The sequence below is a fragment of the Schistocerca nitens genome, chromosome 11, assembly GCF_023898315.1.
Source record: "Schistocerca nitens isolate TAMUIC-IGC-003100 chromosome 11, iqSchNite1.1, whole genome shotgun sequence".
In the NCBI taxonomy this organism is placed as follows: Eukaryota; Metazoa; Arthropoda; class Insecta; order Orthoptera; family Acrididae; genus Schistocerca; species Schistocerca nitens.
The window spans coordinates 103,822,451-103,944,346 of record NC_064624.1 but is presented as its reverse complement, the minus strand read 5'-3'; the positions used below and the strand labels follow the sequence as shown (position 1 = coordinate 103,944,346).

The 121,896-nt window shown below is 41.7% G+C and overlaps 1 protein-coding gene across 1 annotated transcript; it reads right to left on the bottom strand.

Moving 5' to 3' along the window:
• Nucleotides 1-2,740: 2,740 nt before the first annotated feature.
• On the bottom strand, nt 2,741-82,414 carry LOC126212882 (zinc finger protein 729-like). Its single transcript, XM_049940384.1, has 7 exons — nt 82,304-82,414; nt 78,841-78,930; nt 76,275-76,367; nt 74,633-74,722; nt 35,780-35,872; nt 21,400-21,437; nt 2,741-8,634 (listed from the first exon to the last, which is right to left on the bottom strand). The coding sequence occupies exons 2-7, from the start codon at nt 78,910-78,912 to the stop codon at nt 7,368-7,370; spliced, it is 1,653 nt and encodes a 550-aa protein (XP_049796341.1). The 5' UTR covers nt 78,913-78,930; nt 82,304-82,414; the 3' UTR covers nt 2,741-7,367.
• Nucleotides 82,415-121,896: the final 39,482 nt, after the last annotated feature.

Here is a 121,896-nt window from a genome sequence, read left to right as displayed (position 1 = left end):
TTTTAAAAGTAGATCACTTTGATATGTTGGTAAGGAATAGTATATCATGAAGGCTTTGTGGTTGCCTACCCCTGATTTATAAGATACTGTACAAATACACAGCATCCTCTGAAAGAATGCAACGTCTCGTCTCATCAATAATGACAAACTCACCGGCACTGTCGTGAGCAAGACAATGTTGACAAATTCATGATGGAAGCATCAATAGGTGCTAGTTTGTCACTTTGTTTTCTCTCATTCGGGATGCCCAAGTTGTTGAACCTAAGAGTTCGAAAAAGAAAGGAAAAATGCTTATAGCTGAAGAGAGATTGTAAAATGTTCATTCCTATGCCGTCTGAACCCCACAGTTCACAGCAGTTCATGTGTGCTGCTCTTTTTATACCTACTACATATACTGCACCTAGAAGAGCCATTATCTATGGTTTTGTGGTGTCTCTACGGTCTCATTCTATTGAATGTGTAACTTCAGCTCTTTCACTATTCTGCGGGTGTCAGTTTGTATTTTCCACAATTTTCTGTACTTTTAGGAGTTGCTATTGGACTTGGCGAAACTTTAAGGACGTTCTTGGCTTTCATTTTACAAGGAGGAAGTGGTTCACTAATCCAAATACTGTCTTCATCTTTTCCTGTGCAAAAATATATATGTTCGTTGTCATCCCTCTTCACCCATATGGTCATCTCCCGCAGTTGGTTGTTCAGTCAGTGCCGTGGTTTTCTTCTTCAATAAGTTCCTCTTCCAAATCAGATTCACACAAATCAGACAATTCCAATAATTATTCTGAAAATTATCATAGTCTTCAGGATGTACAATTTTACAGTGCCTGTAAAATGCTATCGTTTTCTCTATTTCCATTCTTTTATGAGACCTAACAAAGACATGTTTATAAAAGTAAGATATTGTTGTAAAAGAATACCCAAGATTTTAAAAAAATAATGAGAAATGCATATGGTAACCTCGGTTAGATTCTAATATTCAGTACATACTAGAATAAAGGAAAAATTGCTTTGAAGTGAAAGAAAACAAGTATAGAAAACACATCACAAGGCACATAGCTGGAAACACACTGCAACCACAATACTCATTTTCCGAACAATAATACTTGTACAAATGTAGAGTGACGGTATCTGTTGTGAATAACAAACAAGTATTTGGATGGGCACCCAACTATAATGCTATTTTTGATAATAAAAGAAAACTATATCTTGAGGGAAACTGCCACGTGTGCCCATTGAAGGGTAAAATTCAGGCCCTTAGTAATCACACTTAGGTTTCTTTCAAATAGTGTCCTCATGTTTTACAGAAGCAACTGGTGACTAAAACTTAACCTTATATGATGCAGTTGTCCATCCCTTTATTTTTGTGCAGAGGTTATGAAGTATTAAACATGGAACAAATAAATTAGAATTTCCATGCATAACACTAATGTTCATCAACCCCAAATCACGTACAGAGCTATATAATATATAGAAAGCATATCTCAATAAATATAGCTCTCCAATGTTCAGTAATGGAATGGTATAAGGTGCAACTAAGCTTGATAAATTTGTTAGACTATATATTTTACTGGCTGACACTCCTGTATGAAGATACACTGACAAGCAAATACACTATGACTACTGCCCACATGGAGACTGAATGCCACCTGGCAACAGTGCTCAAACGACAAAGTAAGGAATGTACGTAAGCAAAGCCTAAAACGAATGGATAATCATTCTAAAAAATACAGGCCACAGATGTGTAATTTCACTGATGCAAGCAGTTCTAACCCCCCACCCCTGCCCCAATGAAACAAGCCTTATTATTAGTGGTGTGGTCATACTGTAAGAGCAACCACAAAGAAGGATTATCTGTTGAAAGGCAAGACGAAGGTGTGGTTCCTGAAGAGGGGCATCTGCCTTTTCAGTAGTTGCAGGGGCAATAGTCTCGAAGACAGATTGATCTAACATCAGCCAAACGGGCCTTGCTGTGCCGGAACCTACCGCAGTAAATTTTAATTTTTCTGAGGGTACGCAGTTCTGTGGTTAAAATGATGGCATCTCTTGGGTAAAATATTCTGGGGATAAAATAGTCCTCCACTCATATATCAGAGTGGACTTCTCAAAAGGATGTCATCAGGAGAAATAAAACTGGCATTCTAGGGACTTACACTTGGTTTACGAATTATGAAAGATGAGTGTATCTGTGGAAGAGACCAGGAGACACCAGAAGGTTTAACAATGGTTATGTGATGGTAAGACAGAGACTTTGGAACCAGATTTTAAGTTATGAGATATTTTCATGAGTAGATGTGGACTCAGAATACAATTTGTTGGTTATGAACTGTAGATTAAAACTGAAGAAATTGCAAAAAAGTGGGAAATTAAGGGGATGGAACCTAGATAAGTTGGATGAGCAAGAGGTTGTTGAGAATTTCAGAGGGAGTATTACAAAAAACTGTCCAGAACAGGAGAAATGAATATAGTAGAACACAAAAGGGTAGCTTTGAGAGATGAAACAGTGAAGGCAGCAGAGGATTAAATATGTAAAAAGACAAGGCCTAATAGACATCTTTGAATAACACAAGACATTGAATGCAACTGATGAAAGGGGAAAAAATAAAAATGAAGGAAATGAAGCAGGTAAAATGGAATACAAACACCTAAAAAATGAGGTTGACACCAAGTGCCAAATTGCTATGTTGGAATGGCTAGAGGACAGAGACAGGGTGACACACAGGAAATGAAATAATACTCAGCCAACTTTAAAATTAATGCATGTTTATTTACACAAATTCAAATGTCATTATTTGCCATTTTATTTCACAAAGTTATTTGTGAAAAATAATGTTGTCAAAATCCTCCATCACATGGACTAAAATCTTTGCAGGGATGGCAGCAATTTCTTGAATGATTGCATACCTCAACTCGTCCAAATTTCGAGGTTTAGGTTATAGACACAGTTCTTAAGGTACTCCCACAGAAAAGTCACATACTGACAAGTCGGCAGACCTGGGAGGCCAAGGAGCATAGCCAAAATGTGAGACAATCCGTCCAGGAAACATGTGTCTAACAACTGTCACTGAAGTGTTTGCAAAGCGCGATGTTGCCCCATCCTGCTGGAACCAAATGCGTTTTAAAGGGATTCGTCATCATCTTAGTTCTGGTTTCAAGAATGTTTCAAGCATACGAATGTGACAAATTGAATTAACAATAACTGTGACCCCATTCTCTTAAAAAAAAAAAAATAAGGTCCAATAATGCCAACAGAGCCAAGAGCACACCAGACTGTTACTTTTTCTGAGTGTAGAGGACGATGGTGGATAAGGTGTGAATGCTCTGGAGCCCAGTAACATAGTTTTTGGTTATTCATGGTCCTGTTTAAATGAGCTTCATCGCTCATCAATAAAATTTCATTTTCATTCGATCCCAAAATCACTTTCATTCTGTAAGTGAGTCTTCTCGTACAGCAAAATCAGTTTCCTTAAGTTGTTGGACAATGAACATTTTGTGGGGATGGAATCTTAATTTTTTATACAAAATTCGTCTAACCGATTCACGACTGATTCGTAACTCACTAGCATGACGTCTAGCTGACCATCCTGAGCTTCTGACTGCCGCTTGCCTTACCCTTTCAACATTTTCTGGTGTCGTTACTCTGGGCTCGGGCCAGGATGCTTCTTATCCAGTATGTTTCCAGTTGATCTCAAGTTTTCCACCCATCTGAGGATTGTGTTACGGCTCGGAACAGCTCCATGTTGACCGACATTAAACTGTGCACGAAACAATCGCTGCGTAGCAATAATAGACTCACCACTTTTCACGAAACTGTCATAGACAAACACTCAACGTTGCAAGCCCCACTGCTCCATAGTGACTGAGTACATGAAATGGCGTCTTGTGTGGATCAGAACTATCCCCACCATGACCACCTCCCACCACCACGCCCTCAGTACTACGCAGTTCAACACCGTCCATTTCCCGTGTGTCACCCAGTACAAGGATTCATATGTATCACTAGGGGAAATATAGATACTACATACAGGAAAATTCAAGAAGCCTTTGGAGAAAATAAAAGCAGCTGTATAAATATCAAAAGCTCAGATAGAAAACCAGTACTAAGCAAAGAAGGGAGAGCTGAAAGGCAGGAGGATGCTGTGATGAACTTTAAGGAAATATTATAGAAATGGAAGAGGGCATAGATGAAGATCAGATGGGAGATATGATACTGCAAGAAGAATTTGAGCACTGAAAGACAGAAGTCAAAACACAGCCATGGGAGTAGATGACATTCTGTCATAACTACTGGTAGCCTATGACAAAACTCTCCCATCTGGTAAGTTAGATGTATGAGACTATGAAATACACTCATACTTATAGATGAATGTAATAAATCCAATTCCAAACACAGCAGGTGTGAATGTTACTAAACTATAATTTTATAGGTCATGGTTGCAAAATACTATCACAAATTCTTCACAGAAGAATGGAAAAACTGGTATAAGCTGACCTTGGGAAAGATCGGTTTGGATTCCAGAGAAATGTAGAAACCCTCAAGGGAATACTGACCCTATGACTTCAGCTTAGAAGATTGGTTAAGGAAAGGCAAACCTATGTATATAGCATTTGTAGACTGACAAAAAGGTTTTGACAGTGTTGACTGGAATACTCTCCCTGAAATTTTGGAGGTAGCAGGAGTAAAATACAGGGAGCAAAAGGCTGGTTACAACTTGTACAGAAACCACATGGCAGTTATATGAATCAACAGGCATAAAAGGGAAGTAGTTGTTGAGAGGGAGTGAGACATGGTTGTAGCCTATCCCTAATCTTATTCTATCTGTACATAGAGCAAGCAGTAAAGGAAACCAAAGAAAATTTGGAGTTCGAATTAAAGTCCAGGGAAAAGAAATAAAAGCTTTTAGGTTGGCCATTGACATTGTAATCCTGTCAGAGACAGCAAAGGACTTGGAGGAACAGCTGAATGAACTGGACAAAACAAGGATAACTGAATGAAATTGAATTAAATCAGATGATGCTCCAGGAATTAGATTAGGAAACGAGACAAGTGGGAGATGGAGGTTTGCTATTTGGGCAGCAAAATAACCGATGATGGCCAAAGTAGTGGGGACATAAAATGTAGACTGGCAATGGCAAGGAAAGTGTTCCTGCAGAGGAGAAATTTGTTAACATGAGATACAGAGTTAAGCATTAGGAAGTCTTTTCTAAAAGCTTTTGTGCAGATGTGAAACAGCTTAGACAAAAAGCAAACAGATGCTTTCAAAATGTAGTGCTACAGAATAATTTTGAAGATTAGATGACCAGATAAAGTAACTAATGTGGAGGTAATGAATAGAATTGGGCAGAAATAAAATTTGTGGTACAAACTGACTAGAAGAAAATATTGGTGATAGGACACATTCAGAGATATCCAGGGATAATCAGTTTAGTAGGTTTGGTTGGTTAGTGTTGTTTAACGTCCCATCGACAACAAGGTCATTAGAGACGGAGTGCAAGCTCGGGTTAGGGAAGAATGGGGAAGGAAATCGGCTGTGCCCTTCAAAGGAACCATCCCGGCATTTTCCTGAAGCGATTTAGGGAAATCACGGAAAACCTAAATCAGGATGGCTGGAGACGGGATTGAACCGTCGTCCTCCCGAATGAGAGTCCAGTGTGCTAACCACTGCGCCACCTCGCTCGGTAATCAGTTTAGTACTTGAGGGAGGTGGAGCAGTAAAAATCATAGAGTGGAAGCAAGAGATGAATACACTAGGCAGATCCAGAAGGATGTAAATTGAAATAGTTATTCAGAGATGAGGAAGACTGCACAGGATAGAGTAGTGTGGAGAGCTGCATCAAGCCAATGTTTGGACTGAAGACCACAACAACAACGGCCTCTGATGAAGGGCAGATTGTTAGGGCCTGCTGCCTGGGAATGAGCATCTGAAAAGCGACAGAACTGGTTGGCTGTTTGTGTGCTAGTTTTGTGAGCATCCATGAAAAGTTGTTCAAGGGCACTGAAACCACAGACTGGTGACAAAGACTAAGAAATCCATGTCTTTTTGCAGAATGTGAAGGTAAGAGGCTTATCCTCTCTGTAAAACAACAGAAACAGTGACACTAGCCGATGTGACAACAGAGTGCCACAGCATACGAACACAGTATGTTCCCATTTTGATCCAACAACATTTACAATTATGACTGCAGTGGGCAAAAGATTATTGAGATTGCATCACAGCCCAATGAAAATGTCACCTGGACACATAAGTGATTTTACTTGTTACAGCTGGTCGATAATACTGTCCAAATATGTCATCATGCAGATGAATACCTGCTCAAAATGTGCACCACCCCAGAGACACAGTCAATGCATGAAGTATTATGTAATTGGGGGCATTCACTTGGGCTGCTAGGGGACAAACGATAACTGAAGGACAATGTTGTCTGTGGACTACAAGACCATTACTGCAGCAACCTACAGCCCTCATGCTTGATGGCTGACCCTACAATGCTAGCATCTTCCAGGATAATTGTTCATGTCACAATGCCAATCATGCCAACAACTCATACTGACATATTGGCCACCCAATTTACCTGATACAAACCTAGTGGGACACATCTGGGAAGCTAACTTGGCATTTGTTCTGTGCTCACAAACCAGTTGGCCTACAATTTGGGAACTGAGTGATCTATGTATAGACATCTGGCATAATGTAGCTCTGGAAATCAGACCATGCAGAATGACTGCTGCAAAGTGTTCCAAGGGTGGGCCAACACACTATTAATCCCATGATCTAGTTCTGGCTCATTATTATATATTTGCCATTACCAGATATTTCATAACAGAGGATCAGCAGAATAAGTACACATATGTAGACAACATTACATACACAGCATTACTGTTGTGTAAGTATGCCCAAGTATTAACTACCTGAGTGAAGGATAAGCCATGAACTTATTATTTTTTCCTGCTCTATGCCTAATATGAGTCTTGAGATCCCATCTTTAGAATGATAACTGACATTTCCTTCAACTATGTGGAGTGATGAATACTGCACGATATATTCAATTACTAATGTAGGTAAGCAATTTCTCTACAATGATGAACTTTTGAAGTGCAATAGGGACATAGCAGTATCAATCACAGAATCCACATAGGGTGATTGGTTTCTCATTTTTAGTACTGCAACTTCGTGAAATGTCTAGCTAAACAAATTGATCTGTCACATTCTCTGTGACTTCTTTCTACTGCATATTACGGCATATATCTTCAGAATCGGCATATATCTTCAGAATCCTGACATGTTAAGGATTTTCACAGGTGTCAATGCCTTCCTCCAATATGTATTATGATGTGGACCTTGAGGGGCACCAGCAAGAGCAAATTCTTTGCCTTAGGTAGCATATTCCTGAGGTCTCTTTCCAGTGTGTATTAGTACATGACTCCTAAGATGACCCAACTGAGTAAAAGACTTGCCACAAATTTTGCATTTGTGTGGTCTTTTTCCTGAGTGGATCGTTGAATGCCTCTTGAGCCAACGCAACTCAGTATAAGTTTTACCACAAATGTCACATTTGTGGGGTCTCTCTCCAGAGTGCATTAATATGTGGCTCTTGAGAGTTTCCAACTGAGAAAAACATTTGCCACAAATATCACATTTATGAGGCCTATATCCTGCGTGTATTAATTCATGCCTCTTGAGATTACGCATGTGTGTAAAAGATTTGCCACAAATATCACATTTGTATAGTCTCTTGCCAGTGTGAACCAAAGAATGCCTCTTGAGATAGCGCAACTCAATAAAAGATTTGTCACAAATGTCACATTTGTGTGGTTTCTTTCCGGAATGTGTTAATGAATGACTGCTGAGATGACCCGACTGTATAAAAGATTTGCCACAAATATCACATCTGTACTGTCTCTCTCCAGTGTGAATCAACGAATGTGTCTTCAGATAACGCAATTCAAAGAAAGATTTGCCACAGATATCACATTTGTGGGGTCTCTTTACAGTAACTACAGCAGCATCAGTACTGGCATTATCTGCTGTACATAAAGTTCCATAACTATCACTTTTGTCTTGTCTCTCTGCAACATGTGTTATACTGTGTGTGTCACATTCGTCTTTCATGGAATTCTTTGAATTTTTCAAAGTTTCTTTGTGTGAAAACTGCTTCTCAGCTTGTTCTGTTACAGAAACTGCTTTACCATCTTCCAAGATAATGTTTTCATGCTCATCACAGCTGTCAAATATCTCTCTATTGCCAGCAGATAAGGCTTCATCTCCTCCACTCCCTTTCAAATGTTTGTTCAAGCTAGATTTACTGGAAAATACCTCCCCACATGACCTACAAACAAATATAGGTGGCTGTACACCATCAATGTGCGTGAAGATATGCATTATAAGCCTGTATTTTGAAGGAAATATCTGTAAGCAGAAACTGCAACTAAATTCATGCAATTCCATTTCACTCAAACTACAATTGTGTCTGGTGCTGAATGAGCTATCCTCCTGCAAAGTCAATCCTTGTGTATGGGTACCACATATGTAGACAGGTACTGTGTCCTCTGCACCTCTCTCCAGCTTGTCATGGATTACTCCTTCATGAACAGTTTCTTCTAATGAAATGCCACAGCTCTCACCCATACTATGAACCAACCTGAAGAATGAGAAGAACATAAAACATTGATTTGTGACATACACAGAAATAAAATTTCTGTGTCCACCAAATCCAGAGTCATCATAAGGCTTAAGTAATGCAAATATATGCTAAGGTTTAACACATTTCTAAGGAAAATGATCAGACAAATATCAACAACAACAACATTATTTACTACTGATTCAGGTTGCTACATTTTAGTATATATTTTAATTTAAAAGTGTGTGATTTTGTTTAACATATGGTACTGCAAGCTACTGGTTCATACCTATTTATTTTAATTGCACTTCAATATGTTCCAAAAATGGAAGGCTGAGACATTTCAGATTTATGTAAGAGAAATACTGAATATGTATAATTAGATCCTTACTTCTTTAACATTCATCTCACAAGTGAACAATGTCCAGTTCATTCTATAAGACTTTTTAACTAAGACTAATACTAGGACACAAAAAGAACCAGGAAAGTAGAGCAAATAATGATTTTCAAATAATGATAAAATAACACTTTGCAGTTGGCTTTTCCTTTGTTTTGAAAAACATTTTTAGCTTTAGGTAAAACAGTCATTGATACGTTTATTTCATTGAGTAAAACAGCAAAGTTTGTTATCTGATTTCATGTAAATCAAAAACAAGGGCAAGCTGCAGCATTTTTATTGACCATCTAGTATGGCTCCAATCACGTGGATAATGACTGTACAAAAAACAGGAAACAATTTCAGTTCAATAAATAAAAACAAACAAATATGCTGAGGAATTAATTAATTTCAAACACACACACACACACACACACACACACACACACACACACACACAGAGAGAGAGAGAGAGAGAGAGAGAGAGAGAGAGAGACATTGGCTCTGAAACAGATGTAAAACCCTGTATACATGCAAATGATGCATGGTACACACATACACCCCTCCAATACACCACAGACCTTTCCGAGACAGGGTAGCTAGTGGCCCTCAACAATACAGACAGGTATAATGTATGTGTAGCCACAACAGAGGAAATCTGTGGAGAGGTCAGAGAAACATGATTCTTGAAGTGTGTCCGCAACCTTTCTAGTAGTTGCAGGGGCGACAGTCTGGATGACTGACTGGCCTGGTCAGCCAACATGGCCATAGGGTTTCAATATGTAGAAAGAAGCAGAGGTTGTTGAGAGTTTCAAAGGAAGCATTATGCAGAGATTGACTGAAACAGAAGAAAAGAATAAGATGAATGGGTAGCTTTGAGGCAGTAGAAGATAAAATAGGTAGAAAGACAAGATCTGGCAGAATCCTTGGATACTGAATTTAATTGATGAAGCCAGAAAACATTAAAATGCAGCAAAAGAAACACACAAAATGGATTACAGATGTCCAGAAAATAAGGTTGACAAAAAGTGTAAAATGGCTAAGCAGGACTGGTTAGACGATAAATGCAAGCCTATAGAAGCATTTATAACTATACAGAAGATAGATATCGCCTATAAGAAAATTAGTGAGACTTTTGGAGAAAAATAACCCAGTTGTATGATAATATTGTCAGACACAGCAAAGGACATGCAAGAGCAGTTGAATGGAATAGCAGTGTCTTGAAGGAAAACTATAAGATGAACATCAACAAAAGCAAAACAAGGATAACTGAATGTAGTCCAATTAAACTGGGCATGTTGAAGAAATTATATTATGAAATTAGATTCTTTAAGTAAAAGATGAGTTTTGCTATTTGGTCAGCAAAATAATTTATTACGGCTGAAGTAGAGAGGGCATAAAATGCAGACCAGCAGTGGAAAAAAAATATTTTAGAAAGAAAGTCATTTATTAATAAATTATATAAATTTAATGTGTTAGGAAGTGTCTTCTGAAGCTATTTGCTTGGAGCATAGCCTTGTATGAGAGTGAAACATGGGGACTGACAGTTCAGATGTAAAACGAATAGAATCCTTTTACGTGTTGTGCTACAGAAGAATGCTGAAGATTAGAGAAAATAATGAATAGAATTGAGGAGAAAAGAAATTTGTGACCTAACTTCACTAAAAGAAAGAATCTGCTGACAGGACACATTGTGAAGCACCAAGGAATCATGGATTAGTATTGGAGGGAAATATAGAAGTACAAGTTATACAGAAAGAGCAGAATACAGTAAGAAGGTTCAAATGACTGTAGATTGTAGTAATTATCTAAAGATAAACAGACTTCCACCAGATAAAGTAGCATGGAAAGCTATATCAAACCCTATTCAGACTGAAGATCACAACGATGTTTGGCAGGGTGGAAACAATAGTAAGCTTAACAATACACTTACAATCAGGCATTTTAAAATATTTTTTTGAATCCCCAACAGCAGATCACCTGGGATGCGAGAAGACCCTCAACTGATTCAGGCACAGGTGTTAAAGGCTAGGTCTCCAAATCACACACAGTGGAAGCTATAATACCATATCGAAGGCCATTAATGGAAGCTATTCGCTGGGCTACCCATGTGGTATCTGGGTCCAGTCATTACATCTACAGTTACCCACTATAGCAGAATTGAAAGGTGACATCTTTCAGGATCCCAATGTGTGCACCATGTAGGGGCATGAAACTTGTTTGTTTGTTTGTTTGTTTGTTTGTTTGTTTGTTTGTTTGTTTGTGTGTGTGTGTGTGTGTGTGTTTCTTTTCTGGTTGTTGCTTCTGACTTGTTTGCATTTTGGTGTGAATGTATAGTTTTGTTCAGCACAGTATCTGGCAAATAGAAAGTGTTTTTTATACATATTTCCAATTTTCTCTACATCACAGCTCTGGTGTTGTATGGACAAGTATTCCTCTCTTAATTTACCTGTTGAAATTTTTGTTTTCGAGATATGCATATGTAGTGTTTCGTTCATTCTGAAATTGATGGTTCAAATGGCTCTGAGCACTATGGGACTCAACATCTTAGGTCATAAGTCCCCTAGAACTAAGAACTACTTAAACCTAACTAACCTAAGGACATCACACACACCCATGCCCGAGGCAGGATTCGAACCTGCGACCGTAGCAGTCCCGCGGTTCCGGACTGCAGCGCCAGAACCGCTAGACCACCGCGGCCGGCTGAAATTGATGAAGAGGTGGTCTCTTGCTTGTGGTACTTAAACTGTGTTAACTTGACTGCTTAAGAACTGAGTAACATTTTTTTTCTGCATTGCTATGAATGATTGATGCTCTTCTATTAGTGATTTACATGTTGTTACAATAAGCTGTTCAGACTAGGGTTCTGTTTTCTTTTGTAGGTTCAAATGGCTCTGAGCACTATGGGACGTAACATCTGAGGTCATCAGTCCCCTAGAACTTAGAACTATTTAAACCTAACTAACCTAAGGACATCACACAGATCCATACCTGAGGCAGGATTCGAACCTGCGACTGTAGCGATCTCATGGTTCCAGACTGAAGAGCCTAGAGCCGCTCGGCCACAATGGCCGGCTTCCTTTTATAGCTGTGATTTACTTTTGGTAGTCAGACTCTGCAGTGTTAATATGTCTTTGTTGTTCATCCACACTATCTCATTTTGATACCCATTTATACTAAGGGAGAGGTTATGTTTTGGGTGGTATATGCCTACTTGCTAATGTCAATGTCTGACCGAGTAATTAAGTTTTACAGGTTTCCACAATTAAATTTCCAGTTTCAAAATGCTACAAGAGGAGAACCTCTACTCATGACATCAAATTTGAACAGCATATTATTGAGACAGGGAAACGCCATGGGACAAAAAAGACACTTACTAAAATCTGGCCAACAGATGGTACCATAAGCATCACAATATGCATGCCAACAGACACTTATTCGTAAGTTTGTGTCCAAGACCCCTGACATGACTGCCTCCATGAAGGATCGTACTCTGCTGATAAAGTGCACCAGTAACCTTGAAGTTCCATGCACTCAAGGGTATAAAAAAGCAATGGTCCGATTTCTGCTAAGGGTCTGGAGAATACGATTGCAAAATTCTAAGAGACAAGTTCTTCTGACGTACAGTGCAGCAGAGAAAGGAAACCAGCTGAACAAACATCTGCTGAAGATGTGTCCACACTCCAGGTGGGGTCAAGGGGTGGTGGTGGTGGTGGTGGTGGTGGTGGTGGTGGTGGTGGTGGTGGTGGTGGTGGTGGTGTGCAACGCGTAACACATGAGGAATTTCCTGAATGCTGAACATGCCTGCGAGAACGGTGCATAAATAACTGTTTAAAATCCTGCAGTGCTATCCATGCAAAATTGTCCATATTTAGGAGTTACTTCCTGCTGGCCTGCCAGCAAGACAAAAGCTCACTGCAGAATTTCTTGCATGGAACATTCTGAAGTTGGTTTCCATATCCAAGGACATGGCAGTATGCTGAATATAGCAAATGGAAAATCTGCACACACATCAAACAGTACCACCTCATTCTGAAAACGTTAACTGTGTGGTGCAGGTTGACAGCAAGCATCATTAATTGTAGGGCCACATTTTCTTGAGGAGGAGTAGTGTGGGCCCTGTTATCTGTACTTTTCCTGGTAAATGCTATGGGAATCATTTGTGCATCAACATTGTGAATGTGTGTGTAGGTTTATTTTTACGCAAGATCACACTTCTGCCAACGCATTTGAAAAAGCTAGAATTATTATCTATCATTTCTCCAACAGCCTGGCTGTCCAGATCACCTAATCTTAATCTGTGCCACTTCTGGCTCTGGGGTTATCTGAAAGAACGTATCTGAATCTAAGGCACCCACAGTGCAATGTGTTCTGAATGTGACCCCCAAAACACACTGATGTGGAACAAGCTGCTTCTAGATTTCAACTTGTCACAGAAAATGGTGGACAGCATATTGAGTATGTCTACCAGTCTCTCAACTAGAAACCAATGTCCTTTTGCTTTTTATTCAGTTTTTGGCATCAGGACAATTAAAAACTGATTTTTCCCATCCAATGTGGTAGGATCTTATCTTGGTGGATGGGATCACCTAACTGTGTCACAACTACTGACTACCAAACTTGTGCAGTCCTGTACATTTGACAGTACAGATGGTGTAATGTGCATCTCAAACCATAGCCATCGTATTGTGACTCTTCTGTCATTTGTAGCTGACCCGATTTATGTTACAATGCGTGCAGTTCCGTGTACTGGTAAAATTTTCGTTAACTTTTTGTTCCTTTGCCTTTGCCCCTGCGTCAATAATATGCTGCTCAAATTTGGTGTCGTCCTAAGTAGTTCTCTTTCTACAGTGCTTTGAAACTGGAATTTTAATTGTGCACACCCTACATATGTTGATGTGGTTTTTTCTGCTCAAGTTGAAAGAGAGGTCATTATTTTCTTTATGTATAGTGATGAATAGGATGTTGACCACTGTGAGTGTGTGTGTGTCCCTCCCTCTCAAAATCACCCCCCCTACTCTGTCTCATTTCTCTTTCATGCAAACAGTTTGCAACAAAGAGAAAATTTAAGTGACCTCTAAGAGGAACTTTCCCTTTAATGGGATTTGTATACCGAACAGTGTACATACTTACTTAGTCTAAATGTTTGGACAAATACATTTTCTATGTGATCAATCAAAATACTTGCAGTTAAGCAACACATTGGTTAATAGTATTCATTGCCAAGAATATACATAAATTATTCTTTAAGAAGAAATCCTCAGTCACAAAGCTAATGCGTAATATTGTTTCTGTCTAGTTTTTTTATTCTGTGTTTTTAAATCATACCTATCAGATATTGACCCCATAAGTAATTTCTCATACAGCTGCTTCCAGACAGGCCAGGTTATACAGAGCTCATGCCCAGTGGACTCATATTAGAGGTGGCCCAGAACACCTCATACTTTCACATCTACAGCAGCAAGGTGCTGACTGTCCATGTAAGTCCTCTAAGTACAACTACAAAGAGGAATGGAGTGGAAGTCAGTGTATTCCAGCAGCTGGATTGTTCAGAGTGGAGTATTACCTTTTGAATCAAGGCAGGAAGTCAGTAAATAGTTTCTTGGATTCTACAGCCTAGTAAGCCACTCGTTCAGAAAACTTTTTATATAATGCTGCTCACAGCTACCTAGGGCCACATTATCATAGCTCCTGTGAAACGTAGTCCTTCTCTGGTTTCAGGAGAGGAAATCAGATTGCTTCCTAGCATAAAGTACAAAGATCTCTAGTCAGTCAGCTTTTAATTAAAAAGAGCCCATTTCAAGGGGTGATGGAATTTGACTTTTGGGAATACAGAATCCAAACTACACAAGAACATAAAGCAAATGCTTGCATATTAGGTCTGTAAGTGCTGTACCAATTAGCACTCACTGAAAACAAAAAGGAATATCTACATTTTTCATGGTACAGTTTTCGCCACTGAACTACACTCTCCAGTGTTTATGTCATCCCTGCTGATATAATAGCTTTGGTGACCTATTATGACAGTAATAAATCACACTCGTTGTTTCTCGTATCTTCACTGAGCTCGGTAAACAATGGAAAACAAAATACATTTCTGAAAAGTTGTTCTGGGGGGGGTAATGTTCACGATACAAATGTTCTCTTAATCTACAACAGTTTGATGTTCCCTGTACATAATCACCATTAACCTTGTCACCAAGCTGTACAAAAATGCTTGCTATGGACTGAAATACTTAGTTCCACAATAGGAGTGTACCAGCAGTGTGGTTAGCCTACTCCATGATATTCCTCGTCTGAGATGCTGTAAGCAATTTTGAAAATTTCCAGATGGTAAAACATTGCCCAATTTGTTCTACATGGTTTCCACCTCAATGACTTCCTTTTGTGTTACCAAGAACAAGCCCCTGAGAGGAGCCGGCAACCACTACGAAGCAAGATAAGAGATTAGTTGCAGAATATGTTACCCGGCTGAAGCAAATGCTACTGCTTGTATTCAGAAGAGACAGCTCTTTTAATGACCAAGTTTTCTGCATTCTGACCACAGGGCGTGCTGGAATTCTATTACATATCACTGCCATTAATACCTCCTAAAAAAGAAATGGATGCCTCGCTTTGCAGATGAGATTAGTAATGCAACTTGCATGGGGTGCCTTGGCACAATAATCAAAACGAAATAGACTCATCACTGAGTAAATGTTGAATTTGATGCTGTGAAAGCTTGATGTCCAATTCTTTTGACAACTGTTATTATCTATATGTTTTCCTCCGATGATTATGGTGGTCCTTTTGGTCTTAAAAGGTGCAAGTATTATCTGTCTTTGAATGCTAGGAAAGAGTAGAATGTTAAGTAATACTTTTAACTGCTGCATCAGCTCCCAATCTGGAAGGAATGACAGTCTGTGCGTATGGTCCACCATTGGATGTGTTCTCGAAGACAGTGCTGGTGAAAGCTTGAACATTGTATGTATCATCTCTTCTGAATGGCATCTCCCATAACAAAACCAAATGACACAGCGAATATCCTTCATCAATGCCAGTTAGTCATTGCTCAAAACTGCATAACTGTTCCAACAGTTAACAAAAACTTTTGGAATGTAACATCATGGTCCTGCTCCATGTGTAGTTTTATGGTACTTTCCACAGTTTCTGGTTTCCTAAATTATACAGTGAAATCCCACAGAAAAAAAACTTTAAACAGACCAATAGCTTGTCCTACTTGGGATAAATAGCATCACCTCAATGCTGTCTAAGCAGTTACACATTCTGTTAACAATGATAAAGTGGAGTTTAATATTAATACCACTGTTTATCTCCAACTCACTATTCCCGTGATTTAAAATTTTCCTCGATTATTTGCTGCATCCTTTCCACCAGCCATCCTCCAATTCCTGTTCAGCCCCTTGACTTGGCTATATCTTGAAACTTGGCTATATCTTACACCATTCTCTCTTCCAACCCATGTAATTGTGCTCGTGCCTTCTAGTGCTTTCTTGCAGCACAGCATAATCTAACATTTTGGAGTGCTTCACTCAAATCAAATGACTGTTGTGATTTGAAGCTTTTGGCAGCAGCAATGTGTGCTACAAAAATATGCTTGTTCCATTTGATTTATTTTGATAGTCTTGTGAAGGATTTTTTCAGAGGAGTGAATGCATAAACATTACTTTTCCAAAAATTAGTATTTCAAGGATTACTTCCCTCGTATAATACATTTCAAAATTGAGTTTCTCAACTACACCTTGTAGGAATAACATTACAAACAAAAATACACATCTCAATTGTTTGCTAACATGTGTGCATACATGATCAGTAAAGTATCTGCATGTGAAGCTGCAAAGTATTCTTGCTAATTATCATTGTTAACAGCCCTTCATCAAAAAAGAAAGTGTAACCTCAAGTGGATTCAGAGGACCTGCAAAATGGAAGTTTTACACATGGTGCCCCCATAGGTGCAAATTTATTCTCTCCTGCATGACAAGTACTTCTTTGGCATTTGACACTTCTGCATCGCTGTCATTTAAGTCCTTACCTTTTCTGTCTTCTTTAAACTACAGAAAAGTCAGCAATATCTGCTAGATGACCATTACACAACATAGTGCAACCGTTGTTGCTGATAGACAACTCTAAATAAACTTTGTAGCACCTCTTGAATACCGCCAACTGAGGCCAAATGCTGTTCTTAGAATTAATGGCACTGCACCACCAGGCACCCTGAACTCAAGTTTTAGTGCATGGTCCACAGGTTAAATTCCCAAAAATGTCTTACAAGAAACCATACATTTACTAAAGTTTAATATGTTGAGATATTCCACGACATTAAGTGTACAATTGCTGAAGTCCAGTCTGTCTTGATATTGTTTGACTTGTTAATTGTACATTTAATATCTCCATGACAAAATGTCATTTTCTAAAAGTCTGTGAGTTCTGGTAATGGTCAAATTATTTTACATCCTTCAGCTGTGTGACACACCCCCTCCCCTTTCCACATGAACCAATGACTCAGCTGAAACCAGATGGCTTGGATGCCTTAATGAAACAGACAGCCATACCATAGGTCCAACAGCAATGACAAGACATCTAGAGAGAGCCCCCACTAATACGGGGCTACAACAGAAGACCAATCCTTTTCACAAGTTGAAGATGCAACAGTTTGGATAACTGACTGATCGGGGCTTGTACAATAAGCTACATCTACATTTACACTCCACAAGCCACCCAACAGTGTGTGGCGGAGGGCACTTTACGTGCCACTGTCATTACCTCCCTTTTCTGTTCCAGTCGCGTATGGTTCGCGGGAAGAACAACTATCTGAAAGCCTCCGTGCGCGCTCGAATCTCTCTAATTTTACATTCGTGATCTCCTCAGGAGGTATAAGTAGGGGGAAGCAATATATTCGATACCTCATCCAGAAACGCACCCTCTTGAAACCTGGCGAGCAAGCTACACCGCGATGCAGAGTGCCTCTCTTGCAGAGTCTGCCACTTGAGTTTGCTAAACATCTCCGTAACGCTATCACGGTTACCAAACAACCCCGTGACGAAACGCGCCACTCTTCTTTGGATCTTCTCTATCTCCTCCGTCTGGTACGGATACCACACTGATGAGCAATACTCAAGTATAGGTCGAACGAGTGTTTTGTAAGCCACCTCCTTTGTTGATGGACTACATTTTCTAAGGACTATCCCAATGAATCTCAACCTGGTACCTGCCTTACCAACAATTAATTTTATATGATCATTCCACTTCAAATCGTTCCGCACGCATACTCCCAGATATTTTACAGAAGTAACTGCTACCAGTGTTTGTTCCGCTATCATATAATCATACAATAAAGGATCCTTCTTTCTATGTATTCACAATACATTACATTTGTCTATGTTAAGGGTCAGTTGCCACTCCCTACACCAAGTGCCTATCCGCTGCAGATCTTCCTGCATTTCTCTACAATTTTCTAATGCTGCAACTTCTCTGTATACTACAGCATCATCCGCGAAAAGCCGCACGGAACTTCCGACACTATCTACTAGGTCATTTATATATATTGTGAAAAGCAATGGTCCCATAACACTCCCCTGTGGCACGCCAGAGGTTACTTTAACGTCTGTAGACGTCTCTCCATTGATAACAACATGCTGTGTTCTGTCTGCTAAAAACTCTTCAATCCAGTCACACAGCTGCTCTGATATTCCGTAGGCTCTTACTTTGTTTATCAGGCGACAGTGCGGAACTGTATCGAATGCCTTCCAGAAGTCAAGGAAAATAGCATCTGCCTGGGAGCCTTTATCTAATGTTTTCTGGGTCTCATGAACAATTAAAGCGAGTTGGGTCTCACACGATCGCTGTTTCCGGAATCCATGTTGATTCCTACAGAGTAGATTCTGGGTTTCCAAAAATGACATGATAAGCGAGCAAAAAACATGTTCTAAAATTCTACAACAGATCGATGTCAGAGATATAGGTCTATAGTTTTGCAAATCTGCTCGATGACCCTTCTTGAAGACTGACTACCTGTGCTCTTTTCCAATCATTTGGAACCTTCTGTTCCTCTAGAGACTTGCGGTACACGGCTGTTAGAAGGGGGGCAAGTTCTTTCGCTTACTCTGTGTAGAATGGAATTGGTATCCCATCAGGTCCAATGGACTTTCCTCTGTTGAGTGATTCCAGTTGCTTTTCTATTCCTTGGACACTTATTTCGATGTCAGCCATTTTTTCGTCTAAGATGGTCTTTCTACACCGGTACTGTGAATGGCGAAACTACCATAATTAGATATCCTGAGGGCATGTAGCTCTATTGTACAGTTTAATAATGATGGCATCCTGCTGGATAAAATATTCCAGAAGTAAAATAATCTGCCATTCATAACTCAAGACTACTCTGTAGGATGTTGTCACCAGGAAAAAGAAACATATAATCCTATGGGTCAGAGTGCGAAATGTTAAACCCTTAGTCCAGTAGGTTGGTTAGAGAACAGAAAAGAGAAATGGATAGGTTCAAGCAGAATATGATGGGAATTAGTGATGTGCAGTGGGAGGAAGAACAGAAATTTTAGTCAGATGAATACTGGTTATCAACACAAAATGAAATAAGGGTAATGCAGTAACAGGACTAATACTAAATAATAATTTAGGAATGTGCATTAATTATTATGAACAGTATAGTGAACACAGTATTACAGCCAACATGGACACAATGCCATGACCATCCATAATGTAAGTAGTCATCCATAATATAAGTAGTGTATATACATATTAGCTCTGCAAATGATGAAGAGATTGGAAAATGATGAAGAGATTGGAAAAAACGTATCATGTAGTCCCTTAAAATTTCGAAGCAGTGCAAAGATTGGCAACTTGCTTTACATGTTCAGACATAGAACAGTACACTTCACAAAAAGAAATAATATACTATGGCTACACCAACAATGTCCTATCTTTTACAAATATCCAAATGTAACAATATGTGGTGATCTAAAGTGGAATCATCACACTGGCTCAGTCATAGGTCAAGCTGGTGGCAGACTTCAGTACACTGCTAGGATACTGAGGAAATACACACATAGTAAATGAGAAATTTAACAAATTCCTGTAAATATTTTTGCAACACTATGAATAATGTGTTCTTTTACAACAAATAAGGGGTAATTACAGTTTATGCCAAGAGAAAGTGTGGTTAACATCTGAACTCAAGTATCATGTGCCAGGGACAGCTTTAGTCAATACAGAGGGGTACGTCTGACAAGGATTTGAATGTGCACTACAAATAGTATAGCAAAATTCCTCACAGTGTCATCAAACTTAAGCCATACAAACAACAAAAAGTTGTCCTCTGAATTATATAAAGCTCCTTCTTCCTCGCACTAGATACTTAACCCACAAGCTTCTGTTCAATTTTATACCTTTTCAGAGGTAAAGAAGTCTAGGAATATGGTTAGCAAAAAGTATAATTTTCTGACCACATTGTCTTTCCAACTAACAACATTCATCCTGTAATCTAATACAGTAACTATATCATTGCTTTCAATTCTGTGATAATACTTTCCTGCTATGATCTAAGCCTACTGATCAGTATACATTTGGCTATCACATTCTGGAAACTGGTGACCAATTGTTTTGCTACTACATCACTGAGGGTTGTTGGGTTTCTAAACAAACTTAATAGCTCTTGCACTATGTCTAAGTCCTTGTATGACTTTTTTGTGGTAGATTTTTGACAGTGGACATCAGTGATTTGAGGTATTTTCAGTTAGTATTATCTGACAGAGAATCAATATAAAAGTATCTACAAACATTGACACATCAGTTAGGTCTTCATAATATTACTAAAACTGTCTTCAGCTGCTTAATCATAGTTAAGATACTTTTTGATGGTGGCCTGTGGAATGTTGGTACCAAAAGATCATGTGTTTCCTGATCCACTATTGTGGCACAACATTCAAACAGCTGTTCAACACTATGTTCATTAATCTGAAGAGGCAGGACATTCAATATAATTTTTGCATATACAGCCACTCAGCCCTTTTTCTCACTTGTTCTAAAGTAGCGTAACATTAGCTTATACCCATCAACAGGAATCTGTTGAATTCAGTAACTTCCATAGTTTCAAGTTATCTTCTGGGAAGTACAGTATAACTGTTGAAATTCTATCTGCAATTCATTTCCCTGTATGTATATTAAAAGTTCTCATTTTTATTTTATGACAGCCATCGTTTATATGTTTATATATTAGCCGTTCAGCATGTTTACTATGCAATTGGCATTCATACTAAGGATTCTGCCTTTTACTATTGTTGTTTATCGATAATAATTAACAATTATTAAAGTAGATTTTATGTTTTAACTACTTTCATGTGGAGTAAATAAAAATGTAAACTGCAGAGAGAGTTCTGCAATAAATAATAAGAACTTACCTTACACTATCAGAAGCACATCTCATTGAGGCTAACACCTGAAATATTTCAAGAAATTAATAGTGATTTAAAAGTGATGAAACACTAAACAAATAAAACTTAATAAACACCAACTACCATCTGACTGTTCCACAAGATAATGTCTGTAATGCTTGCAAATAGCAATAAAGAGGACATGCCATAAAAACTGTAGTAGTTACTGACACACAACACAGTACAAGTAAAAATTTAAACTTCATTTCAACACTGTTTTTAGTACCATAAGTAACTACAATAACGTAGTGGTTCAGTTAAAACCATACTTCCTATTTGATACTTCGAACAGGAAAGTGGCCAGAAACATCTCATCTGCCACGATTTGCGTAAAAGTTCTCTACTTTCTTTCATTATAAAATTGTATCACGAGTGATGCATTTGGGACTTTGTCTTCTGGAAAGTCCAAACCAACAGGCAAAGGCAACTGAATATCTTCTAAACTCAACTACAAAACTCAAACCCAAAATGAAGTACAGGCATGTAACATTAAATATAGAAACAGTATTAAATGTCGGCAAACTCAAACTACTGAAATAAATAGTTAATTTACAAACTTCTGAGGAGTCTCCATTAAAGATACCAGATGGCAAGTTTTGGAATGGTTCACAAAAATTCAGCTGTCAATTGGTCTTTCCCAGTGATGTTTCCACATTGTGCAACTCCACCTGTATATCTCCGGGTGTGCTGCGTTTGTTTATAAGGTGCTTGCCAGCTTATCACGTTGGCTGAGTGAACTTTTCTCATGCCAAACTTGCACTATTGTGAGTGTAACCTGGTGCCTTGTTTTGGCTATACTCAGTCTCCCATGTCCTTCCGGTGTATGTATCTGATGTTTATTTAATGCCTTTGTCTTGATACATATAAATGTATTTGGTGGTTTATAAATTTAAGGTACATTATGGAGTCCTTAGCACCTAGCATGTGAACTTCACTACTTGCTTGTGACTGCTTGCGCAGGAACTGTTAAATGAGTAATTACCCGTCGTCGTTACCTGCGTTACCTACAGGAAGTGATCTGTTAGTCACTTATTTAGTATGATTCCCTTTTCTTGAGTTATCAACTAGAGAGAGAGAGAGAGAGAGAGAGAGAGAGAGAGAGAGAGAGAGACTCCTTCACTTGACAGTTTGGGAAACGAGTTGGCATATTGCTGCTGCATGATTGTGTGCATCTTCTCTCTTCTTTCAGAATTGTATTTTGTTTGTTTGTTTGTGTGTGTGTGTGTGTGTGTGTGTGTGTGTGTGTGTGTGTGTTTTAGAGGCAGTTAGTCTGAGTTGGTTGGTTGGTTTTTTGGGAGGTTTGATGAGGGCTAAACATTGAGGTCATCAGTCCCCTGTTCCAAACAGACGTACTTGTAAAAGGCCTACACAGAGGGAGGGAACACCAAGGGGTACAGAGCTAAAATGAACACCGCGATAACACAAAATAGAGGACACTTAAAAGGAGCAGAGCAAATAGTTGACTAGATTAAAACAGACTACAGTGGTTGATGGATCACGTAAAAGGTCAACCACTCAAATACAAACGAAGAACCTCCAGCTGGAAAGCGTTTATAGAGGTACCAACACAACTTGTTACCATAAAAGACACTATTTTGGTATCCACGTCACAATTAAAAGTCACTGGAGTGGGTGTAGTCTGAGAAATGATGCGAGAGCACCCACACTTGAGTGAGTGGTAAAACCCAGCTGCATGGATAAAACGTAAAACTGAGTCAGCTATTGAGGCATCGTCACCGAGAATTAAAGGAAGTGCAGCTGGTAAATTAAAGGACTGCCGCAAGGGGCCTAAAAGGGGGCAGTCCATCAGAAGATGGACCACTGTCAGTCCTGCATCACAGCGACACTTGGGCGGGTTCTCACGGCAAAGGAGATAGCTGTGGGTCAACCGCGTATGTCCAATTCGGAGATGGCAGAGAACAACTGAGTCCCTATGCGTGCTTCTCAAGGATGAGTTCCATATGGCCGTGGATGACTTTACCATGGGGAGCTTATTTGGCATGTTCAAGACAGACCATTCAGAGCTCCAGACATCGTGGACCTTGCTATGTAGGGCTGACCGGAGGTCTCTTTCCACGAGACCAAGCTCCAGGGGTGGCGAAGTGGTGGCCTGCTTGGCCAACCGATCAACACGTTCATTTCCTGGAATGCCGATGTGGCCCGGGGTCCACATAAATGTCACTGAATGACCACACTCGGTGAGGGCAAAAACAGCATCTTTAATACCGCGCACCAAAGGGTCCCAAGAAAAACACTGGTCGGGTGCTTGCAATCCACTCAGGGAGTCACTGCATATGACAAATGACTCCCCAGGGCAGGAGGAAAGGTGAGCGAGTGCACAATAAAGAGCAACCAGCTCCGCAGTGAAAACACTGCTCCCACAAGGCAGGGAATGCTGCTCAACGTAGTCGCCGTGAATGAAAACAAACCCAGTGCGTCCATCGACCACAGAACCATCAGTGTAGACTACATCCGCATCGTGAAATGAGGCAAGAAGAGCCATGAATTGTTGACGAAGACTGGCAGGTGGAACGGAGGACTTGGAGCCACAGGACAAATCCAAGCAAAGCTGCAAGCGAGGGAGGGACCAAGGAGGGGTAGAAGAAGAGGGCCGGAAGGATGGAGGAAGTGGAAAGGACTCGAGTGACGAGAGAAGGGAACAAACGCGGACCACGATCGGGAGACCTGACCTAGGCTGCAGTCATGGGCAGGGGAGTGCAGAAGATGGAAAAAGGAGCCTGCGGTTTGGGTGGTCGGGCGAGGCATGGATGCGGGCGATGTATGATGCAAGCAAATGTTGTCAGCGGAATCGTAAGGGAGGAATTCCAGCTTCTACAAGAAGGCTAGTCACGGGACTAGTGCCGAAGGCACCTGTCGCCAGTCTGACGCCACAATGGAGAATCGGGTCGAGGATCTGCAATGTTGAAGGTGCTGCTGAGTCGTACACCATGCTCTCGTAGTCGATATGGGACTGGACTAAGGCCTTATAGAGCTGTAGGAGGGTTGTTCGTGCAGCCACCCCAAAGGGTGTGGCTGAGGCAGCGAAGGATGTTGAGGTGCCGCCAGCACCGTTTGTTTAAGATTGCGAAGATGAGGTGTCCAAGTGAGATGAGCATCAAACAGCATGCCAAGAAAGCGATGCATCTCCTCAATATGAAGGAGATCATTGGAAATTTAGAGCTCTGGATGGAGGTGGACTGTAGACGACAACAGAAATGCATCACTCGGGTCGTAGAGGCTGAGAACTGAAAACCATGGTTGGATGCCCAAAAATGTGCCTTACGGATAGCTCCCCGCAGCTTAGGGAATTTTAATAAAGACAAAAGTCATCGGCATATAGAGAGGAACAGACCGATGAGCCCACCGCAGCCGCAAGACCATTAATCGCCACCAAAAAGAGGGGAACACTGAGAACCAAGCCCTGCAGGACATTGTTCTCCTGAATATGAGCAGAGCTAAAATAAGTGCCAACTCTATCCCAAAAGGAGCGATTGGAGAGAAAATTCCATAGAAAAATCTGAAGTGGACCCTGTAAGCCCCATTCGTGCAGCGTAGCAAGGATGTGATGGCGCCAGGTGGTATCGTACGCCTTCTGGAGATCAAAGAAAACAGAACTAGATGTTCTCGCCGAGTAAAAGCTGTACGAATAGCCGACTACCGAGACTAAATTGTCGGTCGCTGAGCGGCCCTGATAGAAGCCCCTGATGTTGGGCCAGGAGGCCCCGAGCTTTGACAATCAACATGAGACTCTGACTCACCAACCGTTCCAGGAGTTTGCACATAACGTTGGTAGGGCTGATAGGGTGATAGCTATCAACCACCAATGGATCTGCACCAGGTTTCAGCACTGGGATGGTAACGCTGTCCTGCCAACGAGTTGGGAAAATGCCCTCCATCCAGGTGCGGTTAAACAGGGCGAGTAATTCACCCTGACAGTGCGCCGAGAGATGGCAAAGAAACTGGTTGTGAATTTGGTCTGGGCCTGTAGAAGTATTGGGGAAAGCTGTAAGGGCACTTTGGAACTCCCATTCACTAAACGAGGCGCTGTACCGTTCCCAATGGTGCGTGCAAAACGACAACTACGTACGCTCAGTCTGCTCTTTAATGGTGCAGAATTCTGCGCTGTAGCCTGCTGTCGCCAAACTACGAGCGAAGTACTCTGCCAGATGTTCGGCAATGGCGATTGGGTCAGTACAAAGTGTACCCCGAAGAGAAAGGCAAGGGACAGATGCATGAGGGTGAAAGCCAAAAATGTGCCGAACCCGTGACCACGGCTGAGACGGGGAGGTGCGAGAACCCATGGTGGCAACATATCGTTCCCAGCAGTCCTGTTTGCTCTGCAGGATTAACTGCCGAGCCCGGGCCCGCAGCCGTTTAAAGGCAACCAGATTAGGGAAGGATGACGCCGGTGTCATTGCAGGGCTCGCCGGCGGTCCCAGATTATTTCTGCAATCTCTGGTGTCCACCAAGGGACTGACTTACGCCTTAGAGTACTTGAAGAACAGGGGACAGTTGCCTCGGCAGCAGAAACAATGGCCTTAGTGACCTCGTTCACTGCCAAATTAATGTCACGAGGAAGCGGAGCAATGGCCAAAGTAGCTGACGTGTAGGCTGTCCAATCAGCTCCATGAAGAGACCATCATGGCAGCTGGTCAGGGGGTTGGGATTGAAGAAGAGAAACCAGGATAGGAAAGTGGTCGCTACCACAGAGGTCGTCGTGGACCTGAGGTATGGAAGACAACCTGGGCTACTAAGACAGAGGTCAATGGCCGAGTATGTGCCATAAGTCAAGCTAAAATATGTGGGAGCACCAGTGTTAAGGAGGCAAATGTCCTGCTGTGCCAAAAGAGCCTCAACATTCCTACCCTGGTGCGAGATCTGGGCCCCACCCCATAAATGGTGGTGGGCATTGAAGTTCCCCAAAAGGAAGAATGGCGGGGGGAGCTAGGCAAACAAGGCAGCTAGGTCAGCAAGAGGGACAATGTCATCCAGGGGAAGGTAGAGGGAACAGATGGTAAGCTCCAATCCTGCCTGGATTCTAGCAGCCACAACCTCTAGAGCTTTGTGAAGTGGCACTGGGGCACTAGGAACAGTGGCAAGAACATAAACACAGACATCGCCAGGCACCCTGTCGTATTCTACGCGGTTCTTATAGTAACCCCGGTAGCCACAGAGGGAGGGGGTCTGCCGAACAGGAAACCAGGTTTCCTGTAGGGTCAGACAAGTGGCAGGGAAGCGGTACAAAAGCTGTTTCAACTCAGCAAGGTGATGGAAAAAACCACGGCAATTCCATTGAAGGATAATGGTATCCGACTGTGAAGACATGAAAGAACCTGGGGGGGGGATAGGTCACACTTTAGAAGCGCTCACCGCCACCGATTGCGAAGTAGCCTTATCAACTTCCATAGGAGCTGTGGGTCAAGCAACATCTAGCTCCTGAGTGGATGCTAGATGCTCCACATCATCTTCAGGTGCAGTGGTGAACTCCTTTTCTGTCTCTATGTCCTCCTCTTTCTGCTTTTTGGTAGGGTCCCACTTGTCCTTCGGTTTATCAGGCTGGGTGGGCTTTTCCGACCCAGCCTCATGGACCGAGGAAGGCCTGGAAGCCCTACGGCTCTCAAGTGGTGGCTTTTTCAGCAAATGGCTGACATCTGGAGGGGCACCAAGCGATCCCTTCCGCACGAGGGGAGCCGGAGGAGGTGGACACTTCTCCAGCTCAGAGGTAGGGACTGCAGTCCCCAAGGAAGGTGGGGTTGTTACTCTCCATGTTGAAAACAGGGGAGCAACAGAAGAGGGTGTTCCCCCAACTACCAGGGGGGCAGGAATAGACGGCTGGGCTGGAGGGACCACAAAAAGTGGCTGAGCTTGGGGGCTCATCGCCAGGGATGGCCACATCGAAGCTGTTGCAGCATACGTTGATGAAATGAGCACAGGGTGAAGTTGGTCATACTTGCATTTAGCCTCTGTGTAAGTGAGCCTCTCCAAGGTCTTATACTCCATAATCTTCCATTCTTTTTGATAAACCGCGCAGTCTGATGAGCAAGGTGAATGTTTCTGTCCCCAGTTGACACAAACAGGGGGTGGTGAACATGGGACGCTGGGGTGGGAGGCACGTCCACAATCCCGACAGGTAGAGTTGGCGTCACATCTCAATGACATATGCCCAAACCTCCAGCACTTAAAGCAGTGCATGGGAGGAGGGACGTAAGGCTTAACATCACATCGATATATCATCACCTTGACCTTCGCGTGCAGGGTGTCACCCTCGAAAGCCAAGACGAAGGCGCCCGTGGCGACCCTACTATCTTTAGGTTCCCTAAAGACACGTTGTACAAAGTGGACACCGCGGCGTTCCAGATTTGCACAGAGCTCGTCTTCAGACTGCAACAACAGGTCACGAGCAAAAATATGTCCTTGAACCATACTGAGGCTCTTATGAGGCGTAATGGAGACTGCAACATCACCGAGCTTGTCACAAGCAAGCAATGACCGTGACTGTGCTGGGGATGCTGTCTGTATGAGGGCTGCTCCAGACCTCATTTTAGACATGCCCTCAGCTTCTCCAAACTTGTCCTCTAAATTATCCACAAAAAACTGAGGCTTTACGGTCAGAAATGAGTCCCAACTGTTCAGCTGCAAACCAGAAATCGAGGAGAATACGTCTCACCAGGTAATTTAGACCGCCGTTCCTCCCCTGGTGTGGGCAGGGAAGGGAACGATTGGGGGTCATACATTAAAACATTGAACTTTCCTTTCTTGTGCTTGTGCATTATTCGTATTTCTTTTCATGGTGGTCCCATGAGCAGCTAGGGAAAGGAATGTCCGCCCAGACAGAGCCCCGCTTGCCTGGGTAAGCCTAATACAACTGGGGGGCGGCAGGTTCCCCAGAGGTCGCCCGCTAGCAACAGTTCTACCTCAACAGCCATTCGTCTCCTCGGCGCGCAGCACACCTTGAGATTGAGGTTTCTTTTTATACAGGTTTATACCATCCTCACGACCCAGGCAGTTAAAGCCAAGATCCCCGGGCTCTGTACCCTGCAACGTTCCACCGTCGCGCCTTGCGGTGGGCATTGAAGCACGCTCAGAGCTTACGGTATTGAGGACTGGTGGTGCTTCCAGTCCCCAGCTCAGGGACCCCGGGATCGCAAAGCCCGTACCCTGCAACTAAATGCTGAGCCCCCTGAGGGGTATCTGAGTTGCTCATGCAGTGTAGCGCAAGATGTCTCAGTTTACAGTGACATCAGAGCCTATATTGTTTAGACTCGTGCACTTCCACAGTTGCTCTGGAAACTTTATTTCTGATTTTATGACATCTACTGTTCAAGATTTAATTTATTATTTAAAGCATTTTTGCTATAAATATTTGATGCCTCATCTAAAGTATTATTATTGATTCCTGTTTGATCTGTTTTTGCACCTTCCCGAGATTAACTAGTATACTATTCAGGCTTTACTGCTACTGAGGTTTACTGTACAGTTTAACTAGCTGCTCCTATAATCTTATTTTGCAGCAACTAAGGTAGTTGCTGTTATCTTGAAGACATAAAAAACATTGTCTTGAATCTTATGTGTTACTGTATTTTAAGTGAATCGGTATTTTTAAATAAATGGCATTTAGCACTGTTATTGCAACAAATAATGTTCAACGCCCTCTCACCCAGTCCTTCCTCATCCAAACTCAATAAGTGCGAAGTAGCACACAGACCAGATTCATGATTTCCTGTCCGAAAGGTCACAGTATGTAGTAATTGACAGGAAATCTTCAAGAAAAACAGGTGTCATATCCATCATTCCCCAAGGAATTGTTATAGGCCTTCTGTGGTTCCTAATCTACATAAATGATTTAGGAGACAATCTGCTGTCATTTACCATCTAGTAAAGGCATTAGAAGATCAAAATCAATTTCAAAATGACACACATATCTGTATGGTGCAAAGTGGCAATTGTCTCTGAATAACGAAAAATGTGAGGTCATCCAGCTGAGGATGAAAAGAATTCCATGAAATTTTGGTTACACAATAAATCAGACAAATTTAAGTTTACAAATGAACTAGATACATAGGAATTACAACTACACACCACTTAAATTGGAATTATCACATACACTATCTAGTGGCGAAGGCAAACCAAAGACTGTGTTTTATTGGCAGAACACTTACAAAATGCCACAGGTCCACTACAGAGACTATCTACTCTATGCTTGTTCATTCTCAGCTGGAATCTTGCTGCGCTGCATGGGATCCTCAGCAGATAGGACTGACAGAGGACACTAAGAAAGTCCTGAGAAGGGCAGCTCCTTTTGTATCGTCATTAAATAGGGGACAGAGTGGCATGGGTATGACAAGTAATTTGAGCTGGCAACCATTAAAATAAAGGCATTTTTCATTGTGGTATGATGTTTTAATGAAATTTTGATCATCAACTTCCTCCTCTGAATATGAAAATGTTGTCACCATACTACATGGCATAGAGCTCTTACAAATTTAAGAGTTAATTTTTCCACACACCCTGTTAAGACAGTGAAACAGTATAGAAATAGTCTGAAGTTGGTTTGAAGAACCCTCTGCCAGGCATCGAAGAGTGAATTGTAGAGTAGTCATGTAGAGGTAGAATTCTAGTCACAACTTGGGAGCCAACCATTCAAAGATTTGCTGCATATTCAACATTGTATACTGATTCTTATGAAGAACCAGATGTGGCAGATGAGACACATCTAGAAGGCATACTACAAGGATGTGAATGTTGATCTGATAATTCCTATACTGTTTATCACTACAGAAATTTTACATGAAAAAGGTTTAAAAACTAATTTCTATGGGAACTGTGAATGTGGCAATGAAAGTGTAGAAGTTAAAGTGTTATTTCTGAAATCCATACTTGCACATCAAATGCCGGACGCTGTGGCCAAGAGGTTCTAGGCGCTTCAATCCGGAACCGCGCTGCTGCTACGGTGGCAGTTTCAAATCCTGACTTGGGCATGGATGTGTGTGATGTCCTTAGGTTAGTTAGGTTTAAGTCGTTCTACATCTAGGGGACTGATGACCTCACATGTTAAGTCCTATAGTGCTTAGAGCCATTTGAACAACACCAAGTGAAAGTGACAATTCTTCTGTCAAACATGAATATGTTTTAAGACTAACAAATGAACCAATGGTTATTCTACAAACCAATCTGTTTAAAACTGGGACCTGCAACTATCTTAATTTTTAATTGCAAAAAGTAACACAGAAATTGAAAAAAGTAATAATAAAACATTGATTTTTCCAATGTTCATAATTTATGTACAGCTTAGTTTTGTAGAGTACCATAAACTGCATTAAGTACAGGGTGTACACAAAGTCCAAGAACATTTTCAATTATTTATTGCACAAGAACCAAACATTGTACAGATATCATACGTCATTTTAAAGAGAAACCCTGAAAGATTTTTCACGTATACCACCACAGCATAGTTTAGTAATTTGCCAATATTCAGCATTAGTCACAAACATGCCGAGTTCAGGTGTGGAGTGAGCTTTCTGTGTGTTGGAGTTAAACAAAAACAAGTGTGCTACAAATTGTTTAACTGATGTTTAGAACCAAGTATAGTACAAAGCTTCCAACAAAGAAGGCCATTTACTACTGGTGGTTTGCTTTTGCCCGGCAAAGAAAAGTGGACGTCCCAGTGTGAGTGAAGTGAATGTAGAGCACGTGCGAGAGACATTCATAAGGAGTTCAAGGAAATCGGTGCATCATGCATCCCGTGAACTCGAAATGGCTCCATTGACAGTGTGGAAAGTCCTGCTACAAAAGCTGTCTATGACACCATTCAAATGTGGAGCTAGTGCAGAAGCTCAATGACGAAGACAAAGACAAGTCTTTTGGGTTTTGTTCGCAGTTGCAACATTGAATTTGAGCGTGATTCCCTGAAGGTAACTGTTTTTTGTGCCTTGTCACGTTAAAACTGCATGGGCCATTCTTCTTCACCGAGGGCACTGTCACTGGATATTCCTACTTGGATATGTTGCAACAAAGGCTGATGCCTCAAATGCAATCAAACTCTCCGTTAATCTTTTAGCAGGATGGGGCACCACCCCATTTTCATCGTGACGTTCGTGGATTCCTGAACACACAGCTGCCGCATCGATGGATCGGCTGTGCTAGAGAAGGGGACAGCTGTTTCATGAAATGGTCTCCCCGATCACCAGATCTCACTCCGTGTGACTTTTTCTGTGGGGACACATCAAAGATCTGGTGTATGTGCTCTGGGAGAGAATACAGCAAGCGACTGCCACAGTTGACAATGCCATGCTCGGATGGGTATGGCAAGAATTCTATTACCGTATTGACACCTGCCGGGTCACTAATGGTTCGTGTATCGAACGTTTGTAAAAAAAACTTTCAGAGTTTCTCTTTAAAATGCAATATGTATGACATCTGTACAATGTTTAGTTCTTGTGTAACAAATAACTGAAATGTTCCCAGACTTTATTTACACCCCGTATTTGCATAGGTCTTGTACAGAATCACCAACCACGTATCTGGTCTTGTGTGCCAAACTGCATCATGGAGAACATCATGATAGTAATCCTTTGTCACTGTTCGCCCTTCCGGTGTCTATTTGTGATGCACAATTCCACGGACATCAAATAAGGCAGTCAGCACCATCTTGATTTTGCTTCGCACCTGCTGCACTTTCTTTGGCCCTGAAGACTCAGGATGCTTCCATTGCAATGGCTGTCTTTTTGTTTCTGGGTCGTACCTGTACACCCATGACTCATCTCCAGTTATCATGGTGTTCAGAAACGCAGTATCAGTGTTGGTGGTGTCCAGAAGATCCTGTGCAATGTCAAAATGGAAGTCTTATTGTTCCGGCAACAACTACTTTGGCACGAATTTCACAGCCACTCAGTGCATGTTCAAATCCTGCAAAATTGCAGGTGCAGAATCTTTACTCACTCCAACCTCTTGGGCAATCTCCCGCACAGTCAATCGATGATCTGCCATCACCAAATTTTGCACCCTCTCAACAACAGCTGCACTCCGGACAGTTTGAGGCCTGCCAGAATGCTGGTCACTCTCTGCTGATGTGCAGCCGTATTTGAATCGGTTGAACCACTCCTTAATTTGTGTTACACCCACGCATCTTCTCCGAACACCTGTTGAATCTTACGAATTGTTTCACTTCGAGAATCACCAAGCTATTGACAAAATTTGATGCAGTATCTTTGCTCAAAACTTTCCACCATTTTGAGAGAATCGGTAATCCAACGAACACGTAGTGTAGCATCTCACTCGGCAACTGACAGGCAGCAACTGACGCGCTGGAAGGCGGGGACCAAATCTGTGCATGCATATAAAGGTCTCTTCCTTTACTGTGTCCAGTGGCGCTGTGCTATTGTTTCTGTTTTGTGCAGGAAAATCAAAGGTTGGATACTTTTTAGACAGCCCTCGTAAGGAGTGTGAACAGTGTGAGATGTTGAGTGCACTGTGAAGGAAACCAAGATGTTTTGCACGCTTGTGAGACAGTGTTATCAGCACCTGACAATTAGGAAGCTGTTTCACTGCAGGTGCCCATTTGGTCAGCTGATTCAGTTGTGCAGCAGTATCCAGATTTGTGGGGCTTTCAGATATGAGGGCAGGCATACTCATCATGAAGGTTCTGTTCAACCACATACCACCACTGCAAGGGAGGATCGCTGCATTACACATAAAGCATATTTTAGTCTCTTCACAACTGTGCCTACAATCTGAGAAAAAGTTATAGGCTCCCTGTAACATTCTGTCATCCTGAATCACTGTTCGGAAACTAGCAGCAGCTGGATTAGGAAATTGCTATACTATGGGTAGGCTGCCATTAACACCACAACAGAAATCACTGGGCTTTGAAGTGTTGCCTTAACTGGGAAGCACGGCCTGCTGGAATGCCTGGGAAGAGATCACGTACTTCCAATGTTTTTGACTGGCACAATAGTGTTACTCGTGACATCATTACGTGCACAGCCATCATGTGTGACTTCAGGTCATGTCTGATAGTGACTGGAAGAACTATGATGGCATAAAAGTACGAGGGTGGTTTGAAAAGTTCTCGGAACAGAAGAGAAAAAAATACTTACATGACTCAAACTTTTTTTTATTTTTCAATGTAGTCTCCTTGCAGATTAATGCACTTGGTCCAACGATATTTCAGTACCTTGATCCCATCTCGAAAATGAGTTGCCTCCAGGCCTGCAAAATAGTTGTCAACTATGGCTAACAATTCTTTATTTGAAGTGAAACTTTGTCCATCAAGAAAAATTTTCAGTTTTGGGAAGAGATGAAAGTCTGACGGAGCCATATTGGGTGAATAAGGTGGGTGTGGCAACAATTCATACATTAGTTCGTGTAATTTTGTCATGGTGATGGCACACGTGAGAGCGCATCAACAGACGTGGCACCAATCTTGCAGATAATATTTTCTTTTATAATTCTTCAGGTAAAATGTGATATACCCTTTCAGATGACATCTGGCAAGCGTGAGCAATTTCACGCACTGTCAATCGGCAGATCCTCCGTGACCATTTTGTGCACTTTTGCAATGATTTCTGGAGGAAATCTTGGCCGACCACTGTGCGGATCATCATCTAAATCCTCTTGACCAAATTTAAATTCATCTGTCCACTTGGCAACAGTCAAATATGAAGGAGCAGAGACCCCAATGTATTCTGGAAATCGGCATGAATGTCCTTTGCTTTCATACCTTTCTTTACGAAGTACTAAATCATTGCTCGAATCTCAATTTTTTGTATCTTCACAAATCACTATGTGGGAACAACAACAGAGCCACATCACTGCCACAGCTCTCTTCCAAGAACACCACTGCAGCACGTGTTTACAGGCAGCACTCCAATGTATATCACGTGAACTACTCGTTGCACTAGTGCTGACCTCTCATTGTGAATTTAGCACTTTTCAAACAATCCTCGTACACCAGAAATGTTCTGTGCCCTCATGCATTACTTCTCACGCAACAGTGTAATGGTACTATTTTTCAACAGGACAATGCTCAAGATATGGCATGCCTCTATGGCTGTTTGATGCTGAGGTACTCCTGCGGCCAAAAAGATTCCCAAGTCTGTCCCCCGTACATGAAGAGTGGAACCAGCTTGTATGTCTACTCTTTCCCAATACCAGTGTCAACATTTCCTACAACCAGTTACATAAAATAGTTGTGGGTCAGCTTGCCTCAGGAGCACCTGCAATCACTTAATGAACTCTTTCCAACCAAATCAGTGTAAGCATGCAGCCCAGAGAAAGTACATTGTCATACTGATAAGTGGCCTCATATCACCAATTTCTTTGTAAATTTGACTTGATACTATAATCACTGAACTAATTTGACATACCATAAGCCTGTGAAGTCTCATTTTGTTTCTTCCTCCCCTTCTGTGTGCTTCACATATTCTGGGAGCCACTGAATTTATCTGGGCAACATTTCAAGTTTTAGGTAAATTATTGAATGGCTGAAGTATTTCATTCTTCATGAACTTGAATTTTAATGACACGTTTTTAATGCCAATAATTTCTTGGAATTTTTAGAATCCGTACATTCTTGTGTGGTGCAAGGTACTTTTCATAATCTATATGGAACCTTTAATTTTCTGGCTGAAAATTCTCATGCTCACAGCTCTGGGTCGAATGTATTTCGGCTTACAAGACTTATTTTTGAGAAAATATAAAATTCTTTATAAACTTTATGATTAAAGAAATTATCAACTATCTTTGTGACAAGTATTGGCAAACTAATTTAGTCATTCAACATTTCGCATATATGCGCAAGTACAATGTGTTGAAACTGAAGTATCAAGGATGATTTAGCACACACAAATATTATAACGTTTAACAAATTTCCCACTCATTAAGAATCTTGCCATAAACTTACATATATCAAAGATTCACTGAAAAGGTAAAAAAGTCCAATGTATTCTTCTCAGTTGCGTTAATCAGAAGTTATTGAAAATAGGAATATTTCATAAACAACCTACACATCAGAATTTATACTTCTACGAAGTGTGAATGCAAGGCATCCACCACATATGCATTATATAAAAAGTTTGGTACCAAAAAGGGTCGCTGAGAATAGATTTACACATATTGTTAAAAGTCCTGTTCAGATTCTACTCATAACTGTCAGCAAATAATAGATCACAATCCAAGTCAAGTTTAATAGTACAAGAATAGTGGAAAATTATTAAGGGCACTTAGTCCAATATATGTCCAATATATGTCCAATATATGCCTAATCCCCTGCAATACATCCTTTACATTAAACAACCAAAGGCATTTTTCCTCACTCTATATGCAATAAATCAGAGATGTGAATGCTTACAATATTCTCAGTTTCATCCACATGCAAATTTGCTTCAGGATCCTCTTTGATAAAGTCCATGGGGCAGGAGTTCCCCTCTGGATCTTCAAGAACCTGAAAAAATGGAAATAATCTCTCAATTAAAGCTGCTCTCCTGATATGTATCTCAATATTTCTTTCTTGTGAATCTCATCCATTTTTCTAAGATTCTGATCACTTATGCTCAAATACATTTAGAAACATAATTTATTGAGCCGCTTTTATACCAACACACATTCCCATGGTTTCAACTTGTGCTAAACTGCACTACAAAGATCCAGTTCTTTTTGCTATGCAGCATACTTTACAGCACTTACTGATCTTTACCTTTATGTGCTGAACTAATAGTTTGGTGCCTCCATCACCTCGTCATTTACCACAACTTTTGTTCCATATTTAATGAACTCGCCTACTAAGTGCTGTCCAAGTTTGCAAAATTAACGAATTCTCATGCTCACAGCTCTGGGTCGAATGTATTTCGGCTTACAAGACTTATTTTCTGACAACATTACATTGTCATTTCAGCTGTTTCCATTGATTTCTCCTTCTGTCCAGACATCACCAGAACCTTCCACTGGACCAAAGATACTGGAGATTTAGAGCTCAAGCTTCATCATCATCTGGGTTTAATACTCTAGGAGTCAGTTGTATAAATCAACACTGGGAATGTATCTGCATTATACGAGGTGTGGCTAGAAAAAAACCGGACTAGTACTGGTGAAACAATAAAACGAATGCAATAAGGCTGAAAGTCGCGTGGCCTGTCACGTGACTCTCGCTCCGCCTCCTGCACTCAGTCTGCCCGTGGCGTCTGTTTTAAGTAGTTGACGTTTTGTCTGTGCGTCGGAAAATGTTGAATGTACAGAAAGAACAGCGTGTTAACATCAAATTTTGTTTCAAACTAGGAAAATCTGCAAGTGAAACGTTTGTAATGTTACAACAAGTGTACGGCGATGATTGTTTATCGCGAACACAAGTGTTTGAGTGGTTTAAACGATTTAAAGATGGCCGCGAAGACACCAGTGATGACACTCGCACAGGCAGACCATTGTCAGCAAAAACTGATGCAAACATGGAAAGAATCGGTAAACTTGTTCGACACTTTCCTTGTCAATTCCTGTTAACTCAGACACTGCTCTGATTGTTAAACGGCGATCTTGTCGAACAAGTTTACCGATTTTTTCCATGTTTGCATCAGTTTTTGCTGACAATGGTCTGCCAGTGCGAGTGTCATCACTGGTGTCTTCGCGGCCATCTTTAAATCGGTTAAACCACTCAAACACTTGTGTTCGCGATAAACAATCATCGCCGTACACTTGTTGTAACATTACAAACGTTTCACTTGCAGATTTTCCTAGTTTGAAACAAAATTTGATGTAACACACTGTTCTTTCTGTACACTCAACATTTTCCGACGCACAGACAAAACGTCAACTACTTAAAACAGACGCCACGGGCAGACTGAGTGCAGGAGGCAGATGAAACTCGAGCAGTAGGCGGAGCGACAGTCACGTGACAGGCCACGCGACTTTCAGCCTTATTGCATTCGTTTTATTGTTTCACCAGTACTAGTCCGGTTTTTTTCTAGCCACACCTCGTATGCCTTGATTTCAGTTATTCTGGGATAGCGTGTGATGTCAATTGTTGTTGTACTTGCAAGGTTGTGGATGAACGAGAGTTGCCCCGAAAGTAATGCACCACATTTTCTTTCTCAGCCAAAACGTATGCTACATATGCAAAACGTTACGTATGAATAATCTGAAGTCTCCTGAGTGAGCACGCCAAATTTCCATCACTTCCATCAGACAGTTTCAAAATGGCATCTGTAGGTGATGTACAGTACAAGCAGTGTGCCTTCATTGAATTGCTCACTGCAGAGGAAGAAACTATGGGGAATATTCAACAACACTTGCACAAAATCTATGGAGCATCTGCTGTAGACAAAAGTACAGTTAGTAGCTGGGCATGAAGAGTGAGGTTGTCAGAAGGCGGTTTGGCGGAGCTCCATGAATTGCAGCTGTCGGGAGACCAACAGCTGTCACACCTGACATGTTGTAGTGGGCTGATATCATTTGTGAGGACAAACACATTACGACTCTGCACTTTGAGGACAATGAGGTGGCGAGTCACATAGTGAAGCACTGGATCCACCATCAGGACAAGGATTGATACAGACAGGGTACCGAGGCCCTTGTCTCGTGCTGGAGGCGGCCTTAGAATGGGATGGAGATTACGTGGAAAAATAGGGTGTGTAGATAAAATACCATTCTCTTGTGTGCATAATCCTCATTCTGTTCAACAAAGAAAAAATTGCAGTACATTACTTTCTGGGCAACCCTCGTACTAATGCTCCATTGTTTTATATGCAGCTGTATGTTGCACCCATATTTAAAAATTTCCCTAGGCTCAAAAATATTCTCAGCTTGCAGTGAAGCAGTCTGCACTAGACCTCTTCGAAGAATCAAAGAACCATTATGTATGTTTTCTCAAGATTACTGTCCAGGTCAGCTCCATCTGTCCTGTTGGCTACAAACCTCACTGTTACCACCATCCCATCTCTGGACTTTGCCATGGCTGTATAAAATTGTCCTTTGTTCAGTCCCTGTATTTTCCAGTAAAGTTACCACCTTTGCTGTTTCTTCTAATTTATTAATTAATATGAAGCAACATAAGCTTCTCATCAACCTGTGCATGCACTGAAACTTTTTCATTATAAATATTTTAGGTATTACCTCGCCAATCTGTCCGCTACAGACCAGTAACATGGTCAGAATGCAAAAAAGGTTATCATAGGAAGCCTTTTACTGACCCATAACATCTTAGTACAACTTTAATTTTCTACTGGAAGTGCTGTCTGAAATAGTGTTCACTGTTAAAACAGAAGCAAAACACAAAGAGAATGCAGATACACTAAAAAATCTTACCTGCAGTCTAAAACACATCTGTATTGTACAGTAAGATAGTGTTACCATGAATGAAAATTTAACAACTTTAATTATTTGGAACATGGCTGCACAACAGCAATGGTTACAGAACAGCAAGGATAAACCACAGCCAACCTGCTGCAATAAATGGTGGATTTCAAATAACCTTTACCCTGGTTTTGACAGATTTAAACCCATCTTCTTCAGAAGAACAAACAAACTTCACATTAGTAATTCATTCAGTAAAAGCTGTCTCTACATTACATGTATCGGCAACAGTTTGCATATCCATATGTAAAGATTAAGGGCCCTAGAATCAAGAGCTTCTCACATCAGTAAAACCAAACACTTAAAATAACACACCACATTAGTAACTAGCAGTAGGGTCTGCATGTAGCAACTAATATGGTCTTATTTTAAGTGTGTGGGATATACTGGCCATTGCCAATACAGACAGAATGTGGAGACAGCTTTTACTGAATGAAGTATTATTCTGATGTTTTTTGTCCTTATGAAGAAGACAGATTTAAAGATTATTTGAAACCCATCATTTATTGCAACTCGTTGGCTTCCTTTTATTCTTGCAGTTTAACAACTGCACATACCTTATTATAGTACTGCACTAACACACAACTAATTTCCACTTAACTGATTACAACATGAGAACTCATATGACAAAAAATGTTCTGTTCTTTAGCAGGATGAAAAAGTCTGTAACGTCCTTTTGCTCAGCAGATGACAAGCTTGATTTTGCTGCACTGTTCTGCCATTTCCTAATCCACAAAATGTGAGATATATTGAAGAGCTATATTACGTGCCTTTCTAGCACCCGTATATGATTATCGAGCTGAACCAAGCTGCACGTTCATTGTCTTCACCATCTTCCTCATTCTCATCAGTTGCTTGAGTTGCAGTATCAATTATTTTGTCATCAGTAAATTCTTCTTCTGTTGTGCAGTCAACTTCAGCTGTACTGATCCACTCATAAGTGACCTCAACATATGGTTGTAAAGACTGCAAATCTCTAAGAACTGCTGGTGTTTCTACGTATTTGACTTTCATCACTTGTTGCACGTGCTGTTTCACCTTAATTCTCTTCACTTGTTTCTTGCATTCATTTTTTGCCAAGATTTTTCAAGTGTTGATGCCAGTATTTCCTCCCAAGCTTTGCAAATTGTACAGTTTACATCCTGCTGTATCCTAAGCTTACACTCGTGTGGGTGGTGGGGAGAGGGGGAGGGGGGGGGGCAGGGGAGAGGTGATATAACATTACAAAATTAAACTCAAGAAATACAGATGCAAATGATTGCATTGTCAACTGAAAACCCACAAACAGAAAGAGTGATTTTTGGTCATAAAATGAATACAGTATCAATAGAATTAACCAAATTTTGTGCTATTTACACAGCTTCACACTGTCACCGTGTCTTTTCAGTGCATGCTGTTTATGAAATGCAATGCTCCATTCTACATCTGCACCCACATGGATACTACGCAAATCACTTGAGTGCCTGGCAGATGGTTCATCAAACCACCTTCACAATAATTGTCTATCATTCCAGTCTCAAACAGCGCGCAGAAAAAATGATCACCTATATCTTTCCGAGCGAGCTCTAATTTCCCTTATTTTATTACAATGATCGTTTCTCCCTACATAAGTTGGCGTCAACAAAATATTTTCGCATTTGGAGGAGAAAGTTGGTGATTGAAATTTTGTAAGAAGATTCGGTCACAACAAAAAAAATCTTTTAATGATGTCCACGCCAAATCCTGTAGTTCGCGATAACACAAATTGTGCTGCTGCTCTTTGAACTTTCTCAACATACTCTGTTAACCCTATCTGGTAAAGATCCCAGACCGCGCAGCAGTACTCCGAAAGAGGACAGGCAGGTGTAGTGTAGGAAGTCCCTTTGGTAGATTTGTGTCTTCCCCACAACATTTTCTCTGTGTTCTTCCCAATTACAGTTGTTCGTAACTGCAATTCCTTGGTATTCAGTTGAATTTACAGCCTTTAGATTTGACTGATTTATCATGTAACCGCAGTTTAACAGATTCCTTTTAGCACTCATGTGGATGAACTCTCACTTTTCATTATTTAGGGCCAGATCCCAATTTTCACACCATACAGATATCTTTTCTAAATTGTATTGCAAGTCGTTTTGATCTTCTGATGACTTTACTAGATGATAAACGACAGCATCATAATCAAACAACCTTAGACAGCTGTTCACACTTTCTCCTAAATCATTTATATAGATAAGGAACAGCAGAGAGCCTATAACACTACCTTGGAGAATGCCAGAAATCACTTCTCTTTTACTACACAACTTTCTGTCAATTACTACAAACTGCGACCTCTCTGAGAGGAAATCACGAATCTAATCACATAACTGAGACGATATTTCATAAGCACACAGTTTCACTACGAGTCACTTGTGTGTAACAGTATCAAAAGCCTTCTGGGAATATAGAAATACAGAATCAATTTGAAATCACTTGTCAATAGCACTCAGCACTTTGTGAGTGTAAAGAGATAGTTGTAGACACATATGAATGATTTTTTCTAAACCTGTGCTGACTGTGTGTCAACAGACCATTCTCTTCAACATAATTCACAACATAATTCACAACATTCGAACACAATATATACTCCAAAAATCCCGTTGAATATTGATGTTAATGATATGGGCCTGTAATTGAGTGGATTACTCTTACTACCTTTGATGAAAATTGGTGTGACTTGTGCATTAAAACCCAAATGTATGTCTTGTGCACTGGATACAACCATCTTCCTTAACTTTAAGTATTCAGTGAACAGTAACTACTAAGTTTCAAATATATACCAACCAGATATTTTACTGCTTATGGCTGCCAGCTTTTCTGTTATAGCAATGTAACACTAAGGCAGTTAACAGAGCAACAATTACACGGTTAATAAAGTTACGCTTCTTATAAGTGTTCATTTAACTTTCATACATCACTTACATGTCAAATATTTTTATAAAGTTCAAAAACTTCAAAAACGTACATTATGCTCAGAGCCATTCACAAGCAGTGAACACTAGGATTTCGGATATTCAATGGATCTTTAAAAAAAATAAAAAAATAATGCAATCAAAACTTCTGTACCTTGACTGTATGTGACTCTCTCATAAGAGCGGTGGAGGAGGGGGAACGTGGAGGGAATACTTTCAAACAGGTCTCATGGAGTAATGATGTCACAGAAGTAACGATTAGCACTAAATTTCTAACTTCCACTTTTTGGCTTGTCTCACCATATCATCTGCTGCCGATAGTGTTATTGGATGTGGTATGGGGGGGAGGGGGGGGGGAGGGGGGCATGTGGTCAACCCATTCCAGTCCTCCCACCAAGGAAAACCTTTGGTGGACCTGGGAATCAAACCTATGTCACTCTTATGACAGTCAGCTATGCTAACCCCTCAGCTACAGAGGTAGATAGCAGCTATCCCTAAACAGCAAGGAAATGTGGATGCCACAGTCAAACATCTTAAACCAAATGTCTATTCACTCTGGAAGTCTGCCATGTCAGAAGAAGATAAACCACCAAATATCAACAAAAATTAATTCTTACATACCAACTACACACACACACACACACACACACACACACACACACACACACACACACACACAAAAGACACGCTATTTTTCCTTCACTACAAGTTCCACCATTCTGCACAGAGTGGCATTTCATTTCTGTACAGAAAATAGAACACAACTTTCTCCTTCTCTCTAATACCACTGCCATGTTACAGAGACAGTAAATTATGGAGGCTTTATCAACCACAACATTTATTTTACACTTGAAATTATACAAATTATGAATTATCCTAAATTTGTACAGATAAAAATAAATATACTGGCTTCACCTACAACACTAGAAAGACTACATAAATCATAGAAAACAGCTCGTGTCCATGCCATCTTCACTCTAATGATTATTATTGTATAAATCCAAAACTAAAGACAAATTTTCCACCAGCACTATGAATGAATACAGCCTCTGAAGTAAATAGCAGTGACCACTTGCCTTACATGTAGTAATGTACAAATTCTTAGTAGTTCTCTCCCCAAAACTTTCCAGTCTAAAGAACCCAAACACACTCTTAGCACAATTTCAGCTCTCAGTGAATGACAAGGTGGGCTACAGAAGGTCAGTTTTGAGCAACTGCCCTCCATTCACACCCATCTTTATTCTTTCCCTGATTCTTTTCTTCATTTAATTTATGTATCTTATTGATGGACTGTTTCCACATCAATCAAACCTAGTTTCATGAACTTATCTATACAGTTGCAGTGATTTAATGAATTTATTTTCTGTCCCATTGAACTGAAAAACTCTTGTAGCATTTTCAGCAAATTAAAGGGGTCACATAGTGCATACAGAACAAGTGCAGAATGTTCTTTCTGTGGTGTCACCGCCAGACACCACACTTGCTAGGTGGTAGCCTTTAAATCGGCCGCGGTCCGTTAGTATACGTCGGACCCGCGTGTCGCCACTATCAGGATTGCAGACCGAGCGCCACCACGCGGCAGGTCTAGAGAGACTTCCTAGCACTCGTCCCAGTTGTACAACTAACTTTGCTAGCGATGGTTCACTGACAAATTACACTCTCATTTGCCGAGACGATAGTTAGCATAGCCTTCAGCTACGACCTAGCAAGGAGCCATTATCAGTTGCTGATCTTGTTAATCATGTAACGGCAAGACCAACGGTCACCATTAATGGATTAAAGTTAAGTATTCCACCAGCTACGTCCGTTTTACTAAAGTCTAATTTCCTTGTCCTGTTCCAGACCGCACGCCAGCCTGAGTAAGCTAAAATGCGTGTCTTTCGGCTTCCTCTTGTAACCTGGTGTTGGCTCTCCTGCCAACCCATAACACTTTCCACAAGGTATTTTGTTTTGTTTTATTGTGTGTTACTGAATAAGCAGGAATATGTAAGGTTTTCTCAGTGCACATTTAGGTTCATCTAGAATATGTAAGCTTTTCTCAGAGCATATTTAGGTTCATTTTTATCACTAGTGCGTTTGTGAGAAATAAGGCCAAATGTATAAATTTTGTGGATCATCTTTGCCCTGCTATATATGCCACTGTCACCTGACTTGAATAGAACAGCAACTATTGAAAACCTACCCCAGTTGCGAAAATAAGCAGGGCGAGTTCCAGCAGCCGAAAGTACTTTCTTTGTGCAAAGCATTTAGCTTACTTGCTTTATTAAATAGTGTCAACAGCAACTGAGATTTATACCAAATAAATTAACAAAAGATTGAGCTGATCCCTCATGGTATGCAAAATGGGTCAGAACACTAGCAGAAGCAATGAAAAAAGTAAGCCAAATTTAAATGAACACAAAACCCCCAAGATTGGCAATCTTTTACAGGAGCTCAAAATTTAGTACAAACTTCAATGTGAGATGCTTATAACAGTTTCCACAGTGAAACTGTCTCGAAACCTGGCAGAAAATCCAAAAAGACTCTGATCATACGTAAAGTATGCTAGCGGCAAAGCACATTCAAAGCTTTCTTGAATGATAGCAACAGAAACACCACTGATGACAGTGCTTCTAAAGCAGAGTTACTAAATACAGCTGTCTGAAATTTCTTCACCAAAGAGGATGAAATAAATATTCCAGAATTTGAAACAAGAACACCGCCAACATGAGTAACTGAGAAACAGATATCCTCAGAGTAGTGGAGTAACTTAAATCACTTAATTAAAGTAACTCTTCCGTGTTCAGATTAACTCCTTTCAGAGTAAGCTTAAGCAATGACTCCTAGTTAATTATATATAACTACTTGCTTGGTGAAAGATCTGAACCCAAAGACTGGAAAGTTGTACACATCACACCAATATTCAAGAGAGGCAAGATTTGTGATTTCCTGTCAGAGATCACAGCTCATAGTAACTGACTGACAGTCATCGAGTAAAACAGAAGTGATATCTGGTGTGCCCCAAGGTAGTGTTATGGCCCTTCTGCTGCTCCTTATCTATGTAAATGATTTATGAGAATCTGAACAGCCACCGTAGATTGTTTATCGTCTAACAAAATCTTGACAAGATCAAAACCAATTGCAAAACAATGTACATAGGATAGCTGTATGGTGCGAAAACTGGCAACTGACCCTAAATAAAGGAAAGCATGAGTCATCTGCACAAGTGTTAAAAGAAGTCTGTTAAACTTCAGTTACGTGGTAAATCAATAAAATCTATAAGCCGTAAATTCAACTAAATTCCTAGGAATTACAATTACAAACAACTTACACTAGAAAGAACACAGAAAATATTGTGGGGAAGGCAAACCAAAGACTGTTTTATTGGCAGAATGCTTAGAAGATGCATAGGGTCTACTAGAGGGATGGCCTACACTACACCTGTCTGTCCTCTTTTGAAGTGCTGCTGCGTGGTGTGGGATCCTTACCAGATAGCATTAACAGATTACATCATGGAAGTTCAAATAACAGCAGCAAATTTTGCATTCTCAAAATACAGGGAAAAATAGTGTCATGGACATGATACAGGATTTGTGGTGGACATAATTAAAACAAAGGCGTTTCTCATTGCTGCAGAATCTTCTCACAAAATATCAATCCCCAACTTTCTCCTTGAAATGCAAAAATATTTTGTTGATGCCGAGTTACAGAGGGAGAAACAATTATCATAAAAAAATAAGGGAAGTCAGAGCTCACATGGAAAGATACAGGTGTTCGTTTTTTCTGTGCACTGTTTGAGAGTGGAATAATAGAGAACTAGTGTGAAAATTGTACAATAAACCCTCTCCCAGGCACTTAAGTGCAATTTGAGGAGTAGCCATGTTGATGGAGAGGTACATGTAGATGTGAGTCATTCAGAACCTTTCATGTTACTTTTAAGTTCTATCTCATAGCTAAATACCCACAGGGACTATGCTAGTTTTGTGCAGAGGCATGGTAAACTGTACAGAGATACAGGCATGTAGAAACGCTTTCATGGACCATGGACTTTGTGATGGAGTTTATAATAGATACAAACAGTAACCGTGATTGTTGAAAGTGAGATCCAAGCATCACATAAATAACTGTCCCCGCTGATACTTATCAATGCCTGTAAGCAGCTAATGGTCTGGATTTCATTGTAATTTCATTATGATAATTTGGTTGCATGACTTTGTTGAAGAGATAAAATACGAAGCTTATAGGGCTCATTTAGAAAGTAACCGAAAAAAGTTTGCGACAGTAAATACAGTGGCACGTCCCTCAATATTTATGCACAAATGATGATGTACTAAGATTTATTTTTATTTTCTCTGTCAGGAGCTGCTATTAGCAAGTTACTCTACTATGGATGTTTCTGTTGCTGTGTATGACCCTCATGTTGACTGTATGATGAATGGTACTGACCTTCTGATAATCATTATGTCAACAGGTGTAAAACTGATGGAGGAGTCCTTAATAATATCCAACAATGTGTCAAATATTTCACTACCAATTGAGTTTCATTAGTCATTTGCGTTACTGTCTCAGTTAGTGAATCAGAGGACAATCACTTAAGGTACCTGTACTCCTTAACCTAAGTATCAGAGTTTCTAATTTATGTTCATGTTGATAGCTACAATACATACACTGTAGTTCCTATAATACATACACTCATTTCATTTTCACAAGTAATAATCCGTGTGTTGTGCGCACGCACACGCACACGCACACACACGCACACACACACACACACACACACACACACACACACACACACAGTTTGAGTCATCACTAGGAGCCCCAATGTCAGAGAGAAACAGCAGCTTTGTCAGGACAGAAGAGACTTGTCAACAATACAGGTTTGCCAGAGGATCTCATCTGAGATGTGGTGTAAACTCTATTGGGCAGCTATGAGTCACAGTTCAAGTGCACAACAGTGTAGCAACAATGAAGTTTTATGGACTCTGAAGTCCTCTTCAGCTCTTGTTTTGGCCATTGGCTGAAAGGGTCATGAAGACTACATCTGTTACCAAGTCAGTAGTGCAGCTTTCAATTAACACTATCATGTTCTGCACCTATGACAGTCACCCAGTTCCAAGCAGAGCTTAAGGCTCATATCAAACTCTTTGTTGATTTTCTGATAGCCTCAGTTGTATATTTTGCGGCCTATGTTGCTGCACAAAGAAGAAACCACGAGTGCAGTGCTCTCAGGAAGAAACCAGGTAAGTAGCACAGTACATTTGGAATGTACTCTCATATTTTTTACATTTGGAGAGCCCTTTGTAAAGCCCAGATGCAGTTAAGTGAAGGACATGACAAGAGCTAAGAATGGCTCACTTGCTCGCCATTGACGCATACGCGTCCTGAAATGTCAGAGAAAATAAATGTAAACCTTAACTAAAGGTGAAGCTCTCATCAACATAGAGGTTGTTCTCATGACTGCAGTGTTCTACTAAACATGGTTCTACCGGGTGTGGTATACCGCAACTTTCCTCCGACCTCTTCACTGACTAAAATTTAACAGACACTACAAACTATTGTGAAACTTTGCATTTTTTACACACACAAATCATTGCCAGCAATGAAAGAAATGCTGGGCAATTGCCAGCAATGAAAGAAATGCTGGGCAAAATTTCCCCTAGGTAGTATTATAGGCCCTCTGCTGTTCTTTATCTATATAAATGCTTTAGGTGATAATGTTTGCAGATATTGTTGTTGTTTATCCATGGTGCAAATATAGGCGTTGACTCTAAATAATGGAAAGTTTGAGATCATCCACATGAAGCCTAAATGGAATCCATTTAACTTTGGTTACACAATAAGCCATAAATTCAACTAAATAACTAGGAATTACAATTACGAACAACTTAAATTGGAAAGAACACATAGAAAATGTGGGTAGGACAAACTAGATACTGTGTTTCAGTGGAAGAACACTTAAAGGTGCATCAGATCTGCTAAAGAGACTGCCTTAACTACACTTGTCTGTCCTCTTTTTGAGTACTGCTTCACAGTGTGGGATCCTTACCAGATAGGATTAACAGAGTACAGCAAGAAAGTTTAAAGAAGGGCAGCATTTTTATATTATCGGGATAATGGGGAAAGAGTGTCATAGACATGATACAGGATTTTGGATGGACATCATTAAAACAAAGGCATTTCTCACTGCAGCAGGAGCTTCTGAAGAAATTTCAATCACCAACTTCCTCCTTTGAATGCGAAAATATTTTGTTGACATTGACCTACATGCACAGAAATCATCATCATCAAAACAAGAGAAATCAGAGCTCACTCAGAATGAAGCCATATAGACTTGGATTTGTAGCCTCACACTTGACACTGAGCCACAAAGTCACCTTATGTTCGAAAACTGCAGAATTCAAGATAAGATTCAGAGTTACTCTAATCAAACCACAATAGCACTGTGCTAAGAAAATTAAAACAAGAAACTAGAAATAAATAGCTGCAAAATCTCAAATTCCATATGGAATACACAACAGATGAAAATGCTGAACACAGAGGAGGCTACAGAGCCTAAAGGAGTAGCCAACAGATTCAATAAAAAAATTTGGGGTAAAACTGGCCCCACATTGGCATCATCATTATTAGTTACCAAAACAATGGTCTGTTGCATGTGATTATAAAGAGGCAAAGTCCACGCTAATTTGTAAAAAGTCACAGGAAACACCTACAGAAGTACAGACCTGTCTAGCAGATGTTAAAACCTTGTAGCATGATTCTATGCTGCTACATGATAGCTCTTTTTTTTTTTTTTTAAGAAAAAAGTTTCTCTGCAAGAATAAAAATATATTCAAAGACCACTGATCATGTAAAGCTGACCCCTCTGTTCACAGTTTTGGGACTACTATACATATGCATATTGTTCTCTACAGTAAAAACACTGCAATAAACTCCACAACCCTCTTATTATTACATAATGAAAAAGAGCAACACTCTACAGTATCTATTTACTGCACTATACATAGAATACATATGTACAGTACAGTAAAAATTGAAGGTATCCTATACACTAGTAAAAAATCACTTAGGAAAAAAGTCAGTTAAAGATCTTTTGTGTACATGGTAAAATTCTGGAGTAAGCTGTAGTGTTCCGCCATTTCTTGGTCTACAAAATGTCCATAGGTGTTGCAGTTGATTTCTGCTCAATGTACTGAAGGACAATAACAAAAGCATACTTGGCATCTATGTGTGAAATCCAGGTAGGGGGTCTGTCTTCACCGGCCAAGACCTTCACAATTTCTCCACCATTTTCTTGCAAAACAGCAGCAATAATACAATCGTCATGGACCTCTTCACTCATTTCACAGTCTTTGTCACACTAGAAAATCCACTCCTCACTTCACTAGCACGGGCATTTGGTGGTACAGTATGTAGATCTTTAATGACATCCTGCGTGACGTCATTTTGCTCCCCTTCAAACTGGTCAGATTCGGTCATAACTTCCACCTGAAGCTTATGGTAAGATTTTTGCAGCATGTCAGATTTTAGTTCCTTCCATGAATCAGCAACTGCATAGGTAGCATCTCTGACATTGAGGGATTTCACAGCTTCAAGTACATCACAACCTCCTTGGTATTTTTCTAAAATCGAGCTGACGTACTTTCTGCGATACTGCCTCTTTAACCATTACTCCCAGCTCCATTGGTTTGGTATGCGATGTGATATTTGGTGGAAGGAAGATGGCGTTTTTGTCCCCTTTCACGAGATCCTCCTCAGATGGATCTGATGAGGCATTATCAAACAGCAACAGAGCACAAACAGAGAGCTTTTGTTTCAAGTCTTTTACAACAGAAGGAACAAACTTCTCAAATAAAGATTTGAAAAGATTCCACCCCTTACAAGCAGATTTTTGATTGCAGTAATAAACTTGAAAGGAAGATAAGTTGGTAATGTTCTTGAATGCCCTAAGCTTCTTACATATGCTAATAACAAACGGGAAGCTTGTGTGAATTATCAGCACTGCTGCAAGGAGCAACAATTAGCCTACCCTTTTTATGCTTCATTCCTCTCTCAGTTTCATTTGATGCAGCAAATATTTTATAGTTCAGGTCTGGCTCGTCTACGTTATAGACTAGGCAATCTAACACTTCACTTTATTCAGAAGTTTCTTGGAACTTCATACAAAACTCCTTAGCCACCTCAGCATCAGCAGATAGTTTTCCACCAGAAATTGAAACACACCAAATGCCATCATGGGTTTTCCAGCAATAAATACAGCCTTCACTAGCTGCTAATTCACTTCTGTCTTCTAGTTTTTTTCCAAAGCTATTGCCTTTTCTTTTATAATGAGCCCAGATATCAGGCTCCTTTCCTTCTTCCTTTCTTTGTGGAACCACATCCACAATGCATTATCAAGCAGTTCAAATTTAGGCTTTTTCAATGTTCTGCAATTCTTAAGAGCATTTTCACCATCTACTGTCACTGTACATGATTCAAAGTCTGTCCGAATTCTTCTCTACTCTTTAGTTATCATGAAGCCTCTGATGAGTTCCTTTGCAATTTTTTCGAGTGATTCCACTTTGTCCAGTTTTCTTAGTACTACTAACTTTTCATTTGATGAAAGAGTAGCGTGTTTATGATTCGCTTCTGACATTTTGAACACACACACACGCACAAACAAACACACACACACACACACCTGTACAGTACACACAATCACAAATATATACAGTACTGTAACAAATACAGAAGAACTATGCCGTACAACCAATAAACAGTAAGCACTAAAAACTTCACAGTGCAGTACTGTACAAAAAACACAATGATAAAAGCAATACGAGATGACGGAGCACTAAAAATGGACATGCAGTAACAATAATTACCTGTAAACAACAATGGCATGATGATTAGTGAGTCACCACCACAAGTTGGGGCAAGTTTGGCTCAACCATGGTCAGGTCAACCAGAGTGGCAGACTAGCAGAGGGTGGACAAGAGGGGTTCTACTGCAGCATAAAGCCTAAAAATGTTGTATTTTGCCTCCTTTCTCTCATTTCCCATAGGCGACTTATTATATTACTGAGTGTGTGTCATCTTTATACTGCCTTATGTGAGCAAACACATATTGGTTATCTGTGTCATTATGTTCATGTCAGATGATCCATAAAGTAATAGCACTTAATTCCATATAGTCACAGAGTCCAGAATTACTTCTTCAGTCACACCACCCTCCAATTCTTATTTTACTTTTACAGTCAATGGGTAAGCCTGGGCTTTAGTAACTGTAGAACAAACTGTAATGAGTGCATTTAAAAAACCATGATCTCCAAATATTACACAGATGTATCATCTATTAAGTTTCACTATGGAACTTAATAAGAATTAATTACGATTTCTACTGTGTTCTTTTCTGGGAAGACATTCTTGTTGACAATGTTATTAAGGTTTATTTCAATAAGAGTGAACAAAAAAAAATCATATAAACCACAAATAACAACATTTGAAAATTGATTACAAGCCTGCATTTGATCCAGTCCCTATGTTGTTATTTTCAATAACTTTACATGTAAATAAATTAAGTGTAGTCAAATCAAAGGTTACAGCTAGAATTTTAAGTATTAAAACCAACATTGGTCATATGAAAGAAAGGAAAAAATTGTTTTTATTTAGCTAAGAGGAAAAAAAAGCCTATTGCAGAGTCAGCAAAATAGGTGGGTTTGGCATGGTTGCTTTGCACATCTATCACAACAAATGACATAACATGAGTTTGTAACACATATCTATGGTAACGCCTCATCAGTATTGTCACAGCACTATGAGCAACTATTGTTGTTGTCTGCAGCCATTTGTACTTCACAACTGAAAGCTGGCAACAGCAGCAGGAGCTCAACTTTAATGAAGGCAGAAGTGACAGATTTACAGGAAACGCTCAACCCAAAGAGAATTTCTTATTGAATACCAAAAGTGGTCCTGACTTAAAAATGGGTAAATGTTTACAATTTGAAAAAACAAACAATAACTGAGATCTAGCACTAACTTGAAACTGTTTAACTCACCAGAAGTCTGGCTATATTAAGGTAGCAATGTATTTCAGGTACCAGTACCATGTAACAGGTTTTATGTGTGTGTGAAATACGGTGTCTTATAATTTCGTGCCTCCACAGCTGAATAACACAAATGTTTGTGAGTACCACGACAGCTGCATTTCATCTATGTTTATTTTGTTGCAAATAAAGATCTTCAGGTGACACTTCAAAATCTGCTAACAGTCTTCGTAATTAAGGTTGGTTGGTTTAAAAGAGGGTTTAAGAGGGTGAGAATATAACAAGTGAGACTGATAACACAAAACAGAGAGAAAGGAAAAACCACAAGAATGATGGGAGGGTAATGAACACTTAAATGGACAAAAGGAGAGAAGAAAACCACAGAAACACAAGTAACAGGTAGAAGAGATTAAAACAACAAAACAGATTACCATAGCTGGCTGGCCATGAGAATAAAAACGACAAGCCAGCCACTCTGCTACACAATAAAAACTCCACCCTAAAAGCACTAGGGTGGAGGACACATAGGGGCAAAAGGACATGCACTAAAACTTAGGTAAAATGATAAAACTCACCCTCACGAATGAATTGTAAAACTAAATCAGCTGATGATACGTTTTCAGATTAAATTAGCGACGAGTCCGGTAACCAAAGATTTCATCAGAGGACAGTCAAAGCTGGACAGTGCACCAGAATATGGGCCACTGTCAACCAGGCGCCACACTGACACTAAGGCAGGTCTTCACGGCACAGGAGGTAGCTGTGGGTTGCTCAAGGGTGGCCAATGCGGAGCCGGCAGAGACCCACACAGTCCCTGCAAGGGGTCCGCACGGAGGACTGCCACACATTCGTAGTCTCATTAATGGCATGTAGTTTGTTGTGCCTACTGAGACTATGCATTCCGTATCCCAAAGCCAAAAAACCTGGTGGCGTAAAAACAAATGCAGGTCAGTTATTGGAATGACAATCTCCATAGCCTGTTTGGCCAGCCTGTCAGCAACTTCACTGTCTGAGATTCCGACATGTCCTGGGGTCCTCACAAACACCACTGAACCACCAGACTGGTCCAGGGCATAGATGGACTCTTGGATGATCACTATCAAAGGATGAAGAGGGTAGCACTTGTCAATAGCTTGTAGGATGCTCAAGGAGTCAGTACATAGAAGAAACGACTCCCCAGGGCATGAACGAATGTGATTAAGAGCACGAGATATAGCCACCAGCTATGCAGTGAAAACACTGGAGCCATAAGGCAAGGAATGTTATTCAATATGACCACCATGGACATACGCAAAGCCAATGTGACCATCAGCCATCGAGCCGTAGGTGCAAACCACTTCACGCCCTCGGTACATGTCAAGAATTGAGAGGAAGTGACGGTGGAGAGCCCCGAGGTGAATGGAGTCCTTTGAGCCATGTGAAAGATCCAGGCGAAGCTGCGGCCTAGGTGTACATCATCATGGAGGCGTATGCGAATGGACCTCGAGTATAGGTGGTAAAGGCAAGGACTCCAGTTCAGACAGAAGGGATTGAATGTGAACAGCAATTGTAAGCCCTGACCTGGACCGCCAATGTGGGAGATGAACTGCCGAGGGTGGGAAAACAAGACTGTAATTCGGATGCACAGGAGAATTACAAACATGTGCAACGTAACTGGTGAGCAGTTGTGCATGCCTGACTTGTCAGGCCACTGGTCACCGGACTCGTCCTAAAAGCTCCCGTCGCTAGTCGAACGCCACAGTGGTGCACTGGGTCCAGTAAACGCAATGCTGAGGGTGCTCCCCAACCTTAAACCAGACTCACACAGTCAAGGCAGGATTGAACAAAGGCTCCATAGAGCTGCAGCAGCATAGAGCAATCTGTACCCCAGTTGGTGTTGCTCAAGCAGCAGAGGGCATTGAGGTTACGCCTGGAGTGCCACGTAAGTTGATGCAGATGAGGAAGCCAAGTTAATCAGGGCATCAAAAACCAGTCCTAAAAATCAATGTGTCTCCACTACAGTGAGGGGATCATCAGCAAGGTAAAGTTCTGGTTGTGGACGAACAGTACGATGCCGACAAGTGCATAACACACGACTTTGCGGCCAAAGACTGGAAGCTGTGGGCTACAGCCCATGACTGCGCCTTGTGGATGGCTCCCTGTAATTTTTTTTTTTTTTATGGTTTTAGGTTGCAAAACTGCCCATTCTGTGGCTTAGGGAAGGGTAAAAAAAAAGCTAGTAGGAAAGCAACAGGAGCAAAATTCAGAAAATGGGGAAACTAAAGAACAGAAGGAAAGATTAGAAAACCACTATAGAAGAGGGGGGGGGGGGGGTTGTTTTCCCCAAGAAGATCTTCAAATGACCGACGTCATCTCACTGACACTGGTAAACTCGAGGATGCAATTGGCTGAGCGCGTGTCATCTGCTAAAATGGAAGATCTATCAGGCGACAGCTGTAAATGGGCGTGTAGTGGAGTAAAATAGGGGCACTGAAGTAAAAGGTGTCTCACCGTCCACAGCTGAGAGCAGTGGGGACAAAACGGGGGAGGATTGCCACTTAAAAGATGTCGATGGCTAAAAAGACAGTGCCATATCCGGAGTCTAGTTAAAATTACTTATTCCTGACGACGAATTCGGTAGGAAGCGGTCCAAGCACTGGGAAGACCTTTCACATCCTGCAATTTATTATTGGGAAGTGTAGACCAATGAGAGTGCCATAAAAGAGAGCAACACGACGACAGAAAACACTCTGTAGATCGGCGAAGGGAACCATGCGAACAGCAGGATGAGGAAGAGAGACTGCAGGCTTGGCCACTATATCGGCCACCTCGTTTCCACAGATACCAACATGTCCTGGGATCCAGAGTAATACCATAGAGACGCCCCCCGCGGAGCAAGTGTAGGCAGTCCTGAATCCGGTGGACCAGAGGGCGGACAGGGTAAAGTGCTTTGACACTGAGGAGAGAGCTGAGCGAATATGAGCGTATAATATAATGTATCCGCTGATGGCGACGGATGTATTGGACAGCCTGGAGAACAGCATAAAGCTCCGCAGTAAAAACCGAACACTGGTCGGGAAGCCAAAATCTATTAGGGGTGTCGCCAACAATATAGGCACTCCCAGTGTAAATAAATGCGGCATCCTCCATCGTGCGCATAGAGCAGCAGATGCCCAACGATAAAACAAGAGAAGGGGTATCATCCTCGGGAAGCTGACAAAAGCCACGGAGCAGGCAGGTCCGGAGGCGGAGCCGAGGCGGTGCTGTACGCGCAGTTGTCAAGAAAGTTGTAGGAATGTGGAAGGAAAGAGATCTCAGCAGTTGACAGAAGTGGACTCCTGTTGGTAGTAGAGAGGAAGGGCGTCTTACATACCCCAAATCCACAGAGACATCGAAAAAAAGGTCATGGGCCAGATTAGCGGGCATGGAAGACAGACGGCTAGCATAACGACTCAGAAGGACAGCTCGCCAATTGGACAGCGGAGGTTCAGCGGTCTCAGCATAAAGGTTTTCCACAGCGATGGTTTAAAAAGCTCCAGATGCTAAATGCAATCCACGGTGGTGGACAGAGTCGAGACGCCGAAGAATAGACGGCCGAGCAGAGGAGTAAACTATGCTTCCACAGTCCAATTTCGAGTGCACTAAGGCGCAATATAGGCAGAGAAAGACCACTCGGTCCGCTCCTCAGGAGGTACCATTCAGAACACAGTGTTGATGGGTCACAGACAGCGAGCTGAAAGATAGAAAACGTGGGAGGACAGGCACAGTTTTTTGTCAACCACAAGTCCCAAGAATTTAGCGACGTCTGCGAACGGAAGGTCAACAGGGCCTAGATGTAGGTAAGGTGGAAGAAATCCCGTGCGTCGCCAAAAATTTACACAAATGGTATTACTGGGGGAAAAACGGTAGCCAGTTTTGATGCTCCAAGAGTGGAGACTATTGAGACATCCTTGAAGACGTTGTTCAAGAAGGCTGGTCCGTTGAGAGCTGTAGTAGATCGTAAAACTGTACACTAAGAGGGAGCCCAAGACATCGGGAAGGAGACAATCTATAATTGTCAACACTTAGCACAGAGCCATGGGGCACCCCATTTTCTTGGGAGAAAGTAAAGGAGAGAGTAGTGCTCACCAGCACTTTAAATGTGCACTCTGTCATAAATTCACGAATAAACAGGGGTAGCCAACTGCGAAGGCCCCAAGAGAACAGTGTGCGGAGGATGCCTGTCCCCCAATAGGTATCGTACGCTCTCTCCAGATCAAAAAATATTGCTACCACTTGGCATTTCCTGAGAAAATTGTTCATGATATAAGTGGAGTGAGCAACAAGATGGTTTACTGCAGAACGGTGCTTTCGGAAACCGCATTAGGCGGGTGTTAAAAGGCTTCAGGACTCCAGCCACCAGGCTAAATGGCAATTCACCATACACTCCAAAACCTTACATAAACTACGCGTGACAGAAATGGGCAATACCTAGAGGGGAGATGTTTGTCCTCTCCAGGTTTCAGAACAGGAACGGCGATAGCTTCCTGACATCTTCTGGGAAAAGTACTGTCAGTCCAAATTTGATTATAAAGGCGAAGGAGGTAATGCAGACTATGGTAGGATAAATGCAGCAACATTTGGACGTGGACACCATCTGGTCCTGTGGCGGAAGAGTGAGAAGAAGAGAGTGCGTGTTGGAGATCCCACACGGAGAAAACAGTATTATAGCTTTCGCTATTTTGAGAGGAAAAAGCAACAGGCCGTACCTCCACTGCACCTTTCTTTGGGAGAAAGGCTGGCGGGTAATTTGAAGAGCTCAAAATCTCAGCAAAGTGTTGACCAATGAGTTAGAAATTGCGACTGGGTCCACTAAGGTATCATGCGCAACAGTGAGCCCAGAGATCGGGGAGAAAGTAGGTGCACCAGATAACCACTGAATTCGAATCCAAACTTCTGAGGGAGTGAAAGTGTTAAAAGAGCTAGTAAATAACTCCCAGCTTGCCTTCTTGCTATCGCGGATGACGCGATGGCATCGTGCACATAACTGCTTATAGCGGATAGAGTTAGCCAAAGTAGGATGGAGGCGGAAAATGCGAAGAGCATGTCTCCGCTCGCGTACTGCGTCACGGCACGCCTCGTTCCACCAAGGATCTGGGGGGACTAGGGCAAATCGGAGGTGCGAGGTATTGAACGTTCCGCAGCTGTAAGAATAACTTCGGTAAACATGAGTGACCTGATCATTGATGCTAGGAAAGTGACGGTCATCGAATGTCGCTAGAGACGAAAAAAGTGTCCAATCGGCTTGAGCAAACTTCCAGCGTTTCGGGTGCACAGATTGCAGTTGTAGCTGCAATCGAAGGACACATGGAAAATGGTCACTCGAGTGTGAATCAGCAAGAGCGAACCACTCAAAGTGCCGAGCTAGCTGAACAGTACCGACTGAAAGATCCAAATGAGAGAAATTTGTCATGGAGGCAGACAAAAATGTAGGTTCCTCAGTGTTGAGGCAAACAAGATCTGCTTGGTGGAAGAGGTCAATCAATAGAAAGCCTTGCAGACAAGGACGCAGAGACCCCCAAAGCAGGTGGTGGGCATTGAAGTCCCCAACCAGCAAATAGGGGGGCGGGAGCTGACCAAGGAGATGAAGGAGATGTGCTCTTGCCATCGGTGTGGATGATGGAATGTACATGGTACAAAGAGAGAAGGCATATCCAGAAAGGCAAAGACGGACTGCAACAGCTTGGAAGGAACTGTTTAAGGGGATTGGGTGATAATGGACAGTATCATGGAGAAGAATCATAAGTCCCCCATGTGCTGGAGCGCCATCAACAGACGAGAGATCAAACTGGATTGACTGGAAATGAGGGAAAACAAAGCGATCGTGGGGACGCAGCTTTGTTTCCTGAAGACAGAAGTAGACCGACAAGTATGATCGTAAGAGGATTGACAATTCATCCCGATAAGCTCTAATGCTGCAGATATTCCAATGGATAATTGACATAGGGTGGACAGAAAAGGGAAGAATCTTACCACGGTTGCTTTCAACTCAATGACTGCTGAGAGCCGGCGGCCAACAGCGTGGAACGGCATTCAGTTAAAAGCACAAGATCATGATCCATAGGTTGTTCGGGGGCAGCTCCTGCCACCAGCGATGGGTCGGTTGATCAGCCGCCAGCAGTGTGCCTTGGCGACACTGAAGACGGCCAAGTGCGCTTACCGCCAGGTGGCGCTGTAGATGAGACACGCCATGGAGGAGAAGGAGAGGAACTTCATTTCTTATGAGCCTTCTTGGAAACAGGAGATTGAGATGAGGGAGCAATCGACAGTTGTGAAATCGGGGTATCTAAAAAGTCTTTGCGAGTAGGCTCTTTTTTGGAAGTCTGGGTGTCTGATTTTGGGGCTCGTGATTTAGCAGGAGCCGATGAAGGGTGAGCTGTAGAGTGAGCAGGTGATAGTGTGGAGGTTGAACGGGCAATCTTTGCACTGGCCAATCTGACGACCGTGGCACTAAAGGTGAGATCACAAGTCTGCGTGGCTGCCTCCTTAGTAGGCAGAGGAGATGCAAGGACAGTGCTATATTTACCTGCTGGAGGCACAGTGGGCTTGCGACTGGCGAATACCTTACGAGCAGCAAATGTATACACCTTTTCCTTCACTCTGATTTCCTGAGTAAGCCATTCATCTTTGAAAATGGGGCAATCTCTAGAGGAAGCAGCATGGTCATCCATACAGTTGGTGCAACGAAGGGATGGAGGTGGACAAGCACCCACATGGAAATCTTACTACACGTAACGCATTTGGCCGGAGCTCTAGGTCCTCAGCGGCCTCATCCACAGAAGCAGAGCTTGTAGGTAGTGGTGGTGTGGGTGCCACCGCAATTCCTTTGGTCTTAGGGACCTCCTTGTCGGATTTCTCTCACTGCTTCTTGGGTTTTCCTGGCTGGGAGGACTTCACTCATTCAGTCTCCGGGACTGAGGATGAGCGTGAAGGCCTACGACCAGCTGCTTTAGGGCTCTTCAGCCACTGGCAGGTGTTATCTCTTCCACTAGCAGAAACCTGGGAAGGCAGTGACCCAAGGGACCCCTTCCTAGCAAGAGGAGCCAAAGAAGTCTTACGCTTCTCTGGCTCATAAGTGGGGAATGATATCCTCGATGATCGGGGGCGGTGTTGCTCCCGAAATAGGGGGTGTGGGAGCAACAGGGAAGGAAGTGCCCCCACCATCAAGGGGCAGGTGGAGTCTTCTGGTTCTGAGAGGCAACAGGAATGTGAGGAACTGATGAGGCAACAACTGTCTTTGTAGCACCAGCGTAAGAGGAGGTCATAGCCACAGGATGTAGGCACTCAAATTTCCTCTTAGCCTCAGTGTAGGTCAGTTGGTCCAGCATCTTATATTCCATGATTTTCCTCTTTCTGTAAAATCCTGCGGTCTGGCGAGCAAGGTGAATGATGCTCTCGGCAGTTGACACAGATGGGAGGTGCGGCACATGGAGTATTGGGATGTGATGGACGTCCACAATCTCAACATGTGACACTGGAAGTACAGTAGGAAGACATATGGCCGAATGGCACCAGACAAAATGAACACCTCACCACTCTAAATTGGAGCACAGCTTGTTGTCTGACTGCTTGTTGTCTGTACCTGTGGAATATAATTTCCTGGACCATATTTAAGCTCTTACGGGGCGTGGAAACAGAAACATACCCTAACTTGTCACAAGCGAGTAATGCCCGTGACTGGAGAGAGGATGCTGTTTTTATCAAGACTGACCCAGAGCACAGTTGGACAAGCCCTCCACTCCCCCAACTTGTCCTCCAAACGCTACACAAAAAACTGAGGCTTCATGGACATGAAACATTCCCCATCAACTCTTATACGTATGAGGTACTGGGGTGAATAAGCTTCACTGCCATCCTTAGCCTGGTGTTCCACCTGTGGTGTGGACAGGGAGGGGAACAATTTGGGGTCATATTTCTTAGCATTGAAGTTAGACTTTGCTCACTTAGAGACTGCTGGCAACGGACCACCAGCAGGAGATGACGTACTACGCTTCATGGCGTGTCAGCCAGCCTGATGCCACCCACTTCGACCAGGGGCCCTTCCCATGGGCGCCACTCAGACTCAGCAAGGGCCACCTGGCACGATGACCATTGCCATGAGTCCCAATGCCCCAGGGAGATGGGCATCTACTCCATGGCATACATGGGGAGTTAACGGTGCAGGCATCAGTAGAGCGATACTGTGTTGTCAGGGGGCTACAACCAACAGGGCACATGGTGGCCCCACCACAACGGACTGACCGAGTGAGGTTGCGCAGTGGTTAGCACACTGGACTCGCATTCGGGAGGACGACGGTTCAATCCCGTCTCCGGCCATCCTGATTTAGGTTTTCCGTGATTTCCCTAAATCGCTTCAGGCAAAATGCCGGGATGGTTCCTTTGAAAGGGCACGGCCGATTTCCTTCCCCATCCTTCCCTCAGCCGAGCTTGCACTCCGTCTCTAATGACCTCGTTGTCGACGGGACGTTAAACACTAACCTCCTCCTCCTCCTCCTCCTAACAACGGACCGGCTACCATGCTGGATATGAGATGCAAGGAATTCCATGGTCCTCATTGGCACAGAAAATGCCCCCAGGAAGGTGTCCTCACTCAAGAGATGGCAGATGAGTGGGACTGCAATGTCACAATGAGAAAGTGGGCTAAAGATCCCAGTGCATGACGGACATGATGCACCATGTAAGGCGCCCTTCCCCAATTGCCCCACTCTTCGAGAAAATTTTGAAAAATGGAGGTCAAACCCTACAGGGGACCATCACATAAAGGCCAAAAGGTGCGAGACTCATTTTAATCACCTCTTACGACAGGCAGGAATACCTAGGGCCTATTCTAACCCCCGGGCCCACAGGGGGGTTACGGAAGAATGTTGGCCATCATATTTGGGAAGACCTGAGCGAGTTTAGACAGTACAGATAATCTCTATTTTACTATGACTAGTGGAGAAATTTATAGCCTAAGGAAGGAGCTACACATTGCCTTTGCTGATTTAGTTAAAGGTTAAGTTTACGATATGGTTCCTAGTACAGAACAGTGAGAGACTATAACTTTACAAAACATTGGCCTCTACATGCATCAATTAAACTCTTACAGAACAAGCAGCTTGCAGAGGGCAATGAATGACATGATGTTTCAGTACATGCTCAATGAGTCAGCAGGGGTAGTTTATACATGGTAGCCTTTAAGCTCAAATTATAGCTCAAAATTAATCCAGAAGCCCTCTTACTGGTACCGACAATAGTGACATAAAATAAGAAATAATTAATTAAAATAAAGGGTAAATATGTTAAAACAATCCTGTAGGCTGTTGATTTTGTCTACAATGAGCAGTTTAGAATTTTAACTAGAACTTTATTTTTGTAAGCACACAAATACATGTGAATGGTGGTTTCACATCAAAGTTAATAAATCAACTGTATAACATTCAAAGTAGCTCAATGAGGTATACTTACAGTGCAAGTGGATAATTTACATACAGTAATAAGTTGGAATAAATGCACAAAGCCACACACTAATTCACAAAGAACTAGCAGCTGGTTCTTAACAGCTTGAGAAAGTGTGAAATTTCATTAGCATTCACAGTGAAATCTATAGTTCATTATCATGATGAAGATCATTATCATGAAGAAGATCATCATCATTGATGTAGAACAAGTTCATCATACAATTAATTTGCAGCAAACTCACTAAAAGTTCACAGCTCCTTATAAACAGTTAAATACTAAAAGTTTACATGACTACAAAGAATCAATCCTTGCCAGTGACTTGAAATTCCCAAGTTCCAACTGAATTTAAAGTCCCAGAATACTTTTAATTGTTCAACACAGTCTGAAGCCACAACAGTGTTCTGGATGCACAACCAGACACAAGACCTTACCCAACTGAAGACAAGACCATTAGCTCGGGTCTGCAGCTTATTTTAAAGAATTCGTCACATTAACACTATGCTACTCAACCCAAATATTTATATATGAACCACCATCCTTTCCTTTTCACGGATATTCATGGTTAGTTTATGGGCTGACAATAACCAATTTAAATCTAAATTGTTCAATAACAAAACTAGGGAAACTCCAGGTTGGAATGTCAACAACACAAGGAAAAGACAGATTACTACTTACTGTACAGGTAACACATTAAGTTGCAGACAGGCACAATTAAAAGACATTTACACATTAGCTTTCGGCAACATCCTTCATCAGAAGAAGAAAGAGAAAAACATCATTCATTCACACAATCAAGCACACTTCACGCACACAGGACCCCCAAGCAGCTCTGGTCCAAGCTGCCGGGGTTGGTAATCATGTTTGCATGAGGTGTGCTTGCTTGTGTGAATTAATGGTGTTTCTCTTTCATTTTGTGACAAAGGATGTGGTCAGAACCTAATGTGTAAGTGTCCTGCAACTTAATGTGCCTCATAAAATAATAAAGCACTTTATGAACTTCTTGCTACAACTGCTGCTGCAGCCTGACTAGTCAGAACACCAACTTTACACATGCTATAACACTGAACTATAGCAAAAAAAAGAAGGAAAAAATCCCACACAAATTGGAGTTGTCACAGACTGGGGTAATCATGCTGCCATGTCTGCTTGTTTTCACTGCTTGTATCGAGGACTTTTAAACACTGTGCTATATGTGTAATTTATGTCTCTGCTACAATTGTTACAAATTTTGTGAACAACAAATATAAATATTAATAACTTACAAATCATATAATTTATGCATTTCAGCACAGCAGCAGGGGACTGTGCAAGCTGGTGGAGGCTCTGTAATGGTTGGGGCTTGTGCAGTTGGAGTTATATGGAACCCCCCCGACATGTCTAGATACAACTGACAGGTAACATGTACATAAGCTTCCTGTCTGACTACCTGCATCCATTTGTATCCATTGTGCATTCCGAGGGACTTTAGCAATTCCAGCTGAACAATGCAACACCCCACACTGTCAGAATTGCTACGGAAAGGCTCCAAAAACACTCTTCTGAGTTTAAACACTTCCGCTGGCCACAACAACTCCCCTGACATGAACATTGTTGAGCATATCTGGGATGTCTTGCAATGTGCTGTTCAGAAGAGATCTCCACCCCCTCGTACTCTTACGGATTTATGGACAGCCCTCAAGAATTCATGGTGTCAATTCCCTCCAGCACTGCTGCAGACGTAAGTCGAGACCATGCCACATCATGCTGCAGCACTTCCTCATGCTCACGTGGTCCCTACATGATGTAAGGCAGGTGTACCAGTTTCTTTGGCTCCTAACTGTATCAGGAATATGACAATCGGGGATTGTAGGCGAGCCTCACAGAAACTCAATATGTCACACTGAATAGTGATAGTTTTTACAAACACATCAATGACATAGCATTTACGAGGCAGGTAGAATGCTTTAAATATCTAGGGGTCATGTGCCGATAAGAGTGGATTGCGTAACACCAAATACAACAAAGGAAAAAAAGTAATAACGCATATGAATTTTTTTTGTGAGACAAGAATATTTCCAACAACAACAATAAAGGAGAGAGTAGTATAATGGCTGTATCTGTCCTATTAACAGAACTAAGGATTTTAAATATTGACCTAAAGGGAAGTGTGACAGCTGGAGAAATCTATTATTTAAAGAGAAGTAACAGAATGTTAAGAATTGTGGAAAACACTAATGGTGAAGTTAAGAGCTAGAATGAAAAATGAAACACAGACAGCATGGAAACAGAATCATTAAAGTGCTATCTACATTTCCTGAGAACACCAGACTGATGGCCAAAAATTTTTTGAATGGAAACCTCACGGCAGATGGAAATAAAACAATCTTTGACATCATTATTATCTTTTAAGATCGGAACTGGCAAATATTCATTCAGCCATTACGACTTCAAATCGACACTGACTAAAGCCATGGGAACAATGTCACAGTAGAACTGTGGAGAGAATGATGACACCATGTGTTTAGCAAATGAAATATAAACCAACCAAAAATATTACGTTTTATTAAATTTGGCAACAAAGGTGGCTTTCAATGAATTCATACTCAAATAAATATCAGACGTCAACAAAAATATTCAGTCTACCAACTAAAGTGGCAAATGATGTGTGAGAAGATTTCATGTGGCTTCGCAATAGTTTCAGAGTTGAAGTTCAAACTAGTTCTCATCTATTCTAAAAAGTTAGAATTTTCAATTAATTTGCAAAGATTATAAGTTTAAGCTACCAGATTGTAACAGGGCTCTTTCTGGCAGTAATGCCAAATATGGAACTTGCCAAAGCTGTCCATCAAAAAACCCAACTGGTCTAAAATAAATGTCACAACAATAATAATAGTGACCCTTACAATATCCCATTTGTTGGCTTTGCCAGCTCAAAATCAAAAAATTACCTTACATTAACCTATACCTTATGCTACCCTAAGGATGAGCCAACTTTCATTACATCAAGAGTTAATGCCAAAGCCTGATATCAGCAGGTTCTGGTGGTGGTGGTGGTGGTGGTGGTGGTTTGAGGTTTAAGGGACCAAACAGCAAGGTCATCAGTCCCTTGTTTCAAATATACTCCATTCTGCTAACGGGACAGCTCAGAAAAGTCAGAACAATAAAACGGAAAAATGGAAAAACGTAAAAGGGCAATCACGTTGTCATTGGTAAAAAACAAATGAGGGAAGTCGGCAAGAGAACGAACCCAACACTATGCTGAAGCAGCATAGGCAAGACCACCTGTGACTTAAAAGGTACAACTGCTATAATGCAGAAAGTATGTATGGGAATAGAAAGACTAACCAAGCCTTAAAAAAGGTTAAAAACAGAGTAAAAGAGGAAGAAAAGAGGATTCCGGTCAGGGAGGTGAATCGGGAATCTCTGAACACTGCCTACAGTGGGAGACACCCAAACACTCACCGCCCTGCCCCAACACCAGAGAGAGATTAAAAACCTTAAAACTGAGAATAAAAACCACTCTCCCGGAGGAAACCGAGAACCAGAGAGACCATCCGGGAATCGTCAGCCAACATCAAAGGTAAAGTGTGGGGGAGTCTGTACTTAGCACGCAGAGCCAAAAGAAGGGGGCATTCAACCAAAATGTGGGCCACTGACTGGAAGGCTCCACAACCACATAGCGGGGGTGGCTCATCACGCAAAAGAAAACCATGGGTCAGCCTGGTATGGCCAATGCGGAGACGACACAGTGTGGTCGAGTCCTTTCGGGAGAGGCGAAAGGAATAACGCCATGGGCCTGGTGTCACCTTAATTGCACGAAGTTTATTAGACAGTGGAGTAGCCTCCCAAGAATTGGCCCATGACTGTGCGAAGTGGGATTTGATGTGAAGCCGTAAATCCGCTGCAGGAGGGGTTACAGAAAAGGGGGGGGGGTAAGTAACTGCTCCCCCAGCCAAACGATCAGCGAGCTCATTACCCGGGATACCCACATGGCCAGGGACCCATAGGAAGTCAATGGAACAAGCAGCACGGTGAATATCAGCGAGATGGTCATGGATGGCAGAGACCAAGGGATGGCGCGAAAAACACCGGTCAATAGCAAGAAGGCCACTCATCGAGTCCGTACATAACAAAACGCGGTTGTGTTGTGATTGTTTAATAAAAGTGAGGGCCCGGGAAATTGCCATCAATTCCGCAGTAAACACCTCACATGTAGGTGGCAGCAGATGATTTTCCGTTCCAACAGAGGACGTGAAGGCATACCCAACATGATCAGCAGATTTAGAGCCATCAGTGTAAAAAACAACAGCATTCCGAAACTCCCATAAAATTTGGCGGAAAAAGGAACGGAACACCACCGGGGGGATGGAATCTTTCGGACCTCGGCGGAGATCCATCCGAATTCGAGGCCGAGGAACTAACCAAGGAGGGGTGGAGGGGAGGGAGCGAGGAAGACAGGACAAAGAAGGAAGCTGAAAATCACGGGAAAGAGACGCAAGGCGCAGCCCAACCGGTAAACCCGCCCGAGGGCGGGAGTCGGGTGGGCGACGTCCTTGGTCTGGGAACAGGATAGAATAGGAAGGATGAGTGGGAGAAGAACGGATAGTGAGGGCATAAGATCCCAGAAGCTGGGACCGCCGAACAGAAAGGGGGGGGGGGGGGGGGGGGGATCCCAGCTTCAACCAGGAGACTATCAACAGGGCTAGTAGGGAAGGCACCGGTGGCCAAACGGATACCACGATGGTGGACTGGATCCAGCACGTGCAGTGTGGAAGGAGCAGCTGAACCATAAACTTGACAACCATAGTCCAAACGAGACAGAACTAGAATGATAAAGACGGAGGAGGAGGGAACGGTCCGCACCCCAAGAGGAGTGGGCAAGGAAGCGAAGGACATTGAGTTTACGGAAACATCCTACCTTCAGGAGTCTGATATGGGGCAGCCAAGTGAGCTTGTTGTCGAAAAGAAGACCCAGGAAACGAAACTGTGGAACCACAGGCAATCGTTGTGCAGCGAGATAGAGCTCTGGATCAGGGTGGACCTTAGTACGGCGACAGAAGTGGACCACCCGCGATTTTAAAGGAGAGAATTGAAACCCGTGTGAGAGGGTCCATGCAGAGGCACGCCGTATAGCCACCTGGAGCTGCCGTTCTGCAGATGCCATCGAGGAGGAACTAACCCAAATGCAGAAATCATCCACATACAGGGCAGGGGCGACCAAGGGACTGACAGAGGCCACAAGTCCATCGATAGCAATGAGGAAAAGAAGGACACTCAAGACAGAACCCTGTGGGATGCCCGTCTCCTGGGTCCGTGGAGAACTAAAAGCAGTACCAACTCGAACTCTGAAGGACCGATGGATCAGGAACTGGCGGATAAAAATCGGGAGTGGGCCCCGAAGACCCCACTGATGAAGGGTTAGTAAGATGTGATGGCGCCAGGCCGTGTCATAGGCCTTGCGAAGGTCAAAAAACACTGCAACCAAATGGCGGCGCTGGGAAAAAGCCTGCCGAACTGCGGATTCCAAGCGAAGTAAATGATCGATTGGAGATCGTCCCTCTCGAAAGCCACACTGGTAAGGGGACAATAGATCCCGAGATTCGAGGACCCAAGTGAGCCGACGGGCTACCATCCGTTCAAGTAACTTACAAACAACATTGGTCAAACTAATTGGCCGATAGCTGTCAACAGATAGGGGGTTCTTACCAGGCTTAAGGACAGGAACCACAATGCTATCCCTCCACTGAGAAGGGAAGTCACCCTGGAGCCAGATACGGTTAAACACCCGAAGAAGATGTTGCCGTTGTGGAGCACTGAGATGTTGAAGCAGTTGGTTATGAATGGAATCTGGGCCAGGGGCCGTATCATGAGAAGAAGATAGAGCAGAAAGAAATTCCCATTCAGTAAAAGGTTCGTTGTAAGATTCTGACTCACAAGTGGTGAAACATAAGGTGAGAGCTTCAGCCTGCTGTTTTTGATGAAGGAAAGCAGCTGGATAGGAGGCTGACGCTGATGCCACTGCAAAATGGGTCGCAAGATGTTCTGCGAGAACTAATGGGTCCGTACAAATGCCATCTGGGAGGTGAAGGCCTGGGAGGGTGGACTGCCGATGGCAACCTTGGAGAGAGTGAAGTGTAGCCCATACCCGTGACAGAGGGACAGTGGAACCAAGGGAAGAAACGAATCGTTCCCAACATATCCGCTTGCTCTGTTTGATTAAATAACGGGCTTTAGCGCGAAGGCGTTTAAAAGTAGTAAGGCTGGCTACGGATGGGTGCCTCTTGAAGTGTTGCAAAGCTCGACGGCGATCACGGATGGCAATGGCAATGGCCGTACTCCACCACGGGACTTGCCGGTGACGAAATAGTCCAGATGAGCGCGGGACAGCAAGGTTAGCAGCGCGAACAATCGCGTCAGACACGTCACGTAGGACGTCATCAATACAACCCGACAAAGAGGGAGAAAACTCGACCTGTGCAGTGTATAGAGGCCAATCGGCGCGGTGGAAAGACCAACGAGGTAACCTGTCCATCGGGGAGCGGGAAGGGAGCGTGATAATCAACGGGAAATGGTCACTATCACAAAGGTCGTCATGTGGCGACCAGTGTAATGAAGGGAGGAGAGAGGGAGAAGAAAGAGAAAGATCAATGGCAGAAAAGGTACCATGACCAGCACTGAAATGAGTAGGGGAGCCATCATTAAGAAGGCACAGGTCGTGGTCTGCAATAAATTGGTCTATAAGAAGACCTCGTCTAGATGGAAAGGCACTGCCCCACAAAGGATGATGAGCATTAAAATCCCCAAGGAGGAGGAAGGGAGGAGGAAGTTGCTGAAGAAGGGTGGTTAAGGCAGCAGGTGTAAGAGCCCTGTCAGGAGGGAGATAAAGATTGCAAACGGTGACTGCAGAGTCTAAGTGGACCCTAACAGCAACCGCTTCCAATGTAGTTTGGAGAGGAATCCACGTGCTAGCAATGTCGGTACGGACCAACGTACAAACGCCACCAGAAGCCCGCAAGGGTCCGACCCGATTTCGACAGAAAACATGGAACCCACGGAGGGTCGGTGAGTGAGCATCAGTAAAATGAGATTCCTGGAGAACCACACAAGCTGCAGAGTAGGACGAAAGAAGGGATTTCAATTCCGGAAGGTGATGATAGTAGCCATTACAATTCCATTGGAGAACCACCGAACGATGGTTTAAATGAGGGCTGAACACGCTAAATCCAGTCATACTGCCGGGTCCCCACCCGTCACAGACAAGGAGGGGGCGACATCCATGAACGACAGGTCAGAATCCGGTTGTGAAGTCGGGGAAGGGACCTCCGGTGACACCAGAGGCTCTTTGTCCCGGGACTTATGTTTCTTCTTCTTTTCAGGCTGAGATCGAGGAGGGCTGTGTGGCATAAAGGAGCCAGCTGCAGCAAGATCAGGAACACAAAGAGACGGGGCGACCTGGGGGCCGACAGACCGCGGCTCTCGCGGTCGCCGCGTGGCAGCAGACCTTTGACCTGGAAGGTGCCGGGAAGGGGCATCCCGGGAGAGGCGCCCTTGACCGGCAGACGCCGAAGGAGTGGGACACTTCTCCGGCTGGGGAGGGGGAGCAGCACCCAGAGGAGAAGGTGTGGGAGCTGCAGGGGTGGGGGGAAGGAGTGGGGTCCGGGATGGGGGCAAGGAAGGGGGGGGGAAGGGGTGAAGATGTAACCAAGGCGTAACTAGATGTCATGGACACAGGGTGCAGTCGTGCATATTTCTTACGGGCCTCTGTGTAGCTTAAACGATCGAGGGACTTATACTCTTGTATCTTTTTTTCTTTCTTATATACTGGGCAATCTGGTGAACGTGGAGAATGACTACCATGACAATTTACACATATGGGAGGGGGAACACAGGGACTCCCCTCATGGAGTGGACGTCCACAGTCACCACAGAGAGGGTCCTGGGAACAGCGAGAAGACATGTGGCCAAAACGCAAGCACTTAAAACACCGCATTGGAGGTGGGATGTACGGCTTCACATCACAGCGATAGACCATAATCTTAACTTTCTCAGGAAGGGTATCCCCTTCAAAGGCCAGGATAAAGGAACCAGTATCAATACGGTTATCTTTAGGACCCTTCTGAACACGCCGAACAAAGTGAACACCCCGCCGTGCGAGATTGTCCCGAAGTTCCTCATCAGTTTGAAGGATGAGGTCCCTGTGGAAAATCACACCTTGTACCATATTTAGAGACTGGTGAGGGGTAATAGACACAGGAATTGTGCCAAGATGGGTACAGGCACGAAGGGCAGCAGATTGGGCAGCTGAAGTAGTTTTAATCAGCAACGAACCCGACCGCATCTTGCTCAGGGAGTCCACTTCGCCGAACTTGTCTTCAATGTGTTCCACAAAGAATAAAGGTTTGACACTGGTGAAAGTATCTCCACCAGTCCTGGTGCAAACTAGATAACGGGGGAAAGGTTTTGCCCCTAGACGACGGGCCTGACCCTCTTCCCAGGGGGTAGCCATGGAAGGGAAGGCCGAAGGGGCAAGAGAAGCAGCACTTGAGGAATCAGTACCACGCAGAGAGACGGCCGCAGAAGAACGGCCAGAGTTTTGGACCCGTATGCGTTTCATCTGCATAGCGTCCGCCCTGATACCACCCACTCCGATCAGGGGCTCTCCTCACGGGCGCCACCCAGCCACAGCAAGGGCCGTCTGGCACGGCGGCCATTGCTGGGAGTTCCGATGCTCCAGGATGACGAGCAACCACTCCAAGGCATGCATGAGGAGGTCACAGCTCAGGTATCAGAAGTGTGATCCCTGTGTGTTCAGGGGGCTCAACCAAAAGGGTACATAGCGACCCCACCACACGGGCTGGCTACCGTGCTGGCTATGCACCCTAGCATCAGACAACGACGTGAAAGAAAAGGTGGAATGTACTAGGAGGGCGCACGTCGGAGACACTAGGTAAGGTGCTCTTCCCCAAATGGCTCACACTACGGAAGAGAAATTTTGGAATGGAGGTCAAACCCCAGAGGGGGACCAAGGAATGCCAAAAGGAGGAGATAATTACGCAACAAAGCCGGAGTGTAAAACCAACAGAACCAGGAGGATAGCGGGGGCCAACATAAGCAAGGACACCAATAGAGGGAGAGGAGAGGGCGAGGGGAAAGGAGCATGGACGGGAAAGGAGGGGAAGGGAAATGAAATGCAGCCCGGGAGAGAAAGAAGGCTGCAATGGCTCGGGGCCCCGTGCTCGCCACGCACGTATCCACAAAAGAGTTGTGGACCCCCTGGGGGGTCAGCAGGTTCTACTCAACCTATTACTGTTTTTAGTAAATTTGATTATATATAGTTACTTCCCTAATTTTCTCAGAGCTAGTTTAGGATTTTGACATATGCTGGAGGAAACATATTTGGGACCTGCAGGTAGTTCAAAAGTCAACTGTTGCATAGTTGTGTCAGTCCCGTCCGCCCTTGTAGGAAGCACTGTAAGAATGACTAATGGCACCCTGTGAGTTAGTCTATCCAGCAATTGCTGACCAGCCTCCAATTGGTTGCACTGAGTGAAACTTCACAGTGCTTTACTCTGTAGCCCTTTAATTTACACCAACAACTGCTTTGGTTTTCTGTATCATACTTGCAGTTTTACGAACATTATTAATGACAATGGAAAGTGAATTTACAGGGTGGTAGCAAAGAAACATGCTAACAGTCAAAGGGAAACCCTATGGCTTTGTCACAACTGCGCTGCTAGCATAGTGATTCATTCTACATATATCAAATTGCATAACAATTAATTGCTGTCACTTAATGATATCCCTCTGAAAGTTAACTTAATTGCTCTCAGTCCTTACTGAAGCTTCGTTTACATATTCAAAGCCAATGCAGAATGTAAATATTATTGTTGTTGTTGTTGTCTTCAGTCCTGAGACTGGTTTGATGCAGCTCTCCATGCTACTCTATCCTGTGCAAGCTTCATCATCTTCCAGTAACTACTGCAACCTACATCCTTCTGAATCTGCTTAGTGTATTCATCGATTTGTCTCCCTCTACGATTCTTACCCCCCACACTGTCCTCCAATACTAAATTGGTGATCCCTTGATGCCTCATAACATGTCCTACCAACCGATCCCTTCTTGTAGTCAAGTTGTGCCACAAACTCCTCTTCTCCCCAATTCTATTCAATACCTCCTCATTAGTTATGTGATCTACCCCCTCATTGTTTATGTGATCTACCATCTAATCTTCAGCATACTTCTGTAGCACCACATTTCAAAAGCTTCTATTCTCTTCTTGTCCAAACTATTTAACATCCACGTTTCAATTCCATACATAGCTACACTCCATACAAATACCTTCAGAAACGATTTCCTGACACTTAAATCTATACCCGATGTTAACAAATTTTTCTTCTTCAGAAACGCTTTCCTTGCCATTGCCAGTCTACATTTTACTGTACTTCAACAATCATCAGTTATTTTGCTCCCCAAACAGCAAAACTCCTTTACTACTTTAAGTGTCTCATTTCCTAATCTAATTCCCTCAGCATCACCTGATTTAATTCAACTACATTCCATTATCCTCGTTTTGCTTTTGTTGATGTTCATCTTATACCCTCCTTTCAAGACACTGTCCATTCCGTTCAACTGCTCTTCCGAGTCCTTTGCTGTCTCTGACAGAATTACAATGTCATCGGCGAACCTCAATGTTTTTATTTCTTCTCCATGGATTTTAATACCTACTCTGGATTTTTCTTTTCTTTTCTTTACTGCTTGCTCAATAAACAGATTGAATAAGATCGGGGAGAGGCTACAACCCTGTCTCACTCCCTTCCCAACCGCTGCTTCCCTTTCATGTCCCTCGACTCTTATAACTGCCATCTGGTTTCTGTACAAATTGTAAATAGCCTTTCGCTCTCTGTATTTTACCCCACCAACCTTCAGAATTTGAAAGAGAGTATTCCAGTCAACATTGTCAAAAGCATCCCTCTAAGTCTACAAATGCTAGAAACATAGGTTTGCCTTTCCTTAATCTATCTTTTTTTAAAGATACGTCATAGGGTCAGTATTGTCTCATGTGTTCCCATATTTCTACGAAATCCAAACTGATCTTCCCTGAGGTCAGCTTCTACCAGTTTTTCCATTTGTCTGTAAAGAATTCCTGTTAGTATTTTGCAGCTGTGACTCATTAAACTGATAGTTCAGTGATTTTCACATCTGTCAACACCTGCTTTCTTTGGGATTGGCATCATTATATTCTTCTTGAAGTCTGAGGGAGTTTCGCCTGTCTCATACATCTTGCTCACTAGATGGTAGATTTTGTCAGGACTGGCTCTCCCGAGGTTGTCAGTAGTTCTAACGGAATGTTGTCTACTCCCGGGGCCTTGTTTCAACTTAGGTCTTTCAGTATCGTATCTCCGATTTCATCTTCATCTACATCCTCTACCATTTCCATAATATTGTCCTCAAGTACATCGCCCTTGTATAGACCCTCTATATACTCCTTCCACCTTTCTGCTTTCCCTTCTTTGCTTAGAACTGGGTTTCCATCTGAGCTCTTGATATTCATAGAAGTGGTTCTCTTGTCTCCAAAAGTCTCTTTAATTTTCCTGTAGGCACTATCTTACCCCTAGTGAGATAAGCCTCTACATCCTTACATTTGTCCTCTAGCCATCCCTGCTTAGCCATTTTGCGCTTCCTGTCAATCTCATTTTTGAGACGTTTGTATTCCTTTTTGCCTGCTTCATTTACTGCGTTTTCATATTTTCTCCTTTCATCAATTAAATTCAATATTTCTTCTGGTACACAAGGATTTCTACTAGCCCTCGTCTTTTTATCTATTTGATCCTCTGCTGCCTTCACTATTTCATCCCTCAGAGCTACCCATTCTTCTCCTACTACATTTCTTTCCCCCATTCCTGTCAATTGTTCCCTTATGCTCTCCCTGAAACTCTCTACAACCTCTGGTTTAGCCAGTTTATCCTGGTGCCATCTCCTTAAATTCCCACCTTTTTGCAGTTTCTTCAGTTTTAATCTACAGTTCATAACCAATAGGTTGTGGTCTGAGTCCACAGCTGCCCCTGGAAATGTCTTACTATTTAAAATCTGGTTCCTAAATCTCTGTCTTACCATTATGTAATCTATCTGAAACCTTCGAGCATCTCCAGGCCTCTTCCATGTATACAACCTTCTGTTATGATTCTTGAAACGAATGTGTTAGCAATGATGAAGTTATGATCTGTGCAAAATTCTACCAGGCAGCTTCCTCTTTCATTTCTTAACCCCAATCCATATTCACCTACTACGTTTCCTTCTCTTCCTTTCCCTACTATCGAATTCCAGTCACCCGTGACTATTAAATTTTCATCTCCCTTCACTATCTGAATAATTTCTTTTATCTCATCATACATTTCATCAATTTCTTCATCATCTGCAGAGCTAGTTGGCATATAAATGTGTACTACTGTGGTAGGCGTGGGCTTTGTGTCTATCTTGGGCACAATAATGCGTTCACTATACTGTTTGTAGCAGCTTACCTGCACTCCCATTTTTTAAATTCATTATTAAACCTCCTCCTGCATTACCCCTATTTGATTTTGTATTTATAACCCTGTATTCACCTGACCAAAAGTCTTGTTCCTCCTACCATCGAACTTCACTAATTCCCACTATATCTAACTTTAACCTATCCATTTCCCATTTCAAATTTTCTAACCTACCTGCCTGATTAAGGGATCTGACATTCCACACTCTGATCCGTAGAACGCCAGTTTCCTTTCTCCTGATAATGACGTCCTCTCGAGTAGTCCCCGCCCGGAGATTCGAATGGGGGACTATTTTACCAAGAGGATGCCATTATCTTTTAACCATACAGTAAAGCTGCATACATATATCAAATTGAGTAACTATTAATTGATGTCACTTAATGATTTCCCTCTGAAAGTGAACTTAATTGCTGTCAGTCGTTACTGAAGCCTCGTTTACATATTCGAAGCCAATGCAGAATGTAAATATTATTATGAAAAATATTTCTCAGACTGATGAACACAATAAGTGTGTCTTCACACTCATTTCTGAAATAATTATTTTAAATCAAATACATAGAAATCTAAATTCATGGTGCACACAGTGTAAAAAGATGTAATGTTTTTCATTTTTATATTTAGTGACATTGCTAATATTCATGAGAAAATGAACTTTAGTATTATGTAGGTCAATAAAGTTGACATTTAAAAAGAGATATATCAGATCAGAATAAACTCACTAAGGCAAATATACCATCAAAGAATTAGTTGGTGCACTACCTCCATTGTATGAGAGCTTCCACACCAGCAATGACAAAGTAGTGTTGTAACATGTAATATTTAACATTAACATACACTTCAATTTTAGAAAATTGAGACTGAATTACTCACTCATACAGAAACAAACTATGAATTATGTTTACTCACACACCATACTGCACACAGAAATTAATGAAACAGTAGCAGGAAATACAAGGAAGCCACTCACCATAGGGTCCGGCTCAGAAGGTACCTCATCTGTTATCTCTTGTTTTATCCAGTTAGTATTCATGTCATCCATGGCTGCCACTGTACACGTCTGAAAAACAGACAATCAGATAAAAACATCTGTACTCAATTTCCATTGTTACTATGAGGTATAGCTCAAAGCCAATATTTTCCGTCTCTTATGGACCGCAGCAAACAACCAACTATACAAGAAATACGTATGACCCTGGCTAAGAAACAAGCATCCAACGACATGACCTAATTTTTTACAGATAGTCAGAACACAATCTCAAAATCATGTAGAATGCAAATAAATGAATACACGAAATATTTTCACAGTTGCGAATACCAACAACCATCAGCTGTTTAAGGGAATGATGACAATGAAAATCTGTGCTGCACCAAAATTTGAATCTGGATTTCCCGCTTTCCACAAGTGGTCACCTTAGCCACTTTCGCTATCCATCGACGACTCACAGCCATACCCAAACTTATGTACGTCATCGTTCCTGTGCCACAACCGGTATTCATACACACATTACATAATTCCCACACAGGGGAGGACTTTTAATTTGATGTCACTGCCCAGTATTAGTGAATAAATATGATATTTCAGTTTCTGTGCTGTTAAGAGAAACGACGCAATGTTCCTTCGGACGTGCATGCATGTCTGTAGGAATAAGTGCTGTGGCAACTACAGTCATTGCGTCGTCATTCTTAACAATACAGGCACTGCAATATTGTATTATAAATGTATATTGATTGCTACAGTTCCTTTGGAGCACCGGCTTAAGGTATAATGCACTATATTTATCTGGATGAAACCTACATTTGGCATTATGATCAAGCAAAGAAACTAATATAGTACAGTACTTTTGTTCCTTATTTAATGAACTCGCCTACTAAGTGCTGTCCAAGTTTGCAAAATTAACAAATTCTCATGCTCACAGCTCTGGGTCGAATGTATTTCGGCTTACAAGACTTATTTTTGAGAAAATATAAAATTCTTTATAAACTTTATGATTAAAGAAATTATCAACTATCTTTGTGACAAGTATTGGCAAACTAATTTAGTCATTCAACATTTCGCATATATGCGCAAGTACAATGTGTTGAAACTGAAGTATCAAGGATGATTTAGCACACACAAATATTATAACGTTTAACAAATTTCCCACCCATTAAGAATCTTGCCATAAACTTACATATATCAAAGATTCACTGAAAAGGTAAAAAAGTCCAATGTATTCTTCTCAGTTGCGTTACTCAGAAGTTATTGAAAATAGGAATATTTCATAAACAACCTACACCATCAGAATTTATACTTCTACTAAGTGTGAATGCAAGGCATCCATCACATATGCATTATATAAAAAGTTTGGTACCAAAAAGGGTCGCTGAGAATAGATTTACACATATTGTTAAAAGTCCTGTTCAGATTCTACTCATAACTGTCAGCAAATAATAGATCACAATCCAAGTCAAGTTTAATAGTACAAGAATAGTGGAAAATTATTAAGGGCACTTAGTCCAAGAAAACTCTCAATATATGCCTAATCCCCTGCAATACATCCTTTACATTAAACAACCAAAGGCATTTTTCCTCACTCTATATGCAATAAATCAGAGATGTGAATGCTTACAATATTCTCAGTTTCATCCACATGCAAATTTGCTTCAGGATCCTCTTTGATAAAGTCCATGGGGCAGGAGTTCCCCTCTGGATCTTCAAGAACCTGAAAAAATGGAAATAATCTCTCAATTAAAGCTGCTCTCCTGATATGTATCTCAATATTTCTTTCTTGTGAATCTCATCCATTTTTCTGAGATTCTGATCACTTATGCTCAAATACATTTAGAAACATAATTTATTGAGCCGCTTTTATACCAACACACATTCCCATGGTTTCAACTTGTGCTAAACTGCACTACAAAGATCCAGTTCTTTTTGCTATGCAGCATACTTTACAGCACTTACTGATCTTTACCTTTATGTGCTGACCTAATAGTTTGGTGCCTCCATCACCTCGTCATTTACCACAACTTTTGTTCCATATTTAATGAACTCACCTACTAAGTGCTGTCCAAGTTTGCAAAATTAACAAATTCTCATGCTCACAGCTCTGGGTCGAATGTATTTCAGCTTACAAGACTTATTTTCTGACAACATTACATTGTCATTTCAGCTGTTTCCTTTGATTTCTCATTCTGTCCAGACATCACCAGAACCTTTCACTGGACCAAAGATACTGGAGATTTAGAGCTCAAGCTTCATCATCATCTGGGTTTAATACTCTAGGAGTCAGTTGTATAAATCAACACTGGGGTAGGCGTGGGCTTTGTGTCTATCTTGGGCACAATAATATGTTCACCATGCTGTTTGTAGCAGCTTACCTGCACTCCCAATTTTTAAATTCATTATTAAACCTCCTCCTGCATTACCCCTAGTTGATTTTGTATTTATAACCCTGTATTCACCTGACCAAAAGTCTTGTTCCTCCTACCATTGAACTTCACTAATTCCCACTATGTTGTTGTTGTGGTCTTCAGTCCTGAGACTGGTTTGATGCAGCTCTCCATGTTACTCTATCCTGTGCAAACTTCTTCATCTGCCAGTACCTACTGCAACCTACATCTTTCTGAATCTGCTTAGTGTATTCATCTCTTGGTCTCCCCCTACGATTTTTACCCTCCAATACTAAATTGGTGATCCCTTGATGCCTCAGAACATGTCCTACCAACCGATCCCTTCTACTGGTCAAGTTGTGCCACAAGCTTCTCTTCTCCCCAATCCTATTCAATACTTCCTCATTAGTTATGTGATCTACCCATCTAATCTTCAGCTTTCTTCTGCAGCACCACATTTCGAAAGCTTCTATTCTGTTCTTGTCCAAACTATTTACCGTCCATGTTTCACTTCCATACATGGCTACACTCCATACAAATACTTTCAGAAATGACCTCCTGACACTTAAATCTATACTCTATGTTAACAAATTTCTCTTCTTCAGAAACGCTTTCCTTGCCATTGCCAGTGTACATTTTATATCCTCTCTACTTCGACCATCATCAGTTATTTTGCTCCCCAAATAGCAAAACTCCTTTACTATTTTAAGTGTCTCATTTCCTAATCTAGTACCCTCAACATCACTCGACTTAATTCGACTACATTCCATTATCCTCGTTTTGCTTTTGTTGATGTTCATCTTATATCCTCCCTTCAAGACACCATCCATTCCGTTCAACTGCTCTTCCAAGTCCTTTGCTGTCTCTGACAGAATTACAATGTCATCGGCGAACCTCAAAGTTTTTATTTCTTCTCCATGGATTTTAATACCTACACCGAATTTTTCTTTTGCTTCCCACTATATCTAACTTTAACCTATCCATTTCCCATTTCAAATTTTCTAACCTACCTGCCTGATTAAGGGATCTGACATTCCACACTCTGATCCGTAGAACGCCAGTTTCCTTTCTCCTGATAATGACGTCCTCTCGAGTAGTCCCTGCCCGGAGATTCGAATGGGGGACTATTTTACCAAGAGGATGCCATTATCTTTTAACCATACAGTAAAGCTGCATACATATATCAAATTGCGTAACTATTAATTGATGTCACTTAATGATTTCCCTCTGAAAGTGAACTTAATTGCTGTCAGTCGTTACTGAAGCCTCGTTTACATATTCGAAGCCAATGCAGAATGTAAATATTATTATGAAAAATATTTCTCAGACTGATGAACACAATAAGTGTGTCTTCACACTCATTTCTGAAATAATTATTTTAAATCAAATACATAGAAATCTAAATTCATGGTGCACACAGTGTAAAAAGATGTAATGTTTTTCATTTTTATATTTAGTGACATTGCTAATATTCATGAGAAAATGAACTTTAGTATTATATAGGTCAATAAAGTTGACATTTAAAAAGAGATATATCAGATCAGAATAAACTCACTAAGGCAAATATACCATCAAAGAATTAGTTGGTGCACTACCTCCATTGTATGAGAGCTTCCACACCAGCAATGACAAAGTAGTGTTGTAACATGTAATATTTAACATTAACATACACTTCAATTTTAGAAAATTGAGACTGAATTACTCACTCATACAGAAACAAACTATGAATTATGTTTACTCACACACCATACTGCACACAGAAATTAATGAAACAGTAGCAGGAAATACAAGGAAGCCACTCACCATAGGGTCCGGCTCAGAAGGTACCTCATCTGTTATCTCTTGTTTTATCCAGTTAGTATTCATGTCATCCATGGCTGCCACTGTACACGTCTGAAAAACAGACAATCAGATAAAAACATCTGTACTCAATTTCCATTGTTACTATGAGGTATAGCTCAAAGCCAATATTTTCCGTCTCTTATGGACCGCAGCAAACAACCAACTATACAAGAAATACGTATGACCCTGGCTAAGAAACAAGCATCCAACGACATGACCTAATTTTTTACAGATAGTCAGAACACAATCTCAAAATCATGTAGAATGCAAATAAATGAATACACGAAATATTTTCACAGTTGCGAATACCAACAACCATCAGCTGTTTAAGGGAATGATGACAATGAAAATCTGTGCTGCACCAAAATTTGAATCTGGATTTCCCGCTTTCCACAAGTGGTCACCTTAGCCACTTTCGCTATCCATCGACGACTCACAGCCATACCCAAACTTATGTACGTCATCGTTCCTGTGCCACAACCGGTATTCATACACACATTACATAATTCCCACACAGGGGAGGACTTTTAATTTGATGTCACTGCCCAGTATTAGTGAATAAATATGATATTTCAGTTTCTGTGCTGTTAAGAGAAACGACGCAATGTTCCTTCGGACGTGCATGCATGTCTGCAGGAATAAGTGCTGTGGCAACTACAGTCATTGCGTCGTCATTCTTAACAATACAGGCACTGCAATATTGTATTATAAATGTATATTGATTGCTACAGTTCCTTTGGAGCACCGGCTTAAGGTATAATGCACTATGGGGCACTGGCTTAGGGTACATCGCACTATTTTGTGAACTATGGGAGAGAGATTTATCTGGATGAAACCTACATTTGGCATTATGATCAAGTAAAGAAACTAATATAGTACAGTGAATTTACTAAGTAAAACCATAATGTACACTAGTTGACCAAATTTTGCAGACGAAGAAAGGAAGGTTAAATTGGAGCTTGCAGTTATCTGTTACATCAAAGTTTGTGGAATGATTCTGAGGCTATCCTGATGTACAATACAATGTAAGTGTGCATTACGGAAACTTCCGATTCCACCCCCCTGGCTCGACCCATGACGTCATCAAGGTGACAACATCCCCTAGTTCCACCGTATACAATATGGTGACCATAATGTCATTGCCTACAAATGTGAATAAAAATACAAACGTCACCAGAAAATTTCATTCTAGCAATAAAATGAAACTAACGGCACAACCATAGGAAGTAGGCACTAAATTTACGAGGACACGAAAAACAACATCACAAACTAAATATCACATCCTATGTGAAAAACAAAAAATTCTCAACATACAACGTAACGTTACAAACACGAAAATCACATGAAACGTACACTTATGTTGAACTACAGAGTTCAAAACGAAGCCCCCGGTATCAGGAAACTAAAACGCGCAACTCCAAAACGTTGTATCGCTAATGCCCTTCACCTACACAGCTCAAATGAAGCCAATGATATCAAAACCCCACAGACAAATTGAAAATCCGAAACGCCCTAATTACTTGACCAATTAAAATAGAAACAAGAACTATAGGCCTATACCAAAACAAACAAACAAACCATATATAAGGCATTAAAAAGCAAATAAAACAAAACATTACTCACCAACCACAGCCACCAACTAATACAACAAGGTGCCCCCTTATGCCCCCAACACACAATTAACAAAAACCTCCATACGACCACAACCTCTCAACCCCCACCCCCCCCCTCTTAACCAACCAAACCACCGAATATTAGTCCTAATCACAACACCCACAAGGAAATAGAACGAACAAAAACTAATACCATTCACACATAAAAAATGGAAAGATGAACGCTAACCAACATAATACTTGACTAAAACAATCTTCCTGATACCTAAAACAAGGTCCTCCGTTGAATAGATCTCAAAATATTGTTGTGGTGTCAGAGTCACATACACAGGTCACTGATCCAAGGAGACAGGACTCTTAGTTAACTTCATATTCTCGTTACACACCACACGCCACATAGTAGGCAATCACACCGAACCGCTGCATAAACCTTACCACTGTCATATCGTTACCCTGTGGAACCGCATAGCATAACTTACATTTTTTCTGTCATATCTATGCCAACAAAAAACAAGAAAACACTAACACATGTCAGTCCATAGCAAACAACATGAGCACATAATCCCCCGAAACAATAGATCAACTCACTGGCGACTGTAATACGTTCTTCCAGCAAATCCACATAATTGTTATACAAATTCACATCACCGAATGCCACACATAAATCATCTTCCGACATGAACACCCACAAGCGCGCGCCACCAAATGCAACAATACGCCAACTATGTACAGACATGACCCGACTCACAAACCCGAAGCCCAGGAGGAGGACTTCACACAACATAACACGCTTACAGTGAGGGTCAAACCAAACGGTTTGACTCCAAAGCTTTCCTTAACTATCAAAGCGTTTTATAATCCTTTCATTATTAACAAATGGTGACAACAGAATAGAATCTGTAATTATAATCATACCACTCTATGCTGCACTTTGAATTCTTAAACGATTCACTGAACGAACTAGACGAATAATAAATACACACTGAAAACCAACAGAATGAATGGATTACACAGCACTTTCTTTCATCCCAATGTAACGAATCTCTGAAATGATTAGTAATAGCTATGGGCCCCTGTGTCAAAAGAAATGACAAACTGCTCACATCAGATCATAGAAAAATTCTCTTTTGTTTCTGGTAGTCCCTTCACAAACATTATTATATTTACATGCGGTGTACACGTCAACACAACCATTCTAATATTTTCAATGGGGAAACTTTGCAGTGGCCCTTTCCGCCTGTCACCAAATATTTAACACCGACTTTCACGTGGATCACAGCACAGAGAAACTGTTCCAGTAACTTCACATACCACATCACACTCTCAGCCGCTTCTTTTACGAAGTTACGAGAGACACACATAGCGATTTTATCATACAGTGCGAAAATAGCAAGCATTTGACACGGCACTACACATACGTGAAAACGTGCCTTTATCATGACTGTCAACAGTAGACGAAAAAGACTTTTTTTATTAAGTATTCCACTCCCTTACCCAATTCGAAAAATTGCATACTCAATGAAAGTAACCCAATTGTTTAGTTGTAATAAACAGTTATGTATGAAATTCATAACACCGTCCAAAGCCACAACCAAATACACCGAAAGTGATCTTGTCACAGAAAATTAAATACCAAATAAAGTTGTGTTCAAATGTGTCCAACAACTGTAATAAACAAATACAATTGGGTTACGAAGTCATTACACCATGACAAGACATTCGCGAACTGCTTCAGGTATTAAATTAGTTCCAAAATAAATTGTTGTCTTTCCTTCGTTCATGTCTCTAATCCTTAGACACTTGTCTGTTACCTGAAGAACGTAATGTACCACTTTTCGCAAAAACAAAAATTCGCAGTAACTTCGAAATACGCTACTCTCTTGTGCTCTAAGATAATAAATGCGGAAGAACAAACTAACGCTATTGATCTGCTAGAAGGCAAAGATATACCTGTCCTCATGTGGGGAGCATTTCGCGACTAGTACGCGTGTGGCTGTTAAGCCGGGTTCACACGGGCAACGAAAGTATCGCCACAAGTCAAGTCATTCTGAAGTGGCGTTGTGAGCTACCGTTCACACAGGACGCCACAAATTCTTCGTAATTGCGCAGTTTGCAAAATGGCGTCACCTGTCTTACCTGATTAAACGGCTGTACGTATTACTAAATAAGATGTTTAGGGAACATAATAAATGCAAAATATTACTTACCAAATTGTTTCTCGTCTCTCTTGTCTCGACTACGTGTTTTAAGAATCGGTCTGCAGCTTCAAACCAAGCAAGGCTGGGTCTATAAATACCGTCTGTAGACGCACCACTCTTAAGTGATTTCAATACTTTTTTATGTTCATTCATGTAAGCATTTCGAATTTTTAATTTTGTTGTAGCTACATAAATTCCAGGTACATATTTACGCATACTGTATACTATTTCAATTAATGCAGCATCTCTCAAATTTCTGTCTTTGTGTGAGTCGCTTTTGTGGTTCCAAAGGCATTCTCGTTCTTGATACACCTCCAAGAATCTCATAATTGTCGCTGTTGACCACTTTTTCGACATATTAATAGCAAACGCACCATGAAACGCACAAACAAAAGCAATATCTGCGAACGAATACGCACTAGAAAGGTTTGAATCCAGCCGCGAGGTAGCAATCGAATGAGGTTATTCGATTGTGGAGAAGGCAAAATGGCGCAACAAAGTAGAACCAAGTTCAACTTTTTGTGGCGTGAGAAAAGTTGCGATTCTTAAATGGCGTCACCGAAAACTAGGAGTTCACACATGCAACTACAAAGTAACTGCAGTTCGCCATTAGCAGTGGCGATACATTTTTTGCCTGTGTGAATCCGACTTTACGTCAAGGCCACACAGTCTACACTGTGGTTAAGGCACTAGTAAACAAGCAAACCTGATTGTCAGATTCGCCCTTATGTAGCCGCGGATTTACTGAAGAAGCCCCTATACGTAAAAACAAAGATTGTCAATTTAACCTCACTTTGAAGCAGACGTTGTTCGTGTTCATGAGTATTTTGAGAGTAGGGCGAAGTGCCACAAATGTAGACAAAGCAGTCCTCGTATTGACTTCGGTACTGTGTTTAAAGAAAACACGACGTTTGCCCAGGAAATGGCTTAAAGTGAGAGAGAGATTTACACATGATAATCTGTCAAAGGAAATATTACTCTTAGAACAAGAAGATTACAGCAACTTCCTTCGAATGGGCAAAGAAGCTTACACTACAAAGCGACAGTAAAAGGACAAACTTGTCTGTCAAATTCGTTCTTATATAGACATAGAAGTGTCAAACATGCTCGTACATGTACCAAAAAACCTTGTCAATTTAACCTTACTTCTGAAGCAGACGTTTCTCGTACCGTAGATGCTCTATTTTAACACTATTGGGAGTGGCTACAAACACCGATATGGCACTGTGTTTATAGAAGAAAACAAGACACTGGTCCATGGAATGGTTTAAAACGAGAGATAAATATACACATGACAAAAACTAGTTAATGGAAATGCTATACTCAGAACCCGATGAGTACATCAGCTTTCTGCGGATGGACAGTGAAACATTTAATAATTTGTTTAGAGTTACTTCGTCCTCATACTTAAAACGAAGGCACAAGTATGCAAAATTTACTTTCTTCTACTTGGTCCTCTAACGATAGTTCATTAAAATACCAAAATACCACAACTGTGTGCATGGTGCACACTCCTTTTTTTTTTTTTTTTTTTTTTTTTTTTTTTTTTTTTTTTTTTTTTTTTTTTTTGGCCACTCAAATGTCTCCAACAGGCGAGAATATTAAAATCCTATTGGTAAACTGCCAAAGCATACCCAACAAAGTAGCAGATTATGAGGCACTAATGATGAGTAGTGGAGCTCATGCAATAATAGGTACAGAAGCTAGTTGAAACCTGAAATTGACAGCACTAAGATTTTTAAGGAAAATTTAATTATATATTGAAAGGATAGGCAAATGGGAGGCGGAGATGATGTATTTGTCACAGTAGACAAGAATCTCAAATCCACCTAGGTAGAAATTGAAGCTGCATGTAAAATCGTTTGGGCAAGAGTCAGTATCAGGGGTGGATATAAAAACCATAATTGGATCCTTCTATTGTCGACCAGACTCATCTACTAATGTAACTAAAAGCTTTACTGTTCACTTGTACGTAAGTTCCTCATTCATATTGTAATCATCAGTAGAGACTTCAATCATGCAACTATTAATGGGAAAATTATAGTTTTGTTAGTGGTAGGCATGATAAGACATCTAGTGGAAATTTATGAAATGTCTTTTCTGAAAACTACCTAAAACAGATAGCCAGGAACCCCACCGATGATGGAAATATATTGGATCCAGTGGCAACAAATAGACCTGATATTATTGAGGATGTCCACATCGAAACTTGTATCAATGACCACAATGTGATTGTAGCAACCATAACTACCAAAGTACAAAGGACAATTGAAACAAACAGAAACATATATTCATATATTCAGTAAACTAGATACAAAATCAGTAGTGTCATATCTCAATGAGGAGCTTGAAACTTGCTGCACGAGGCAGGAATTCTGGATAAGGTTTAAAAGAATAGTTGACCATGTACTGGTAGATATGCACACAGTAGAACTGTTCATAATGGGAAAATAGCTCCATGGTATACAATCACTATTAAGAAACTTCTAAAGAAACTGAGATTACTGCATAATACGTGTAAAACAAAGCTTAGGACTATAGATATAGAGATGCTGAATGAAACGTGTTTGGTTCTCAAGACAGCAATGCATGATGCCTTCAATGACCAACTGTAGCAGAATATTGTCAGATGATCTTTGATAGAACCCACCGGAATTCTGGTCATACGTAAAGGCTGTTAGTGGCACCATGTTAGTGTCGAGTCCCTACTGATGATACACAAACTTAAATTGAGGGTAGCAGAGCAAAACCTGAAACACTTAACTCCCATTTTCAAATGTCCCTTTGCAAAGGAAAACCTATGAGATTTGCCCCAATTTAGTCCTCATATCACTAAAAAAATTAATGAAATAAGTATTAGTGTCAGTGGTATTGGAAAACAGTAGAAATCGTTAACATTAAACAAAGCTCCAGGGCCTGACAGAAACCCTATCACATTCTACACTGAATTTCCGGCTGAGTTAGCCGCTCTACCGTAGATACCTCGAACAAAAAACAGTGCCCAGTTCTTGGAAAAAGGCACAGGTCACACACATCTACAAGAAGGGTAGTAGAAGTGATCCCAAAAACTACCGTCGAACATCCTTCACATCGATTTGCTGTAGAATCTTACAACATATTCTGGGTTCAAACGTAATGAGGTATCTCTAACAGAATGACTTCCTCAGTGCCAACCTGCATGGATTTCGAAAACATCGATGATGTAAAACCTAACAGCCACTTTTTCACGCAACAAACTGAAAGCTATGGATCAAGGCAATCAGATAGATGCTGTGTTCTCGATCTCTGAAAAGCATTTGACGCAGCACCACACCTACACTTATTGTGAAAGGTATGATCATATGGTGTATCAAGTGAAACTTATGACTGGATTGAGAGCTTTTTGGCAGGGAGGTTATAACATCTTATCTTGGATGAAGGATCATCGTCAGATGTAGAAGTAACTTCGGTGTGGTCCAGGGAAGTTTTTTGGGACACTTGCTGTTCATGCTGTATATGAATCACATTGCAGACAATATTAATAGTAACATCAGGCTTTTTGCAGATGATGCAGTTATCTACAGTGAAGTACTGTCTGAAAGAAGATGCATAAACATTCATTCAGATACTGATAAAATTTCAAAGTGTTGCAGAGATTGGCAACTTGCTTTAAATGTTCAGAAATGTAAAACTGCACACTTACCAAAACGAAAAAAAACGTAGTATCGTTTGACTATAATATCAATCACTTTTGGAATAAGCCAACTCATACAGATACCTGAGTGTAACACTTCGTAGGGATATTAAATGGAATGATCACCTATGTTCAGTCTTGGGTAAAGCAGGTGGTGGACTGGTTTATTGGCAGAATAATGGGGAACCCAATCCAACTACAAAGGAGGTTGCTTACATATCACTTGTATGACTGGTTCTAGAATATTATTTAAGTGTGTGGGATCTGTACCAGTCATGACTAACTGGGGATATTGAACATTACAGAGAAGGACATCACAAATGGTCCCAGGTTTGTGTAACCCATGGGAGAGTGTCACAGATGTCTGAAGGAACTGAACTGGAAGACCCTTGAAGTCAGATGTAAATTATCTCGAGAAAGTTTGTTAACAAAATTTCAAGAACCAACTTTAAATAATTACTCTATGAACATAATACAACCACCTTTGTACCACACACATAGTGACCGTGAAGATAAGATTAGTATAATTACTGCACACACAATGCATTCAAACAGTCATTCTTCCCATGCTCCATATGTGAAAGAAACAGGAAGAAACCCTAACAACTGATACAATGGGACGTACCCTCTGCCGTCCACCTCACGGTGGTTTGCAGAGTATAGATGTAGATGTGAAATGTGGGAACATATAGCCCACATCGTCCATTGAAGGATCAGAGAACTACGATTTTTTTAAATTTCATTCCATGCCTGCTGTATGTTATGCATAGAACACTGATTCTGTTCATATCCTCTTCCCGCATAATATAGGCTTATGGCTGGGAAAGATGTGAACATGCCTTTATTTGCATATACGTTACGAGAGGTACTCTAGCTGCACTCCTTTCAAAGATATACTTTGGCTGAAGCACCTGCATGAGGCCATATTGAATTTCGCCAAACTTGTATTTGGTGTCTTTTATCGTGCAACCACATAATAGCTTATGTCCTATAAATAAATGCTGTTCCACACAAATACATTGAGAATCTTTCTAAATGGTACAATTTATTGACATTAAATGTCAGCTAATGAGTTATTGAGGTTACTAGTTTCAGCTAGCATATGAAACAGAACAAAGTGTGAAACTACAGTTAACCACTCTGGTGCAGTGGGTAACATACGTAATGATCGGTGAAGGCAGTTGAATTGTAAATGTGGTTATTTTGGTTCGAGTACTGCCATCAACAAAAATTTTATTATTCACCTTCATTTTCTGTGATCTATCTAAAGCCTTTGACCGTGTGAATCACAACATTCTCTTAAGTAAATTAGAATATTATGGTGTCACCGGCAGTGCTGCAAAATGGATCGACTCTTATCTAACTAGGAAACAAAGGGTGTCGTTGCGAAATACCTATGCAGTAAATAGTCAGTCTTCATCTAACCTGGATTTAATTACATGTGGTGTTCCTCAACATTCTATCTTGGGTCCATTGCATTTTCTTGTGTACATTCATGACCTCACACCAGTTACATTACGAGATACTAAGTTTGTTTTGTATGTAGATGATACAAACGTTGGAAGAAGTAGCAAGTGAAGTACTGATTCAGAAATAGCTACTTATCAAATTTTCACTGACATGAATAAATGGTTAAAGCTGATTCACTATATGCAGTTCTGAACTTGTAGGAGATTTCCTTCCAGCATGTGCATAACACATGAAGACATGCATATTGAAAAGCTTGACAGTGTTAAATTTCAGGGATTACTTACTTTCATTCCATTATGCCATATGGGTTCATATTCTGGGGTAATTCGTCAAAACAAGCAAAAATTTTTAGTGTGCAAAAGAGTGTAATAAGACTCATTTGTGGTGTAAATTCAAGAGGATCATGTAGAAACCTATTCAAGGAACTTTGTATTCTAACCATTGTTTCTCAGTATATTTATTCCTTAATGAAATTCTCCACAGTTCATCATCTCATCCTGCGAATAATACGATGCTTCATCGGACGAAATCTCCCATACCGGCGTCTCCGGACTAAATGGCGACGGCGTTGTATCCACCTCCCCCTTCATAGACAGACAATGGCCAATATGACAATTAGAATAAACAATGTTCAAACGAGACCATAGCGCCTCATCACCTATTGCATTTCATTAGAAACAAATATAACATGCCCGGTATGAATAATTGTTAGACTTGGTTTATTTTTGATGTTTACAGTAACAGGCCTCTCTTCTACAATTCTTTTAAATGTACCCGCATATTGTTTCCACCTACATCACTCAAATCCTTCGAACAATATAACTGAATGCAAGGACGAACTATATCAACCAAAACCGAATTCTGAACAGTAATTCCCTTCTTTAATATAAAAGCTGTCCCTGCAAGCTGCAAACTATTTGAGTCCAATAAATGTCCTTTTCGTGCAGATTTGGACTCCAGCATCCACACATATAAGCCACTGCATTGTGTATGTGCACTTCACATGTAAAAAAGGTGAAAATATCTTGCGAATATCGGAATTCCCACGAAAAGAACAGCTGAGGACAGTAATATGAGCTGAGATCACGCGACTTGAATTGGCTTGACGTGCCATGCCATGATGGACGGTGTGAATACACCTTGATGTGACAGCGCCGTGTTGTGATGTTGCTGTGACGGTGGCATGACAGACAGTGTGAATTGGTCTTAAGCAGCTCTGTTTACATAAGTGACGTTGCTCATGTCTTGCCCAAAGCCTTTAAATACAGACCTGTCTGCAGCTCCATTTTGGAATGTCAAGTCAGTACATACTGCTAAATGGAGCTTTGGTCATGAGAATTAAATGCAGAAAAGAGGTTCAAATACGAATAATCTTGAGAGACCATAGCATAGTAATAGATACAGATTAGTGTAATATTTACATATTGGACACCAATGCATTTTTCAATATGGCATGGACTTAGATATTAGGCTTTGCTACCAGCCAGTTTGTTACTGTAACCAGATTTTCTGCTTTCACATTCATTGGCTTCCCTAACTCAATCCAGTTGTCACCTTCCAACCTAACCTAGATCTCAGGCTGCGCTACAGATCAGTCTGTCACTACAACCAGGATTTCAGGGGGAGGGACAGGGTCCAATAAATAACTTCAGCCAAGATTAATTTGTTACATGCTTGAGTGAAGCCAATGAAGCGACTACAAACTATTAATTGAATGGCAAAGTGATTTATAGCATAACACATATTATTTCACCTTCATTGCAATGTGTCTCAACGTTTTTAAGTATATAAAGCGGTGCTTCCTAATCTAATTGATGATCAGGCCTTAGCAGTACTTAATTAAGAATTTGTCTTTACACACATAGCAGCAGTAATAAATGTGGAAAAAGGGCCAAATGTGGGTAAAATTTATATATTGGAATTTCTCTTCCATTTTTTGCGGTTTACATATGATATACGTACATAATATGCATCAAAATATTTATCAGATGGTTTTTAATTGTCTAATATGTATTTTTGGGCTTTGCTATAGGGTTTTAGTTTTTATGACAAAAAGTGCGTTAAATATACCAAAGTACATTTAAATATGGCGCAAACATAAATACTAGGCAATGCCACACGTCAGTCTGTTTCTATAACCTTTATTTCACATTCACTGAGTTCCACAACTGAAAATAAAATTATCTCTTTCAACCTAATGTAGACCTTAGACCGCACTGCAAATAGGCCTGTAACCTCAAGCAAGATTTCCTTGGGAGAGGGGAGGGGGGAGGGGGGGCAAGGGCTTGCAATATCATACTCTATCCCACATACACCAATGAGATAAAACATTATGACCACCTGTTTAACAGTGTGTTGTTCCACTTTTAAAACACAGTACAACAGAGATTCTGCTTAGCATGGATTCTACAAGTCCTTGACAGGATTCCAAAAGTATTTTGCACCATATATCTACGTACAGGACAAGCAATTCCCATAAGCTATGGGATGGTGGCTTACAGGCACACAGCTGGCGCCAAATATGGGTTTCAACAGGTGCAGATCAGATACATTTGCTGGCCAAAACATCAATATGAGTTCACTATAATGCACCTAAAACCACTGTAGCACAATTCGGACCTTGCAACACAGACAGTTTCATCCCATAGCATAATTCCGCCCTCACTGTTCTGCATTTGTGGCACAGTGCACGCTTCGTGCAGTCATTCGTCTGGATGATGACGTGTAAGGACACAACCATTGGCCTGTTTATAACAAGAAATGTGACTCATTCGATGGGCGACACCATTCTGCCGATCCACTGTGAAAACTCAGTGATGCTGCGTCCACTACAATCACAACTAGCAGTGTCACTGGGTCAGCACAGGAACACATAGGGTCGTGTGATGTGGAGCTCCATTTTCAACAGTGGCCTTTGAATGGTGTGTTCCTCCCGCGCCCGGGTTCCCGGGTTCGATTTCGGGCGGGGTCAGGCATTTTCTCTGCCTCGTGATGACTGGGTGTTGTGCAATGTCCTTAGGTTAGTTAGGTTTAAGTAGTTCTAAGTTCTAGGGGACTGATGACCATACCTGTTAAGTCCCATAGTGCTCAGAGCCATTTTTGAATGGTGTGTTCCAAAACACTTGTGCCTGCGCCAGCATTGTCGCCAGGTCTGCCACAGATCGCTGCCCATCCTGGTTTACACAGTGGGGGATCCTCCGATAGCTACGTTTCCTGAGGAGACGTGGTCGTCCAATACAATACTCGTTATGTTACCATCCTTGAAGCACTTTTCATAAGTGCTCACGACAGAAGTACGCCAAAAGGCGACCAGCTTCATCGTTTCAGAGATTCTTGTTTCCAGCTGCAGCGCCACAACAATGTACCCTTTGTCAAAACCCCTTATATCAGTGGATCTCCGCATTTGCGGCACGTATCTTCACTATAATGATTGCCCATTCGTCTCTCATCCACTTACATTTTTTTCTTACTGTGTCATGCGCCCGCAACACCATCAGAAGACAGTCAAACTAGCAGTGGACAGTGGTCATAATGTTTTGGCTCATCATTGTATACTCCCTAGCCCCAAAACGTGTTATGCTTGAATTTTTTATTGTTGTTATGTAAACAAATAGCTACATGTCAGGTGCATCTAACTCTACGTAATTTTTCAGAATCCAGTTTATCTGTATGTGGCAGTTTGATAAACAGAGCTGAATGAGGAGTATTGATAGAGGTAGACAACACTCACATCTCCAAATTATAAGACTGTTATACGTGCAAGCCACTGATTATCACAGTGTACAGTGTTAAATGTGGAACAAATAATTTGAAACAAATCACGAAATAGCTAATATCAACTAATTTTTTAATGTAGTAGGCGGTCACTGTTTTTTTCCGTATTCAGCATCTATGTATTCACAGATACATACCATATTTGCTGGTGGAGGATACCTTGTACCACTACAAATCATTTCCTTTCCAGTTTCACTTGCAAATAGACCGATGTAGAAATGATATCTATATACCTCTGCACAAGCCTTAATTTCTCTTATTTTCATGGTCCTTACGCAAAATATACGTTGGCAGCTGTAGAGTCTTTCTGCAGCCAGTTTGACATGCTAGTTCTCCAGATTTTCTCAGTGGTGTTCCACGAAAAGAATGTTGTCTTTCCCCTAGGAATTCTGATACGAGTTCACAAAGCATTTCCATAATACTCACGTGTTGACTGATCCTACAGTTAATAAATATTACAGCCCACTTCTGAATTGCTTCCATGTGATCGTTTAATACAACCTGGTGGGGATCCCAAACACTCAATCTGTATGCAAGAATGGGTCACACTAGTGTTCTGTGTAGGTAGTTCCCTCTCAGTGTGTGGTCCAAGTGGCCTTCCTCGTGTACCCAATCTTCTCAAACTTGTCCATCTTCCCGGAGGAAGGAATTAAGACTCCTAAAAGCCAGGAATAGTTTTTTACTCAGCTGCTGATTTTCTGTAACACTTTATGTAAATCATTTTATTATTGTACAAGGAACACCATCGGTTGTACATATAACAGTAAAGATAAAAAGCTTTTAATATGAATATTAGTGTTAACTAGTATATGTCCAAACATTATGATTATGGAAGGGGAGACTAATAAGATAGTCCTTTACTTTGTATTTCTTTTTAATATTTTGCAATTTCCAGTATTCTGGTGGATGTCTATCAGCAACCCAATTAAGATTTTTGTATAATAATGTAAAATTCCATTTTGAAGCCGAAGTAGGGATCGATAAACAACATGGAAATTTTTCTTGCTTCCAATATATTGCCGGTTCATTTCACTGATGACCATAAGTCACACTATTAACAACATATACCATTAGAGAGTCAATAGATTGACATGTAAATGTAAGAATACGAAGGACTAAGAGGCTTCTGTAAGATGGTCAACAAGTAGTTTTAAACAATAATCTTACTTGCATGGATAAAAAGTTCGGAGTTAACATGCTACATCAAATTTGGATCAAATCCAAAACTTCTGATGACGTCTTCCATCACCAGGGGACTGCTGTATAACTACCATTTTTGTGCCCAGTGGATGGCAACTGATTGGCTAAATTACATCATGATGACATCACGAACATGGTGTATGCTTATGTGATGTCCTCTGTACCCATAGGTTACGTTTGTGCTTGCTACCCAGCATAGTTTACAGCATCATGACTCATATCAGATGGTGAATTTCATATAGACTACATCATAAATTTGGTCAAAATGTTGCAGATGAATAATAGAGATCTGGGAATACAACTAGGTTAAAACAACAATCTAGACTGCAGTAACTTTTTATTATTGGCCTGTTTCGATTTCATGTAGAAGTTCAAACCGTCGTTAATAAAATATTATTGCGATCCAGACTGATGTTTTAACCCGCCCATATGGAATAGATTCCCATGTATGTGACTGGTTTGAAGACCCCAGTACATTGTCCTCGATGGCTAGTGTTTATCAGAGCCAAGGGTATTGTCGGGAGTGTACAAGGAAAGCATGGCAGGACTGCTGTTATTCGCTATATACACAAAAGATCTGGCCAAGAGGATGGATAGCAATCTGCGGCTGTTTGCTGGTGCTGCTGTGTTGTACAGGAATGTGTCGTCGTTGAGTGATTGTAGGAGGATACAAGATAACTTAGACAATATTTATAGTCCATGTGATGAATGGCAGCTAGCTCTACGTGTAGAAAAATGTAAGTTAATGCAGATGAATAGAAAAAACAATTCCCTAATGTTCGAATATAGCATTAGTAGTGTCCTTCTTGACACAGTCATGTCATTCAAATATCTAGGCGTAATGTTGCAAAATGATATGAAATGGAAAGAGCACGTAAGGATTCTAGTAGAGAAGATGGATGGACGGCTTCAGTTTATGGGGAAAATTTTGGGAAAGTGTGCTTCATCTGCAAAAGGAGGTCGCTTATAGCACACTAGGGCTGCACATTCTTGAATAGTGCCTGAGTGTCGGTCCAAGTGGGATTAAAGGAAGACATCGAAGCAATTCAGAGGCTTCCAGGATGAGATTTTCACTCTGCAGCGGAGTGTGCGCTGATATGAAACTTCCTGGCAGATGAAAACTGTGTGCCCGACCGAGACTCGAACTTGGGACCTTTGCCTTCGCGGGCAAGTGCTCTACCATCTGAGCTACCGAAGCACGACTCACGCCCGGCCCTCACAGCTTTATTTCTTCCAGTATCTCGTCTCCTACCTTCCGAACTTTACAGAAGCTCTCCTGCGAAACTTGCAGAACTAGCACTCCTGAAAGAAAGGATACTGCGGAGACATGGCTTAGCCACAGCCTGGGGGATGTTTCCAGAATGAGATTTTCACTCTGCAGCGGAGTGTGCGCTGATATGAAACTTCCTGGCAGATTAAAACTGTGTGCCCGACCGAGACTCGAACTTGGGACCTTTGCCTTCCGCGGGTCCCGAGTTCGAGTCTCGGTCGGGCACACAGTTTTAATCTACCAGGAATTTTCAATTCAGAGGCTTGTTGCTAGATTTGTTACCAGTGGGTTCGAACATCACGCAAGTATTCCAGAGGTGTTTCAGAAATTCAAATGGGAATCCCTGTAGGAAATGTGACGTTCTTTTGAGGGAACACTATTGAGATTATTTAGAGAACCGGTATTTGAAGCTGAGTGCAGAACGATTTTACTGCCGCCAATGTACATTTTGCGTAATAACTCCAAAGGTAATATGAGAAAAATTAGGGCTTATATGGAGGCATATAGACAGTCGTTTTCCCCATGTGCTTTCTGTGAGTGAAACAGTAGAGCAAATGACTAGTAGTGGAATAAGTTATGCCATGCTGTGTACCACACGAAGGCTTGCAAAGTGTGTATGTAGATGTAGAACTATGTTAAGTTTTCCTCTATCAATTTTCTTTCTCAAGTGCATGCCTCTATGTACTGTTTTACTTATACTAACTTGTTTGAAATCGAGTTAAAATATGTATTATGTGTTATATATACTAACATTTGTGCAACATTTGGTCTGTTCTTGTGTCTACATAACACACTAAATAATCGGCAGATAAATAAATTGCTAAGTGCATTGCCAGTGTCTCTACTGAAGTTGTGAGTATACTGCCTAATTTCTACTGCTTCCCTAATCACAGAGACCCAACGGTTTGAAGTGCTAATCAGATTCCTCATCTGTACAAACATAATCTCGTGTTCCCACAAACTGCTGCGCTTTTAACGTTTGTGCACTTAAGGTAACAGTGTTCAACTCACTAATTAGCAACAGTCTCACATACTGCCCCATGTAATTAATGACGCACTCACAAAGAATCATAAATCCCTGGCATTCTGCAACTAATAATATCTTTAACAGGTCACAACATTTCTTTTATTTTCCAGAATGGCCAGAAGACCAGACATTCCTCGCCTGTTTAGACTCTACCTATCTTACTCTTTGCTGCACTACAGAATAGAAGTTGTTCTAGGTGCTGGACCTCATGGTTCAGTTGAACGGCACCGTGTCTTGGTTTCCTTTACAGATTTGACATAATTTGACACACAGAGTGCACACTGAGGCAGCAGGCGGGGAGGGGGTCGGGGGGGGGGAGGAGTTAGATTGAGTATGAGTAATAGCAATGCAAGCAAGCATGGTGAAGGGAAGAAGTAAGGTAAATAGGAAATAGAAGGATGAGGGGGAATGGTTGGGGTGATGAAGTGAACAAAACTATAGGAGATTATGCCTCAACATTATGACAAGACTGTGGACCACATGCCCTAATGGATGATTACAATATATATAGCAGTGTACCATCCAAATTAATAATAACCCCATTTGAACTGGAAATTTGCATAGACAAACAGATACATATACTACTTAATATCATAATGAATGCAGCCATTATAAACAATCTCATACTTGGCAGAATATGCAGACACACATAATGTTTTAATAATAATCCATGATGATAAAAAATAAGTCACTATTCATACAAAACAACAGTAAACACTATCCAAATAAAGTGAGAATGGAAGGAAGCCCACACCTGATTCCAAAATTACACGCCAGGCAGGTTTCACAAAGATCATCTTACTGCACCCAGCATCTAAAGACTGTCGATTCCAGTCAGTTAAAGATGACATCTACATTTACCTATTAGTGTTGACATTGACAGTCACCATTTCAAGAACAGTAATATTGTGTTGGTCTAGCTTGTGTTTCCACAATCAAATGAAGACACCATTCTGTTCTCTTTTGTACACCTTCCTTCCCTAAATTCTAGTTCCTCCCACCCTTTCAGTCCATTTTCTGTTTGACCATGCATGCTCACTTTTCCCTCAATCATGCACAATCAATCCCTGCCTTTTTTTTCTTGCTGCACTCCTCTCACTTTTGTATCCCATTGTGACCACTGTAAGCGTAAACTTATCTGGTTTATTACCCAGCTGGAGCAATTTGCATTTAACTGATAGAATAGATAGTTCCTTATTAGATTTGAAAAACAGTACTGTCATTTTAATGCTACTCATGGCATATGCAAATGCAAGTCTTTTTATGTTTATGATGAAATAATGCTACTCATGGCATATGCAAATTCAAGTCTTCTTATGTTTATGATCTCTTCTAAGGCCCGATAAACACTACTATTGGATTCAGATGAAGGGTTTAAATGTTTTTCTGTTGACGAGACTAGTGACACGTCAGAGACGCTGACTATTGGAAAGTAGTTTTGTTTGTTCCTGGAGAAATAATGGTCAAGGGAAAAAAAATGAGTTTGATGGTTATGCTCCGTTTTTTTTTCTATTGTAATGCGGACATTAATAAATAGTTTCTTTTTGAAAGTCGGAACTGTTTTTCCTACAAATTTTGGGGCTTTGTCCGAAATCAACTGCATGAGTGATGTCACAGTTTTGGTGCCTAATCCACGACGTTTACTCCAAACTTTTCTAAGCGTCGTTTTGCTGCGACGACATAGCGACATGTGATTCCGGTGATTTTGTATCTACGACGAGGATTTATATTTTAACGACGATTAGCAGTAGCAGAGCGACGCAAGGAGACATTTGAAACGTGGCGAAAAAGAGAAGTAGCTGGCGAAAAAGCTCTGTAAACGGCAATGTTAAGTGAAATGGGAAAAGTAAACCACTGCACTGGTTAAGACCATTAGAGCTCTACATAAGTTAATTTTCTGAACAATTTCAGCCGGCAGAAGAAATCTGAAACAATTGTGAGAATTTCCCTGTTTCCCTTTTCAGTCAGTGCCTTGTGAACTTGAAGCTAAGAAGTCATTCATTGAATCATTTTCAGAAGCGGAGTTACGAGCAATCTTCAAAAAATTGTGTGTGGATAGTGGGACAAAAAATGAAATAACTATTAAAATTTGTTACCGGTATTATTTATCCAACAATGACAAACTTGTGGTGAACATTAATGATGATATAGAATTTGAAGAGGGTGGTGATGATGAGAGTGGTGAGCATTCAGACTGAGTGATTATCTAAAACATTGTGGGGAGTTTTTCAAGCTCTTATTTCATGGTTCTGGTATAGCATCTTATGATGAGACAGTTGCTGGGCCTGGACTGGAGCTATACCACATGTTACTCGATGCACACCTACCCACACTCAGTTCACAGAGGGTACTGCAGACAGGGGATGCTATTCCAAAGGCATAGTGACTATGCGATGCCTTAGGGTACCCATCTGCTAGCCAATAAGAAAGCTAGAAACAGTGGGCGCCAGCGACAGGGGCACCTGACCACACAGCTGCTCTCTTGCCTACCGGCCATAGAACACATCACTTGCCTCTCTTTAATGTTAGGATCTGTGGATAATAAATTCCAATTGTGATAGTTAATTTTCTGGTCACAGTCTGCATTTCAAGAAATTTCCTAGCAAACCTGGGTGCCCCAATCCCACCACCATCCTAACTTGTCCGTGCCTGAACAGAGTGGTGTCAGTTATGGGGCAGAATTAACCTGTCAATGTGGGCTGGCATAGCCTTTGCAGATAATCGCCACTTATTGATCCTAAGGGAGAGAGAGAGAGAGAGAGAGCTGCACCACTTCCACCAGTTAGTGTTTGACGCTCTCTTTCGTGCCATGCCACACGTTTGTGTGGGAGTGATATGCGCTGCTGGCACTGCCAAGTGTCCGTCTGCACCAGGCCTTCCATTGCCACACTCGCAGCCCCTTACATTCAGCAGTTGCTCGCTGTGCACCACCCACATCACACATCATGCTGCTGCACTGACTATCCCAGCACAGTCAACGTCAACCCCGTCGATCTGAAGGCTGAAGCCACATCTCATCATCACTGTGCTGTCTGTTGAGGGTCTGTATTGACGCCGATCCTGCTGACTCCAACGTCGCCGACGCTTCACACTGTGCTGCTGACCGCGCCGACACTGCTGTCGACACATCTCCCCACCCGACTCTGGAAACACGAATGGCAGTCTCGCTGCTACGAGAAGTTACATTCTACCACTGTCTTTCTGAGAGCTGCCGCCGTTGCACTTCGACACGGTTAGGTCTCTACATTTGTTAATATCTCTGGTCTCTAGCACTTTCGGTATCAAATTTTGTAACAATGCCTGGCATGTGCTCTGGGGCGAATTGGCCGGACGAATGGCAAGAAGCCGCTGTTGCCGGGAATGTTGAGGCAGATAATGCTCCCTTCATCCAAGAACAGGTTAATGCACTGTTATTACATAAAATACAGTTACAGGAGCAGACTGCTGATCTAGTACACCAATGTGAACGTGAAAATAGACAGGCTGTAGGCCTGCAAGCAGTTCTAGAGCATCTACAGTGGAAACAGTGATATATATACCACATGTTTGCTAGTATTCTTTCTGCAGTTTCATTTTTCCTTCCTTTTAGGGGAAACCCAGCAAAAGTGTCACCACATTTCTGCAAAACAACTGCAATGTGGCGTTCCAAAACATCCCAAAGGTGTTCTATAGGATTCAGGTCAGGACTCTGTGCAGGCCAGTTCATTACAGGAATGCTATTGTCGTGTAACCACTCCGCCACAGGCCGTGCATTATGAACAGGCGCTATATCGTGTTTAAAGATGCAATCGCCACCCCCAAACTCCTCTTCAACAGTGGGAAGCAAAATGGTGCTTAAAACATCAATGTAGGCCTGTGCTGTGATATTGCGACACAAAACAACAAGGGGTGGAAGCCCCTTCCATGAAAAACACGACCACACCATAACACCACGGCCTCCGAGTTTTACTGTTGGCATTACACACGCTGGCAGATGACGTTCACGGGGCATTTGCCATACCCACACCCTGTCATCGGATCGCCACATTGTGTACCGTGATTCGTCACTCCACAAAACGTTTTTCCACTATTCAATCGTCCAATGTTTACACTGCTTAAACCAAGCGAGGCGTTGTTTGGCATTTACTGGCATAATGTGTGGCTTACGAGCAGCTGCCCAGAAGTGAATCCAAGTTTTGCCACCTCCCGCCTAACTGTCATAATACTTGTAGTGGACCCTGATGCAGTTTCGAATCCTGTATGATGGTCTGGATAGTTGTCTGCCTATTACATATTACGACCCTGTTCAACTGTCGGCGGTCTCTGTCAGTCGAGAGACGTGGTCGGCCTGTACGCTTTTGTGGTGTATGTGTCCCTTCACGTTTCCACTTCACTATCACATCGGAAGCACAGGACCTAAGGATGCTTAGGAGTGTGGAAATCTCGTGTACAGATGAATGACACAAGTGATACCCAATCACCTGACCACATTCGAAGTCCATGAGGTCTGACGGGTGCCCCATTTTGTCCTCTCAATATGTCTAATGTCTACTGAGGTCGCTGATATGGAGTACCTGGCAGTAGGTGGCAGCACAACGAACCTAATATGAAAAACGTATGTTTTTGGCGGTGTCTGGATACTTTTGATCACACAGTATGTGAGTTACTATCGACACTGGTCGTCCACTTTGCGCCAAAAAAACGACAATGTATTCGAGGCTTTTGCAGACAGAAAAAGATCTGCGCCTTGCTACACATATGCGCTGGGCAAAGAGGTTCTAATTGAAGAAACCGAAGCAAAAGCTATTGACGTATTTATTTATGGAGTTATCCACATTTTGGGAGTGAAGTTAAGAAGGCATCCTCCACCTCGTTACACAGAGCCATCAGATTGGCTTTGTTGTGTGAGGAAGCAGGTCTATTTGTTTCAGCCACTGTGCACAGCAGTGATCCATGCCACATCAATCGAAGTGGTACAAGCTGGCAGCAGTGTGGAAAACTGAACACTTGGCTCAGCGCTGTCACATTCCTTGTTGTATGAATTGTTCTCATGTTGTACCACAGGGCATACCGGTGATGGCTGCGCATAAAATCTGAGGCAGGGCTTCCACAGCAAAATTCACTGCAAAGAACTAGGCGAAACGAGAGGTCGGAATGGGGAAATGCAAATGCACAGTGGGAAAACGAGATGGGCAGGCTCTGCCACCCACCCTTGCCCCCTACAAGAACAATGAATCCAACGAGAAATGGAGAAATCAGAGTGGTGTCAAACATAATCTTAGAAGGCAAGCTCAAAGGAAGGGCTGACAAAATGTTAATCGATAGAGGAACTCAGAATTTGTTTCATAAAATGGTAGATGTGCATTCAAGCTGCCTTGATACGAAATAAGTGAGTTAGGTGGGGAGATAATAGTCCCTGCAGGTAATTGTTTGGTATATTTGCAGATTGTTGGAGTAAATATGAATTGGACATGGAAGTAGTGAGGAAACACCAACGAGATTTCGATGTCAATTTGTGGGACTACTTCCTAAACCGTTTTCAGCCTATGATAGAGTATAAGAAGTAAATGTACAATCCAACGGGGAAACTCACTGATTTGGCAGCAAGCGTGCACCCCAGTTACAAGGAATCTGTTATGTGAGACTTCTTTCACATGAGTCGATGGTAATGTGTACAGGGGTGTTAAAAACTAGCACCACTGTCCAAATCAGTGGAGATACGGAAAAAGTTCTCTGGATTGATGTCAAAACTGAGATACTGCTGAGAATAGACCTCCTGATAGATCTGCTTAGCTAGAGCAACGCTCCTCACCAGTTGCAATTCCATGTCAAACGAAGTATAACTTAAGCAGAAGCACTAGGAACGAACGCTCAGGTATCAATTAGTGTTAATAACTTTGGTCATAGAGATATTGAGATACCATGCAGAACTATATTGACCAGTGGAGAGAAAGTAATCGAAGAAGTGGTTCAGTGTGAAAAGCGGATTCAACATAATATATAGGAAGAAGAAGCTTCTAGTGAGAAAGGTTCATGCCATAACAGCTTGGCTAAGAAATCACTTACAGGAGAAGTTAGTACATCTGCCTGAGTCAGAATAGAGCCTTCTGTACCAAGTTCTGGAGGAATATGCATGGCTATACGAGGAATGGCACTATTTGTCGGCAACTCACCTTGTACAGTACGAAAACCCCATGAGAAATGCTGATTGCTCAGAAACCATACAGAGTACCATTCCACTTACAATCCTTTGTTGAGGATATTATTCAACAGCAGGTAGCTACTGGGTTAATTAAACCTTCTTGAAGACCATCGTCGATACAAATGGTTGTGGTCCCTAAGAAGTTAGTCAATGGAGAAAAAACCTATGATCTATGCAGTGATATGAGAGTGGTAAGTAACATCACGACACCTGGCACCGTCTACCCCGTATCGACAAAACACTGGACAGATTATCACACTTGACATGTTCTCTGGGTACCATGATATTCCGATTGCACTATAAGATCGGCCGAAGACGGCTTTTGTGGTTCCTTCTGGATTGTATGAGTTTCTCCACATGCCTTTTGGTCTAAGAATGCACCTGTCACTTTCCACTGATTCACTGACCTGTTATTGAGAGGTTTAAAGTCCACTATGTGTCTTGTGTATTTAGAAAATATAATTTTTTCAAGACCAATTGAGAATCATGTGGAGAGACTAGGAAGTGTGTTGCCCGGGTTGCAAAGTGCTCATTTAAGCTTTAAAAATAGGGAAGTGTTCTTTTGCAGGTTCAGTACCTGGAACATATTATTAGTGCAGAGGGAGTAAAGTCAGACCCAAGGGGAACAGAATCAACTGAACATTTCAGTTATCTGCAACGTTAAGGAGTTATAGTCATCTCTTGGCCTATCTAACTACTATCATGGTTTTATGAAGAATTGTTCCTTTATGGCTAAACCTTTGATGAGATTATTGAAGAAAGTTGTTGTGTCTAAGTGGGCAGAAGAGTGTGAGGCAACTATGAGACAAATTAAGGATGTTTTGACAAGTTCTTCTTTGCTGATCTACCCATGCTTTGAAAAGCTCTGCATTCTTTCAATGGATGCTTTGGATTATGCTACTGGAGCTGTCATAGAGTATGATAGCGAAGAAAGATCCATAGATTGTACTTCTAGACAGATGAACTCAGCAGAGATAAACTATACTACTACTGAAAAAAAAAAGGAGTTGTTAGGCCTTGTTTTTGAAGTAAACTATTTCAAATGGTATTCGCGTGGGCGAAAATTCATTGTGGTCACTGCCCAAACTGCCCCTCCGTTGATGTTAAGCTTAAAGGATCCCAGTAGTCGCTTAACTCGGTTGGAATTGAAACTGTCAGAATATGATTATGATGTACACCACAAGCCACATTGTCTATATGAAAATGTTGAAGGACTAAACCGCAAAGTCAAGGTTATTTAGACAAATAATATAAAAGAACTAAAAGAAACACAGCAATGAGATGTAGGATGCCACCAATATCCTTCCCATTCAGATTTCATTACAGAGAATGTTATTTTATGCTGTAAGACCTCACTGGGTAGTGGATAAAGAGCTGCAACAACACATCATGGTTTAGTGTCACGATAGTTTGCAAGTATGCCATAATCGATGATGGGCCACAATTCCTAAGGTAGCCTCCCATTTCTCGTGGAAAGGTAGACAGACAAATGTCCGGAAATATATATAGAATACTTTGTCTTGTGACCAAAGGCATCTTCACCAAGGACCAAAATTCCTCTACAGACACTTTCAGAAGCTACTAAACCATTCCAAAATGTCACCTTCAATACCGTTGGCCCCTTTCCACAAAGCACACAGAATTATAAGTACATCTTATCTATGACTGACCACTTTTACTGGTACCACTTGTAGAAACGATAGTAGAAACTGTGGCATGTGCCTTTGTTAGTCACTTAGTTCTACCTTTTGGAAGTCCTGACGCTACCTTTATAGACCAAGGAACCAATATTATGTCTGCCTTATTGATACAAGTATGCAGATCGTTGAGAAATAAAAAATGGTGAACTATGCCTTTTCATCCCAAACCTAACGTCGTCTTGTCCATAAAACAATCGTTCGAATGATGTCTTATTATATGAAAAAATCACATTCAGATTGGGACTGGCATGTCACTTATGCAGCTTCTATGTGCAACAGTTTTATTCACAAATAAACTGTTTGTATACCCTAAGAGGGAGTATACATAAGACTTATGAACTGCCCATTTCAACTCGACAAGTTGCCACCTGATGCTGATTTGGCTGAAATAAAGGGTCCGGCTCACTGTCATGAGGCTGTCTGGGCACAGGTTAAACAAATTAATTCCAAGGCTACTCAGAACCGGTTACAAAGCTGCAACAGAGGGGCTATGCTCCCTCCCAGTTCAAACTAGGAGGTACAGTTTTGCCCAAAAATCCTATGGTTAAAAAAGAGAAAACTAAGAAATTCACACCTCAGTGTGAAGGCCCCTATTCTATTACATGGGTAACTTCTCCTGTGAATGCGGAGACCCAGTTCTCTTATCACGCTGTGGTAGTGCATTTTGATTGGTTACAACCATGCAAAGGCCCTTACAGCACCACCAAGTTCTGCAAATACTTCACAGCAGAGTAAGGATACTGTGAAGAAGATGAGGAAGAAAAAAGACGAATTATTGCTAGCATTGCCTAGGAATCCTTTAAAGGAAAGGAAGGAAGATTGCATTTAACATCCCCTTGACTTTAATGTCGTTAGAGATTGAGCACAAGCTCAGACTGTGTCAAGGATGGGGAAGGAAATCAGCCATGCCCTTTCAATGGAACTATCCTGTCATTTAGCTGAAGTGATGATGGAAAACCTAAAAATGGGTCTAAGCACTATGGGATTTAACATCTGAGGTCATCAGTCCCCTAGACGTAGAACTACTTAAACCTAACTAACCTAAGGACATCACACTCATACATGCCCAAGGCAGGATTCGAACCTGTGACCGTAGTAGCATCACAGTACCGGACTGAAGCACCTAGAACCGCTCGGCCACAGTGGCTGGTATAGAAAACCTAAAGCTGGATGGCTAGATGCTGGTTTGAAATGTAGTTCTCCCAAATGCAAGTCCAGTGTGCTAACCACTACATCACTTTGTCTGGTGGTATGCTTTAAGCAACAAGAATCCTGATGCCTTGAGATCCAGGAATTAATTTTATTTTACGTACAGAGTAGATACTTACCGTGTAAGAGCTATAGAGATACTGAAAATGATTTATTTGAATGTATGTTGAGTATGATAATGTTTTGAGACCATTATATCGCTCTTGTGGCTCAGTTAATCATTGCATATTCAACATTATGTGTACATAGAGGAAATGTGTTAAGATGATAGAGTTGTTCTCAGTTGAAGTGATTGCTGTTTCATGTTGTGGTTTTGTTAACTAGGAAGCTGCCTACTCTTCCCTGCTGTGTGTAAAGAGCACAGTGTTATACCATATAGCAGTTATATCGTTAAATGTCAGTAACCAAGGCAGTGGTAATTGTACATGTAATTGTTTGCAATGGACCTAAAGGCAATTATCTAAGAAATCAGCAGGTGCTACCCAGTGTATTATAATGACATCGTTCCATTGAGTAAAGACTGAAGGTACTTCCAGAATTACACAAACAGGAGTTGAAGTCAACTGGTAAAGGTACTCTGGAGATGGAACAAGGAAAGCACCAATAACGTATGCTACACAGTGAGCAAATTTGTCGCACTCAGTAAAGTGTTGTATACCATGAATCACAGGTTTTCAAAGATCCACTTGCGCTACCACAGACTGAGTTTATATAATTGATCGATTAGTGTAACTATGAAACTGAATAACACTTTGCAGTATCAGTTTATCAGTGTAACTATGAAAGTAAATAAAACTTTGGAGTATAAGTTTATTGTAACACCTTGACCAACTACCACTTTAACCAACTACGTTTTCTTACGGTTTTATTCTTGTGTACGGTGTATGTGAAGCTATTATACAGCACAGTTCATTACTTGCTTACATGTTTATTATAGAATCGAGGGAAACTCTACTGACCAGTATCAGATTGTTGGGGAGATGCAATTACAGTATTGGAATTACCAGTTTCTTTAACTACAACACAGATGAATGCACACCTTCATAACAGCTAGAAAGGCATAGAACAATTATTCAGAATATGACCATTGAAAGTGACTCTGGTATAAAAACTGTACTCATTTTGATTAGGTAGGAAACAGATTATGAAACATTAATTTAAAAAAGTGAACACAACTTCTAATCTTTTATAAATAACGAACAGTGCGTAATGCAACAATTAAGTGTTGATCAGATTCTCACACAGACAATAAGCAGCAATTTTGTAGAAGGATAAGCCCTGTTTTGTGAACTATGGAGCCAAATAGCGTAGGTCCTGTTCTCAATAGTGCTGGGCAGTACAATATTCATATGAAATGGGATGGGTAAACTGCGATTTACAACAGGAACACTTGTGGTACTGAGTTGCCGCATAAGTTTACAGCGTTTTTCTGTAAGTTTAATAAACACAACAGTTATAACAGAGACTTTAGTTATCGATAATATATTCTCCTTCACTATTTACAACAGTCTGCCAACGCTGGGGTAACTTTTCGATTCCCTGACTGTCGAAATCACGTGGTTCTGAGGCGAAGAACTTGTCGAGCCATGTTCGGAGCGCATTTTCATCCAGAAAGGAAGTTCCTTGAAGTTGTTCGGTAGAGGGCGGAAAAAGTGAAAATCTAAGAGTGCAAGATCGACCGACCCACCAGGGTAGCCGAGAGCGCTAATGCGCTGCTTCCTGGACTCGGGTAGGCGCGCCGGCCCCGGATCGAATCCGCCCGGCGGATTAACGACGAGTGCCGGTATGCCGGCCAGCCTGGATGTGGTTTTTAGGCCGTTTTCCACATCCCGCCAGGTGAATACCGCGCTGGTCCCCACGTTCCACCTCAGTTACGCCACTCACAGACATCTGAAAACGTCCGCATTATTTCATGCCTTACACTAGGCGCAGACATCTGGGGTACTCTACTTCCGTCCCAGGCAGTTCGGGGTGGCGTCAGGAGGGGCATCCGGCCACCCTCTGCAATTAACATTGCCAAATCCGTAGTAACAAAATCCGACCCCTCATTGGAGCGGGAAAAAGGCCCCAAGAAAGAAAGAAAGAAAGAAAGAAAGACAAGATCCAGTCAATAAGGTGGGTGCGGAATGACTTCCCAAGCCAAGTCCCGTATACGAGGTGCATTCAAGTTCTAACGCCTCCGATTTTTTTTCTCCGGACTGGAAAGAGATAGAAACATGCGCATTGTTTTAAAATGAGGCCACGTTCATTGTCAATACGTCCCAGAGATGGCAGCACCGTACGGCAGATGGAATTTTACCGCCAGAGGCGAGAATGAGAACTGTTTTAAATACTTAAAATGGCGACGTTTTCCTTACTTGAACAGCGTGCAATCATTCGTTTTCTGAATTTGCGTGGTGTGAAACCAATTGAAATGCATCGACAGTTGAAGGAGACATGTGGTGATGGAGTTATGGATGTGTCGAAAGTGTGTTTGTGGGTGCGACAGTTTAATGAAGGCAGAAAGAACATCATGTGACAACAAACCGAAACAACCTCGGGCTCGCACAAGCCGGTCAGACGACATGATCGAGAAAGTGGAGAGAATTGTTTTGGGGAATCGCCGAATGACTGTTGAACAGATCGCCTCCAGAGTTGGCATTTCTGTGGGTTCTGTGCACACAATCCTGCATGACGACCTGAAAATGCGAAAAGTGTCATCCAGGTGGGTGCCACGAATGCTGACGGACGACCACACAGCTGCCCGTGTGGCATGTTGCCGAGCAATGTTGACGCGCAACGACAGCACGAATGGGACTTTCTTTTCGTCGGTTGTGGCAATGGATGAGACGTGGATGCCATTTTTCAATCCAGAAAGAAAGCGCCAGTCAGCTCAATGGAAACACACAGATTCACCGCCACCAAAAAAATTTTGGGTAACTGCCAGTGCTGAAAAAATGATAGTGTCCATGTTCTGGGACAGCGAGGGCGTAATCCTTACCCATTGCGTTCCAAAGGGCACTACGGTAACAGGTGCATCCTACGAAAATGTTTTGAAGAACAAATTCCTTCCTGCACTGCAACAAAAACGTCCGGGAAGGGCTGCGTGTGTGCTGTTTCACCGAGGCAACGCACCCACACATCGAGCTAACGTTACGCAACAGTCTCTTCGTGATAACAACTTTGAAGTGATTCCTCATGCTCGCTACTCACCTGAACTGGCTCCTAGCGACTTTTGGCTTTTTCCAACAATGAAAGACACTCTCCGTGGCCACACATTTACCAGCCGTTCTGCTATTGCCTCAGCGATTTTCCAGTGGTCAAAACAGACTCCTAAAGAAGCCTTCGCCGCTGCCATGGAATCATGGCGTCAGCGTTGTGAAAAATGTGTACGTCTGCAGGGCGATTACGTCGAGAAGTAACGGCAGTTTCATCGATTTCGGGTGAGTAGTTAATTAGAAAAAAAATCGGAGGCCTTAGAACTTGAATGCACCTCGTACTTTTTTGTCTGTCTAGCAGAATGCAGTCAGGCGTTATCGTGGAGCAGCATCACTTCACGCAGTCTTCCTGGTCGTTGATCTTGGACTGCGTCTGCAACACGTCTTAGTGTTTGACAATAAGTGTCAGCTGTGATAGTTACACATTGGGTAAGCAATTTGTAGTGGACCACACCGTCGCTGTTCCACCAGATGCGTAACATTATCTTTGGTGGATGCGCTTAGGTCTTTGTACAGGACGTTGCTGCATTGTTTGGTCTCAACCATTCCTTTGTTTTCCTTATGTTAGCATAAAGACGTCATTTCTCGCCACCATAAAGGACACACGATATGAACGGACGGTGTTGTTCACAGACCAGTTGATAATGAACAAGCACAGATGCACATATGGCACGTACTGTATTTCGTGAGCTTGCCTTAGAGCATTTGGTACCCTTACACCCGATTTTTGAACGTTCCCCGTTGCATGTAAGCTTCGCACAGTGACGGAATGATCACAGTTGAATACATTTGCCCGTTCACGAGTATACTGACATGCACCATTGTGGATTAATGCGATTAAACAATCTTCATCAAATCCCAAAGGTCTTCCTGACTGTGGAGAGCCACTAATGTCGAACGGTCCTCCTTAAAACGAGAAAATCATTTGCTCCCAAGGTCTTTCCAATGGAATTATCCCATACACGCCGCAAGTATTTCGGGCTACCTCTGTTGCTGTCACCCCTCTATTAAACTCAAACAGAAGAATGTGGGAAATGTTCCGATTTCTCTCTTTGGCGCTCGATTTTCTAGTGTCTACACTCCACTCACTACCTCCAAATTGCAAAATGACAATATGTAGACTCAAACAGCAACAGTGAGCTACAAATAATGCAATGGCAATCGCTAAACAGACCCATTGCAACCGGAATACCAGCATCCAAAACAAAAACGCTACGGACTTATGCACCTACCAAGATATATTGTGAACATAAGAAGTTTCAAATGCAACACTGGCGTCTTTGCAGTTACGCACCAATATTAACTATAATATTCGGTGCTACTACCTGCCTGCTAAATAAATCTCTTTACCCACCGTTTCAATGCTGCCGCTCTAGTGATGTGCTGCTCCAGGAATTACACTTAATGGCAGTAATTATTGTTTGCTTACAAGGGAGTTAAGTGATCGATTCCTTGGTGCACAATTGCGTAATTGTTCCCATGATTTTCAAGCTGGTTATGAGCCGCTACGTGGGGACCCACATAAGAACGTAAGTTCCATTAATAACAGAGGTCTTTGGAAAAAGTGGCTTTACCCCCTTAATTTGCTCACAGAGCAGAAACTGATCTCGGCCAAGCTTCTGAATTTGTAGAATATTACTCCCTACATTTTCAAAGCTATCAGACACTGTCGACAATCCCAGAACACGGAATGCTTTGTCCATTAGCCACAGTAGGAGTTTAGTGGGAGTCCATACATTACCAAAGCCAGCCCCTGACTTATAAGGTTTCGCGTGATTCGCCTGTTACGTGCTTCATATGGGGTCTGATGCAGTATTACAGTTGAAGAATGTCCTGTGATTGTTATCTCACTGTTGCTTAAAAGAAAAATTCACCATGCCACCAGACGGTGGCATCAGTTATGTACGAGGGTCATTCAATAATTAAAGAGACAAATTGGTCTGGAGTAAAAAGCGTTTATTTTTACAAAACAACACTTTTCTACTTTTCAACATAATATCCTTGAACATTTATGCGCTTGTTCCAATGGGCTACAAGCTTTTTTATTCCGGCTACGAAGAACTCTTTATCATGATGTTTTAACCAATTTCCCACGAATTTTTTCACATCCTCGCTGTTCTGGAACATCTTCCCATGTAATGCCTCCTTCAGTGCACCAAACAAATGGAAATCACTAGATGCTAAATTAGGACTGTAAGAGGGATGAGGCAGTACTTACCAGCCCATTTTTTCGATGGTTTTACGGGTTAGTTGAGCAATGTGGGGACGTGCATTGTCTTGCTGGAGAATCACACCTCTCCTCTGAGATCCACAACGTCTCTCTCTCTTATATTGTTTAAAAGCAAATCCGAGTAGTACTGGCTGTTCATTGTACGCTGCTCTTCGAGATAATCACAAGAAAAACTTGACCTTCAGCATCCGAAAACACTGTCAACATGATTTTTCCTGCTGATCCTTGGGTTTTGAATTTTTTCTTTACAGGTGAGCTGGTGTGCTTGCATTACATGCTTTGTTTTTCCATTATGGCTCAAATAGTAAACCCAAGTTTCATCACAAGTTACAATTTTGTTGAGGATGTGCTCACCTTCTCTTTCATAACGTTCCTTTAGCTCTGTGCACACTCTCAACCTTGTTTCCTTGTGCAGCTGTGTCAACTTCTTTGGGACCTATGTTGCACACGTTTTGCGGTACTTCAGTTTGTTACAAATAATGTTACAAACTGTATCAGTGCTAACTTGAACCTTATCAATGTCATCAATTCACCTTTCAAGTGAGGGAGTTGAAACTGCAACAGGTCAGTCAGAACAGTGGTCGTCTGCCAGTCACTGAGTCGCGCTATTTATGAACTGCTCTACCCACTTGTAAAAATTTGCATGATTCATAAAACCTGCACCAGAAACTAGACATTCTGCAGTATATATTCAGTGGTTTCTCACCTTCAGCAAGTAAAAAACGAATTAAAGAACGTTGTTCAGCTAATGTGGGTGTTTAAAGTGCATTCGCCATCTTGAATTGTATTTTTTGAGATTATAAACAAAACGAGGTTGATACATCAGCTGATCAGGGCTCATCCCAGTGATGCCAACTTAAAGCCATAAAAGTACCAAACTTGCGCTACTAACAGTTTTTTCCACAGACTAATTTGTCTCTTTAATTACTGAATGACCTTCGTATCAGTTTCACTGGAAATCTCTATGACTGTGATTAATACACTTCCGATAGGAAAACAACATAACTGTAACTGATCCAGTTCGGATATCAGCTTACTATGCACTGAACAGCTGGAGGAAACCTCTACTCGTCTACTGATCTCACAGTTGTCATTAAATACTTCTTCTTGGGTTTATCAAATATCACTCTCGTACTCATATGCATAATTGCGCTTGTGAATTCGGTAACCGTCTTTCACTTGTTACCACGAGCCATTTCTGATATCCCAAGATCGCGTGTAGCATTCTCCGACGTTTAGGTGGTCATAAATATTTTTTTCGTGACTGAGTGATGGCAAGTGGCACTGGCAGGTGAGGAACTCAGCTGAGACACACATACCAAGACTCTGATACGAAGCATACTACACCACAGCGATGCACCGCCTGTCGCTGTAGCAACACACACTTCGTTTAAAAACTCTGACTACTAAAATCTGTATGCACAACTGATTGAATGATATTTGCAATATTCCTTGCTAATAAGCTTACCATTAGGTAGCCTCCACAGTTTTTCTCCTGCATTACCAGAAGAGTTCCGGAACTTTAATAATAATAATATTGATAATTTTATTGTCATTCGGCCGTTACAGCACTAGACAACGTCATATACATACTAAAATATAATTAATAGTTTGAAAGAGACAACAGGTTTGTTGTTAACATTATAGTATTATATTACAGTTGATAAATTCTCTTATATCATAGAATGGGTGGAGGACTAACCAGTCATGAATTGTTTGTTTGAATAATTGTTCAGGTAATTCTTGAACAGATTGCAGAAGATTATTAAATAATTTGTACCCCATGATATCATAGCTGTTGAGTGACTTTGACAATCTGTGGTAAGGAATATAGAGGCACCTATTCCTTGTTGTATTGTGGCTATGTACATTTTCTCTGGTTTTTGTTTCTTGTAATTTCTTCTTCGTATAAATTAGAACATAGTATATGTACAAGTTTATATCAGTCATGATTTTTTGTTCACAGAACAATTGTTTACAGTGTGCCTTATATGCAGAACCAGTAATTATCCTAATAGCCTTTTATTCAAGTATTAATATGTCATGTACACAGCTAGAGTTCCCCCACAAAATAATTCTGTATGTTATAATACTTTGAAAGAATGAAAAATAGGATGTTCTAACATATTTTTCAGGAACACAATCCATAAGTCGCCTTAACAGGTAAATAACTCTTGACAACTTACCACTAATATATTGTACATGTTGACCCCAAGATAATTTATCATCTATGTATTCCCCCCAAAATTTGACATAACTTGGATCATCTGACAGAAGCTTATCTTTAAGACTACAAACCATCTGCTGTGTTTTGTTTTCATTCAGCAGGAATCCATTTGCCTTGAACCAATAGGATGCTTGGTCAATTGTCTTTGCTGCACAAGTTTTAAGGCTATTGAAATCATCACTAGCATGAAGAAATGTTGTATTGTCTGCATACAACACAATGGTGGGCTTGATAAATGATGACAGATCAATTATCATTTTAGGAACAAAAAGGGGCCCAGTACAGATCCCTGCGGAACACCTATCTTGACTTGTTCTATACCCGACATTTCTTTCCCTACACAAACAACTTGCTTACGATACTGAAGACATGATTTTATTAATTTAAGGCTGTTATGGCTAATGCCATAGAATTCCAGTTTTTCTAGAAGTGGCTTATGCTTTACACAGTCGAAAGCTTTGAGGGTAAGGGCTATGCTCAACTCACATTTTGCGATCCAAGCAAACACTTGATGTAAGTATTTGACTACAAAGTCTATAGCATCCACAGTAGACAACTTTTTCCTAAAACCATATTGCGATTCACTAATTATTCCTAATTTTTCAAAATAAACAGATAGCTGTTGGTAAATTACACATTCCAGTATTTTAGAGAAAGCTGGGACTATGGAGATTGGTCTGTAACTGGATGGTGAGTCTATATCTCCCTTTTTATATGTTGGAACTACCCTAGCCACTTTCAGTTCTTCGGGAAAATATCCATCAGATATACATTTATTTATACAGAATGTTAAGGGGTACACAATATAGTCTATTACTTTCTTTAGTATATTACAGGATATGTCATATATATCTACACTGTCTGAAGATTTCAACCGTTTTACAATGCTTGGGACAAGACTAGGTGTGACCTCAGAGAACACAAATGTGCCTGTGTCTGTTGGTGTTCTGCAAACATTTTTAGAAAGTAACTCTGATGAACTGATATCAGGTTTGATTATAGTATTTCCTACATCTTCAACAGATTTAATAAAGAAATCAGGGTGGGGCAGTGAATTATCCCTAATTTTAAGTTGGTACTGCTGAGAAAGAAGGGGCAATGAATAAGTGGGATCGGTTCCAAGGTCACATTGGCAATGAGTGTATATCTTGGTACCACAGATAGTTGCAAACGTGGCATGGTCAAATGAACAATTTGCTTTTCCTGCCGAAACCTATTTTTCCGAAAGTACAGCGTGCTATTCATGCCAGATATCTCGTCTCCCCTCAAAAGAGTGTTCCAGACTATAAATCACTTCTTTTAAGGGTAGAAACTTTCGTCGATGTGGCTGCATTTTGAAAAAGAGAGTTGGAGCACATGGGACTGTTAGAACTCCTGATGACATTAGTAGCGAGGCAAACTTCATGTGGCCCCATTCTGCATTGTTGCCAAATTTATTCTAGATGGCGGATCCAAGATGGCGGTGATAGATGTGGCAATGTCGAAATGACACCATGACGGGAAGTTCAAATTTTGTCAGGGAAATAGGTCAATTGGACTAACTAACACCTCTCCCCTACCTCCTCCCCTCCAAAACCCCCACCCCAAGAAAATGGTGGGAAGTTCAAATAATGGTGGGAAAAAGGCCACTTGGGCTAGCTCCACTAACCTAAGTCATCAAACCACCACCTCTTCGTTGGAATTGGCGGGAGAAGGACTCAGCCTGTGCTGGCCTGCTGGATAGGATGGACATAAGTCTTCATTTTATATACAGTGTTTATTTAAACAGTTTGAGTTGTCATACGTAGTCCCTCCATCCAATGTGTTCACCATTAGGTCCAGAGTCCAAATGACTTAGTACACAGTACTGCCACCAGTACTGTCATCCCATGTCAGTCTGGGGAAAAATGGTGGCAAAAGGACTGTCTGTGTCCAGCAGCTGGAGAGAGGAAGGAGTGTACTTTATTTATTTCCAGTGGCAAATTGGAACAATTTATTTAGGGATGGGTTTCACATAGTATATTTATTATGCTGATACAAAACACTCGCCCTGATGTGCTTGGAGGCCACAGTAAATAGCCTACAGACCTGCAAACTACTCGTAAATCACAGAAATAATGCTGTACACTGGTGTGCAGACACAAAAACAACTCGTAAATTGTTAAAATAATGCATGTATAACGCTCTGCAAACAAGCTCACTAATTAAAAACTGTCAGAATAATGCATTGCACAGCCTACAGACATGTTCACAGAACAATGCAGTACACTGATCCACAGACACATTCACTCACATAAAATTGTCAAAAAATATTGCATTTATAATGCTCTGCAAACACCGTCACAGCGCTTAAACAGCCGAAAATAATGCAGTGCAGAAACACTCATTACACGTAAAAATCGTTTCGAACTCCATCTGTCTGGAGCTCCATCAAGCATAAAAACCACCCTTGTCTTGTTCTTCTGAACGGTCTGCTATTACAACACAGCACTTTCAAATCTACTACTATACATTGATACCTCCTCAATATGCGCGCATCTGGAGAAATCTTGTGCACTTGGATGGGCGAGGACTCGACTAGCTCTATTCATTCACTAGCCATGGAATGTAGCTGTCTACTTCTGGTCAGCAGTAGATTAAATCGGTAACAGTACAGCAGAGTGGATTGGTCAAAGATGATGCGAGGGGATCTTTCAGTCTCTAACTTTATCCTAAGAATACGAGAATTCCCTGCGATTCCCATCCATGCAGAGACAGATCGTAAATTAAGCACTATGCTGGGGGCGCTAGAAATATGTAGATCGCTGTCTGGTATACTTTAATGATGTTTATGTTTGAGAATTAACGATGAATCGACGTAATGCACAGTCATGTATCTACATTCGCAATGGTACAAAGTATAGGAGGAGGCAGTTTTGCAATGATACTGAAACTGGGAAGCATGCAGTCGCATCACTGGTCTGTGTCGAAATTACTGTAAAATTGCTAAAATTGTTAGCACTATCAACTGTGATGCTTATTATTACAGTATATCGACGGTGTCTTTGCCATCCTATCCATCCACTGGTACGCTGTTGATTACCACATAATGATTGACTGACATCACTTGTTTGATATGGAGAGAGAGTCTTGGTGGAGGGGCAACACCTGCTGGGGATGGCTAGCACCGAAACAGTGACTGCATACATGACTGCAATACCAGGTATCAATCAAAATACAACACAGAGTCATCAGCTATCAAAAAATGTTGAAATGTGTGTGAAATCCTATGGGACTTAACTGCTAAGGTCATCAGTCCCTAAGCTTACACACTACTTAACCTAAATTATCCTAAGGACAAACACACACACCCATGCCCGAGGGAGGACTCGAACCTCCGCCGTGACCAGCCGCACAGTCCATAACTGCAGCGCCTTAGACTGCTCGGCTAATCCCACGCACATCAGCTATCCTGTCACTGTGACAGATGAGTTTAAATGTAGAGGTCGTCAATCACCTTCGGACAGCCGGCCGCAGTGGCCGTGCAGTTATAGGCGCTACAGTCTGGAACCGTGAGACCGCTGCGGTCGCAGGTTCGAATCCTGCCTCGGGCATGGATGTGTGTGGTGTCCTTAGGTTACTCAGGTTTAAGTAGTTCTAAATTATAGGGGACTGATGACCTCAGATGTTAAGTCCCATAGTGCTCAGAGCCATTTGAACCAAGCCATTTCACCTTTGGACAGCAATTTGGAAATGCTGCGAAACTCTTCTAGTTTCCTTATGTTGTGACTGTCTTTTATTTAAAATCACCCAGTGTGTGTGTGTGTGTGTGTGTGTGTGTGTGTGTGTGTGTGTGTGTTGTGGTAGCAGCAGCAGCAACAACATGATTTACACCGTGCAACATATAGTTTTTTGTGAGATGCAATGGATCGGAACCTGTTTAATGTCAGTTTAGAACCTGACACAGACCTCGAAGTCGTGGCGGTAAAAACAGAATGTATGACTGTGTACAAAGTGTGTTATAGCAGAAAAAGCAGTGTTTCAAACAACAACACAGGGAGCCTCTCTTGCGACTGACAGTATGGTCTGTAGCATATGGTCATCCTCCCCCTTCTCCTACAGTACTGGCGTTGACACTTTCCACTGGTCTGTGCTGAGATTGTACTCACTCGCCGCCTGCTCCATGGATCAATGCCTGCCTATTTAACAGGATACCCACATGTGCTCGATTCCAGCACACATATGGTATTTGTTTTCGATATACTGGGAGAGAGAGGTGGAGTTTTATCGAGTTCTCTATCAGATGAAGTTAGCGGAGCCTTCATAGTTCGCAATTTTTCTCTGTAGGATGGTACAGAATGACAACGATAGCATGTTGGGGTGATAGATGTGAGTAGGTCCTGAGGGATGCAATCTGCTTCGGACTGCAGTACATGTATGTAGTTTGGAGACACACCACAATGCACTAGGAGATTTCTCATCCTTCTCCCAGTTACCGTACTGTCTTTTATACTACCTCATGTTGCAGGAGTGGGCTTCGTTTGGCACTGCACAGTTGGTGGAGCTACGACAACTTGTTATCATTTCCATTGAATGGTCGAAACACAGTCCTGCTGCACTAACTCAGCTTAGCCTGTTTCTACACGGGTTTGCTGAAGGTGGTAGATATAGCTTTCCCTGACTTCTGCTTGGTTCCGACTTAAATTAGAACGATCATATGCGCAAAGCAGCAGGGATGGTAGCGCAGAGTCTGAGAGGCAGTTGCAAAATGCATAGGTAGTATCTAAAATTTTACTATAGCAGACAGGTTCAAAAAACGCGACTCGTTTCGAGATATGAGAGTGCCATGAATATGATTCGGTAGTGGCTGTAATCATTAAAGGACTTCTCCATAGGATCCATCGCAGATACGTGGGTGAAGGGAAAGAATTGATTCCAAATAGCAGACAGCATTTCTACCAGAGAGTGTAACACTAAAGATCTGAAAAACCTGTGTACACTTCTTACGACTTCAATCAGCACAGCATCTTCTGTATGTGATTATCATCAATCATCCATTGCCTATAACCCAGTGGATATATTGCAGAACCTCTGACATGGCATCAAGACGGAATGCATTACAAATACTGGAGAATTATCTAGTGCTGGCGTGAGGGAATTGCAAATATTGTCTTCATACCATGCTCCTTAGCCGAATCACTTTCTAAATTCGGTGATTTTATTACGAGCTTTGTAGTGGTTAATAAAAAAGGAAAAGAGAAGAGAAGAAATGGTGAATAAAAAGGGGGTTTTAAAATCGTTAATGACCGTGAAAAAGGGGAAGAATGAAATGTAAATCGGACTTCGTATTACAGAAAAGCTATTGTTGGGGTGGTCCTTGTGGCATTTCTGAGCAAAAGTCAAACCAATTTCCACTACAAAAATTATTGAAAGAGAACATAGAATAACAAAATGTGATTGACAGGGGGAAATGGCGTAGATAAGAGTTCATTCTTTACCATGTTAACATGTCTTCTTTCGTGCGGCGTCCAGGTCTTCAAAAATCTTCTACTTCATTTCTGCGTGAAAAGTAGTAGCTGCTCCGAAATCTTGCAATCGTCCAGGAATCACTAATTTATACAAATCAAAATCGTCTTGATATTAAATGCAATGTATTTTATGTTGCTGCTTCCGTCCTCTGAATTTCATACAAATTTCCACAACACGTCTGCACATCAATAAGTTGTTTTTCGTCTTAATCAGACCAAGACTAGCTAATAAGTAAGTTAAGCTTCCGCTCTCAAGAGACAAAAGACGGATAGAAAACAAAAGAGTTACAATTTTAGTAACTTCATTTTCTTATATATTTTCTCTGCCGTCGAGCGCTCATACCGCTGCGACGGTATAATTTATATCTGAGGGAACGAGTGTAGCGCGGCGAAATTCAAAGTACCGCTGCAGCTTACACCGTCGGTGACATGTAACTGCACTCTTGGTATGATAATATACACTCAGGTGATCACTGTCTATATTCAGTGTCGTGTTATTTGTCTGGAAAAAAACTTCATTCAGAGGTAATGCCACAGCTCGATTTATAAGGCTAGCATAGTTTTTAACATGGATATCGTTAGAGAATCTTGTGAGAACCTGTAGAACCAAGATCGATTATGATAGTAATATGGGCGTCGCGATCGTGTTTTTAAAATCTGGCAGCTTGTAAGACGATTACACCTCTCTTTCTAAGACACATTGGTACTACTCGCAGGAAAATCTTATTTTACATGTCCACAAGTCACTGATTTTCGCTCAGTATTGTTTCGTATCGTGAGCAATCAGTTATTGGCGAAGTATTGTACTTAGCAGTAAGGGATGCATGACAGGTTCGCCTTGAGCATCAGACTTATGAAGTATGTGTGTGTGTGTGTGTGTGTGTGTGTGTGTGTGTGTGTGTTTGAGAGAGAGCGAGAGAGAGAGAGAGAGAGAGAGAGAGAGAGAGAGAGAGAGAGAGAGAGAGCGAGAGAGAGTTTTTGTTTGTTTGTGTTCCGACATGCGCAAAGAAAATGACTACGTCCAGTTTTAACGAAGAAAAAAATGGTTCAAATGGCTCTGAGCACTATAGGACTCAACTGCTGAGGTCATAAGCCCCCTAGAACTTAGAACTACTTAAACCTAACTAACCTAAGGACAACACACACATCCATGCCCGAGGCAGGATTCGAACCTGCGACCGTAGCGGTCGCGCGGTTCCAGAATGTAGCGCCAGAACCGCTCGGCCACCAGCGGCCGGCTGTAACGAAGACATGGATTTGACGTGGAATACTGCGATAACAAAGGGAAGAGAAGTTTTTTATTTTTTTATTTGGAAAAGTATGTCAAGTCATAAGAATGGTACATATATTTCTCTTACCAGAGCCACAGCCGACAGCAGGGTGTATTTCCGATACTTCGCTCATTGTTGAATGTTGTCCAATTGACACCGCAATCGTAATATTTAATTGTCAGTATAGTGATCAAATATATCTGTAGCCAGTTTCCAAGGAGGATTCCACATGGGGGAGCGTGGCGCGTGGCGGCAGCGGCCTGTGGTGGGAATGATTCATGTTTCTGGTTAACGGCAGGAGCTCTCCGAATGGAAAGACCTTTTGTTGTACAGGAATGTAGCTGATCAAACTGTGTCGTCCTCTAGATGGCTGAATAGCGAACTAATACTCAGTATGTGTTGGACAGCCTTTGTGATCACGTGAGTTCCCTGCGAAAATTTTGAGAAGATTCAATATGGACGTGTGTTTGAGTTCGACCATTATTCCCTCCCATGTAAATTGTCCAGTTGACTGCTTCTACACATTTTATGCTTTTATTTAGTTGAGAGAACATTGATTGTGGTGTGTTCATCTAGCAGGTAAAATGCAGATGGAAGACACGTTTTCTGGTGACATGAGAAACACCTTAGTTGACTTTGTAAATTGTAAGGATGATTTGTAATCTCTTATATCACCCACATCGGTATAAGCGAGCGGAAATATCAGTTTCCTCTAGTTTTTCGAGTTTTCACGTAAAGATCTTCGCAGACGAGATATGTTTCTAGTTACTCAGTGGTTTACAGTACGCTACACCTCGCTAAAGTTTCGGTTTTCGAGAGAAATAATTTCCAGTCTATATCTTTGGAATTATGCTGTGCAAGCTGATATGTGCTCGATATCGAGAAGTATCGCAAGAATGGTATGATATTCTGGTAACCCATGTGAAAATATATATCTTCTTGTAATCCCAGAGTCTGGAGATGAATGTAGGAAGCAAGCACACAAGCAGGTCGGGGCCAGAAACATAACGCATTTGTGTCAAGGACAACTGACTCAGCCTTTGTATAACAGTCTTCGCGGTATATGTACAAGTGTCCGATGGTCGATAGCTTATATGCAGGATGCAGAGGTGGTGATTTTGTATGGCACAGTGTACGAATTGTATGTTTACTACATCGAAACGGTATGTGGTGATACATAGCCAGGTTGGAGATCGGTTTCACACTGAAATATTCAAGCTTCCGTCGTCAGTGGCAGAGCAGTGTAATGGAGGAAGTGTCTTTCCATACTTGACGACTTGTAGACCACTTTTGAAGGGTTTAAGTGTCAGTGCAATAAGCAGACATGTACAAAATAGTTTTGCCACTGAAAGTCTTGTCTGCAGAAAAAAAAAGGCGGACAGTGTTCCCATACTGTCAGCATCAGTAATTGTGCAGGTAAATGAAGTAAGAATTAATCAGAATGCTCCACTCATTCACAAGACATCCTTTGTGCTGTTACATAGGAGCCTCTATAGACTGGTCTGAACAAGACGGGGGCAATGTATCTATGGCGGGATGCTGTTCCCCATCTACCATTGTGGCCTTAGGACGTCTCCAGCAGCTATAGAACACCCAGCCATTTTTCTCTTCTGCAGGACAGTGCTTCGAATTCTGTAAGTGTGTTTGTTCTGATTTTCTTGTGTGCTTAGTTTGTGCTCTCTTTCCAAAAAACAAGAAGCTTTTATAACTAATGGTGTTTTTGCAAGCGTGCACATACATGATGAAGGCTTTTAGTGGTGAGATCGTTTACCGTTTCTGAGACGTATGTTGAAAGCGGGACGTCACGGTTTCCAGGAAGGGTAGCTCGGGATGCCTCGTTAGGACCATCAGAAAGAGTGCATTCGGTGGACTATTTTCGTAAATAGGTCGTGTTAGGGCAAGAAATTCCACGCAGATGAGCTGAGACATCACGAAAGCTCCTACGACGACAAGAGTGACAGTTAACTATTTCTGCGACACTTTACGTTTTCCAAGAGGGAGACTTGGCTCTTATTTAAACAGACGTGAGACGTCAGTATATATATATATTTTTTCTTTATTGTAATTTTAATCACCTCATACAAGGCGGGCTGGCAGCAGCTTAATACGCTGCTCTTCAGCCTTATGGGGTACAATAATATGAGATAGGTGTCACATACAATACAAAAAATGGCGGGCAAAGAAAGTAGTTACAAAAAACAAAAAAACAAGAAGCCGTTCACGTTGGACGATAAAAACACTAACACTTGTTGACACGGCGCACAAAACACGGAGAACGGCGACGGCACATGTGAACAGTTGAGTTGTAACTGCACGAAACACAAAACGAAGCACACACACACTAGACACTGATGGCGATGATCTCCGGCGCATGAACGTTCACTATGCGTGTGCGAGTCCGGGGACCTGCCAAGAGAGGAGGAGGAGGAAGGGGAGTGGGAGAGGGAGAGGGGAGAGCAGAGATGCCACGGGCAGGGGCGAAAGGGGGGAGGAAGGAACGGGGAGGGGAAGCCCGGGGGGAAGAGGGGTGGAGGGAGGGGACGGGGGAAAAGGAAAGAGAAGGGAAGGAAAGGGAAGAGATGGGAGGGAGGGATGGTGCCTAAAGGAAAGGACACCGGAAGTGGGGGGTGGGGCAGGGTCAAAGTTGATAGGAGGGGTAGATGGAGGGGAGGAGGAGGAGGACATCATCAGGGAGGGGGAGATGGCGGAAGCCACCTTGGGAGAGGGTAAGGAGGGTGGAGAGATGGAGACCAGGTGGGACGTGGGCATACAGGCGCGGCAGCGGGCGGGGGTGGGAGAGGATTGGGGAGACGAGCGGGTGAGGAGGATCGAGTTTGCGGGAGGTGTATAGGATCCGTATCCTTTCAAGGAAAAGGAGGAGGTGGGGGAAGGGGATGAGATCGTACAGGATCCGCGTAGGGAAGGGGAGACGGATACGATAGGCGAGGCGGAGAGCATGGCGTTCAAGGATTTGGAGGGATTTATAAAAGGAAGGGGGGGGGCGGAGATCCAAGCAGGATGGGCATAACAAAGGATAGGGCGGATGAGGGATTTATAAGTGTGGAGGATGGTGGAGGGGTCCAGACCCCACATGCGGCCGGAGAGGAGCTTGAGGAGACTGAGGCGGGAGCGTGCCTTGGCTTGGATTGTCCGGAGGTGGGGAGTCCAGGAGAGGCGACGGTCGAGGGTGACGCCAAGGTACTTAAGGGTGAGAGTGAGGGCGATAGGACGGCCATAGATGGTGATGTAAAAATCAAGGAGGCGGAAGGAAGGGGTGGTTTTGCCTACAAT

What these genes read in the sequence shown, in the direction of transcription:
- LOC126212882 (XM_049940384.1), bottom strand. Translation starts at nt 78,912, where the DNA reads ATGGATGACATGAATACTAACTGGATAAAACAAGAGATAACAGATGAG. An exon ending in CTTCTGAGCCGGACCCTATG is followed by an intron (nt 76,368 to 78,840) that starts GTGAGTGGCTTC and finishes CCATTTTTTCAG; the next exon opens with GTTCTTGAAGATCCAGAGGG. An exon ending in TGGATGAAACTGAGAATATT is followed by an intron (nt 74,723 to 76,274) that starts GTAAGCATTCAC and finishes TCTGTTTTTCAG; the next exon opens with ACGTGTACAGTGGCAGCCAT.